Source organism: Thamnophis sirtalis, unplaced genomic scaffold, assembly GCF_051295495.1.
Source record: "Thamnophis sirtalis isolate CommonGarterSnake01/CBP01778 unplaced genomic scaffold, rThaSir2_p1.2 scaffold_3, whole genome shotgun sequence".
NCBI classification, from domain to species: Eukaryota; Metazoa; Chordata; class Lepidosauria; order Squamata; family Natricidae; genus Thamnophis; species Thamnophis sirtalis.
The window spans coordinates 32,640,296-32,784,474 of record NW_028261383.1 but is presented as its reverse complement, the minus strand read 5'-3'; the positions used below and the strand labels follow the sequence as shown (position 1 = coordinate 32,784,474).

The following is a 144,179-nucleotide window of genomic DNA, read 5'->3' as shown; positions in this document are numbered from 1 at the left end:
ATATTTACCTGCAACATATAAAAGACTGCCATGGTCTTAAAACTGTATTCTATTGCAAAGTATCTTCTTTGACATGGCTTCATTGTTGGGACATTTGGTAGACAAAAGTGGCCATTTTGAGCACCAGCTTCACCAAGAAGTTCAGAGACCCAGTTTGTTTTAGTGCTGAGTTATTTCCACGCCCACTCCCTTTTTTTTAAAACCCAAGGAACTTTTATGAAATAGAGAAAGTCTGGCAAATCAACCCCCTGGATCCTCTGGATAGCTGTACCTTGCGCAAGGTCTCCTAAGCTGAAGCTAAGAAGTTGTTGTGGCCCGCCAGCGGAGCTGTGCAGCAGATTCGGACAGTGAGGAGGTTGGGGAGGAACATGGGCCAGTCCTAGAGTCTGGGGAAGGCTCTGATGAGGGCTCTGTGTCGGAGGCAGAGAGGGGGCCAGGGCTGTATGCCAGTTATTGGCGGCCTTCAGAGTTAGACTTGAGAGACCACCTTCTGCCGATCACCTCCCTTCGACCGATTAGATCGCACAGACTGGGCCTCCTCCGCACTCCATCTGCCAGTCAATGTCGACTGGCGACTACACGGAGGAGAGCCTTTTCTGTTGCAGCTCCGACCCTGTGGAACGACCTCCCCGTCGAGATCCGCACCCTCACCACCATCCAGACCTTCTGCACAGCCCTCAAGACCTGGCTCTCCCATCAGGTCTGGGGATAGGTTCCCAATTTACCCGCCCGAGTGTTGACTGTTGAATGCAAGCTGTGTTTTTATTATTTTCTTTCTTTTGTTCACATATTGTTTGTCTTTGATAGTGCACCCCCTTCCCTTTGATTGTAAGCCGCCCTGAGTCCCCTCAGGGAAAAGGGCGGCCTATAAATCTTAATAAAATGACTTAAAAAATGACTAGACATCAGTGAGGCAGATGAACAGCTGGAGCCTGTTTCCAGTGTGTGTATGCGCAGAGTTGGCAGATGAAGCGAACAGCTAAAGAACAGGGGTTGACTTGGGAGTAAGGCCACAGATGGATGATGAATGGCCCCTCCCAGAGGAAATAAAAGAGGAGCGAAAGGGGAGTGGAGTTTGCAGGAGACAATTAGTTCGCTTAATTGGTTCGTGACTCTCCAAGACTCTTTGCCAAGTTCTGCAGATATTGGCCTGGCAGCTCTCTAAGATAAGGTCTGTGACTGTAAATCCTCCCTTGAAAGACTTTGCTGGATGTGAATGAGCAGAATTGACAGCAAATTAATAAAAGAATTTTTTGTCAGGACAAGGTGTTTTCTCCCAGCTCTTGGGAAGCCTAGGTCAGAACAGAAGCTGCCAAGTGAGTCCAGCGAGGAGGTGGGGCAAGTACTACATGTTCACTTGGAAAAATCAGCTGTTTCTTTACTTAAATAGAACAATAAAGTGTTCCTGCTGTGGTAATTCTTAAATTGCCTACTTCTCTTGGAGTTGTAAAACAGGCTTTTTTTGGGCTGGCAGATTACTTTGTTCCTTTTGTTGAACTGCATCATTTGTGAAGTTTCATTAAAATAAAATAGTGAGGAGAGGGTAGTGACAGAGTCATGCCAGCAGAGAAAGTTGGTTGTTTTTCTCTCTCTTCCTTTTCAAATTTATAGGAAACTTGTTGCTTTAAACATTTTTTGTGAACTTGTTTTCTTCTTTAAAATTTTGCTTACCTTTTTGGATTTATATATTGTGACTTCGTGAGAGAATAGAAGTTTCCAAACAAAAAAGAATAGGTTGATCAGGAATTAACATCTAACTAGCTATTGCCTTATTGCATACAATTGATTTAAATATTAACTACAAGAGGAAACCACTGTAAAAACTAATCCGCTAAATTGGTTGTTTGAATCAGATTTTCCCTTTAGCCACAAGAGGGAGACAAAGACTACAGTATTGAATTTAGTGACAGGAAATGCACCTTTTGCTTGGATTCATTATTTTACCACATGAGGGAGCCAAGAACCCTTGGTTTAATATAAAATATTAATTTTTAGGACAGTTGTTAAATTAAAGAAATGACTACAAGATGTAAGCAGGTACATAATTGGATTGCATGAGAGCTATGTTGGAATACTATTCAGCCAAAGTCAGGCTATAAAGACAAAAGTGGGAAATATACCCTAGGTAAGGTACTCCATGAGGAGATGCGTCAAATTGCAGGAGATGTCAAACAAATGATAACATGGGCTTTTTAGAAATCAATGGACAACAGGGACATATAATACAAGGTTGATCTAAACAATATCGCCTTGATGGAACTACACAAGAAAGAATTACATCTAACTTTCCAAGCCATACCTGTGGCTGCTGGGAAAGACAAAAGAGAAAGATGATTTAAACCTTGGTATAATTAACAAGCTGTGAAGAAGAAAAAAATGGGCTTGGAAGTACCAAATGGGCTTGGCCAACTATGCAGAATAAACTCCCATTATATCACAATTAGAATAATCCTGAGCTGTATGCTAATCAATTTTTATTTATTTATTTATTTATTTATTTTATTTGGTGTAAATATGTTTTATTTTCATTTCATTTCGTACAGTCACATATATACTGTGCATAACCGGGGCATATAACATTGAACAATAAACACAGCCCTCCCTCTTGTCAACAATACCCCCCAAAATACAAACCCAATATACCACTTCGACCCACCATACACCCTTTCTTTCGCCCCCCTCCAACTTTCGTTCTTCCCTCCAACATTCCCCTCTACCCTACTTCCCCTCCCCCTCTATCACTCGCTAATCAATTCTTTAAGGAAATGAAAAACAGACAAATCCTGCACTGCCATTTTAATATCAAATTGAAGATTGACAATGTGGATATAATACTTTAAAAGAAATTCCTGTCAGAATCTTGAGGAAAAGAAAAAGTGTATACATTCTTGACAGACATTCTGAAAAGTTTCTCTTTTTTCCATTCTGTTCTGTTGGGATAAATTGGAGGGGACGATCCTCATGTACCAAGAATAAAGGTTTACGCTAAATATAGAAAAAGTGAAGGACTTTTTGCTCAAACACAAATTGACTTTGGATGGAATACAAGAAATGATGGAAGCTGAAAATAAATCTGATCCAGATCAAACCCAGCTACCTGGCTGAGAAAAACAAGAAGAGACTGAAGGAGCAAACAGCATATTTTGACACACAATTTTCAAAAAAGGGGAATAAAAATATTTAACCTGGAATATTAATGGGCCAATGTCCTTTCAAAATGAAAGATGATATTCCATTATTTGAGGAAATTAAATACAAATATAATTAGCTTACATATTAAAACAAAGCACAAAAATATTTGAGTAATAAAAGACTAGGAGAAGAATTCATTTCAACTCAGCCAAAAAAAAAAAGATAAATGGAGTTGTACTATATGGAAAACCACAGCTCAAACCTAAATTATTAATGTAAGATTAATATGGTAGGTTTGTAGCATTAGAATTGGAACTGAATGGGATAAAAGCAATAGTATTTGAAATTAACATAAAGTGAAATTCTTTAAATACTTTAAATAGAATTCAGGGGTCACACCTAATTGATGTCTATTGGAAAATCAAATGGAGTAATCTTTCTAGCTTTTGACAAAGGATCGATTAAAAAGCTAAAATCCTCTCTAGGCAAAATACCTGAAAGCCTCTCCATTGATGGACAACTGAATGTTGATTGATTCTTGGAGGCATAAAAATGGACTGGCAAGAGAATATGTTTTCATTTCCAGAAACACATAAACTATTTTCAAGAATTGATATGATCTGACCTTAAGAGTTTAACTAACAAAATTTCAAAAGTGGACATTTTCTGAACATAATCCAGTTCTTTTGATATTTAAGATTGAATGAAACTATATAATAGAAACGGAAGGGATTGTCAAGATTGTCAGTGTTTTGATAATAATTTGGATAAAGGCACAAATTTAATGTCCTTTTGGGAAGCAAATAAAGTTGTTGTGTGTGGCTACTTTTGAAAAGAAGAAATTTCAAAAAAAGATGCAAAAGATATTGCGTGAACCTAAAAAGAGAGAGCTTCAGAAGGCATGGATAGACTCTAATATGTTGCACCAAATTAAGTTACTACATCTGCAACTATCCATGTTGATTGTCTGAAATACAAACAAAACTACTTCTATCAGAAACAAAACTGAATTATGAGAAACAAAGACTTTTTGAGTTCACGAACAAACCAAGAAGATGGCTTCCATACCAACTGAGAACAGAGAAAGAGAAGGCATTGATTGGAAAAACCCAGGAAGGTGCAACAACGCTAATGGATGATGACTCTAATAAAAAGTCCTTTAAACATTTCTATTTAAGTTGTATAAGAAAAAAGAAGGGGACATACAAAAATAGATGATTATTTGCAAAAACAACATTTATCAAAGCTCTCACAAGCATGAGGACAACTCATGAATGATCTGATAACTACTTTTGAAATATCAGATCCTTTTCAAAAGAGGAAAACAGGTAAAGGTCCAGGCCAAGATGGATTTTCAAGCCAATATTATAAACGCTTTGAAGAACAATTGCTATAGCCATTGAACAATGTAATGAACTGTCAGGTCTGAAAGACGAGGACCACATGTGTAGTTTCAATTAAACTGATTTATACTCATGCCTGTGCACAGGAATCTATTCAACTAATGGTTAGCACTATTTTTGCACTAGGTAAGGGATAATGGAATTCAAGGGGGTTGGACTTAATCCTTTTGTGACTACGTAGAGATTCTAGGCTGATTCCTGTTTTGACTCTGCCATTCCTTCTACATGAACTCTGTACTAGAGGTACAGGTAGTCCTTGACTTACAACAGTGACCGTTCAAAGTTACAATCGCACTGACCTTTTCTCACACTTACACCTGTTGCAACATTCCCATGACCACATGATTAAAATTAGGAAACTTGGCAACTGACTCATATTTATGACAGTTGCAGTGTCTTGGGGTCTGTTGTAGCCTGCCAGTGGCCAACAGATCGGGCAGCAAATTCGGACAGTGAGGAGGTTGGGAAGGAATATGGGCCAGTCCTGGAGTCTCGGGAAGGCTTTGAGGAGTGCTCTGCTTTGGAGACAAAGATGGGGCTAGGGCCACCTGATAGTTATCAGCTGCCTTCAGAGTCAAACATCAGTGGGGCATAAGAACAGCTGGAGCCTGTTCCCAGTGTGTGCATGCGGAGAGCTGCTAGAAGAAGGGAATAGCTAAGGAACAAGAGTCGACTCGGAGTAAAACCATAGGTGGATGGTAAATGGCCCCTCCCATAGGTAATAAATAGGAGCAAAAGGGGAGGGGAGTTTGCAGGAGACAATTAGTTCAATCCCTGAGGGTGAAGATCTGTTCCTGACTTCTTGCCAAGTATTGTCTGCTACAGAGTGGTGTTTGGAAGATATCGGCCTGGCAGCTCTCCAAGCCTGATAAAGATCTGTAGTTGTGAAAGACTGTTGGCCAGGACTTTGCTGGAGAGGAATTCCCTTTAAACTAAATAAAAGGGGTTTTATCAGGACAAGGAGTCGGCTTCCTGCTTTTGGGAAGCCCTAGGTCAGAACAGGGTCAAATAATCCCCTTTTGTGGTCTTCTGACAAGCAAAGTCAATGGGGAAGCCAGATTCACTTAACAACCATGTTACTAACTTAACAACTACAGTGATTCACTTAGCAACTTTGGCAAGAAAGGTCATTAAAAGGAGCAAAATTCACTTAACAACTCTCTTGCTTACCAACAAAAAGTTTAGGCTCAATTGTGGTCGTAGGTCAAGGACTGCCTATATTTAAAATGACTCAAAGTTAGAGGGAAGCTAATATTACCTTATTTCCTAAAGAAAGTCAAGAAATCACAGAGACAAAAAAAGTATAGATTGATTCCCTTACAAGCTTTTTATGGCCATATTGGATGGGAGATTGTAGAAGATTTTGCAGAACTTTATCCATGAAAACCTTTTTGCTGAAAAGACAATTGAGACATGATATCAGAATGGCCTTGAATATTATCAAATATTTGCAATACCATAATGAGAAATACAGCACAGTAAAAAGCAGAGACATCACCATGCCAACAAAAGTGCATATAGTCAAGGCTATGGTTTTCCCAGTTGCAATGTATGGCTGTGAAAATTGGACCATAAGAAAGGCTGAACGCCAAACAATGGAGGCCTTAAAAATACAGAGTGCTAGTCAAGATCGTTGCTGTCAAAGAATATGTGATCTTAATAAGGAAGTTTTAAGGTAGGAAAAAAAGTTTAAAATCTTGGAGCGGCATTGTCAGATACAAATTCTAAGTTGTTTCAAAACAATAGTAGGTGTGTCTGGTGTGATATTAAAAGAACTTACTTAGGCAAGGTGAATTGCAATTACCTTTGTTGGATGGGATTTTTATAATCAAAATGTTTTACCAAAGATGTTTTTATTTTAGATATTACTGATATTGTTGACTCCTCTTGTATTCAATCCATGACAAAAGAATATTTCTAAGTTTATATGGCAAGAGGAGGAAAAAAAATCCCCAAGAATTAATTATAAATTGTTGCAAGTTGCTTAACAAAGAGGAGGGGTGAGTTTGATTCTAGATGAATATCTGGGTGACCATAAACATTTGGATGACCATGAACTGAGATTTGGATGGCATATTTATGGTAAGATAAGATTAAAATGAATGCAGACTTTAAGAGTCACATGCCATCCAAAGAATTTGGAGTAGATATAAAACAAGACTGCCTCCTAAGATACTTCTTTGGGTGTTACCCCAGAAAGCTGTAGAAAGGAAATGACAGTAAACCACATTGATGGATTTAGGGTGAAATAATAGCTTTTCCTCAAGGTGAACCTGATCTCAAGTCAAAAGAGAATTTGGAATCAGAAGGACCTGTCACTGACTTTCATATTTACAACAGAAAGAAAGATTTAATTTAAATGAGAAATGTCATGAATTTGAATCTGTTAAAAACAAATCTAAAACTATATTGTTTGCCAAGGTTTGTAAAAAGTTGCTGAAGTTGGATCTGGAAAATGAATATACTATTAAATATTGCATGATTTGATGAGCAAAAAGTTAGATGTAATATAATGCTTGAGCAACGGGAAAATATTTTCATTTATTCAATTTAAAGTCTGCCCATCTCATTATCAAGCGACTCTGATACCATAAATATCAATATTGAACAAATGGTTAAAAACATGAAAATGTTGGACAAGGAAAGTTAAAACATTAAGACCTGTGGGTTTAATTAAAACATTAAAACATGTGTAAATGCGTGGATTAAAGGCTGGAAATTTACAATAATCTGTAATTCAAAAGAACGTTTTTTTAAAAAATGATGAATTATTGATATTTAATTGTCAAAAATGTACAAAGGTATTTCAAGCGTCTATTGCAGTGGTTCCCAAACTTGGCAACTTTAAGACTTGTGGACTTCAAGAGCTGGCTGGAGAATTCTGGGAGTTGAAGTCCACAAGTCTTAAAGTTGCCAAGTTTGGGAACCACTGGTCTATTGGAAGTGCAAATGTAAAGAAGGATTTTTTAAATCAAATATAGAGGTCTCGGGATTAAACAAAAAAAGACCAGGTCCAGTTTTATGCTTTAATCTAGATCAGGGGTGTCAAACTGGCAGCCTGCAGGCCAGATGTGCCACACTCAGGCCATGCCCACCCCAGCTCCATGAAGGGAAAAAACTGTATATCACGTGACAGCAAGGGTGGACAACCTTGATCTAGATGATCCTCAAACAAATATGATCTAACTACTTCTCCTGTAGTCTTTCATGTTATTTTCCATGGTACCCAAAACTGATCTACAAATGGTCCCAAATTCCACTTAGAATAGAATAGAATAACAGAGTTGGAAGGGACCTTGACGGGACCACTTCAGACAAATGGTTATCCAACATCTTCTTAAAAACGTCCAGTGTTGGAGCATTCACAACTTCTGGAGGCACGTTGTTCCACTGATTAATTGTTCTAACTTGACCCATTCTACTTTCAGGAGCATGAACACTATCTAGAAATGGATCCACAAAACATGACAAATCTTACCTTCTGTCCTCAATTGAGTGTTCAGGGCAAACATAATCCATAAGGCAACCAAGAAGTGTCTTTGCATTCTACCCATCGTGGCTTGAGATGAATGTCTAATGCACTGAAAACATCCATCTCCCTTTTATAGCTTCCGAAAGACTTGAAATAGGGCTTATTTCGAACTCATAAATGTCATTTTGAAGCTATAATATCTTGTTTGGAAGGGAAGGTGTGGCCCACTTGACCTAAGTCATATTACGTGCAAAATGGAATGCAGGGGTGGGGGCCGACCTGGGAAATGCAGATGTATATACATATTGCATTAGCGATCTACTTCCTGACAAGTTACGTTGTTATTTTTAGATATGTTTGCTTTGGTAATTAATTGAAAGAAGGCTGGCGGATTTCGTGAGCAACCTATGACAAAGAACGGGCTCTTGCCAATGTTAGTTTGTGTATCGCGGCAAACAATCGGGATGGCTTAAATCAGGATGAATTGTATTAGAAAATGGGTGGAGAAATATGCCAGATATAATGGATTTGAGTAGCCTTTGAGTAAAAAGATGTTCTTAATGGACCGAATCCTGCTTTGCCATGACAGCCTTTTGTTTATGCAACAAGTATGAATCATGACAAATGTAAGTAGTTTTTAATAAATGAAAACGTGAAGGAAGCCAGTATGATTAAATGGCCAGAAGCACTAGAAAAAGCATTCGTAGCATGGATTTCATTCATTTATTTATTGATGTATTGATTCGTGTCATTCACTGATTGTGCACAAACTGACTACTCTTCACTTGTGGTGGATAGAGGTGGAACACTCTCCAACCAAGTAGAAGACCTCCAAGGTCCCTCCCAACTCTGTCATTTCATTAAATCTTGGACCACAGTGGCTACCTCACCATCTAGCATAGAGGTGAGGAACAATGGCCCCTTTATGACTTGTGGACTTCAGCTCCCAGAATTCTTGAGCCAGCATTGAGCTAGTAACAATCCATTTCTGGGGATGGTGGGAATTGTAGTCCAAGGCATCGGGAAGGTAAATAAAATGTTGTGTTGCAGTCCCTACCATAAAATAACAATTAGTCCCCAATTATATTTTTTTCAGAACTGTCATTTATCATCTAGGGTTATGCAAATTGTAGGCTATGCACCAGAGGTAGGTTCCAACCGGTTCGCACCAGTTCAGTAGAACCGGTTCGTCAAATCTACTGAAGCGGTTAGAAGAGGTTCCACCAGTGGGACCCGGAAAGCAGGCCACACCTACAGAAAAAAGTTTGAAACCCACCACTGCTATGCACCTACAATTTCTGAAGGCAAGGTATTCTGCTGATTAATTGTCTTCACTCTTAAGAAGTTTCTCCTTAATTCCAGGTTGCTTCTCTCCTTGACTACTTGCCATCCATTGTTTCTTGTCCTGCCTTCTGGTGCTTTGGAGAATAAGTTGGCCCCCTCTTCTTTGTGGCAGCCCCTCAAATACTGGAATACTGCTGTCATGCTACCCCTCGTCCTTATTTTCTCTAGACTGGCCATACTCAGTTCCTGCAACTGTTCTTTACATGTTTTTGTGTCCATGCCCTGAATCATCTTAGTTGCTCTTTTTTGCACTTTTGAGCAATGGATCACAAGAGTTTGCTCATCCATAGCTGTTTCATGTGAGAATCGCTGCCTTTGAGGTCCCTTGACAAATATAAGGCTTCCAGATGATCCTTCAGAACCATAGCAGGTGGGCAGGGCATTTGCATGAACCTTAATCATGTCTTAGCATAGAGCAGTGATGGCGAACCTTTTCGGCACCGAGTGACGAAGAGGGAGCACTTCGCACACATGTGCACTCATCTTTGCCATGACCAGGAAGAGGAGCTGCCCAGGGGGCAGGCGCGCACTGGAAAATGAACTTCTGGTCTTTAGCAAGTCTTCAGGTTACTGCCGAGCAACACGCACGCACCAAACAGCTAGCAAACGCACATGCTCTTCCAGTTTCTGGCACTGTCACATGCACAAAGGCCAGCTGATCATTGCGTGCACAAGAAACCTGGTAGAGGAACAGGTGACACTGCATGTGCCAGTTGACATGACTCCGTGGGCCACTTCGGGCACATGTGCCATAGGATCGCCATCACGGCCATAGAGCATAGGGTGCAAGCAAACTCTCAGATCATCTGGAATCCAAGGCCCAAATTTCATGAACTATGCAGTCTAAATCACAGTGTCAACTTGTAAAGCATTGCCATGACTATTATCAGGTTGGCAATGGAGGGTGGATTCCATGCATATCTTCGGCCAGAGTCAGATCTCATATTTCTACAACCTAGTTGGTGAACATGATTTATGACACAGACAGAAGGGAGGGGATAGAGGGGTAAAGTTCAAACGCAATTAAGCGGGAATCAGTTTCGGCTCCACAGAAGAACATGCCAGAATGTTGATCCTAATAAATGAATGGATTTCTTTTGAACTTTGTCTCGAGGCTCGTAAATTAATTAGGTCATCTTCTGGGAACTTCACACACAGCATTTATTGTGATTGTAGATTAAGAAAATGAAGAGCTGAGGCTATAAGGTGAAAGGGTGGGGTGGGAATGTCTCTGTACTCTCCCAGAAGTCCTCTAAGCATATACTGTATCTCCTGGCTTTCCTTCCTTCCTTGGTGTGGAACTACTATTGCTGCAGCACACTGGCTTCTAGGGGACTGGCTTTACCTCCTGACCTCCTCCTTCATCCCAACATGTGAGAGAATTAGCCAATGAACTAATTTGCAAGAAAAGGGACAAAAAGAGATAAAAATTATATTGTGCCACTTCCCAAACTTGCAGTGAGTAAAGAAATAAGCCTGCAGGTGAAGTCTTAGCTTAGGATTTGGACAGGACTGGAGGAGGGGGTTTCTTTGCTTAAATTTAAATTAAACAAATATTTAATTAATAAATTTAATCATTTATTAATTAAGTTTAATTTAAGTTAAGTTTCTGTCCCTGACTTTCCGAAAATGTAATTCTGGCGTAATACAAAGAGGCCAAATGTAACTTCCACTCCCTCCCCATCAAATGTGCAGCCTTTGTTTTATATATTTTTCCTGCCTTCTTCCAGTCTAATAAATCCTTCATATTAAATCTGCTTGATAGGAAATTTAAACAACCCATGGATAAGAGGTTTGTAGAAATTGATTCTACACTCCATCTCTAGGGATTTTAAAGGAAATCTGTCTGGAATGGTATAGGATCCCCTCCCTGCCTGATCAGGGGGTTGGATTAAAAGACTTCCAAAGTACCTTCCAACTCTGTTACTCTGTATTCTGTAAGATATCGTAGTTACCAGGCCTGCATGCAAGAATAGCTAGATTGGGTCTTAGTTGCGTTATCCAAACACACAGTGTGCATCCTTGCTCAGCATTTCCTCTTTCACATCATATTTCTTCCATGATTCTCTACTCCACTCTCCAACTCTATTCCAAGATCCGACTCCCAGATTAAATGGCGAGGAACATATGACCTTGCTTGGACCAATCGTGGAAAAGGCAATCCAAGAATCTGAAAAAAGAAGAGTTTCCATCCTTACTTCATGGGATTAAAATCCAAGATTTCTTGACAATTTCGAGCTCCCACTAAGCATGCTTAAATTTATGTCCACTTGATTATTTGGACCATACTCCGTGAATGTCCCTGGTCCCCAGGGCCCTGCTGAGCAGCTGGTTTATGAAGGAATGTTCATAAAGTGATCATAAATTCCATATGATGGATTGTTCATAACACCATGCATTTGGTCAATGGTTGAATTTACCAATGGCTCACCAAAGAAATGTTGTTGATTGAGTTACTCACCCAAAAAGGAAGACTTAGAAGAAGCAACAGGGCTAAGCCCGTAGTCAGGCAGATTGAGAGAATAGCCCATAAGGGTAGCCCAGCAGAACCTAAAGAAAATGACAGATAATAAAATGGATAAGAATAGGAATTACATTCAAATAATATTTGTCTCTCCCCATTTTTTTTTAGATGTATATGGAAATTAATAAGATTCCAAGATTTTTCTGGGTGTCTGGGCACACATTAATCATACCTATGTAGGTAGCCTATTTTATCCCATCTCTTCTCCTAATTCCATGCCTCCTGTTCCATTGTGCCATATTTTCCGACGTATAAGATGCACCAGAGTATAACATGCACAAAGATTTTGAACAGGCAAATTAAAAAAAAAGTTTTTGCACTCTGCAAACCTCCCAAAAATGTCCCATTTTTCGCAAAAATGGGCCTGTTTTTTGTCAAAAAAAAGGGCAGGCATCGCCTTTAGGGGGCTTGTAGAGTGCTCCTGGGGGCTGGGGGCCCAAAACAGCAAAAAATGGGCCCATTTTCTGCTCATTTCTGCCCTCCCCAGCCCCCAGGAGCACTCTGGAAGCCTCCTAAAGGCTATGCATGGCCATTTTTGCAAAGAGGGCGGGGTTTCAGGAGGCCAAAAATGCTGCATTCAGTGTATAAGATACACCCAGATTTTCACCCTCTTTTTTGAGGGAAAAAGGTGCATCTTATACTCCGAAAAATATGGGTATATGCAAACAACAATGGTGTTGTGTGGGCTTGTCTCTCAACATGCCCCCAATTCAAAAACAAAAGCCTAATTGGAAAATATTTTACCAAGCGAAGAATGCTCTCTAACATATTTCACCCTGCCTTTGAAAACACAGTTGATAATCTGAGGGTCTTGGTGCTTTCTGAGGTTGGTGGTTTTCTTGGAAATGTTTCATTACCCAACTAGGTGGTGTCTTCAGTGCACCAATGATGTGGCTGAGTTTGGTAATGAAATGTTCATCACCACAGTTCAGCCCTGAGCTACAAATATTCTCTTCTATCAATACAGCTGATAATCTTACCTGAAGTCATGGTGGAGGTCATAATAGTAGGGGCAGGCATTGCCTTTGGGATGGGGACTTGAGGTGTCACATTTGTCACTGAGGTCACATTGGTTCCAGTAGCAGCTTCCAGAATCTCTCTAGAGCGGGTGGGATTTGAGTCAGTTGTGTGAGTTTCAGAAGTTGTTGCTGCCTTCGGAGGCGAAGAAATTGTGCCCATGGTTGTATATGTTGTCCCAGAAAGACTCGAAGCTTGAATAGTGCTACTGGTAGAAATAGAGATTTCAGGACCACTTCTGGAAGGTAATGGGCTAGAAATTTCAGGCCCAATGGAAATCTGGGTTCTAGCATCAGTTTTGGAAACCCCCAAAAATTCTGTATTAGTATTGAGTAGTATAGAAGTGGTAATTCCAGGAACTGCAATGTTAGATGAAGTTTTGGATGTGTTAGTAACTCTTATGGAAGGCACCGGAGTGGACATTTCAGGTACTGTGTTAGAACTTGCAGAAGAAGTAGATTCAGGACTATTTCCTGGAGGCACAAAACTAGAACGCTCTTCTACACTTTCTTCACCTCTAGTGACATTAGTCAAAATAGAAGGTATTTCAACAGTACTTCCAACAGCTGTGATAATCGCCCTTTTCCTTTGGGAAGACTCAGTTTCAGGTATAATGCTTCCAAAGGTGGTGATGTGAGCAAAGGGTAGAGATGTTTCATCATCATTTTCAGAAATGGTAGGAGTGGAGATATCATCTCCACTGCTGAACTCCAGAGGAACGGTATCTTCATAGTGAGTTGTAGACACCAAGATGGGTGAAGTGCTACCTGCTGAAATAGCCTTTGTGGTACTGGTATCTGAAACAAGAAATAGTATTTTCAGAAGAGACGATTCTGTGCTAGTGGTGTTGGGTGTAGGAACAGTTGCTTCAGTGATGGAAGCTTCAGAGATGGACACTTCAATGCCCTTGATGAAGTCCAAACTAGACAAAGTCTCAGACGCAGCTGAGACGGATGATAATGTGGTAGGGGTGTCAGCCAAAAGAGAAGGTCGGACAGTATTTTTGGAGGACACCACAACAGAGCTGGATGCCACAAATGTTTCTATGTGAGCCCTTGAACCTGGAGAAATAATGGTTTCTCTACCTGAGGTGGCTTCTGAAGCAGTGATAGTGGCCATAAAAGTGGAAATTTTATCACCATTATCAGGAGCTATAGAAATGGAAGTTTTGGTTCCAGAACTGGATTGCATAAATGTAGTACTGCCATTCACTGTCTCAAGAAAAATGGCTCCAGTTGAGCCTACGTCACTGAGTGTTTCATTAATGGAGCTTTTGGTGGCAGATTCAGTAGTCATTGAAGTCAACATTTTATCATTGCTTCTGGATGCCACCACAGCAGTGGCTTCTGTGGCAATACCTACAGTGGAATTCGCAGACAAAGTGGCCATAGTATTAGCTTTTGAATCCAAAGAAATGGCGCTTCCTTCCTGTTGGATGTTCTCTTTGGATGGGATCCTAATAAAGTGTTGAGTTATACTCCCCACAGTAGTAACATCAGATACAAAAGTAGAGATCACTTCATTTTTCCTGGAAGCCTCTGATGTGGGGATGGAGGCTTCTGTGCTATGAATGTCAGGAGCAGTGAAGGTCCTATTATCTGTTGAAGTCATGCTTCTTTCCGTGGTGGAAGCCTCTTCAAGACGGAAAGTATTTGCACCACCATATCTGATGACCCAAGGATCCAAAATCTGGGCAACAGTGCTGAGATATTCAGATGTGCTGGAGTCTGTACTCCCAGTAGAAATAGTAGAAATAGAAATATTCCCAGTAGCATTCTTGATAGCGGATAAAATGTTGCCAGAAGCAATTGTTTGAGATCCTGGCAGGAAATAACAAAGGTGAACATACAGACATAATTCCTGTAGCTTCTGTTTCTTGCCCAGCCAAATTACTGAGTCATCCCTGAAAAGCACTGAATAAGAGAAGGATTCCAAAATAAATTTAGTGTAGGAAGGAGAACTGGATTTTGCCAACTGTGTATTACAGTACTAAGTATGTGTGTTATCATTGGACCTATTAAAACAGGGGCCCCCAAACTTGACAACTTTAAGACTTGTGGACTTCAACTCCCAGAATTTTCCAGCCAGCTGGCTGGAGAATTCTGCGAGTTGAAGTCCACAAGTCTTAAAGTTGCCAAGTTTGAAGACTTCCGTATTAAAGGTTTTCCATTTTTTATCTACTGAAACGGGTTGTATTTATTGTTGATTTCAGTATTTGTATTTTTATGCAGAATCAAGTATGAGCGCTACAGTTACAGCGCATTGAAAAAAGTGACTTATGACCATTTTTCACACTTACAACCATTTCAGGGTCCCCATAGTCATGTGTTTGAAATTCAGACACTTGGCAACTGACTCATATTTATGATGGTTGCAGTGTCCCGGGGGTCATGTGATCACCTTGTGCAACCTTCTGACAAACAAAGTCAATGGGGAAGCCAGATTCACTTAACAACTGTGCTCCTGACTTAATAACTGCAGTGATTCACTTAACAACTGTGGCAAGAAAAGTCATAAAATGGGGCAAAACAACCATCACAGTTAGAAACAGAAATGTTGGGCTCAGTTATGATCGTAAGTCAAGGACTACCTGTATTAAGCAGCTGTAATTCCTCTCTCTCTCTTTCTTTCTTTCTTTCTCTCTCTCTCTCTCCCTCCCTCGCTCTCGCTCTCTCCCTCTTCCTCTCTCTGTGTGTGTACTGCTCTATGCAGCTTCCTTTGATGGGGAGTGGGTGAATTTATTGTGGGTTTCTCTATACCATCTTTGGACTACTACAATACTATGTACATAGGGCTCCCCTTAAAAAACTTCCAGCACCTTCAATTGGTTCAAGATGCAGGTACCTACAGTTTTGCACAAACCTTAGTTTGTACGTGTGTCATCTCTTTTGGGTGTGTGTGGGTGTGTGTGTGTGTGTGTATTGGTTGCTGATTTGTTTCTGGATACAATTCAGCGTGCTGGTTATCACCTGTACAGCCCTACATGGCTTAGAGCTAAGGTTATCTGAAGACCCATCTTTCCCAGTGACATCTATCCAGCTCATGAAAGTGGGAAGACAGGGTATGTTGTGGGTCCCTTCCATTAGGGAAATACATCTGGTGGGACCCAGAAAAGGGGCCTTCTTGGTGGTGGCTCCCTTTGAATGGAATATCATTCTCTTGGAGATACTGTAAGTCCCCCATCTTGTTACTTTTCTGGAAGGTCCTGAAGATGTGGTTCCATCAGCGGGCCTAGAGACCCCAGGGTGATATGGAGCCAATCAAGTGGCTACTATGAGTATATTTGCAGCTGCCACAGGGGGAGGTGAGGTGGGATTCGGCAGGTTTTAACTGGTGGATTTTTAAAGTTGTAAGCTGCCTAGAGTCACTGTGGGTAAATTGGGCAGCCATATAAATTTGTTTTAATAAAGATAGATAGATAGGTAGGCAGGCAGGCAGGCAGGCAGGCAGGCAGGCAGGCAGGCAGGCAGGCAGGCAGGCAGGCAGGCAGGCAGGCAGGCAGGCAGATAAACATAGACATAGATATAGATAGATATAGCACTTATATACCATTTCACAGTGCTTTAGAGCCCTCTCTATGTAGTTTTACAGAGTCAGCATATTGCCCCCAACAATCTGGGTCCTCATTTTACATAAGGTAGAAGGCTGAGTCTTGAGCTGCTCAGAACTGAACTCCTGAAGTGGGCAGTAAGTTACCCTATAGTACTGAGGGATAGAACTGATCACTGCTGTTCCTACTTGGAGGCTAATTGCATTTTTCCATAGCTGTCCACTGGTTACCTCTAGATCCTTCCAGTCACAGGGTCAGAATTGCAATCTCCTGATCGTAGCGGTCAGTACTACGATTCTCTTGCAGCATAAGTCAAAGATGGAGCCTGATCATTATTAATCACTTCCTGCCTTGTTATTTTGGCCCTGTTTACTGACAGCCAGAGGCTATTCCTGAACATAATTTAGGGTTCTTTCGGAAGAGAACCATGTTCATGTTCAGAATTAGCCTGACTAACAGGTCACAGGTATGGGGAAGAAGAATCAAAAGCACTTCTCTTCACTTTCCTCACACTGTCTCCCATGCCAGTTACCTGTCAGCTGAGGTACAGGAAGTCCTTGACTTACAACTCATAGCACAATGATTGTTCATAGTTATAACAGGCTCCCACCCCAAGGGAATTTATGATCTGGTTTCTAATTTCCAATAGCTTCCTCCCTTGTCAGTCATGTGATTAGATTTTGGGCAACTCATCCACATTTATGACCATTGCAACATCCTGAGGTTACGCAACTGTGATTTATGAAGTTTCCTCCCCCCCCCAAAAAAAACCCCGACATTTACTACTGATTTTCACTCTAAACGCCCCCTGGCAAACAATGGGCTCACTTAACAAACCACCACAAAAAAGATTCACCAAATCAGGTGGGTTGCCTGATGGTCTGTTTTATGACCATCACAACTTACAATCGTAATGGACGTGAACCATTAGAATCATAAGTCGAGGACTGACTGGACTCATTTGGCACTCTTCTGAAAGAGCACTCAACCCATGTTCAGAAATACCCCAATTAATAGGTAATAGATGTAAAAGTGGGCCTTAGGAAGAACATCAGGAAAACACCTTTCCACTTCACCTGGTACTTTTCCTCAGCAACATGCTGAGAGTTGCAGAGAAGAGCAACAAAAATGATGAGGGGACTGAAGGCTAAAATATACAAAGAATGGTTGCAGGAATTGGGTATGTCCAGTCTAGTGAAAAGGAGGACTGTGGATGATATGATAGCAGTTTCCCAAAATATCAGGGGCTGCCATAAAGAAGAAGGAGTCAAGCTATTCTACAAAGCAACTGAAGGCAGGACAAGGAACAATGGAAGGAAACTAAGCAAGGAGAGAACCAATTTAGAACTAAGGAGAAATTTCCCGACAGAACAAATAATGAGTGGAACAACTTGCCTCCAGAAGCTGTGGATGCTTCAATACTGAAGGTTTTTAAGAAGAGATTGGACAACCATTTGTCTGAAATGATGTAGGGTTTCCTATTTGATCAAGGGGTTGGATTCGAGCACCTCCAAGGTCCCAACTCTGTTATTCTGCTAGTAGTTCAGCTGGGCAAGGGCAAAATACACTATGTCTCTAAAATAGAGGGATAGAATCAGGATCATGTGAAATGTTAATATCACTTTATAATGCCTTGGTAAGGCCACACTTGGAATACTACATTCAGTTTTGGTTGCCACAATGTAGAAAAGAAATGGAGACTCTAGAAAGAGTGCAGAGAAGAGCAACAAAGATGATTAGGGGACTGGAGGCTAAAACATATGAAGAACAGTTGCAGGAACTGGGTATGTCTAGTTTAATGAAAAGAAGGACTAGGGGAGACATGATAGCAGTGTTCCAAATTTCAGGGGTTGCCACAAAGAAGAGGGAGTCAAACTATTTTCCAAGGCACCTGTGGGTAGAACAAGAAGCAATGGGTGGAAACTAATCAAGGAGAGAAGCAACTTAGAACTGAGGAGAAATTTCCTGACAGTTAGAACAATTAATCAGTGGAACAACTTGCCTCCAGAAGTTGTGAATGCCCCAACACTGGAAGTCTTTAAGAAGATGTTGGAGAGCCATCTGTCTGAAACGGTATAGGGTTTCCTGCGTAGGTGGGGGATTAGACTAGAAGATCCCTTCCAACTCTGCTATTGTATTGTATTGTATTGTATTGTAAAATTGGCCCAACAGCCAGATTAGAGAGAGTGGTTGATAATTGCTTTACTACTGGCATGGCATATAGGCAGGAGGGGAAATGAAGCCACAAAATCTACAAAAACCTTTTTATTAATCTGATTTTTTGCTAGCTTTGCAAGTACACTATAGTGTTCTTCTCCATCCAAGTACAGATCAGCAAAGAAGTCAATTGCTGCTGAGATGTTTTTTCCCCCCTGCAGTCTCAAGAACTGACAGAGAACTCTTTAACGCTTGTCGGGAAGAATGTAGAAATATACACAGAGAGAAATAAGATTGCCAGGCAGATCAGAAAGTGACAGCGATGGGCTTTTGCCTCTGCCCACCCACTGCCTGCTTAAGCTCAGCCCACCATTAATATGTAGCACACCCATGGTTCCCTTCCAAAGCAATGTGGTCTCTGGGAAAGGATGGCCCACCCCTGTTCTGATTGGCCCACAGGAATGTGTCATTATTACATACCATGTAAAATAACACTCTGGGTGGGCTCTCTGGTTTCTCCGGAAGGCATGATTGCTCACAGAGACTGCATTGGGGTGGGGATGGGCAGGCAAATATGTCCAAACTGTAGAGAGACCCAAATGCTTACCTGCTAATTGAAGAAAGATGCCCATTACTAAAATTGCTGAGACTCTTGAAGCATTGACGAAATAACTTCGTACCGCCGGCTCCATCTTGCCCTCGGAGGCTAATAGATCCCTTTGCAAGGAAAACTGGAATATTCACTCTGAGCCGTGTCAAGGGATGGGGAATGGTTAGGCTGGGCTCAGCTTAAAATAACCCCTGAACTTCTCCAGTTTTGCTGAGAAATGGCACCTTTGGCCGAAGAGGCAGAGCAGAACCTACAAATGAATTGTACTATTTTAGAAAGGGCCAGGAGTCGCTCCCTCTTTCCTCTTCTTTTTTTGGACACAAACACATAATTAGATTATTTTGGTAACTCGGTGGCTAGACAGAGCTTGAAATGACAGTGATTTGGCTCTTACTGGAGTCTTTGAACTGGGCAATGGTGTGTTCTGGGTAGTACGGCCCGGTACGGCTGTACCGGTAGTAGCCGGGAGCAGTGGCCACTGTACTTGTATGGTGGCTCATTTGGCCCACTTGCCCGCCCGTGTTCCATACCTGTTTATAGAGCCGAGGTGGCAAAGTGGTTAAATGCAGCACTGCAGGCTACTTCAGCTGACTTCAGTTCTGCAGTTCGGCTGTTCAAATCTCACCGGCTCAGGGTTGACTCAGCCTTCCATCCTTCCGAGGTGGGTAAAATGAGGACCCGGATTGTTGTTGGGGGCAATATGCTGACTCTGTAAACCGCTTAGAGAGGGCTGAAAGCCCTATGAAGCGGTATATAAGTCTAACTGCTATTGCTATTGCTATAATGCGACCTGCCAATTGTGCACTCATGCACAGCGTGTGGTGCCTGTGTGACCTCCGCCGAGCAGCTGAGTGTCACAGGGCAGTGGTGTGTGCATGCACGCCTGACTAGGACGTCTGACCCTGTGTGGAACCCACCATTGCAACTGGGAACATTTTAGGAAAGAGGGCTTTCTGACTGCACAGGAGGCCAAAGAGACCTTGAGCCCTCTGTGCTTTGAGGAAGCGAAGGGAAGCATCTGACACTGATGCATTTTGTAAACAAGATTACAGATAATCCTCGACTTATAACAGTTCACTTAGTGACCATTTGAAGCTACCACGGCATTGAAAAAAGTGACTTCTGATCATTTTTCACACCTTATGGCCATTACAGCATGCCCACAGTCATGTGATTTACATTTGATTGCTTGACGACTGGTTCATATTTATGATGGTTGCAGTGTCCTGGGGGCATGTGATCAGCTTCCGACAAGCAAAGTCAGTGGGGAAACCAGATTCACTTAACAACCGTGTGACTAATTTAACAACTGCACTGATTCACTTAACAAGCGTGGTAAGAAAAGTTGTAAAATAGGGCAAAACTCACTGAACAAATGTCTCACATAGCAGCATAAGTTTTGGGCTCAATTGTTGAGGATTGAGCTGTATATATTTGATATAAGTTGAGGACCACCTGTATATATTTGATAGATTCAAAACTTCAAGCAAGAGAGAGAGAGAGAGAGAGACTCATTTGCTTTTTAATATGAGTTCCAATGTGAGTTGCATTGATGTCATTGTATCAAGTGTCTCTGTCTGGTACCAAAGCATATCCTTGGCATGAAGAAAATTGTAGTTTCGGGATTTCCTATTTTCAGATTTGCACCAAAGATGGCAATGTGGACTCTTTGCATGCAATCCTGATCAACAGAAGCAGAAAGACTGGGACAGACAAGGGCCAATGCTACATCGAGAATGGCAAACGTTTCTTATGGCTTAACAATCAGAATGGATTTTTCTGTGGCAGATCTACAGTTCCATTATCTTCTGGCCTTCAAAACAAACTCTTTAACCAGAAGTTCTTCCAGTCCGTGTGTTTATAGCCAGGGTATGCATGTGCCAAGTGCTATTCACAGCATCGTATTTATTTATTTATCTAAATTTTGAAATCACCTATCGCTGTCAGAGAGGGAGAATCTTGGATGTTCTCATGGAACCTTCAAACCTGAGATGGTCCATCCCCGGATAAGATAAGATGCTAAGTGGCCAGAAGTCTGATAGGCTTATGATTTTGTTTAAGGAAACAGAGAACATAACCGGGATTCATAGCTGGGCTGAAAATCCAAAGGCTTTTTCCAATGTGTGGCTCCTGTTAATGAGCAAATCTATAATATTGCACATAAATATGTAGGAATTAGCATTATATTATCCATGACTTCTGCTATTATTGTACCATACATATCATGTCACTCTTTGCATTAACCTGTTGTTAGTTGCGAAGTCATGTCCGACCCATCGCGACCCATTGGACCAGGTTCCTCCAGGCCTTCCTGTCCTTGACCATCCTCCGGAGTACATTTAAGCTCATGCCCACTGCTTCAGTGACTCCAGTCAGCCACCTCATCCTCTGTCATCTCTTTCTTCTTTTGCTTTCAATTTTTCCCAGCATTAGGCACTTCTCCAGTGATTCCTTCCTTCTCATTAGGTGGCCAAAGTATTTGAATTTCCTCTTCAAGATCTGGCCTTCTAAAGAGCAGTCAGGGTTGATCTCCTCTAGGATTGACTGCTTTGATCGCCTGGCAGTCCAAGGGACTCGCAGGAATCTTCTCCAGCACCATAGTTCAAAGGCCTCCATTCTTTGGTGCTCAGCCTTCCTTATAGTCCAACTTTCACAGCCATATATTGCCACTGGGAAAACCACAGCCTTGACTAGATGCACTTTTGTTGGCAGGGTGCTTTTTAGTACGCTATCTAGATTTGCCATAGCTTTCCTCCCCAGGAGAAAATGTCGTTTAATTTCTTAGCTGCAGTCCCCATCTGCAGTGCTCTTGGAGTCTTGTAGCAACCAAATATTAGGATTTTTTTCCTGATTATCCAACTATGCACTCATTCTCACTTCTCTCCAAGCTGCCCAGATAAAATTGGCCTTGCCACCTATCTGCAGGTATTACCTGTGTTCCAAATAACCATTACTGTAACTTGGATTTGATTAAAATTTGTTTTTTTTTAAAAAAAATCTATTATTTTGCTTCACTCCTGCAACCCTGTAATTTCATTACTGTAAACCCAGCACAAGAGGTTTGGAAGCCTGCCAGATGATTCATTGCTCAATGGCAGGAGTGAAGTGTACTTGAAATGTTGAAATGTCTGGATATTTGAAGTGAATAGAAAGGAATGGAATGCTGCTGTTTTTTTTTGAGGGGAAAACAGTCTGAATCTTCATAGCATAGAAAGAAATGAAGAGAACAGAGTCGTCTGATACAAGCCGGGAGAATGCAACACGGATCACTGTGTAATCATCTGAAATTACATAATTTTCATTGAACATAAATTAACAGAGTTGGAAGGGACCTTGGAGGCCTTCTAGACCAATCCCCCTGCTGAATTAGGAGACCCTATACCATTTCAGACAAGTGGCTCCACTCTCTTCTTAAAGGCCTCCAGTGATAAAGCAGCCACAATTTCTGAAGGCAAACTGTTCCACTGATTAATTATTCTCACTGTCAGGGAATTTCTTCTTAATTCCAGATTGCTTCTCTCCTCGATCAGTTTCCATCTGCTAGTTATTGTCCTGCCCACAGGTGTTTTGGGGAAATATGTTAACCTCCCTGCCCCGCTCCTCCCTGCCCCTCAAATACTAGAAAACGTTCATTTCACCCATAGTCCTTCTCTTCATTAGACTAGACATATCTAGTTCCACCAATTGTTCATCATACATTTTAGCCTCCAGACCCCTTATTATCTTTGTTGCTCTTCTTTGCAATCTTTCTAGGGTCTCAGCATCTTTTTTGTACGAGGGTGACTGGAATTGGACATATGGCCAGCATGGTGTCATTACAGGGGTGAAATTCAGCAGGTTCTGACAGGTTCAGGAGAACCTGTAGCGAAAATTTTGAATAGTTCGGAGAACTGGTAGCGGAATGTTTGAGTAATTCAGAGAACCGGTAGCGGAAATTTTGAGTAGTTCAGAGAACCGGCACATACCACCTCTGATTAGCCCCAGAGTAGGGTGGGAGTGGAGATTTTGCAATTTCCTTCCCCCAGGAGTGGAGAATGGAGATTTTGCAGTATCCTTCTCCTGCTACGCCCACCAAGCCACATCCACAGAACCCGTAGTAAAAAAAAAATGAATTTCACCACTGTGTCATTTGGTTGCTTTGCTCTTCCTGCAGTTGCCCAGGGCTGGAGAGGACAACAGCTAGACAACAGTCTTACTAGTAAGTAAGTGCTACTTACTAGATGACACTAACATCATCTGAATGACCAGTATATTTTGTGTAGCAATAGCAATAGCACTTAGACTCATATACCGCTTCAGGTTTTTTTCTTTTACAGCCCTCTGTAAGGAGTTTACAGAGTCAGCCTATTGCCCCCAAAAATCTGGGTCCTCATTTTACCGACCTTGGAAGGATGGAAGGCTGAGTCAACCTTGTCCCAGTGTAAGTGGGACACTGCAGTGAAAAACTCCAAGATGGACCTCTCCCATAGTTGCTCATTTCCTTTACTCATCCCAAAACTTTAGGTCTCGCCCTGACTTGCTTGTATATCCTGTCTTGGCTACATTTATGAGATATAAATGGAGTTCCAGGACCTCCTTAAAACGATACTCCTCATGAAACTATCTAAAAATTAACAAAATCAAAGACACTCCCAAGAAGTCAGAATTAGAAATCATTGGTGCTCCCAAGACATACCAAGTTTGACTGTCAGGTTTTCTTTTGAGGACAGAGAAGATCTAAGAGCAGCTACAACTGTACTTTTTATCCTTTCCATATTTTTTCCTGTTGGGAAGTATGTGATTAGCTCATTATACTATGTTTGCCGATAACAGCTAAAATCTCCAGGATTTTCTTTAGATTTGTGCCCGTCGGTTGCTGAATCTTGCAATTCTGGTAGTATCTCATATCTCTTGGAGGTGTGTGTGTGTGGTGTATTTTGATATCTGTAGAGATTCTCAGTCATCCAGATCATGGTTGTCCTAAAGGTGATTTTTAAGGAGGCAACTGGACTTTCTGGTTTTTTGTTTTGAAGATGTTTCACTCCTCATCCAGAAGCTTCTTCAGCTCTGACAGGATAGTGGGGAATGGAAGGTTTTATATTCCTTGTATTATTATGCTTTTTAATGGTTGACATATTTGTGTCATAGCAAGTAGACAGTGGATGACCAATTTATATGCTGAAAATGGGACCTGTTTGACATTGCATCAGATCAGAGCAGGCCATACAACAACTTTACATCCAAGTTGATGTAAGAATAATTACATACAAGTAACGCAGGAAGTGCGTTGTCTGAATGGTGGTGAGTCAGTTAGCAAGCTCTAGTGCTAAGTTCTTTTGCAAAGTACAATCTCTCTTGTGGTTAAAAAAAATTATGGAAATTTAGATTTCTTCATTCAGAAGAATTCAAATCATCCAGAACTCTAGGCTGGGAAGAATGAACAAATTTGCTTTCTTGCACATTAATAATAATTTTTTACAATTATATGGCATTGAACTCCCAGCAATTTATTACTTAAACAAACCTGTCCTGTTTCTTTCCCAGAAGAAAATTTATGGATGTTCCTATTCCTATGTTTATTTAGGTCTTTGCATCTGTGTCAAAAATAACCTCATATGCCTCGTACAAAATGTAAATCAACTTAGAAACCACTTAGGGATTCCACTTAGGGAACACTTTTTCTTCACATGAAGCTTTAATCTCTTAGCTTTGGTTTGTTTTATTAAATAAGAGTAAACCTCTTAGATGACACCAGTGGTTCTCAAACTTGGTGACTTTAAGATGAGTGGACTTCAACTTCCAGAATTCCTCAGCCAGCTATGGCAATGCTGGTTGCTGGCTGGAGAATCCTGGGAATTGAAGTCCACACATCTTGGAGTTGCCAATTTAAGAAACACTGGTTTAGTTCAACATTTCCCAAGCTGCGTGCCACAGTGCTGTAGGCCACCCCAGTAGACTGACAGGGCACTGTAGAATATTTTAAATTTTTGAGGAAAACATAGTAATAGTCGACATCTCTCAGACATGACAGGAAGTGCATTACTAGCTGGCCTAGATGCCACAGTAAAAGAATTATCAAGAGCTGTGGTGGTGCAGTGGCTAGAATGCAGTATTGTGGGCTAATTCTGCCAACTGCCAGCAATTTAATTCTCACCGGCTCATCCTTCCATCTTTCTGAGGTCGGAAAAATGAGGATCCAGATTGTTGGGGCAACAATGCTGTCTTTGTAAACTGCTTAGAGAGCACTGTAAAGCACTGTGAAGCAGTATATAGGTCTAGGTGCTATTACTATTGCTATTGCTATATAGCAAGGATACTATGAACTAAGAAAGTTTGAGAACCTCCGCATGAGACAAAAATTGTTAATTCATCATCGTGGTTTATATTATGCTGACTACTTTAATTAATTATTTACTATTAGCTTTAATTTGAAATTGATGCAACATATCTTAATGTGCAACACTAACCTAATGTTATTTTAAAATTCTTAATTGGGCTTACAGTATAAATCCCTTTTCTCTCTTATTATTTTTCCTTTTTTTTAGTTAAGTGTTTTGTCTTGACTGTATTTTTAAAATGTCTACTAAAAGTAAAAATAAGATATTGTGATGCACAAATATATACATGCGACCAAAAAGGAAGAGAGAGAAACGTACATTGCCATGTAATATCTATTTATGTACAAATATACAAATCAGAGCAGGAAGAAACAAATTACCATTAGAACAAGCAGGAAAGGAACACTACTGTACTACAGGAGGAAGAAAATTCACGTTTAAGATTCCTACATGCATTTCAAAGCAATCACCAGTAATCCTCAATTGGGACCAAAGTTGGGACAATTGGCAGTGAAATTTCCATTGTAAGTCAGTAACAGATGTAAAGTGTGTGACCATATCATCAGACCCAGTTTTGCTATCATTTTATAGCAATCATTAGTGAGTCTTCTTTCTTTCTTTCTTTCTTTCTTTCTTTCTTTCTTTCTTTCTTTCTTTCTTTCTTTCTTTCTTTCTTTCTTTCTTTTTCTTTCTTTCTTTCTTTCTTTCTTTCTTTTTCTTTCTTTCTTTCTTTCTTTTTCTCTTTTTTCTCTTTCTTTTCTCCTTTCTTTCTCTTTCTTTTTTCTTTCTCTTTCTTTCTTTCTTTCCTTCCTTCTTTCTTTTTCTTTTTCTTTCTCTTTCCTTCCTTCCTTTTCTTTCTCTTTTTCTTTCTTTCTCTTTCTGTGTTCTTTCTTTCTTCCCTTCCTTTTCTTTCTCTTTCTTTTTCTGTTTTCTTTCTCTTTCTGTTTTCTTTCTCTTTCTTTCTCTTTCTGTTTTCTTTCTCTTTCTTTCCTTCCTTCTTTCTTTTTTCTCTTTCTTTCTCTTTCTATCTTTCTTTTCTTTCTCTCTCTCTTCCTCTCTTCCTGATATGTTCTAAATTTGCATCATACCCTACCTCTTCAGACCATTCTTGTGTTCCCTTGTCATTAGCCTTTGCATTTTCATGAATGAGGTACAAACTTTTTTACTGATCAATAAATCTTTGGGATGCCAAAGATGCCCCCCCCAAACTCCACAGAGGGTGGGTTCCCTTCTTTATTCTTTACTGTCACAGAACTATCTTAAGCTTCTCTGTCTTGTTCCAATCTAAGAATACTTTTTACTTCTTTTAAGAGGGCACTACATAAGAGAAAGTAGATTGGTAGTAAGCAGGAGCAGACAATGGATGGAGAAAAGTTCTAAGAATTACTAATTAACTACAACAGTCACCAATAGAAGTGAGATGTTCTGAAAGAAATATGACTTTGAACACCAAACAACAGATGTCCATCAAAGACCATCATGGTTGACTTCCGAGCCAACATAAAGTCTATATTCTAAATTATTTATAATCTGAATCTACATGTGGAAGAAGAAAAACAGCCATGCCTTCTAATACAACTACTGCTGTGACTGCAGAAATAGCAGCAGAAGAGAGGGTTAACACAGTTTGTTCCAATTATGTCTTTTCCATTGTTTAACATCTCAGCATCGTCCACATTGTACAGAATGAGGGATGTAACTTCCTGTTGATACACAGGTACTCTGCTGTACTGGACATCTTCTCTTCAGATAGTAGCAGATCTAAAATAAACAAGAAAGGCTTTGTAAACATCAGGTCATAATTGCTTCAATTTTGTCTTTCTATAATTCCCTGGAAATCGTTATTCTGTCTTTCACAAGTTTCCTCCCATTTGTCCGCTCCCTCAAGAACCTAAGCATGAAATCTTCTGCAATTAGCAGCTAGTGCTGCCGTGTTTGATAAGATCACACATATGAAGAAAGGAGAAAGATAAAATGGATGTATGCTTTTCATAATGAAGCAGGAGTGGCAAACAATGGCCTTTTTATGACCTGTGGACTTCAACTCCCAGAATTCCTGAGCCACCAGAATTCTGGGAGCTGAAGTCCACAGATCATAAAAGAGCCATTGTTTGCCATCCCTATAATTAAGTATCTCAATGAATTACACGCCTCCCTGGGACCAATTGATCTATGCATCTAGGACATTAGATTTTTCAAGAAAAAGCTTTTATTCCTTTTTTTTTCATTGTTAGATCCATTTTCCCGTGGAGATCAGTGCAGCAAACAAACATATAAATAACCATATATTTACCATGCACATTAATCCAAAGATCAGCATGCCTCCAAATAAACAGCCCAGAACAATCATCGCAACTTCCCAGGGTCTGAGGGTCACATCATCTGTCAAGGGTTAGGAAACAAAAAAAGGAAACAGAGCTTCCATTTAAAGGCAAACCTATGACCATTCTTCTACTATTCTAAAGGAAGTATTGGAAGAAATGTCCTTCTAGGTTCAGTTCCAAGTGGGGGAAAAGACACTGGAAACATGGAGGGTGCTTGGAAAGATGGTTTATTGTTGGACAGGACCACATCGCTTGAGTTCCTGGGCAGGGGAAAAAAGGCCGAGATGCTGAGAATCCCTGGTGTTATGCCCTCTCTGGGGCCCCACCTCTCTGTTTCCTGTTCCTCTGTAAGAAATGTATTCTGATTGGTTGTCAGACTCCCAGGAGCGGGGCTCTTAGCTAACATTGTAGGTTGTGTGCTAAGTTTGGTTGAAACTTGATGGGTAGTACAATAGGCTGGCTCAGGCCTTAATGGCCCATTGACAAAGATGGGGGAGCTATTAAGCGTGAGTCCGCTTCCTGCCTAAAACATGTTTCTCTGGCTCAAGCCTTAATGGCTCATTGACAAAGATGGGGAGGGGGATGAGTTTCTGCCTCCCTTTTAGAGGGAAATATTCTGCCCTTTTAAGATTTCCTAAAATATTCCCTAAAATATTTCATTTTCTAGGAGAGGTGTGGGTGCTAATTTCCTACAGAGGTACAGTCAAAAGAAATACAAGGATTTAGTCTAGGATGATTTTGAGGAGTGTTGCCTTGCCTGCGTACTTAAGTATTTTGACTTTTTTGAAACATCAAAAGATACAGCCTAACTCTAGTTGAGGCTGCAAAAAATGAAGGGCACTTGAAGGAAGGAGGAAGATGGGACCAAATTATTAGGCAAATGGACTGGACACACAAGTCTGGTTCAGTTGACATGGAATGCTAGGTCTATAGAAATATCTAGAGATATTCTGCTCCCAAATATTATGTCTCTTTTGAACCTCCCTCTGAAAACACCAGGTCTTCTCATGTTCTAAAACAGGGTTCTCCAATCTTGGCAACTTTAAGACTTGTGGACTTCAACTCACGGAGTTCCTCAGCCAGCTTTAGTAGGCTTCCATTATAACAGGGCAGGAAACAGAATTGACAGCATTCAGCAACTATGATTAGAAGGGCCCCAAAGACTGCAAAGATTTGGAGATTGTCCACCCCTATGGAATCTATGGAGTTACATTGATATGCATCTTACCCTTGGTGGTAGCAGAAGTTGTAACGCACCCATGTACACCTAGGAGAGAAAAACAAATCAGAGGTGAAAACACTAAAATGAGTATAACTGGATGATTAGTTTAAATTATAAATGAACAGCCCTAAAAATGACCTCATTAGATGAAATATTACTGCCATAATCTGTGCATATAAAATGAAAAAGACTGAAGCTCACAACCATAGGTTGTTTTGTTGTGGTAGCAGTAATATTCCTTGCTCAAAACACCATCTTTACTTCTCCAAAACCTCCTCAAAACAACATTCCCGTTGAATCCTTTGGAGGAGCTTTTGAGAGGAATAAATGAGAACTTCTAGATGGCGTAAGAATAGTGGTAGCCAATTCTCCCAAAGATCATTTTCCCCACCCTCCCATCAGTTGTAAAACTGAATTGCATCCCTGCTACAGTGTTTTAGTAGCACAAAATTGGTCTTGTTCTCTATCCCAGCATCTACTGGAAAGAAAAGAAAATCACAAGATCCACCACCACCCTATCACATCTCTTAAGACTTCTCCCCCTCCATTATGAAGGGGCAAAGACCTACAGGGGTTTCCACCAGATGCTATTACCCATATGTCCCACAAATGGCTGAATGCTTACCCGTTGTTGTCATTGGGGTGGTAGTGGTGGTGGTGGTGGTGGTAGTGGTGGTGGTAGTGACGGGCATTCCTGTGGTTGTTGTTGTAGTGACAGGAAATCCTCCTCCACCGCCTCCTGTTCCACCACCTCCTGTTCCACCGCCTCCTGTTCCACCGCCTCCTGTTCCACCACCACCACCTCCCAGTATTGGTGTTCCTCCTACAGTACCGCCGGTTCCTCCACCTCCTGTTCCACCTCCTGTTCCACCTCCTCCAACTACTGGTGTTCCTCCTACATTAAGATCAGTACCGGGGAGCAATCCACCACCACCACCTCCTGGTGTTCCTCCTCCTACAACACCTCCTAGGAGTTGGGCAGCTGTTAAGAAAAAAGGACCATGGAAGACAACAGAATTAGAAGACATGGCAAAACTGACTTGTTTGATTAAGGAAAGAGCAATAAATACAATTATTAGTGACTGGAAACCCCTTATGGACTTTTTGCCGGGGAAAAATAAACTTGTGATTTATAGGTTTGATGATAATGGAAAGAAGGAAATTATGTAATCTTAGCAAGATGGTAAGATATAAATGTGCTTGCAACTGCTGTTAAAGTTTGGAAACCACCTCTTCTCTTCTATTTTTCTTCCTTTTTCTTTCTTTCTTTCTTTCTTTCTTTCTTTCTTTCTTTCTCTCTCTCTCTCTCTCTCTCTCTCTCTCTCTCTCTCTCTCTCTCTCTCTCTCTCTCTCTCTCTCTCTCTCTCTCTCTCTCTCTCTCTTTTACATATCTATTACTTTATTTTTCCTTCCTTTCCATTTCCTTTTCAAAATGTGCAATTTTCCCTTGAGGTAAAGCTAAAGGTTCCCTCGCACATATATGCTAGTCATTCCCAACTCTAGGTCATGGTGCTCCTTTCCATTTCAAAGCCAAAGAGCCAGCACTGTCCGAAGATGTCCTCGTGGTCATGTGGCCGGCATGACTAAATGCCGAACGCACACAGAACACTGTTATCTTCCCACCAAAGGTGGTTCCTATTTTTCTACTTACATTTTTACATGCTTTCGAACTGCTAGGTTGGCAGAAGCTGTGAACAAGTAACCGGAGCTCACTCCATTACGTGATGCTAGGGATTCAAATTGCCGAACTGCTGACCTTTCTGATCAGCGTCTTAGCCACTGAGCAACCATGTCCCTTCAATTTTTCCTTAAAATTTCTTTAATTAAAAGTACATACATACATACATACATACATACATACATACATACATGAGACAGCGCTTGAAATGTGGTTAAGCATCCAAATTTCATCACTTTTAACTAGCAGCTAGATTGAAGTCAAGTCTATTCTCTAAGTATGCAGCTGGAAACACACGATTTATTTTCTAAATCAGTTTGCATTTTGGGAGGAAAAAATAGCTCCATCCTTTTATTTTTCCCCTAAGGAATTTGGAATGGCTTTATCTCCACACCAAGCAGAGCCAGTTGTTTAATTTTAGTAAAAGCAATACATATTTTGTGTTCTTTATGTCATCCTCTGGTTTTTTTTTTCAAATCCAGGGTGTTAGTAAAGTTGAAATAAACAAAAGTCAAACCAAAATTAAAGCTTAGAAAAAAAAACCACTTGAGATTGTTTTAAAAAGTGTGACTAATTGTGGCCTGGACATTTCCTTTGTTTAGTTATTTCAACCTATGTGAACTACATCTATGCTGTAGGGTGGTTCACAAAATTAACAAAAACACCTAGACACACTCAAAAGCAACAAATATATTAAAACAAAGCAAAAATAACTATAGTAAATTATAGGTAGAGCAACTTAGAAACCGTGGGCTTGCAGGAATCATTGGAATAACCTAGTTCTCTGTTGCTTAACAGGTATTTTTACACCATGGAGTCTATATGTCGGCATCCTTTGCTTTAGTTCCATTAATGAGGCCTGGCTAAGCCCCTGACAGGAAATATTATTTTGATCAAGAATGGTCATTTATCACCTGGCTGGAGTATCAAATGAAAAAACCAGCCCCACGTAATATTTGCAGATATACCACTTGGGGAAGGCCAGTAAAAAAAAAAAACACCCACTCATCTAATAGTAAAGGTCTTCTGAATGTCCACCTGTTTAAAATTCAGAGCTAAATACTCTTTTTTGAGAAGAACGAGGAATTTCATGGAAATATTTCCTTTAATAACTAGGTTTTTCCAGGCCCACTTCACTACTGTTTATATATTCAGCTCAATTGCTGCTTGGTGTGTTTTCCTACTTGAAGTGGGGGGTGGGTGGGTATAGGAAGCACTGTTTTGTCTGTATGCTGTCTGTTCTCTATAGTGGAAATAACAATAACCAACATGTGAAAGAGCTGAAGAATTGGCTATCTTCTCCTAATATCCAGAATTGCTCCTGATTTGTTTTAGCTAATGGGGGCCTCATCCACCCCTTTACCACATATCCACTTCCACTCTTTTTTAAAAAAATAGATCATATAAAGGTAAAGGTTCCGCTTGCACATATGTGATAGTTGTTCCCAACTCTAGGGGGTGGTTCTCATCTCCGTTTCAAAGCTGAAAAGCCAGCGCTGTCCGAAGATGTCTCCGTGGTCATGTGGCCAGCATGACTCAATGCCGAAGGCGCACGGAACGCTGTTACCTTCCCACCCAAAGGTGGTCCCTATTTTTCTACTTGCCTTTTTTTACGCGCTTTCAAACTGCCAGATATATAAATAGATCATATATTGTTTCTAAAAAAAGAATGGAAACAGTACCCAGATTAAAAAGAAAGAAAGGAGTGACAAATTTGGGAGTTAGTCCCACAGGAAGCACTTGACATTTGATTGTTCCCTTCGTCATCTATACTGGCTGTCCTTTTTTTAAAAAAAAGGTAGGCCTGGACATTATGTTCTAGGAATTACGATACTTTCAGGTGAAAATCTGAAGAAGATCCTATTTAGCCCTGACATATTGTTGAGCCAGATCTTATGATGACACACATGACTTAGTTATTCCCTCATACACATTTGTCACCTACCCAGGTATTATCAGAACAGAAAGTGACATGCTTATAAGGCCAAAAATCATGAATATCAGGAATGGCTCAGTTCATCATGGTGTAATTAAGTTAAAACAGTGTTTCTCAATCTTAGTAACTTTAGATGCGTATCTAGCTGGGGAATTCTGGGAGTTGAAATCCACATGTCTTAAAGAAACCAAAGTTGAGGAAAAACTGGATTAGAAGTATAATGATCAGGTACAATTACCTATCAACTTTCTTAGCTCTTCAGTCCAATCAAAATTTGGATTTTGGCTGGAAAATAATTCCAAAATAGCCAAAATTCAATGTTGTAACAAGTTGCCATAAAACTCTTAGATTTTCATTTTATGTTATTGGCCTTAAAGCACCTGGTATTTTAACTATTGGGTATGGTGTGTTAGAATCTGTATATATGGATAGAGTAGAATCAAGGGAAAGATGTATGCTAAATGCAATTAAAAATGCCAAACAAACATAAGAATTAATTCCATAAAGTACACTATGAGAATATAAATTTAAATTATAGATTGGTAAGTAATAAAATTAAACCAGGTTATTCAACATATTCATAATGCAGAATAAATCTGGTTTGAAATTGTGCAACTCTAGAAATAGAATGTTGGATAAGAGCAAGTAGAATTTAAGGGGAAATGTCTACTTCTTGCAACAAATTTCCTTAATTTGGATGCCTTCCAAATATGTGGCTTTTGATTTCCATTCCCAGAATTCCCAGTAGGGTCTGGGGAATTTTGGGAGTTGATACCTACACATTTAGAAAACATATATTCATTGGCATCTCTAACTAAAATGGTTAGAATATAGTAGAGAGAGGTGAGACATATGAACCATCTAATCAGATTATAAAATGGCCTTCAATGGAATTTACGCTAACTATTGAATTAACTTTTTTCTCCATTGCATATCGTCCTATTATCCCCAAGGGATTACAGAACTAACACTTCTGCTACTCAAAATGAGAACTTGCTAGGTGGAAATTTTCTAGGAGAATTTGCTAGGGTGAACGGAAGCTCCATTGACAAAAGAAAAGGCACAATAACTGCAAGAACATTCATTATTATATAGTTTATTATAACCTACAATTTTCCCATGTAGGATTTTAAAACTACAGAACTATCTGTGAATAGCAGTGAACACGGTAGGCTTCATGAAAGGTTAGAATGATGAGACAAGAACTATGAAGCAAGTGATACCAACTCACAACAGCCTCTCTTGCTATATGAAGACAGAGAAGATGCAATGAGATGCAATACAAATGTACAAAATTTTGTCCTTTCTTCAGAAGTAATAGGATCCCTAGTAAGCAAGAAATAAAGACTTACATGTCCCTTGAAGGTATATAGCAATGCAGAGGCACACCGTTGAGGTGAAGAAAAGGGATCTCTTGGGGTGATCCATGGCTGCTGAGTTGAAAAGAGAGAAGGCAGATGGTTACCCGATGCCTACTTTCAGATCTGGTCCAGTTTTATCCTTCCTTAAATAATCCTGGATAAAGTGGCTCTACCACCAAGTAACCAGTTCAGACTGTTATCATAAGACAGGGCTGCTGACATACAATTTGCCTGACAAGATTCCTGACTTTTGGTATTTTTGTAAGGAAAAACAAAATAAAGAAGGGGGAGAGGATCCCTGTCTACTCATTCCAGAAGTGCCTATCACAGGAAACTGACACACAATTCCATGTAGATACAGGGATCAAGAAAAATAATTCAGAATTAATGTGGGGAAATGATGTATTAAACACACAAAGAACAACACCAGTACACCCAGAAACATGCCAAAAACCTTGTTAAAATCAAATCCTTGTAATGTGGAGTCTGACAAAATAATTATAAAGTACATCTTAAAGATGGTGTTGTTGCAGCAGATTGAGGTTTGTAATCTACTTACGAAAGACCAGGACTTGAGACCACGAAGGTGAGAGAAACAGGTTTATTGGATGCGTCGAGTTCAGCGTCTTCACACACCAAAATCTGAACTGCCTGGCCTCTGCCCAGGATGCTACTTTTATGCCATGTTCCACACTGTGCATTCTCAAGGCGTTTCCATACACGAGACAAGCATGGCATTTCGAAAAGCAGAAGTTCATTTGGAATGTTACAGCAAAGTACATAGGAGAGATACAAAAAAGAGAAGTTCCTCTAATGTCTTAAGCTGTCGGCGGTTTTTACCTCTGTTCTATCTCTCACCCACGCCTGGCTTACTGTGCCTCTCCTTTACAGGGTCTTGCCATACTGTTCAGCCCTATTTTTAATACTTATGAGGAAGTTGGAGAGAAAGTTCACTCCAGCTAAAAGTCAACTTTGGAACTTCAGGGCACTAGAATGAAAAGCCAAGCTAATATGAATTTATAAGGTCCATTCTATTAAGACCACCTAACCTGGCCAGCCACTGATGGGTTTACCTCTGCACCCCCTCATGCATCATTCCCCCCTTTTGAAACTGCACCCAATCCTAAGATTACTGTGTAGTTTCATAAATGGCAGGTTCCTCTCCATTAAGCATGAGCCCAACATATTTGCTCGAGCGTCCTTCTTCTGAGCGTCCCACCAGGGCCAGGACCTTTGCAGTAGCCCATTTCTCCATCAAGAGGGATAAGGAGTTTGTGATAGTGCGGACAAAGATTGGCATAATGCAGGGGATGATTACACAGCCTGCTGCGATCAGGCCAATCAAGGCAATGATGGCCTGCAACCTTGGCAATTTTGGGAACCAGGAATTAAAAAATGGAGGTTAAATCAAATCCTTTCCATTCCTGCCCTGGGAAATGAGTGAGTTGCCTCATTTCTGTGGTGAGCTGCTTAATGACACTTCCAGTCTCATCAATTTGAAGGCAGCAATTAAACAAGTTGAATTTTCCACAGACCCCTCCTTCCCTTGCGTGGAGGTAATCAAGAGCCAATCGATTTTGGTACACTGCAGTACGGAGTTTGTCAGTGGCAGTGGAGAGGATATTCAAAGATTTATCAATCCTCTCCCCAGCCAAGTCCAATACTACCTGCCAGCGCATGATCCGGTTGATCATGTAAATGGGGGTGCGGTAACCCTAAGACCCATCCTCAGCCCAAGTGGCCCTCCCATGTGTGCATACGATTCTTTCTGAGTTCCACGTGTCGGATTTCTCATATTCAGCCAGTTCCTTACAAGGAAAGTTAGAGAAGGCTGTGTCCACCTCCCTCTTCTGACGGGTGGGGCCCACTGAGTCATACACCGGGATCCCTAGCACCTGTTGTGATTGGATGGGCAACAGAAAGAACGAAGGTTTTATCCTTCCAATTTTAGTATATGTGCTGCCGAAGCAAGCCAAAAAGGGGAGAATGGGCTTTTTGCGATGGCACCTAATGGTCGAATTGTATCTTTTGTTTGGTGCCCAAGTTGTGACATTGGGGTTCATTCGACACTGCCAATAGTTCCCTGTCTCCTCTGAACAGGGGGATAGCCCCTCCTCCGGATGGCAATTTAATAACCAGCGTTCATTATACACAAAATGCAGTCCCTGTTCACCCTGATAAAAGCAGTCTTTGCAAAGGGGGAAAGGCCCTGAACCCATTTCTTCTACCATTGGCTCAGAAGTTACCAGTGGAGGGGAGTCATTTGTAGAGGTGAGGGGCCTAGCTTCCGGTTGTTGGGGAGTACCCTCATTCCCCCCTTCAGGAAAGGATGGAGCAGGAGAGGGGGTTGGGTCCTCGTAATCATTTGGAACCTCCCACACCACCAGTGGGGCCTCACCCTTTGCTCTGGCCAGGATTGCCTGACTCTAAAGAGAGTCAATGAGAATAGAAATGAATAGGAGAAAAACCACGATCAGAACTGCGGGCATCAGGCCTCTCCTAATGCATGCAGTTTGGCGTAGGCGCTAGTCAGTCTCCATGGTTGTGCCTGGGCATTGGACGGGGGCGGAGTTTCCACGGTAGGCGCGGTATGTTGCCCATGCGACGGACGTCAGCATCCCGAGTGATGCCTGCAGGGGGCACTGGTTCTTCACCACCTGTTCGTAAAGCGACAGCTTCCCGTGTGTCCGCAGAAGAGGTGGCGTTCCTCCTGGTGCTTCTGGAATGTGAGGCACAGAGGCTCCGCGGGGTCACTGGAGGCCTTCCAGTAAGCTTTCGCAGCCAGTTTAAAACGGGTCCAGTGAATCCAAGGCCTAATTTCAGCTATCTTAACAACAAGGGGAGAAAAAACAACAACAGTATACGGCCCACACCATTTGGGGCCCAATAGTTTCTTCTACCAGTTCTTCACCCAGACTTCTTGTCCTGGGTGGAAGTTGTGAACTGGAGTTACAATTACATGAGGACGACAAGACAGAACATATTTTTGCAATTGGTGGGTTATGGCATTCAGGGCTTGCAACTGTTTGAGCTTCACCATGTCTGCAACTTGGGGGTGGGCAACACCTGTGGGCCAAGCAAATTAGGAACCCTCCCATACAGCAATTCAAACGGCGAGACGCCCAACTCCTTGGTGGGAGCGCACCTCTTTGCCAGCAATGCCATGCTGAGGGCATCCGGCCATTTGAGATGGGTTTCCTGACAAATTTTGGCCAACTTATCCTTTATGGTGTGATCTGCCCTCTTGACCCTCCCACCTGAACTGGGCCTTGACGTGGGTTATTAGCAGCACATACCTGACATTGAGAGCAAACAGCAGCTGCCAGGCTAGACAAATTGTTGATATAGACCTCCCTGAGCCAAGGGGTTTTTTTCTTTTTTTTTAAAGCCATTTTTCCTAAGTGCAACTGCTTATGCAGGGATGAGACAGCGTCCCATGCCAACTGTTGGGGAACAAACACCCTTCTGTCCAGCAGAACCCACCACCCATCTAGTAGTTCCACCCCTATCGCTTCAGCTTGCTGGGTTCTGAGTGACTATACGATGGGGTTGTTCTTCCTGGGCTGGGGGCCACAGAGTGAGGCATGCGGCCTGTAGAGAAGGGGGATCCAAAGCTGCTGCTCTGGCAACTCGATCAGCTTTGTTGTTTCCTCTTCCAGCTGTTGAGACCTCTTTTCGATGACCCTGGACATGCATAATAGCTACCTGCTTGGGGGCCCATACACTATCCAGCAGACGCATAATTTGGGCCATATTTGATGGCCTTTCCTCCAGCTGTGATGAGGCCTCTTTCCTTATATAAAACCCCATGGACTTGGACGGTTAGGAAGGCATATTTGGAGTCTGTGTAAATGTTGGATCGTAGATCTCGTGCCAATTCCAAAGCCTTATGAGGGCCTGTAGTTCTGCCAATTAGGCACTGGTTCCTGGTGGTAGGGGCATGGCTCCCCACACATCATCAAAGGTGACTACAGCATAAGCTGCTTTTCGCACGCCCTCATGTAGAAAGCTGGTTCCATCTGTAAAAAGGGTTGCATCTGGGTTGGATAGGGGTTTATCCTTCAAATCTGGGCGACTGGCATAGGTTTCTTCAATGGTTTGTAAGCAATGATGAGTGATTTCAGAGTCTGGTTCAGGCAACAGGGTTGCTGGATTCAAAGCATATGACTGGACAAGCTTGATGAGGGGGTTATGTGTAATAAGCCCCTGGTATTTCAACATTCGTGGATTGGTAAGCCACAAATGACCTTTTTGGTCGAGGATGGCTCTGAGAACATGGGGGGGTGTAGATGTCTAATTGTTGTCCAAAGGTGAGCTTATTGGCTTCCTGAGTAAGTAGGGCAGTTCCTGTCACAGCCTTGAGACAGGCTGGCCACGCTTTGGCCGCCTGACTCAGCTGTTTGGACAAATATGCAACCGGGCAATATCATGTTCCCAACTTTTGGGTCAGTACCCCAAGGCCATATTCTGCTTAATGTCCACAAACAACTGGAAAGGCCTGTCAAGTCAGGAAACTAGGAGCCTGAGTCACAGCTTGCTTTAATTACAAAAAGCTATTCTGTTCCTCTTTTTCCCACCTCAAGGGTTCCTTTTCATTCCCCTTGGTAGCTTCATAGAATGGCTTTGCTAACAATGCGAAATTGAGAATCCAAATGTGGCAAAACCCAGCTGCTCCCAAAAAGCCCCTTAATTCCTTCCTATTTCATGGGGCTGGCAATTGGCAAATGGCCTCCTTCCCTTTCATGGCCCAGAGTCCTTTGTCCCTATTGGATGTCGTAACCCAAATATCTAACCTCCAACTGGACTAATTGGGCTTTGGTCCGAGAGGCCTTGTAGCCTTTCTCTTGTAGGAGGAGCAGTAGGGCTGCTGCATTGGCATGACAGGCTTCCTCCATCTGGCCTGTGACCAACAAGTCAGCTACATCTTGCAAAACTGCATCAGGTGGGGCAATGTCTAAAAGTTCCAAATCCATGGCTAATGCAGTTCCAAATAAGGTGGGGGAGTTTTTTCAAAGCCTTGACGCAAGCGTGTCCAAGCATATTGCTGCTTTCTGCCTGTGACTGGGCATTCAAAGGCAAACAAATGATGACTTTTCTGATGAATGGGGATTGCAAAGAAAGCATGAAGGGCCTCCTGTGAGATTCACGTCTCCTGAGGTAGCTTGGTACGGGAGGGGATCCTAGGGCGGTCATCTTCCCTTTCCTCAGGGGGTGGAGCCCAGTCCCGGTTGGGGCACTCTCCTCTCCAGTGGCCATGTTCGTAACAGATGGCACATCGGTTCTGTCCCAAGGGTGGGGCCCTGTCCCCCTCCCTAATTCCTCTTCTCTCTCCTGGCATAGTCATAATTGCTGCCGCGAGCAGTTCTGCTTTTTTTCTGCATCTTTTAATCCTTTTTCCTTTCCTCCAACAAGTCCCTATTGACGAAAGTTTTTCTAGCCACTTCCATAAGCTCGTTGAGGGGCTTCCCCAGTGCCTCTTCCAGCTTCTGCAGCTTGTGTCGGATGTCAGGGGCTGACTGAGAAATAAAGGCCATAGCCAGCATCTGAGCATTTTCAGGAAGGTTAGTGGTTAGCATAAAAAAAGCCTCGGGGCTTTCGGCAGAGTTTAGACATATTGGTGGCTGGCTTCCCTCCCAGCCGGACAGCCCTTACAATTAACTGTTGATGATTACGTAGCAGAGTCAGCTGGTGGGGGTCATAGGGGCTCCATCTCGGGTCCCTTGGAGGGAAACGTTGCTCAATAAAGTCAGCCAGAGAGGTGCGGGCAGGGACATCAGGTTTTAGAATGTTAGACACTGCAATTCTAATCTTCTCCCTCTCTTCAGCGTTAAACAGGCATTAGCTGTTGGAGATCTAGCCAAGTCCACAATAGTTTTAACCAGATCTGCCACGTCGTTTGGCTTAGCACTATAAGGTCCATAGTGAAGTTTCCAATTGAGCAGGTCAGAGGTGGTAAAAGGGACATATTGAAACAGGGAGGCTGTGAAGAGTTGGGAGGGGTCGCTTGGATGCACCAGAAACTGATCCACTCTCTGAAGTGGGGCTGTCAAAAATAGGAGCAGTTTTGGCTCTGGTTCTAGCTGCCACCGACTGGTCCTCACTTGCTTCTGGCTTTCCTCCCACAGCCCCCAGCAACTGCTCTATCTCCTCTTCCTTCTTCTCCCAAAAGTCTGGTGAGCTCAGAGGGTCCACATCCCCTGTCCCTCTGACAGGACTTTCTTCTGACATCATAGAGGTCACAACATCCAGCCCTCGCTCTATCCACTCCACAGATGCTCGGCTTGTTGATGCCCTCGAGTCTCCTGAGCTACTAGGTGTAGCCCCCCTTGGCATGGTCGGGGTGAGGGTCGTGGTGATCCTCTTCCTCTTCTGGCAACTCTTCTGGGGCACTAGCTAGGATTGGTGGTCTCTGCTTGGGACATTTGGGGTGTGCAACCCGAACAGCCATAAGAATACACTGTTGGTCTTTGCATTTGTTTTTTTTAGCCAAGCTGTCTCCTCAACAAATTGTACTACACGTCAATATACGGGGCCTGATCCGGATGTCCTACATCAGGATCAAACACTAACCTATGGACATTCAAAGCTATGTTGGGATCAAAAGTGCCTTTGTTGGGCCTCCCAAAACCAAAAGTGGGCCATTCAGATTCACAAAACTTTTTAAGCTCATGCCTGCTCCACTCAATGCCATAATCCTGAGTCATATACCCTTCTTTAAAATGGTTTAACATACATTGTAAGGGAACAAGGGAACACTGCTGCCCCCACCCATGGTCCTCCCAAGGTACCAGACAACAAAGATTTAGCAATCACCCCACACAGGCTCTGACCCAGGGTACCGGGTAAACACGGCCACCGTAGGGAAATGCAGTAGCCCCCCCCCTCAATCACACACACACACACACACATACAGTAGACAATCCACCCCCAAAACCTTCCACCTAGCGAGGGAGATCAGGCCTCACCTCCGGCTCAACAAGGAGTCCGGGCCTAAATAGGGTTCCCACAGTAATTGCCTCCTCTACTTGGCTTCCCTCCTGTGATGCTGGACAGCCTTCAGGTGCCTGGTCTCTGGTCCTTCTCTGGTGGTTCTTGGAATCGCCAACTGCTGCTGCCAGAGCCCTCTGTTGCTGGGAAGTCCCTCGGATCAAGGGTCCGTTGGCGCCAGGGAGGTTCCCCTTGACAGGATGAGCCCCGACACCAGGGTGGGTCGTTCCAGAGGGTCCCAAAGACCCCTCAACTCCTGGCTGGCTCGCCAAAAATGTTGCAGCAGATTGAGGTTTGTAATCTACTTACGAAAGACCAGGACTTGAGACCACAAAGGTGAGAGAAACAGGTTTATTTGATGCATCGAGTTCAGCGTGTTCACAAACCAAAATCTGAACTGCCTGGCCTCTGCCCAGGATGCTACTTTTATGCCGTGTTCCACACTGTGCATTCTCAAGGCGTTTCCATACACGAGACAAGCATGACATTTCGAAAAGCAGAAGTTCATTTGGAATGTTACAGCAAAGTACATAGGAGAAATACAAAAAAGAGAAGTTCCTATAATGTCTTAAGCTGTCAGCAGTTTTTACCTCTGTTCTATCTCTCACCCACGCCTGGCTTCCTGTGCCTCTCCTTTACAGGGTCTTGCCACACTGTTCAGCCCTATTTTTAATACTTATGAAGAAGTTGGAGAGAAAGTTCACTCCAGCTAAAAGTCAACTTTGGAACTCCAGGGCACTAGAATGAAAAGCCAAGCTAATATGAATTTATAAGGTCCATTCTATTAAGACCACAGGACCTGGCCAGCCACTGGTGGGTTTACCTGTGCACCCCCTCCTGCATCAGTGTAATTTATTTGGGGTGGGGGGGGGCTATGGATGGGTTTTGACATAGACATTTGATGTGTATCTGAATATTGATTCCAGTCCTCTGGTCCAAGTGCTTCTTTGCAATTTTTGAGTTCAACCAATATGGCCAATTCCACTCAATTTGTTTGATACCTTCCTACTGTAGAGTGTACTGAACAGAGAAGAACAACACAGATGACTTGGAGACTGGAGACTACAGCATATAAACAGTTGCTGGAACTGGGTATGTCTAGTTTAATGAAAAGAAGGACTAGGGGAGACATGATAGCAGTGTTCCAATATCTCAGGGGTTGCCACAAAGAAGAGGGAATCCAACTATTTTCCAAAACACCTTAGGGCAGGACAAGAAGCAATGAATGGAAGCTAATCTAGGAGAGAAGCAACCTAGAAGTAAGGAGAAATTTCCTGACAGTTAGAACAATTAATCAATGGAACAATGTGCCTCCAGAAGTTGTGAATGCTCCAACACTGGAAGTTTTTAAGAAGATGTTGGATAGCCATTTGTCTGAAATGATATAGGGCCGTGATGGCAAACCTATGGCATGCGTGCCAGAGGCATCACTCAGAGCCCTCTCTATGGGCACGTGCACCATTGCCAGCTGCTCTTCTGGTTTCTGGCCAGCTGGTCTTTGCGGGGGCTGGAGCACTGGAAAACGGCCAGAAAATGGCCAAAGAAATAGTCACAAAACAGAGCTGTTTCCAGGCCATTTTGGGACCAAAAATGGCTTGAAAACCAGCCTGGAAAATGGCCTGAAAACTGCCCCAAAATGGCCAAAAATAGATGTGCATGCACTGCCCAGCTAGTCTTTGGGTTTCAAGCGCTCCAGCATGCCGACACATGCACATGTATGCATGAACGTTCCAGTTTGGGCACTCGGTGCTGAAAAGGTTCGCCATCACTGATATAGGGCTTCCTGCCTGAGGAGGGGGTTAGACTAGAAGACCTCCAAGGTCCCTTCCAATTTTGTTATTCTGTACATCGGGTCTAGATAAAGTTGTTGGTCGTTGGTTACACTTGGCTAATAAAGTGTTGCAGTGTTGTGTATTTATAGAATGCTGTAATTCTAGAGCTTTGATTAGTGTATCAGCTTGATGCACGTGGAGCTAAAGGACAGTTTTTGATTTGGCCAGCTGGATATTCTAGGAACTGTGATCCTAACACATCTGGAGAATGCCAGGTTGAGGAAAAAACTCACTTATTCAAAACCTACATGTCCTAACTGTACCTACTGTAACCCTATCTTTTAATTCTGTTTTTTTATCTTTGTTTATATTTATGCAATTTTATGTTTTGTGACATGTTTTTATTGTGAGCTGCCCAGGATTACTTAGATGAAATAGACAGTAGAGAAATGTGATGAAAGAATGAATAAATGAATAAGCTAATGAATGAATGTCACATAGGTCACCATATAATATAAACCCTAGATATTATTAGGCTTTGAATTACCTGGGTTCTCTGTTCTGGGTTGGAATCTATCTATCTATCTATCTATCTATCTATCTATCTATCTATCTATCTATCTATCTATCTATCTATCTATCTATCTACCTACCTACCTACCTACCTACCTACCTACCTACCTACCTACCTACCTACCTACCTACCTACCTATCTATCTATCTATCTATCTATCTATCTATCTATCTATCTTGTGTGTTGCCCATCCTGCCTAGAGATGATTTATACTATTGAATGATGACAGCAGTGTTTCAATGTTTGCAGGGTTTTTTTTTTTACTCCAGGAGAATGTTTTGGAAAGGTTTTATAAACACTAATTGTTTTAATATGACAAACATGCAAAGGTTTTTATAAGAAAAACACTACTTAAATTAAACTCACAAGCAGAGGTTTTGTAAGGAAGCAGCTCAGCCACGAGGCTAAATCATCACATGGAGCTAAAACTCAGGAATAGTAAACGAAGCATTAGGATAAAGCACCAATAACCTGGTGATGTCATATCTAGGAATGAATACAAAGGGTGAATGCAATTAAATGCAATTAAATGGGGATCTACAATGTGATCCCTGCACATGAGCAAATGTTTAAGAAATGGAGGTGAAAGGATCCAATCTGGGTCACCATCACCGGAGACAAATGCTCTTTGCGTACTGCAGGGGTCTCCAAACTTGGCAACTTTAAGACTTGCGGATTCAACTCCCAGAATTCCTCAGTCAGTCAGTTTGGAGACCCCTGGGGTACAGCCTGGACTTGCCAATGTAAATAGTAGAGACCTGCCATTTTAGAGGAGATGAGGAAAAGGAAATGTACATTTCTAACTGGGTCTAGCAAGCAATTTGCTTTGTATAATTCTGATTCAGTATTAGAATGGAATAGAGCCGGAAGGGACCTTGGAGGTCTTCTAATCCAGCCCCCTGTTCAAGCAGGAGAACATATATTGTGTCAGACAAGTGACTGTCCAGTCTCCTCTTAAAAACCTCCTGTGATGGAGCACCCACCATTTCTGAAGGCAAGTTATTCAACTGGTTAATTGTCCTCACTGTTAGGAAGGTTCTCCTTAATTCTAGGTTGCTTCTCTCTTTGATTAGTTTTCAACCATTGTTTCTTGTCCTCCCCTCTGGTGCTTTGGAGAATAATTTGACACCCTCTTCTTTGTGGCAGCCCCTCAAATACTGGAATACTGTTATCATGTCTATACAGGCAGTCCTCGAATTATAACCACATTAACCCCAACATTTCTGCTACTTAACAAAACGTTTGTTAAGTGAATTTTGCCCTGTTTCATGACTTTCCTGCCATAGTTGTTAAGTGAAACATTGCCGTTGTTAAATTACTGACACAGTTGTAAAATGAATCTGGCTACCCCATTGACTTTGCTTGTCAGAAGGTTGCAAAAGGAGATCACATGTCTTTCTGGGACATTGCAACTGGTATAAATATGAGTTAGTTGCCAAGTATCTGAATTTTGATCATGTGACCAGGGGGATGCTAGAAAGATCATAAGTGTGAAAAATGGTCATAACTCACTTTTTCAGTGCCATTTTAATGTTCATTAAATGAACTGTTGTAAGTTGAGGACTACATGTATTATTTTATTCTATACCTCTAGACACACATGATAGTCCTTTTATTCTGTACCTTACTCTATATTTGTGGTTCACCCCACAGCCTTCTCCTTTCTTTATTTGAAGCTCTCCCCATTTCCTGTCTCCCTCCGAACTAACTGTTGCTCCTGACTAGTTGGACTCCAAGCTATAGGAATTATTATTTCTAGTATGGCTTTCTTAGTTAGCCTTTCGTGACCAATATCAGGGATCCTGATTTTTGTAACAAAAATTTCCTTCTGAATTCTCTCTTAATATTGGTTGCTTTGCTGATGCTATTCTTGATCCTAACCAAAAGGCTGAGAAACTATCTATATATCTATATCTATATCTATGTCTATGTCTATGTCTATGTCTATGTCTATGTCTATGTCTATGTCTATGTCTATGTCTATGTCTATGTCTATGTCTATGTCTATGTCTATGTCTATGTCTATGTCTATATCTATATCTATATCTATATCTATATCTATATCTATATGTCCATGTCCATGTCCATGTCCGTCCGTCCGTCCGTCCATCCATCCATCCATCCATCCATCCATCCATCCATCCATCCATCCATCCATCCATCCATCTATCTATCCATCCATCCATCCATCTATCTATCTATGTATTGTGTCACAACCCCTGATATGCCCAACTATGGGAGGAGCATACTGCTTCCCTTTTCTCTCTATCGGCTCACTCTGGGAGCCATCCAGGCAGAAAGCCATTTTTTTTTTGTTGCCTTGTTACATTTGTGTTACATTTGTGCTGATAAATAAATAAAGGGAAACTAATATAGATCTATTTCAAGCTATTTAGCTCTCATCAGCTAGCCATACCCTTACTGGGAATCGAACCTGGGCTATATTACATATTAGGCAGTTATATTAGCCACTAAGCCACTCGCCTTGAGCAATTTCAACCAAAGTTGGTACACAGATGACTTACGCTCTGGAAACAAATACTGTGATGGAAAGACACCCCAACACCCCTCGGGGTGGGTAACTGTTGATGTGTGTGTGTGTTCAAGCATAACTCTGGAACGCCTGGGCTGCTGAAATGAAAAGGTACCCCACAAAAGGGCTCCCTCTAGTACAGGATTGGGATAAATACATACCGGGGCGATGCTGAGTTATCAGCTAGTGTTATATATCTATACAATGTAGGACTGGCCATTAAGTGAGTGTTCGAAGTTATGACAAACCCTCAGCAAAGGTACTTACGACCTGGTCCCAAAGTTATGATGCCCCTCCCCACAGCCACGTGACTGAATTTTGAGTGCATGTATGGCCATTTGCAACATTCCATAGTCACATGACTGTGATTCATGATGTTTTTGGTGGAAACTGGTTTTTTACTTCTAATTTTTGGCAAAAAATACACCATAGCAAACAATAGCTTCGTTTAACAACTGCACATTCACTGAACCACCCTGGTGATTTGCTTAACAACTGCCGCAATGGAAGGTTGTAACATTGGGTTGGTCACATGATGACCTGTTTTACAATCATCATGACCATAATCATACGATCATGTGACCATAATAGACAGGCTCCATCATAGGTTATAAGTTGAGGACTTTTGTATATGGAGTTAAGTAACAGTTCTATTATTAGATATTTTATTTTATCTGGCTTTATGGCTGTAATCAATTATTGTTTGATTGATTGATATGCTTTGCTGAATTTCTTGATTTGTATCGGTCTGATAGAATATCTCTGTGAGAAATGGAAGACACTCCTGCACTGCAGCTCAAAGCTGATAGACTCTCTTGGGCCCAGTAGATAGAAATGAACCTGATGGAAGAAATCTATTTCATATTTCAAACTCTTCCTCCACTTTGACCTTGGCAATGTCCAAGGAGTCCATTCAGCCCAATTGGTGGATTCTCCTGTTTCTTTACCTATTTCATTCATGCTGTGAAAGCAAAAACCTTTCATGCTCCTTTCATGGATGGGTTTTTGTCAGCCCTTCAAAATAGAACAGACTACGAAACCAAAGTCATGTGGGTCAATATTACTTTTATTGTGAAGCTATAGGAACAGAATCTTGTAAGTCTAAAGCAGAGGTGGGTTCCTACCAGTTCGCACCTATTCGGTAGAATTGGTTCATCAAATCTACTGAACTGGTTAGAAGAGGTTCCACCAGTGGACCCGGAAAGCAGGCCACACCTACAGAAGAGGTTCCAAAAAATTTTGAAACCCACCAATGGTCCTTGAATATGATTATTCTACACTATCATGCTCATATTTATAAAACTCAGTGCCTCTGTGAAAGGTAAGGATGGCTACTGCGTTTGTGGTGCAATCAGAACATTGTGTGTATTCAAGTTGCTTTAACGCAAACCAAAGATGCCTTTTAAAGAACAAGTTTATATCATATTCTTATGCATGCCAGTGTTGTGTGTGAGGTTTTTTAAGGTGGTTCTGACAAGTGCGGTCGGCATCTTCATATCCGGTCACATGGGTGGCAAGCCACTCCCATCTAGTCACATGGGCGGCAAGCCACTCCCACAAAGGAGGCCACACCCAGAGAGTACGTTCGAACAATTTTTGAAACCCACCACTGGTTTAAAGGCACATTTTAGAGGGGTTGAAAAAACAACAGCAAGGCATCCTTTAATGGAAATCATGGACATGCCACCAAAGTATATGAATCACTACAGGGTCTGCCATATCACCCAATAATACTGCCCATCCAACCAATAGAGAATTCTTTTTTGTTTCTGTATTGTTCATTTGTCTTTTGGCCTGTTAAACTCAATGTCAGCGTTCCAAATATCTTGCAGAATTAAATCAGAGTCAAAGGCAGAACTATGCTTAAAGTTCCAATTTAATAAGGCAGGCATGTTGGCACCGTGCTATGGAATCCCAATTCTGGAAGTTACATCAGAATCCCACCCAGTTAAAAGTTCATGATCTTGTCCCCACACCCACAGTCCATCACATGGTCCAATCTTCTTCTTCCATGCTAGCACCTACGCCCAACTGCTTCCGATCAGGTGCAAAGGTTTGGGGGACAAAAGATGACCTTGAGCTTCTAGAAAGGAATTTTTTATTTTGAAAACAACACATTCTACCCCTTGCTAATTCGCCCCCTTAATGAGAGTGTAACAGGCCAAAGATTCTAAAAGGAACCGCTGCAGGCCTGACACTCAATTTAATAATAGCTTTTTTTTTTAATGTCCCTTTCTACCCCATCCTACCAGATTTGCTGGAACAGGAAAATCTCTGCATTAGTGTAGATTTGCTTTAGTGTTGGACTTAATCTGCTGACCTTTGCTTCAGTTGGAATGATGTGAAATTCCTCTAATAGAGGAAACCGGTTCTTACATTGATTTATTAGGGTCAAAATATATTGTTGATGATGCTCCATTTGCCCTGTAAAGCAGCACATGCTTTTGGGAGTAAGTCCAATTAACTCCAATTCCAAGGTGCAAAACAACGGGATTACCCATTCCCCAATTACATTCCCCTAGAATATGAAATAATAATGCCTTTTAACCCTAAATTCTTTCACACTGCACTTGGGGCAGAAATCCCTAGATGCTTCCTTCGCCATCTGCCCAATAATGTTTATCTTTTGATCTCCCACAATTTAAGATTTTTTTCTTCTTGACCCAGCCCCCAGCCTCATTTCCCAGCAAGGGGGCTATGGTCTCCTGATTCCATCATCAAGAAGAAAAATAAGGGGAGGCATTTTCTGGAATATTTTTTATCTTTGTTTGTATTCATGTGTAGCAGGGGTGGGTTTCCTGCCAGTTCTAATCTCTTCTATAGAAGAGGTTCCACAAATCTACAGTGCCGTTTAGAACAGGTTCCAGCTCCCTCCCCCTGCTCGTTCGCATATCATCAAGACGAAGAGCGAGAGGAGGAATTCTGGGAGTTGAAGTCCACAAGTCATAAAGCTGTCAAGTTTGGACATCCCTGGGAGATTTTTTTTTCTAAAGGGTTAGGGATGCAAGGGTCTTGTAACTGGACAGCTTTAAGACTTGCGTGCTTCAAATGCAGAGTTTCTGAGCCAACATTTTGGTTGCTAGGCAAGAGCGTTGTTAAGTGAGCTTCACCACATTTTACAAGTTGGCCATGCCCACCCAGTCACATGGCTGGCAAGCCACTCCCACCCAATCACATGGCCATCAAGCCACTCCCATCTGGTCACATGGCTGGCAAGCCACTCCCACAAAGCAGGCCACACCTACAGAAGAGGTTCTAAAAAAATTGAAACCCACCACTGGTACAATAGGATGGACTTTTTTATATGTTCACTTAGATTAAATAGAGGGATAAGAAGATAGGTGGGGATTGGTACTTGATGATTCCCATCAACAGTCAAAGTGCCAATTGCTTGAAGACATCTCTCCACATCAGCTTTCTGCAAAAACATGCCCACTTTCCTGAGCTTCCATCTCTTGTTGTGGTTGTCTTGCAAGCGATAAATTGAAAACAAATGTCTCATTTTTGTCAGAAAACAGCTGGCGCACTGGAGACCTTGGGGTTCGATCTTCTTCTTCACTTCCATTCATTCTAGTGGCTTTGTTCCTCTGGAACTACATAGACTCTGTGGTTATATCGGACACACGGTTGCTGAGCCCGTGAGTCTCGGTTGCGAAAGAAGTACCAGAGCTGGAGAACACATAAACAAACAGTTTTAATTTGTGTTATTATGATGGTGGCAACTCATCAACCTCAGCAGCCAAAAAATATTCAAATTTTAAATTATAAGGTAAAGGTCCCTCTCGCACATATGTGCTAGTCGTTCCCGACTCTAGGGAGTGATGTTTATCTCCGTTTCAAAGCCGAAGAGCCAGCACTGTCTGAAGACATCTCCATGGTCACGTGGCCAGCATGACTAAATGCCGATGGTGCATGAAACACTGTTAGCTTCCCACCAAAGGTGGTTCCCATTTTTCTACTTGCATTTTTACATGCTTTTGAACTGCTAGGTTGGCAGAAGCTGGGACAAGTAATGTGAGCTCACTCCGTTCCTCGGCACTAGGGATTCGAACCACCGAACTGCCGACCTTTTTGATCGACAAGCTCAGCGTCTTAACCACTCACTGCATCCCTGTATTATAAATATGAATGATTTAAAATATTATAAGATATATTGTATATAATTATATATAATATAATAAAAATTATAAATTGTTTTTAAAAAAATATTAAAAGTTACAATTATAAATGATAATAAATTATTAAAATTACAAAAATTACAAAAATTAAGACCTGGCTCTACCAATTAGCATGGGAGTCTAAGAGTATGAGGTAACCCTGGAATGGCTGGTAGTCTGAGGGCACTCCTGCTTCCTTGTTAATCTTCTTTTTAGCCTTCTGAATTTTTAATTTCAACTTTTACTTTTAACTTGTATGCTTTGACTTGTTTTTAACTCCATTTTAATGCAGGTGTCTATATTGCTTTATGCCACTGTTGTGAACCACCCAAGTGAGATGGACAGTGTAGACATTTAATAAATACATTATTATAGAGCAAGTGTTTATGGATCACTTACCATAACTGGGAGACCAAGGAGGAGGACCAGTGCCAATAGGGCAGATAAGAATATAAGAAAAATGGCCCATCCTTGCAAACAGGGCGGATTTGATGGCACATTGCTGTCTGTAGGGAACAAAGAATGAAATAAAACAATGTATTTTAAAAATCGTCCATTCCTTTTTTTTTACTTCCTGAAATCTAGGAACCAGCCACCTGCACAACTTAAATTACTCTAGGATCCTATGATTTTGGTAGCCGTGTCAACTATCTTGCCATAGTTATCGACTCATTGTTTGTTTGTTTGTTTATGTTAAATCTGTATGCTGTCATCTTGCCTACAAGGCGACACTGCTTCCTCCAGTTTTCACAGAATTATTCAATAACAGTGAAGTGCTCAGTGGAATAACAAAGCTGGAATTTTAAAAGAGCAATCTTAGAGGAAAACAAGCGGAAGATATTAAACCCAGGAGGAATACAGTAGAATAGCTTCAAAAAAGAAGGAGACAATCAAACAGGTTAAGAATCATTGGTATGTTGTGATTTCTATATTTTTTTTAAAAAGGATGTGAGGGGGACCTGGCTATGACATCTGTCACCCCATTGATGACCAGGTTTGATTCGGCTGATCGGTTGGCTAGTTGGGTGTCCCCTTCCTCCCTCACCGCTCCATGTGCGTCCCTCCCGAAGCTGTGGCTTGGTGGAAGAGTATATATAAAAGTAAAGGAGGAGAGCCTGTGGCTTAGTGGCTAATATAACTGCCTAATATGTAATACAGCCCAGGTTCGATTCCCAGTAAGGGTATGGCTAGCTGATGAGAGCTAAATAGCTTGAAATAGATCTATACTAGTCTCCCTTTATTTATTTATCAGCACAATTGCAACACAAATGTAACAAGGCAACATAAAAAAAAATGGCTTTCTGCCTGGATGGCTCCCAGAGTGAGCGATAGACAGAAAAGGGAAGCAATATGCTCCCTCCCATATTTGGGCATAACAGGAGTTGTGACACAATACATATACATACACACACACACACACACACACACACACACACACACACACAGAGTCAAGGAATACCTACAAATTTTACTCCACTAGTCATTGTCAACTATAGGGGGCAGTATGCACCTCCATTTCAAGGCTATTTCAAGGCCAGCGCTGTCCAAAGACATTTCAATGGTCATGTGGCCAACATGACTTCATGGAACTCTATGTCAACTCCCAACATTGTCATAGTGAGAGAAGGGGGTGAGCTCATTCCATGTATACTGTCAGCTGAAGTCAGATCTCAGATTACTGCAGCAGGCTTGGAAGGGGTGCACCTCATTGGGGAATGTGATTTATTACACAGACTGAGAGGAGGGGAGGGTTAAAGTTCAACTATAACTCAAAGTTTAGACCTGACTGTGAAAAAAATCTTGCCTATATGCTCCTAATAAATGACTAGTTTTGTATTGAAATTTGACTCGATATTCATGAATCAATTGGGGCATTTTTAGGAAACTTTACATACTGTTACCTTCACACCAGTGGTAGCTATTTATCTATTTGTATTTGCATGCTTTCGAACTGCTATGTTGGCAGGAGCTGGGGGGCAAGGACGGGAGCTCACTCTTGCTGCATAGTGCTGGGATTTTGAACCTGGGCTGCCAGCTTTCAAACCAACCAAGTCCAGCTGCTTAACCATTGAGCATTGGGATTTCTATAGGAGGCTAAAAATATGGACCTTGGAGGATGTCTCTAGAAGGAGAAGATCAAGGAAGTTCTTCTGCTTAGCAAAATGTTAACCAATCACAGAGAAAAGGCAAAGCTCGGTTCATGTTTCAGTTCAGTTTGTTTCACAAAAGAAGCCCGCTGACTGGTTGGCCATTCAACCATGGCCGTTCAACCATGGCCAAATGGACCAAGCAGTAGGTGAAGGAATCTCCAGCCAGAATAAATAAATATCAGAATATTGAATTCAAAGGAGTTTTAGCTTTTCACAACCCCTCCTTGCAATATTTAAAACAACTTGGGGAAAGCCAAAATGATTGGTGATGGACAGATGGATATAGTCAATACATGGCAAGGTTAGGCAAGATTCTGCACCAGGTTATGCAGTAGTCATTCTGTGAGCATCTAAAAGATAATGGACTGGTTGCTGGAACAGAATACACACCTATCACTTCTGGAATACAATGGGTGATATCATTTATAATCCATAAGTGATATGTGAAGTACAAAAAAAGTCATAAATAGTAACCAAAACAAATTAAAGGCATATAGAAAAGAAATACAACTAAAACAATTTTATACCAATTTCAGTCCTTTCCATAGCTTTCTACCATTTTCAAACATATTTATACAGTGCTTCATACTTTATGTTTTTAAAGCTTCTCATCAGTCCTTTTCAAATTCTTGTCAATAATATGCAGTCAAACTTTGTCTTCCTCTATGAATACTGTTGACTAATTCCTTCTTTTTTCCTCTTTGTTCTAAGGTTATTCTTGTTTCATAACATTTGTTCTAAGTACCCCATTCTTACTTCATTGTACTTTTAAATTTTTTTCCACATACCCATTTCTGACTTCCATATAACTGAAGAAAAGCATATTTTTAGTTGCAGAAATGTTGCTTCTTTCAATCACCTACCTCATAAACATTGTACCAGAATCTCTGCATCTAAAATTTTCTCCATCCATGTTTCGCTATGATAAATATTCTACAGAAGCCTACAAATGTATCTACTTGTTAGTTTTTACACTTATTAATAACTTGCAATCATTCGCTCCATTTTCTCTGAAAGGACAACTAAATTGGATTTTGATGCATTAATGATGCCTTAATTTTCAGATCTACACTCTTGCTGCATCATACAATTCAGCTAACTTTCCTTGCAAATGATTAAGACTCTCAGCTGTCAGCATGGCATCGTCTATATATAAAGATGTACTCATGCATATGTCATCAACTGAAATACCTCTTAATGTCACTACCAACTTCCTGATATATTTGTCCATAAGTACATTCCAGAATAGAACGGATACTATGCATCCTTGTCTTGCTTCCTTTTCACTGTTAATTATTTGCTGAGTATATTCTGCTCAGTGGTGAAATTCAATTGTTTTTTATTACCAGTTCTGTGGGCATGGCTTGGTGAGTGTGGCTTGGCTTGGTGGGCATGCAAAATCTCAATTCCCACCCCATTCCAGGGGAAGGATACTGCAAAATCTCCATTCCCACTCCACTCTGGGGCTAGCCAGAGGTGGCATTTGCCGGTTCTTTGAACTACTCAAAATTTCAGCTACTGATTTTCCAGAATCTGTCAGAACCTGCTGGATTTCACCCCTGATTCTGCTCCTCATATTGCAGACTATGTTCATATGAATCATTATTCAAATTATTCCATTCAGGTAACGTAGAAACGACTAGGAAGAAAGACGAGGTCTGATATTTCTCCATGGCAGAATATAGTTTTTAAAGAACTGAGAGTTTTGTGAGAATTCCATCCATCAATTGAACCAAGGCACTGAGAAGGCTGTTCTTCTAAGGAGAAGGAGAATACTACTGAACATTATTTGCACCACTTTCAAAAAATGGATTTTAAATGACAATTCCAACTCAGACCTATTTGACTTACCAGTGCTATTAGGTGAGGTGTAAAAGGGTAAATTAGTGTCCTCTGGTGCGTTTTCTGTGGCGTTGTAAGTTTCATTGGCATTTATTGTGGCTGTTGAACTGGGCGTGGTTGTTGGGCAAGTTGTCTTTTGATGGATGGCTTCTGGAGTCAAAGTTGCAGGAGTGGCATTAATCTTCTGAGGCCCAGGAAAGCCTTGAGGAGGCTTGTCCTTACTGCCTGTGGCTGTGTGCGGATGGTGAGATCCTGGAAGATGGAAAAGAAAAAAAAATTGGGTACCATTTGTCCTAAATCAACATTACTCATCATTATTGTATCCTCAAGCATCAAGGATTGTTTTTAAGCCTTGTGTTTGGTCTTGGACTATAAATAAAATTTTGGCTTGATTTTAAGCCTTTTGATTTTGGTTTATTGGTATGGTGTTATCTCTGGGAATAGAGGTGGCATTCAGCCAGTTCAGACCAGTTTGCTCGAACCAGTAGGTGGGCGAATGATCCACTTACCCGCTCTGGCTCCTATTTTTGATGCTGTGTGCATGCGTGCATGTCCCCCGCGCGAGCAACACGCATGCTCTGAAGCATACACGCTCACAGTGGCGAACCAGTGGTAAACGTAAGTGAATCCCACTGCTTCCTGGGAGTAATTGATCCAAAGAAGACCAAAGATGGAAGGAGCATATTGAACCTTTCGTATAGCAGAAATGTCAACATCCAAGAGAGCTGAGGAAATATCGAATTACCAGAAGCCCTTGACCATGATAACTTTAAAGAAATGAACAGCCTCTGCTTTTTAGAGTTTAGACTGTTTGAAGATGAGGTGAGGGCTCTTCTGCACAGATCTACAGAGAGGCGCTAAGGAAAGAGAGTTTCTTCGTTAGCAATCACTCCCAAACTCAGACTCTGTGATGGTTGTTTCTAATCATCTAAAGGTAAAGGTTCCCCTTGCACCTATGTGCTAGTTGTTCCTGACTCTAGGGGGCAGTGCTCATCTCCGTTTCAAAACCAAAGAGCCAGTGCTGTCTGAAGGCATCTCCGTGGTCATGTGGACGGCATGATTAAATGCCAAAGGCACATGGAATGCTGTTACCTTCCCACCAAAGATGGTCCCTATTTTTTTACTTGCATTTTTACATGCTTTCGAACTGCTAGGTTGGCAGAAGCTGGGACAAGTAATGGGCGCTTACTCTGTTATGCAACACTAGGGATTTGAACTGCCAAACTGCTGACCTTTCTGATTGACAAGCTCAGCGTCTTAGCCACTGAGCCGCCGTCCCTTCTATCCATCTAACCATCTATCCCTCTCCAAATACCTCCCATTATTTCATTTGGCACTAGAGACTGAGGAAGGAAATGCTGCACTTCAGCTATGTCCAATAAAACTTTGCCTTTTGCCAACTCAGGCAAAAGTTCTGTAAGTTCTGGAATAGAAATGAACCTTTCATCAAACTCACATCCTTTCATCCATTTTGCCAAGCGAATACAATTTCAATCGTCATCCATTCAGGCAGGGAAAAATCCAGGCAACATGGCACGGAGGGGCTCAACTTACCATTGAACCTTTCATTTTCTGTTGGAAATTCTCAACCTCCCACCCTTCCACAGCTGTATCTTCTTCCAGATTCTGACTCCCAGTGAAGAAACGTCGGATCTTGCCAACAATGAAGGGACACCGTTTTCACTATTGAGAATGAAAACTCAAGCCGCACAAGTAACTTTGAAGCTTTGAAGTGTTCCTCAACTGTTGGCAAAGTCTGATCTCCAGATGGCTTGATCCAAATAACGCGGGGCAAAGATGCTCACCTGCTACACAAAAGAACAAGATAGTAAATATGCAGAGAATCCAGGGAGGGTCCTTGAAGCATTTCCATTTCTTCTCCATAGTAGCACAGCAGGGCAGAGAGCAGAGCTCTTAGGTGCAGTGGTTAATTTCTGGCAAGTCTCTTGTAATATTTGCAACGCTTTTATATATAAGTGATTGCAACAGCCAATTCTTTCCTAATTTAGCAATACCTCTTCAAGAAAATAAGTGTCTAATGTGTGAAACATTTGTCATATTTTATCAAAATATGCGTAGATGTGTATTAAAACAGGAAAGGACCTGAAACACACTTGTAAATCTGGATTATTATTTTTTGTCATCTTCCTTCAGTTAATGGAAAAAAGAGAGTTGGGGAAAAAAAGAGAGAGAGAGAGAGAGAGAAATATTGTCCAGATGCATTACATTGCAGTGTAGGTTAGTCCCATGCAGTTAATTACAGAGGCAAAAATTAAGAGTGTGATTAATAACCAAGCTGGAATGAACCCAAGTTGAACTGAATTATGGGTGTTTCTGGAAATGACAAACCTGTTCCTTAAGTGTCCTATTATTATTTTTCTGTATATAGCCCCAGTCTTTATAAAAACTCACCACTACACCTTATTACCTGCTACCTCAAGAATGCCTAGGATAACAAAGGACAAGGAATGAGATTCCTTCCCAGGTGGCTTTACCTCAGTCTTGGTGAGAAGGCACTGAGATGTCAATGCTGAAGAGGCAAGGTTGTACTTCTCAACCTAGAAGCCCTCTGGATGGACGCAATCAATAAACCTTCCAAAGAAATAAATACGACCGACTCAACTCAATCCAACCTAGTACTTTCCAATGCATCATGATTACACCTCCAATATTCCTCAGCTGTTGATGTCATCACAGCCATGTATGGATAGGAGAAATGGGAGATAGACTTACATGCCCTCTGTAGTCCCTTACATTGTCTATATGTACATGCCCTTATATTTGAATTGTAGGGTGTAGAAGCCAGGAAACACATTATATTTGACTGACCTGAGCCATTCTTTCTTTGTTAGGACATATTTATGTACACAATTATTTGGATCAGGTGTATTTAGTGCTGATAACATCATTCGGGGCTGCTAATAATAGCAATAGCACTTAGCCTTATATACCGCTTCACAGTGCTTTTACAGCCCTCTCTAAGTGGTTTACAGAGTCAGCTTATTTCCCCCAACAATCTGGGTCCTCATTTTACCAACCTGGGAAGGATGGAAGGCTGAGTCAACTTTGAGTCGGTCAGGATCGAACTGCCGGGAGTTGGCAAAATTAGCCTGCAATACTGCAGTCTAACGACTGTGCCACCAAAGCTCTTGGCACATTTATTTGTAACCATTAAATGTCAAATAAAAGACAACAGCATACCAAAAAAGGAGTAACTATTGTGGACATTTATGCAGAGTATTTCCAGAAAAACTCCAAATATCCAGGAATATTGATCAGAAGAGAATATTTGTAACTCAGGGTTGAACTGTGGAGTCCTTGATGCTCTCTGAGCTTGATTGTTTTATTGACGTTTCAGTACCAAACTAGAGAGCATCATCAGTGCTGCTAAGTACTGGTAATGAACCATCAACAAGAAAACAACCAAGCTGAGAGAGCACCATAATACAGGAATATCCCTGACATCATCTGAACTCATCATCATCCCAACATAAGAAGCTCTTCTGTACCTTTTTGGTGTTTTAGAAGTCTAGCAGGAAGAAGGAGGTTCATCTTTTGTTTTTGCAGTTATTTACAATAATTCTTCTGTTTTAATTACAGGTTATCCATATATTTACATAGGAAATAGCATGCATTCTCTAGGTGTGTATTCTTAATTTAACAGACCATTATCCATAGTCTTTGCTAAAAAAAAATTGGCTTGTTCGTATAGGTTAGGCAATGAATAATTCACCCAAAAAATGTTTTAATCATCCGTGTCTGGAATAATTCCACAATTCTATCAACACTAATGCAATCATTCACACAATCTGTATTTATTTTATTTTAAAACCAAGAGAACATAACAAGCTTCCATTCTAAATAGACCTGGTGACCTGGTCCATCTCCAGCCAATCTTTTCTTCTTTCTTGGTGTTCTTATTTCTTCTTCTCTCTATCCCACTTAATGTGAAATCCTTATGGTGATGTACTGAGGAATTACTTTGGAATTGTTTTCTTATAGAACTCTCTATAAATGATATGAAACAATGAAGAGCAACCTCTTGCGGAGAAGAAGGCGGGGCTTAGCAGTGAGAAGATGGAGTTTCAGGCTACTCCTGAAATTCCTCTATACCGAAGGATTTTTGGACGGGTTCTTTGAACTCTAGCTGTCCCGGAGACGACAGTGAAGGTGAGGAGAGACCCAGGACCTCAGAGACACCCGCAAGTCTCGGGGGGGGGGTATTAACTCCTCGTGCCAATTCCTTTCTGGATTAGCTGCGTGCTAACTGAAACTGCAGGTTGCCCCTAAGAATGGTAGAAGTGATGTCATCTGGTAAGCTGATTTTATTATCCAAGAGAGACTGTCCGCGTTAAAAGCTTAAGATAACTGAAACCAAAGAATAGGAAAATTTAGCGGCGAATTGGTTTTTTTTAATGGATTTATGGCTGGTGGCTACTTTACTTCTTAAATGCTTCAAGAAACTCCTCGACATCCTCCCCCCTCTGACTCTCCCTAAGTGGATCGTAAAATTTATTTTCTACTAATTAGCCCGTCACGATTCGACATTTTTATTACTTTATTACTTAGCTCTGTTTACGATCAGATAAGATTGCACAGCCTGCAAGAGACTAAGAAAAGTGCTTCGAAGTCTGTGGAAAAAAGAGCTTGCAATTTTTAACTGCGACACATCATGGCGTCTCAAAATACCTCTAAGATTTCATTTCAGATTCTTTTTTCCGCATGTAGAGAGCTTTTTGATTCTTATCAGAGGCTGGAAAGAAAATTGGATCATCTGATTTTAAAATATGAAGTAAAAACTGAGATCGTTGAATGTTTAAATGTTCCTGAAATACAAATGGAAAATGTGAGAAATGGTGTCTGGTCTATCTCAGAGGAAGAAAGGATGGGGGGAGCTATAAAGAAGACTCATTTAAAGAGACAGAGTGCAGGAGGAATGGAAAATCCACCCTTGAGAATTAAAGTTAATTTGGAAAATTTTACAAGCCCAGGACAACATTATTATTTCATCATTGACATTCAGAGTCCAAAGGTGCGAAGATATCTTTGTCTGGATTTGCTTATGAAAACATTTGGTAAATTTATCCAACGCGTGGCAATTGGTTTGAGAAGATTTTGCTATTGGAGAGACACCGGCTGACAGATGGAAGAACGCAATTTAAAATTAGCTAAATCTGATTACCTTAATGTGTAATAGATATAGCTGAACAATGACTGATATGGATAGTAATATATATAATTTGGAACTGGCTGATAGATTGAAGAATACAATTGAAAACTAGCTAAACCTAATTGCTCTTTTTTGTAACAGATATAGTTGAATAATAATTGATATTGATAGTAATGTATATAATGTGGAGTTGATATGATAACTAACAATTGGATATGAGAAAACATTTTTAGATTATACATAAAGAGTATTAACTACAATAATTATCACTATTAAAAAAACTAAATAAAATACATACAACCAAATGTTAATCAATACTGGGAAAATGTTATGATATATGATATAATTAAATATTATGGATGTTCAGCTAAAATAGGACATGAGGATTTGATGATAATAGAGGATTTTACAAATAAGTAAATGAATTGTCAGCATGTGTTATGGATTAATTCTTTGGCATAGCTAAGGATGAAGGATGTTTAAATAACCATAGGTAATTAAAACTGGAGGTATAATGATGTTGATATGGTAAATATTCGAGTTAAGATATTTGAATTAATATGAGTTAATGGAAGAGAAGCACCAAAGCATGTTGTAACCAGTTGATATACTTCTTTTTTATATATATAATAGACACCTGTGTTTTGTTTTGTTTTCCTGCCTTGTCTCTTGTCGTTTTTGTCTTTTTTTTGTATTATTTTTATTTTTTATTTTTTACTTTAATTTTTATTTTTATTTGCCCTTTTTTTTTTATTTTTTCTTTTCCCACCGGTGTGGGCAGGTACTGTTCAAGATTATTACTTTTATTAATATTTCTAAATAATAATTACAGTTAAATGAAAATGGATATATAATAATGCTTGAGTTAATATGAGTTATGTTGGTTGACTGTGGAGGAGATGTACCAAAACTTATCTATAATTGATTGACACATTTTCTACAGATGTAAAGAAAGATGCTGTACCTGTTTTAAATTAAAATTAAAAAACATTTATTAAGAAAAAAAAGAGCAACCTCTTGCTTGAGCAAAAGACTAGAAGACCTCCAAGGTCCCTTCCAGCTCTTTTCTGATTGAGTGATTGATTGATTAACTTTGATTGCTTTAACATATGTGGACTTTAACTCCCAAAATTCCTCTACCAGCCTTGCTGGGTGGAAAATTTTAGGAGTTGAAGTCTACACATTGTCAGCATTCCAAATATCATCCAGAATTAAATCAGAGTCCAAGGCAGAGCTTTCCTCAAAGTTCTAATTTAATCAGAGAGACATATTGGTACACCTGTGGAAAACCCGAATCTGAAATTTCCTGGGTTTTCCACCCAGTTGAAAGTTCATGATCTTGCCCCACACCCACAAGTCCATCACATGGTCCAATCTTCCTCTGCCACCCTGGCATTTCCACCCATCCACTTCCGGTCAGGTGCAGAGACAAGAATCACCTTGAGCTTCTAGAAAGGAATGTTTTATTTTGACAACAACATTCTACAAATCTACTTCTTACTATTCCTCCTCCCAATTACCCCACTAATGAAACAGCATAGTAAAATAATAGAGTGTGGCAGGCAAAAGATCCTAAAAGGAATATGATTGCAGGCCTGACACACATCTTAATATAATCAAAGTTGAGAAACACTGAACACCATCCTGGGGTAGATAAGACATTGGCTATTGTTGGCCTCAGTTCAGTCTTTGGAATTTTTTTCTTATAGAACTCTCTATAAATGATGTGAAATAGTGAATTACTTAGCTTTGATTTTATATATGTGTATGTGTTGCAATTGTGCTAATAAATAAAGGGAGACTAGTATAGATCTATTTCAAGCTATTTAGCTCTCATCAGCTAGCTGGTGACCTTACTGGGAATCGAACCTGGGATGTATTACATATTAGGCAGTTATATTAGCCACTAAGTCACAGGCTATCCTCCTTTATCAGCTAAGCCAGGAAAATAGATATGTATTGTGTCACAATCCCTGGTATGCCCAAATATGGGAGGGAACATACTGCTTCCCCTTTCTGTCTATCGGCTCACTCTGGGAGCCATCCAGGCAGAAAGCCATACATACATAGATACATACATACATACATACATACATACATACATACATACATACATATTATCAAAGCTAAGTTTTACATATACATATACCAAAAGAAAAGATGAAGTCAAGCTCTCCACCTGACTTGGAAGATGTAATTGTGAACATAGAATAACAGAGTAGGAAAGGACCTTGGCGGAAGTGGTATTCAGCTGGTTCTCTCCAGTTCGGGCGAACTGGTAGCGGCAGCTGCAGGAGGCTCCTCCCACCTGCCCTGACATAATCCGCTAGCACTGCTCATGCACAGAAGGTGGTGTGCATGCACAGACAGGGCACATGCGAGCGAAGTGAGTGCACACATGCTCACATTTGCGAACAGTAAAGAAGATAAGTGAATTCAGCCGCTGGACCTTGGACATCTTCTAGTCCAGCAATCCCCAAACTTTGTTGCTTGGCAAACTGGTTGGGGGGGTGGGAGAGTGGGGAACAGGGCTGCACAGGTGTGCACAGCTCCACTCACACAAAAGAGAACTCCTGTGACCCGGTTCCAAACAGGCCCAGTAGTGGCCCATGGCCCGGGGGTTGGGGACCCCTGTTCAAGTCCAATCTCCTGCTCAAGCAGGAGACCATATACTATTTCCAGCAAATGGCTGTCTGTATCTCTTCTTAAAAACCTTTAGCGATGTACTCCATGTTCTCCATGTTCTCAATGACTCCAGTGAAGTCATTTGGAAGTTTTTCCAGGCCAATCTGGAGATATTGCAGACTGAATATAGGTCCTTCTGCATAGAAATCACGTGCTGACCATTAGCTGAGTTCTTAAAGTTGTGGAACATTTTCACATGTGACAATGGGAAAACATCTTACTACTTCTTCAACAAACTCCCATATAAGCTTGCATTTATAAATTATTATTACAACATCTCCACAATGTTTAGGAAGTGTTAGATGCAGTCATCCTGTTGATGGAAATGTAATTCTGGAGCTGGAACATTCTTTGTAGATGTGTCTTATTATGAGTGTGTTTTGGACTGAAATTCACAGATTATTAACATAAGTCTACACCAGGGGCGCTGTAGTAGAAGAGTAGATATATTAAGTTTGGTTACATTTCCAGTGTCTGGATTTGATTGGGAAAAAATAACTTGTGAAGTTTTCACTCATAGAGGATGGCCAACACTGGAAGGAATATTCCACTTCTGATAGCCATCAGTGGCAGCTGATTTTCGTCTTTCAACCTTTTTTAAAGAAAAAAGTCAAAGAAGATGTTTGAGCTATATTTTAATTGTACGTATGTTAATGTTATGTTTATTGACAGATGTTGCAGTTATTGAATTTTGTGTTTCTGCTTTTATGCTTATTTTATCTTGATTGCTGTGAATTGCCCAGAGTCTATGACCAAAAGGCATATAAATCATGTATTGAATATAATATTGAATATAATAATAGATCAAACTTCTTGGAATATTTGGGATAATTGTCCAAGCTTTCCTTTCCTTTCCTTTCCTTTCCTTTCCTTTCCTTTCCTTTCCTTTCCTTCCTCCTTTCCTTTCCTTTCTTCTTTCGTTCTATTTTGAAATTATAACATATGGTTAACTGTGTCCAGTGTATATATTTACCTTAACTAGTTCATATAATAAATTATATTCTAAGATAAATTCCATTGAGATAAAATCTAATTATCATTTTTTAAAAGTTGGTATTTCTTTTATTTGCTTCACGTCTGGCAAGCCCTGTTTTCCATGTAACTGCTTATTAGAGAGGGAAGTCCATGTGTCACCATATTTCAGCACTTTAGAATAACTGGAGCATATGAGGTTATGCTGCTGTTTGTGATGGATGTGACATTTTGTGCTGATAGCCCAAAGCCACATTATATTTAAGATGTGTTTTAAAGAACAAACATCCTTTCTTCCCATCCATATTAGATCCAATGTGTGGGAAAATGCATGTTTAATTCTATCACCATGTTATAGTTCCATTGAATATCATGATTTCAAAGCTGGTATTTGCTGCAGGAACAATTTGACAACAGTCATAAACACCTGAAAGCTACAAATGGGAAGGATTAAGTCGATTTGCCTATTTGGTAGCCCCAATCAGGTCTGGTTCTGCTATAAACAGCAGATTCTGAGTATCAGAACCCCCCCCCCTAAAATAGCACAGTTTGTTGTTAATAAATCTTTATTGCTCAACACAGAGGCAAGAATGATGAGAATTATTTGATTCAGGACACAACCTGACTTGTCCTCTTTGGAGTGTTTATATACAACAGTGTTTCTCAGCCTCGTCTCAAATTGTATAGGTGTGGAAAATTGGGAGGGGGGATTATATAGAGTATGAGAGATATAGTCAAAATAACATTATTTCTCAGAGAGTCAAGGTTGTTTTGCCCTGCACTTGGAGTGGCGTGACTGGGAGGTATCTCCAGTTGGGACAGCGCCTGATTGGATCATGTGATGGACATGTGGGTGCTGGGCAGGGACTTGAACTTTCATTTGGGGGGGGACCTGGAAGCGTTCAGATTTGACTTTTTCCAGATGTGCCAATATAACATCTCTAATAAAATTGAACTTTGAGGAAACTCAAGCCTCGGAGTCTTCTTTCATTGGGGTGTTGCGTGGAATGCTGACATTAACCCAAATCTTCTTTAAAAACTTCAACCAGCTCCCCCGAACTCCGGGGTGCTGTCCAGGGTCCTGAGCCCCAACTTTGACCCAAACCCAGGTGGTACAAAGACTCAGGGAAGATTGCCAATAGGAGACTAGAAGACTTCTAAGGTCCCTTCCAGCTCTGTTCTAATTGATTGATTGACTTTGGCTGCTTTAACATATGTGGACTTCAACTCCCCAAATTCCCCTACCAGCCTTGCTGGGTGGAGAATTCTGGGAGTTGAAGTCCACACATCTTAATATAATCAAAGTTAGAAACACTGAATATCACCCTGGGGTGGATAAGATATTGGCTATTGTTAGCCTCAGTCCAGATCTTGGTCAAAGAGTGGCAAAAACCTCTACAGCACATTAAAAACTAGATGATTGTGACAAAAATCAGGAACGTATTTGCTCAGCCTACACAATGCTCCAAGATGACACCTATGGACTCCCAGAATTACTGTATATGATCTTCAAAAATGAATGGTGGAAATGTGGCAAAATTACAAAATCTCAGGAGATGCTGCAATTCCTGTAGAAGATCCTGCAAGATCACGGGTGACAATGGGTGAGCTCTTGTTGTAGTGTCTTGAGAATGTATAAAAGCTGGAAGATGAGATTGCATAAATCCTACAGGATTTGGTGATCTTGTACTGTTTAAGTCATGTATAGGAGAGAAGGGACATGGTGGCTCAGTGACTAAGACGCTGAGCTCGTCGATCAGAAGGTCAGCAGTTCAGTGATTTGAATCCCTAGCACCGCGTAACGGGGTGAGCTCCCAGCTTCTGCTAACCTAGCAGTTCGAAAACACATTAAAAATGCAAGTAGGAACCACCTTTGGGAAGGAAACAGTGTTCCGTGCGCCTTCAGCCTTTAGTCACAGAGACATCTTCGAACAGTGCTGGCTCTTCGGCTTTGAAACATAGATGAGCACCGCCCCCTAGAATCAGGAATGACTAGCACATATGTGAGACCTTTACCTTAGGAGAGAATGTGCATATCTGAAATTATTTATTTTGTAAAATTATATCGTTGTTTAAAAAAGGAAAGCTGAACTGTTCCTAATATGTTCTATTTTGTTAAACAGTTTGTCCTGAAACTACTTTAGGGTTGTTAGCATTTTATAATCTATTTTATTTACCTAGTTTATTAATTGATTAGTCCCTATTTTTGTTTGTTAAAAAACAAACAAAAATAAAATAGAGAATCTAATTCCAGAGTAAATAGATAAAAGAAAATACACTAATAAAATACATATGTGATGAATAAAAAGAATTGTCACCTTGACAGGATACTGCCATCTGTTGATATAACAGAATCTTAGCTCAATTGCTATTTAATTACAAATTTAGTAGTCCTATTCACAATGTATACTTTAGAATCCGGGACAAGATTATTTGGTAATAGAAAATCTTAATATAGTGAAGAATAAATGTCAGCCTATTTCTAATTACATTCTCACTATGCACAATACATTACCGTGAATATTTTCTTTGAACAGTGATGGCTAACCTTTTTGTCATTGCGTGCCAAAAGCGCATGCTTGCACCTATAATACAATGCACGTGTGACACACACACACACACACGTGCTCCCCCCCCCCGAGCATGCGTATGCTGCATCTGTTTTGGCCGTAGTAGGCCTCCCTACAGCATCCTGGGACCAAAAACAGGCTGTACTCCCCACACCACTGCACATGTATATGTCACCCTGCCACCCATCTACACGCAACCCCTGCCCATGCATGTGTGACCCCATGCATACACATGTGACCCCTGCACATGTGCCCCACCCCCACTCATGCATGGCAGAGACCCAAAAATCAGCTGGCCGGCAGGAGGCATAACCAGTGGTGGGTTCCAGATCTCAGTGCAACTGGTACGGTGCATTGGGGCCCGGCGTCCACCACATGAATGCACGCAGCATGTGCGTACATGCGCACAGCACGTACATGCGTCCTTACCTCCTGCGATGCTTCGTGACACTTCCACAATGCTCCAGCTGCTCAGCAGAGCGTCACGCAGGTGACGTATGCTCCATGCACATGTGCGGAAGCGCTGAAGAGCTCAAATACAGGTAAGGATTTCAGGCAGTGGGGTGGGCCCTCCGGAGCACTGTACCGGAACGGTACCCAGTGCTCCCGGCAGGCACCTGTACACCCGTACCAGGGTGTACCGCCTGCAACCCACCATTGGCCATCACGATCTTAGAAGATGAGAGAAAGAATATGATAAACCATATTCCATGTCTGCAGCAAAAACTCATATATTTTATTGGTGGAAAGCTAAATAAAGACATAAAAGGACTCATTCTAAAATCCCATTTTATTAGCATGAAAATAACTCACAGTGTTTCCTTTCTTGAAAAAATTATATAACGCTTGAAAATCCAAGTGTCCTTAAAGCCAAAGGATTTTTTTTTTTTTTTTTTTTTTAGTGAAAAGAAGGACTTTTCTCTAAGAAGTTGAATGTTTTTCTCTGAAGTTATTTGGGTGAAAATGTGCTGCTCTTGCATTTAGGGAGAGATAACTGTGAGTTCTAAGGATGGCTGCAGCTCAGCAAAATAATTTCTAGAGGCTTAGAGACGGCTGGGTTGCTAAGGCACCTTAAATCGAAATGTCAGATCTTCTCAGATGGGATTTTGCTCTGGCCAGTTGATGCTTCTCTTCCTCCCCTCCCCCCTTGAGTGTCTGCTTCAGTGGGTCCCCCAAGAAGAAAGGGTTTATGGCTTTGGTCAGTGATGGCCACGCGGGTTGCTGGGAAACATGTGCGTGGTCAGTTCCTTGCGCATCAACTCGTTCACTTCATACTGAAGGTCTTTGGAACTGAAGAAACAGAGATTCCTGGCAACTTTTGTCCTTTTAGCTTTGGAGGAGGCCCGTCGGGTAGCACCGCTCCTGGTTGAGGAAGCTGCATTCCCGCTGCCCTCTGCAGGCAAGCGAGCCTTCCTTTGGTGGCCCACTGGAGATGTCTTAGGCACAGGGAAACCGGAAGCCTCTCCCATCTCCTTCCTCTTATTCCCCGGCCTCACAGTTGCCGTGTTTTGGTCCCGTTTGCTTTGCCTGAGCTCTGGTTTCTTCTCCTCGGGTTGTATTATCTTGCCAGGGGTTTTCCGTCCTGGAAGCTGCTGTGCTTTCTTCTGAGGCCGAGACTTCTTCTTTCCCTTTTGGGCAGCAGGCATTTTCCTTTTCCTTCTCGCTGCCAGGGCTTAGGGACAAAGGTGTCTGTCCTCTTGCCACCTCTGGGAATTGGATTCGGTGAAGGACAGGTTGGCTGGCTAGCTGGAGAAATACAACTACCTTGTGACATAGCAGCTGGAGAGCTTCATAATATGCATCTATGAGGCGTCCATCCTTCCCACCCATATGCAAATACAAGGAATTGTGACATCAAACCCTTCGCTGGCCAATTGGAAAGATGCAAAGGAGTAAATATGGTGGTTATTGGTGTCTCTGGTTTTGAAACGTACCCAATAAAGTAACAAAGGCAGGGTTAAAAATCTAATAAGGGAATAAATGAACTACCCCCACAATTAATTAACATCATCGTGATTAAATGTAGCACAAATGTGATGGAGGGGAAGGTGACGTTGGTTGTATTTTACAGCAGCGCTAAACCAATGATAAGCAAGCTTTCACGCCATCCAGAAATTGCAGAAAGTTGCTGGAACGGAGTCCGTGCCAGGAATGGGGCGCTCTACTTGGGGCTGCCCCTGAAAAGTGTTCGGAGACTACAATTAGTCCAGAATGCAGCCGCACGAGCGATACTGGGTGTACCAAGGTACACCCACACTACACCTATCCTCCGCGAGCTGTACTGGCTTCCCATTGGTCTCCGAGCACGATTCAAGATGCTGGTTATCACCTTTAAAGCCCTACATGGCCTAGGACCCGGATATCTACGAGACCGTCTTCTGCCGCATACCTCCCTAAGACTGATAGGATCGCACAGGATGGGCCGCCTTCAGGTGCCATCAGCTGGACAATGTCGGCTGGCGACGCCTTGGAGTAGGGCCTTCTCTGTTGCCACTCCGGCCCTATGGGACGAGCTACCCCCAGAGATCTGGACCCTACCCACTCTCATGGCCTTCCGAAAAGGTATCAAAACCTGGCTTTTCTGGCAGGCCTGGGGCTGTTGACCTCTTGATTGAGGTCCAGCCCCGCTTAGACTGGGTGCATGTTGTGTTCTTTTAATTTGCTGTGTCTTATTTGTTTTAATCTTTTCTTAATATTTCTTATTTCTGAAAGCCGCCCGGAGTCCTCCGGGATTGGGCAGCCTATAAATTCAATAAATGGAAATGGAAATGGAATGGGTTTTCCCCTTTGTAAGACATTCTGGATACTGGCCATTGTACAAAGAAAACACCTTTGGCATCTTGGTGAAGAGATGCTGCCCAGGGAAGGGACAGATAAGAGACGGCAGAGCCCACCGCTCTATAAAGGATGGAGAAAGACATTCAGAAGAGGCTTTCCATAGATTCTGAGGCTGTATAGAAGACAGTTTTAATAATATGTCTCCTGCTTGAGCAGGGGGTTGGACTAGATGACCTCCATGGTCCCTTCCAACTCTGTTATTCTATAACTCCGCAAGATCTAAGAGCCAGTTTGATGTAGTAGTTAAGGCGCCAGGCTGGAAACTGGGAGACTATGAGTTTTAATACAGATTAGGCATGAAGTCAGCTGGATGCCCTTTGGCCAGTCACTCTCTCTCAGCCCTAGGAGTGAGGCAATGGAAAGCCACCTCTGAAATCTCAGCAGGAAAACTACAGGGACGCGTCCAGGCCTTTACAACACTGACTCAAACACAGGCGCACAGATATTAAAACCTCAGATCTGAGCTATAAAAATATTCAGGCGATCACTAGATGGCAGCAGAGATCAAAATTTCACAACCCAGGATACAGGTAGTCCTTGAGTTATGACCACAATGCAGCCCAAAACGTATGTTGCTAAGTGAGATGTTTGTTAAGTGAGTTTTGCCCCATTTTACAACCTTTTTTACCACAGTTGTAAGTGAATCAGCTCAATTAAGTTAATACCATGGTTGTGAAGTGCATCTGGCTTCCCCATTAACTTTGCTTGTCGTAGGATTACAGGTGATCACACAACCCCAGGAAACTGCAACCGTCCTAAACATGAACCAGTTGCCAAGCATCCGAATTTTGATCAGGTGACCATGGGGATGCTACAACAGTCGTAAGGGTGAAAAACTGTCTTAAAATACTTTTTCAGAGTTGTAAATAAACTGTTGTAAGTCAAGGATTGTTTGTTTGTTTATATCACACCTATATTGTTTTTTACAAATAACCTAAGGTAGAGAACTTCTTCATCCTATTTTTCTCTACAACAAACCCTTATTTTAAAGAAAATTAGACCATCTTAAGATAATTGAAGCTGTATATAATGTGGGGCAACAGGTATAAAAGCTTTAGTCTTAAATTTTTCATAATGTAAAAATGTTCTCTCCAGAAGGCATGAATTCCTGATTCTTCTTCTTTTAGAATAGAAATCCAGTTCAGCCAGAGGCAGACAAGCAATACCTAATTAATACAACTGCTAATTAAGGTATTAGTCTCAGTAGTTTTCAGATTATTTTCTTTTATTTATTTATTTATTTTTGAAAAGTGCTGTATGGTATGTGGAAACAAGCTGCTTTATCATCAATAAGTGTAATGACCAACTTAGGCAACAATTAGCTGAGAATTTTTATCACAAATTGCCAGGCTTAAATGCAGACAATTTTTTCAGGCTGCTTTTAAAACAATTTCACATAAAGTGATGTGCAAAATACAAGAGAACATGGACTTAAAATCAAGGAGAGAGGAACTAGAAATGAATATAATCGAAGTTCATTGGATTTCCTGTTTCCATCCAATGTGATTTGAGGAAAGAATTATTGCCTTCTAACTTTTTAGATCTGTACAATTATATTTTATTTCCTTCAAGCTATTCTGTTTGGACAGAAACAAAGTATACACCAGAGGTGGTATTCAGCAGGTTCTGACCAGTTCTAGAGAACCGGTAGCGGAAATTTTGAGTAGTTCGGAGAACCTGTAAATACCACCTCTGACTGGCCCCGCCCCCATCTATTCTCTGCCTACCAAGTCCCAGCTGATGGGGAGGGAATGGGGATTTTGCAGTAACCTTCCCCTGGAGTGGGGAGGGAATGGAGATTATAGAGTATTCTTCACCTGCAACATCCACTAAGCCACACTCACCAAGCCATGCCATGCCCATCAAGCCATGCCCACAAAACCATGCCATGCCCGCCAAGCCACGCCCACAGAACTAGTACTAATTTTTTTTGAATCCCACCACTGTTATACAGTGAGAGACCGCCTGCTGCCAATTACCTCCCAAAGACCCATTAGATCACACAGGGTCGGCCTCCTCCGGGTTCCGTCCACCAGCCAATGCCATCTGGCTACCACCCGGGGGAGGGCCTTCTCTGTGGCAGCTCCGGCCCTTTGGAACGAACTCCCCGCAGAGATTCGTACCCTCACCTCTCTCCAGGCCTTCCGAAAAGCCGTCAAAACCTGGCTGTGCCGGGTTTTGACGGCTTTCCGGAAGGCCTGGAGAGTTGATGAGTTCCCCTCCCCTCTCGACCTGTGTTCCTGTGTGATTCTTGGTTATTGTAATCATTTGTATTGTGTCTATGTTCCCTTTCCCCCCTTGAGTTGTTCGCCGCCCTAAGTCCCTCCCGGAAAAGGGCAGCATACAAATAAAATAAATCTAAATCTAAATCTATACAACCAATGTGGACAGCTGAAAAGAATATAATGAAGCACAGCAAGGTGTCATCACTAAAAACAATTTATTCTGGAGTTTCAGAGAAGTGTCACTCTAGTCTAAATGGAACATCGAGGAGATGAACTACATGACATGGCAGAAGGTTCTCTGGTTTTGATGCAGTAGGAAATCTGAGGAAAAAGAGGATAATATTGAAGGAAGTATAATACTGTAAGGGGTTGGGTACCCACCCATTCACAATCAATTTCGGACATGTTGAGACTGCACTAGCCAGAATGTTTTGAGAATGTTTATAGAATTTCATGGCTTTTAGCAATGATCTTGTTTGTAGTCTAGAGCAGCAGTCACCAACTGGCGGTCTGCGGACCACTGTGGCTCTGCGATAAAATATTGGTAGTCCGCAGAAAAACGTTTTGAGTTTTTGCATTTTTTATATTGCACTAAATCAGGGATCCTCAAACCACGGTCCCTGGCAATTACTCCCGCTCGCTGATGGGATGGGGTCCTTCAGGCACTTAGCTTGGCTGCTTGTTTAGTAGCTCCAGCCCCTTCCTCCCTCCCTCGCTGCGGGTCCAAGCGCTTCAATGAGTGTTGCACAAAACTTTGGCTGGGCTCTTCGAAAGAGAGAGTTTGCAGGGGGCTGATCTCGCGCCCGGGCTGGCTACAAGACAAACTAATTCATTCTTGGCCCTATTTGAGATTCCTAGCTGCAATGGATAGCAAGACCTAGTCCTTCCAAAGAACAGTCAGGGTTGATTTACAGCAATACTTTCCTGGAACTTACCCAGAATAAAAGACCACTCAGCAGGAAAACAAAGAAAGCTGTTGCCAAACACAGGAAGATTGTAGCCCAGGTGGGGAGAGTTTCGCAGTTTGGCTCACAAGTGTCGATGCTCACTGCAAATGACAGGATAAAGAATATATTTTGATCAGCTGATTCCTTGTTTACTCCACAAGCTTTCTAGAGTCTTAGGAAACAGGTATAATGATTTTCATGGCTGCATCTATTGGCCCACTGTCTTTATTTCAGTGGAAGAACTATTGCGTTGTGTCTGCTCAGCCATTGCACCAAGACACAGGGCACTTATTTAATCATGATTAACTAATTTATAATTTTCAAAAACCGGGAGTCTGGCAGCCTCTCTTCCAACTAATAAATTTTATTAGCTCACAAAACCTTATAGTTTTAATAGCAGTTGGGAAAGGTGCTACCTGATGTCTTTTGATTTTTTGCACACTTACACCAACACAGCTCTGCTTCCCACAACGTACACTATAATTGGAGGTTGAGGTTTGCTTACTAAATTTCTGTGGCTCTTTATGCACACACTCCCGCCTCCTCATAATAATGCTTCCTCCAGAATCAATTAGTGGATTAAGACAGAGATCCCCAATTCCTGGTCCGCAGCCCGGTGCCAGGGTGTGACCCATTGGGAATCGGGCTGCGGTGGGCAAAACTAGATGCATTTGTGAAAACAGCATGTATGCGCATGAAACTACCCCCTCTGCCCCTGCCGTCGCCTCTGCCAGTCCCCTGAACTGAAAAGATTGGGGACCACTGACCTAGTCCTAGGACCCTTAGTTACGGTGAAGGATCTCAGCAGATTTAGCTGTATGCTGATACTCTAAGGGCAAAATAAAAGCCACTTAGAAGGTTACGTCTTCCCTAGAGGATATGAGCAGGGGTGGGCTTCAAAAATTTCAGCAATGGGTTCTCTGCCCGGCGGCTGGATGGGCGTGGCCTAGTCAGCCTCCTGCACCATGTCCAGGGAGGTGTTTTCATCTTCCCCAGGCTCCGGAGGCTTTCCTCGAGCCTCTGGGAGGGCAAAAACTTCCTCCCCTGGGCTCCAAAGGCCCGTTTTTCCCACTTCCTGAGCCTCCGTGCAGGCCCTGCACTCACCTCACATCCAAAACGGGCCATGGGGAGACTCCTGGGAGAGAAGTGGTGGGCGTGGCCAGCCAGGAGTCGGATTTGGAGGTTCTCCAAACCAGCCACAACATTAGCTATGGGTTCTCCTGAACCCAGCTAAACCCGTAGCAGCCCACCCCTGGATATGAGCAGTTGATATATTTGTTATCATTACAAATCCCTCCCAATTCTCAAGAAACAAGACATTGGTAGAACTCCAAAGACACAGAAATATGAACTTAGGAGTTGAGCTGTAAAAGTTGTGAAGAGGAGAACTTGGAACTGAAGAATTAATAGCTGGGGAATCTTATTTTTTCAATGTCTGCCTAAATTATTTTAAGATCGTTTTCCCCCCGAGCCAGGCTGGGGGGAAAATGTTGTCACCTTGCCATGAAAAGGACACTGAAAGATTTATGCACTTTTTTCTGTGCTAGTTCTTTTATACAAATCTTTTAAGATCCATCTTTCCAATGCATCTGCCTTCTGAGCTCAGCTGCAGGTTGGAGAATCCACTGTGCATATGTAAGCTGTAGTTCCACCACAAATCTATAATGGGATGATAGATTTAAGTATTGGATACCTTCAGGATTAACAGCAAAATCTCTGTGGTTGGGAAGGACATTTCCAGAATCAATTCCCATCCAATGGCTGGTCATATCTTCAGAGTTTGAGGAATTGGCTTCTTCAGTGATGGCTTCAAAGTTATTTTTGGTTGAAATAGAGGTCAGATCCTCAGACGGTTCTAGAGAAGTGAATGTTTCCTGATCATGCAAAATTCCTTGAAGAAGGACAAGATGTTCCCTTATTTCAACAGTCACAATTCCATTTAAGGTTGCAACACTCCCAATTTTGGCCTCCCCAAAAACTGAAATGGGGAATATAGTTGCCAGAAGGACAATCACATTTTCCCTGTATGGAACACTTTTTTTCTTTATCAGGAAGCAACATTGATAGAGAATATGGCTCTATATCCTGCAGTTAGTGGGTGACATTCTAGGTGGATGTTTCACTTACCACTGAGTGAAACTGTCTTTATTTGATCAATGTTCCTGAGCTCTTCAGGTAAATTAATGGGAAATCTCTCTGTCTCTCTCTCTCTCTCCCTATCATTATACCTACATGATCTTCTTTCTTTCTTTCTTTCTTTCTTTCTTTCTTCTTTCTTTCTTTCTTTCTTTCCTTCCATCCATCCATCCATCCATCCATCCATCCATCCATCCATCCATCCATCCATCTATCTATCTATCTATCTATCTATCTATCTATCTATCTATCTATCATCTCTCTATCATCTATCTATTTTTCGGAATATAAGACCCACAGAGTATAAAACGCACCAAGATTTTGAAGAGGCAAATTAAAAAAAAATGTTTTTTGCACTCTGCAGACCTCCCCAAAACGGCCCTTTTTTGCAAAAATGGGCCCATTTTTTTCCAAAAAAAGGGCATGAATAGCCTTTAGGAGGCTTGTAGAGTGCTCCTGGCCCCCCCAAAAACAAGCAAAAACACCCCATTTTTTGTGAAAATGGGCCTATTTTTGTCAAAAAAAAGGGCAAGCATAGCCTTTAAGCTTATAGAGTGCTCTTAGGAGCTGGGCGGGGGGGGGGGCAAAATTGAGCAAAAAACGGTCTGTTTTTTGCTCATTTCTGCCCTCCCCAGCCCCCATGAGCACTCTGGAAGCCTCCTAAAGGCTATGCACGGCCATTTTGCTGAAGGGACGGGGTTTTGGGAGGCAAAAATGCTGTATTCAGTGTATAAGATGCACTCAGATTTTCACCTTCATTTTTGAGGGAAAAAGGTCCGTCTTATACTCCGAAAAATACAATATCTATTTATCTACATATCTATCATCTATCCATCAACCTATCTATCACTGTTTTCTATCTGAGATAGTTGCCTTGCTCAGCTTAATGTATGGCTAGTTCAAGCTCTAAAGTAGGAGCTGATTCTGGATAAATTATTAAATTTCAAAGTGCATCGTGAACTACACATTCACACCTTCATGTGACTGCTGGTATATTTTGAAGCAATTGAAAGACAAACAAAATGCTGCTTGGATGAGGAGAATATTGAAAATATAATGGTCAGCTACATGAAAAGAAGGTTAACAGGAAGATATTTTTTTTCGAGGCCAGCAAAAATTTATTGATAGTTCAAGATTCATTATTTTAGGGAAGGAAGGAATGGAGGGAAGGAGGGAGGGTGGGAGGGGAAGGAAAGAAGAAAGGAAGTTCAAGGCTAAAAAAAACCCTCAGGCCTAAGAAAGAAAATTACAAGATGTCTAAAGTATTATATTAGTTTGGTGTCATAAGCTAAGCAGAATCAGTCCTGATTACTGTTTGGATGGGACATCGCCTGCAAACTCCAGGATGGTAAACTGGCTGAAAAGTTTTTTAAAAAAATCATTTCCTTACTGTTACCAAGAAAAGACACCAAGCATTGTGAATGACTCGAGGCCCTTCCTACCTTTTTCATGGTACCCTTGATCCATATTCCGAGTGACCAGGTCAGTCTTTTACCATTGATTGTTGATTTAAATGCATGAAAATAACTTCCAGGAAAACATCTGTGTGCAATTATTAAGCCACATGTCGATTATTTCTTACCTGCTGCAAGACACAGGGGGACTATGAGAAGGAACTTGCTAAAAGCAGCCAAGGAGTCTTCCATGGTACCTTTTTTCCACTCCCTTCACCACTTATACAAGGCAGGGCTTCCAGAGATCAGATTGGATGGTTTTATAGGAAGCAGATTCTCCGGTTTCCCCTGACTTCAAAGTGGGTCTCCATTTGATAGAGAGATGTGTCTTGCCTAGTGCTATGAGAGTCTGCCAAGCACTGATGGACACTGAGAAATATGAAGCTGATAACATGCAATAAAATTTCCCTCTCACATCTAACTGGGCAAACAACTTTGCAAAACATCTTTGTCCAGATTTTTATTGCCTCTTTCCAACCGTTATTCCTGTTCCTTCTCTCCATAAAACAGGCTTATGAAATGCAAAAACAAATCAAGAGATCACATAACTCTTCTAGGACTAAATGAGCAGAAAGACCTAAAACAGTTGGTTTGGTGTAGTGGTTCAGGTGCTAGCTTAGAAACCAAATGCTGAGTTCTAGTCCTGCCTTAGGCATTGGGGGGGAGTTATTCACTCTCTCTCTCAGCTCAACCCACCTTACAGAGTTGTTGTTGTGGGGAAAATAGGAAGAGAAAGGCGTGTTAGGTAGATTGGCTGCTTTATTTATAAAAAGTGGGATAAAAATGTAAAACAGAAGGCACTCTGCACGTGCAACAGTTTGTGGGTTTGAAGTGTGATCGCAAACTATTGAAATTTCTCTGAACTATCTAGCCCACGATTCCCCAGATTTTGCCAAGAAAATGATTAATTCGTTTCTCAAAAGCTTTAAATGCCATTATAGTCTTACACAAAATAGTGGGCAGTAAAGTAAGCTGTAAAACAGGCCAATTCCTGCAAGAAACAAAGAAACCACCCCCAAAATTTCAATTCCACCTTCCCATGGAAGGTGGTAGCCTCATTGAACAGCCACCAAAGCGACATTTAAAGCAATTCATTCTTGCAGCACTGAGTGTCCATTTAAATAATTTCCTTCAAGACTTTCTGATGCTTAATCTGTTGGACAAAATATCAAGGGAGTTTGAAGTAGTAGTTTGTAAAGCTTGGCAAAAAGTTCTTGATTGCTAGAATACCTTGATAATCTTTCCCCGTTTGCACTGAAATGAAGCATGACTTAATGACAAGAAGTAATTCACCTTAAATGACCTCCATGAATCAATCCCATGAGTTGTGTTGGAAGTGTGTGTGTGTGTGTGTGTGTGTGTGTTTTTCTGGAATAAGGTATGGATTTGCTATCACAAAAATAAAACTCTTGCAAACTGAGGCCATAGAAAACTGTTGAGTGATGCCCAGAAAAGTGTAAAAGATATAGAGGAGAAAGGGAACCAGATTTATGGATTCCTGCACTGCTATTCTTTGTACTGCTATGTTGTTCAGTGCTCCCCAATCCTAGGTATGTTACTCAAAAGTGTTTTTTTTCTTTGGATAATAATAGACAAACCCATTACTCATCAAACAGGGACATTTAAGTTGACCTAAAGTTTGTCCATGGGACGCAGTGACTCAGTGGCTAAGACGCTGAATTTGTCGATCAGAAAGGTTGGCAGTTTGGCAGTTTGAATCCCTAGTGCCGCGTAATGGAGTGAGCTCCCGTTACTTGCCCCAGCTTCTGCCAACCTAGCAGTTCGAAAGTTTGTAAAAATGAAAGTAGAAAAAATAGGAACCACCTTTGGTGGGAAGGTAACAGCATTCCGTGCCCCTTCGGTCTTTGGTAATGCCAGTCACATGTCCACAGAGATGTCTTCGGACAGCGCTGGCTCTTCGGCACCAGCCCTAGAGCCAGAAACGACTAGCATGCAAGTGTGGGGGAACCTTTATCTTTTAAGGTTTGTCATAAAGATATTCAAAAACCTCCCAAAGTATTCCTATGAGGACAAAAATGGATGAAACTATCAACAGAAATTTGTTGAAATGACATCAATCATATTATTTTTATAAAATACAAGATAATCCTTGGGTTATGTCCATTAATTCAGTGATCATTCAAAGTTACATCAGTGCTGAAGGAAAGGACGTACGAACGGTCTTTGAAGTTTGATAAAACTTTTGATAAATAGTTTTGGGTAATGAAGAAAAAAGTTTGCAAGGCATTGATGCAGTGAGTCAGGCATCCTTAAAAAAACAGCAGCATCTTTCTTAACTGTAGCCTTTGATGAAATCTTTCATTACCAAGTGGTCTTGTATAATCAACCAGGATGGATTTACTTGCATATCTCAAGGCATTTGAGGCCAACAAAAAGTAGGAATGTGTCATCACCGTGGTGGGATTTGATTCTATAGTCAATACAGCAGCTCACCATGGACAGGACAAATTGCAAGATGACACACTAATGGAGCAGTAAAATTGGATTGTGTGGAAATAAGCCAGCAATTTAAATAAATGGTTCTTTTGACAGTTCTCTTTTGCTTCTCTGTTGGGACAACCAGGCCTCCTGCTGGTAAAATTACAAACTTACTAAAGCAGTAATAATAGAGTCTGAATTATTGGATCTGGGCTACCACATTCCAGGTGTCCACTAGATGGCAGCAAAAACATACAGGAAAAATTACGTAGGCCTATAAATTTGTGAAGCCAGAAATCAAAACTGACTTGAAAGGGTCATACGTACAGACCTAGATTATAAAGTTATAATTATATACATTACACTGTTTTTTTTCTTTCATAAAATGAGGCCATGTGACCACGGAACACCTAGTGTGGCCATGTGACCCAGGGGGAGGGGGGGGAGCAACCACCAGAATTTTAAATCCAGGTCATAAGCACTCCTCAGGTAGGTCCATCAGAACTTCAAACTGTCACTTAAGTCAAGGACTACCTTATTAAGGCAATTCTCCAACTACAGCTTAGCTTTATGACCAGCTGGAGGAGTGAACTGTCCATGGTCCTGAACTCCTTTGCCCTTCAACAAAGGATTGCCATAGACTCAAAATTGGAGAACCAGCCCTTTAAATTTAGATAGATAGATAGATAGATAGATAGATAGATAGATAGATAGATAGATAGATAGATAGATAGACAGACAGACAGACAGATAGATGATAGATAGATAGACAGATAGATAGATAGATAGATAGATAGATAGATAGATAGATAGATAGATAGATAGATAAAAACAGTAAGTGTTTTAAAAACATAAATATTTTAATAGGGTACCAAACAATATTATACTCCAAGCCAAGTGAAGCAGTCTGAACTGAGTAGTCAAAAGGACCAAAAATGTTACATCCTTGCCAATGGAAAGGAAATTACCCATAAGGGGGAAATACAGCGCCCATTTCCTCTTTATTAGAAAAGTAGAGCAGTAAACTATGACATGTTTCCGACATTTATATCCTTGTTCAAATAATCTATCCCAACAATTTCTAAGCAATGTGATCATATGGTGGGGGGGGAGGTTTCATGGCAGATGCCACCATGATGACTCTTAATATTTTTTTCAGCCTCCATCATCACTGATGCTTCTAAAACTGGGTTGGTGCTGACAAACCCTGAGTAATATAAGATCAATTCCCACCACAGAAGGTGATGCCTAAACTCGTGTGAACCTTCCAGGACCTGCCCTCAAGCTCAGCATCCTCTGCTTTGGAGTAAATTCTACTATCTGGAACAGGGTAAATCCATTAGTTCTCCTTAGTCAGTCCAGCATCCTGTTTTTTGGCCATTTTCTGAAAAGTGGCAAACACTTGTTCTATGTGCTGCAGCTCTGAACGAATGAAGGAAATCTGTGAAGAAAAAGAGAGTGTTAAGTAAGTAGGTGGGCCATGCTTTGCTAATCTCATGGCAATGGCTTTCTTTGAGCCCTATGACATGCTCTCAAAACGTCTACTGGTCCAGTGGAACCAAACAATCAGGAATCTCAGCATGAGGCTCTTGATACCTTTTGCTCGTGATTCATTTTGGCTTTTAAGGAGTTTTGCTTCTGAAGTTTTTCTGTGAGATTTGCCAGCCGTTGCTTTAATTTCTGTTGCTGGGATGTCAGTTTGAGGAGTTCTTTGTGAGGATCCACCATATCCTAGGGTGAGGGGAAAAATCAGGAAAAAAACTTGTAGTGGAAGATATAACCCACCTTCTAAACACCTCATTCTCCATTTATAGTCCTTCTATCTCTGTATCTATCTCTGTATCTATCTCTGTATCTATCTCTGTATCTATCTCTGTATCTATCTCTGTATCTCTGTATCTCTGTATCTCTGTATCTCTGTATCTATCTATCTATCTATCTATCTATCTATCTATCTATCTATCTATCTATCTATCATCTATCTATCTACCTACCTACCTACCTACCTACCTACCTACCTACCTATCATCTATCCATCCATCCATCCATCCATCCATCCATCCATCCATCCATCCATCCATCCATCCATCTACAATATCTATCAACAGTATCTATCTCTCTATCTATCCATCCACCCACCCATCCACTTATCTACAATATCTATCTCTCTATGGTATCTATCTCTCTATATCTACCATCTCTCTATCCATCCTCAGCGGCTGAAGGTGGGACTCAGCCTTCCATCCTTCTATCATCTATCTATGAGGCACTGGCCTATACATGTTGCCTGATGAGAGGTCATAACCTTTCCACAGTCCTTTCAATCACCTCCTTTCTTTGATTCCCCACGAATCTTGAAGCTAAATTGCAACCCAGTCTGTCTGTCTCTTTGTCCATCCATCCATCCATTCATCTATAGTATCAATCTCTCTAAGGTCCCTCTCTCTTTCTCTGTCTGTCTCTCTGTCCATCCTCACCGGCTCAAGGTTGATTCAGCCTTCCATCCTTCTATCATCTCTTTATGAGGCACTGGCCTATACATGTTCCCTGATAAGAGGCCATAAACTTTCCACAGCTCTTTCAATCACCTCCTTTTTCTGATTCTCCATGAATCTTGAAAGCCAGTAATACGCTAAATGGCAACCCACCTGCAGATCCATGTAAATGCTAGTATGATCATTGACTTTCACAGCCAGGCAGTTCAGAGGTAGCTCTATTTCCTCAGAGCTGGGGAGAAGATTCACAGATCCAGCCAAAGACAATGTTTGTAATGGCTCCTGATATTTCTCATAGGCAGCCCAGGGGGCCGTTTCTGAGCAAGCCAGATATACTGTGAACAAATAGAAAAAATTAACTATAACTGCCACTTTCAAGGTCAAGGACCCCAAGAAAAGAAGAAAACAAGATACTTTTGTTTGGGAACCTTGTTATTACCCTCACGTGGATATATTTTATAAAGTCTATAAATAAACGTCTAATAAACCTTGCAAGGAGAAACTTTCCTCCTCAAATAAACGTAAGTCTTGATCTTCTGCCTACCTGCCAACTCGCAAAGCATCCTTGGCCTGCTCTCGAGTTGCCATAGGAAAGGCGGGATGAGAAACTGAGAGACCCTGAGTAAACTGGCAGTAGTCTCTGCTGGAATCCACCAATGGGCAGAGGGGAGTGATCTCTTCAACCTGTGAAATTGCCCTGTTGCCGAATATGATTGATGACACACCCGGAGGAAGGGGAAAATAGGGTCATGATTGTGGCCGTAAATTACATGGGGTCAGAGCTGGCTTCACTTGGGAACCTGCCAACATGAAGCTCCTTATAAATAACTGGATTTCTTTTGAAGGTTGGCTTGAGACTCATGATCTGTCGGAGCCCTGACATTACCTTTGCAACGAACCTGGCCATAACTCAAGAGATATTGTGAGATTCATTCCAGATCATTGCAAAAAAGCAAATAAGAAAGTCAGCCATATAAATTTTGGGAGGGACCCCCAGTGCATATAATTTTTCCCACAAGAAAAAGACTTAGGGAAAAAAATTGGAACTTTGATTTTATATGCTGAGGGCAGCAAGACTACCGTATGCCCAAAAGTGGAAGAACACTTCGATTCCCACCATGGATGAAAGGCTACAAAATTTGATGGAGTTGGCAAAGATGGCTAAATTGACCGTTTTGATCAGAGAAAAGAATGTAAGTACTTTTGTTGCTACATGGAGACCACTTGTGGATTTTGTGCTTGAGGTGGAAAAAAATGAAACTTTGATTTTGGGTTTTACTGATTAGATTGATTTGTTCTTGCAAAAATGGCTAGTTTATATTATTATGGAAAAGTAAAAAGTTGAGGTTTGGTGTTAATGCTTTAATCTACTGCATCAGAAGGAATCGGAAGTCAACGCTTTTTTTCCTTTCTTCTCCCCCTCTTCATTTTTCTTTCCCCCTTTTCTTTACTATTTGCTTTTGTATTTTTGTATTTTATTCCAATTTTTTTATTTAAAAAAGTTTTTTTAAATGAATCACATAAATATTTCTGGTTTCTGAGTTCATATAAGTTATGTTTACACCACACTGCATTAACTAACTGAGGAATAGCATTACAGATAGTCCTCAACATACGACTGATTGCTTGGCAACCTCTCCCCATGGTTATGGCCAACCTCATGGCTATGACTGAACTTTGGGTGCTTGGCAACCAGGCAGCATTTATGGCTGTTTGCAGCATCCCATGGTCACATGACCAAGTTTTATCGTGACCCGTCAAAAGCGCGGACGGCAAAAGCGTGATCGACAAAATCGCGCCTTTGACGTCATCACAGCGCGACGAAAAAGATCGAAAAATTCAAATAAAAATTAATAAAAATTAAATTAAAGCAAGCCGATTCACATAAAGGTAAGGGTTAGGTTTAGGTTTAGGTTTAGGGTTAGGGTTAGGTTAAGGGTTAGGGTTAGCTTTAGAGCGTTAGCGTTAGGTTAAGGGTTAGCGTTAGGTTTTTCGTTACTTTAACGGTTAGGTTTAGGGTTAGGTTTAGGGTTAGGTTAAGAGTTAGGTTTAGGGTTAGGTTTAGGGTTAGGTTTGGGGGGCTTAGGGTAAGGTTTTCGCTTTATTTTTACATTTTTCGAACTTTTTCGTCGCGCTGTGATGACGTCACAGCGCGCTTTTGTCGAGCGCAATTTTGTCCTACGCGCTTTTGTGGTGGAACCAGTTTTATGACAGTTTGGTCAAGAACTGGCATTTATTTCTGGTTTCCAGCAAAACTGTACCCAGAGTGAACCACAGATTGGACTTAAACTGTGATAAACCAGGCTCTCTTATGGTCGTTAAGTAAATGACAATCTCTTATGTTTAACAAAAAACCACAATTATATACGGTACTTTAATTAAAAATACTTTATGCTAAAAATGTTCATCATAATTTGAGCTTCGGCAAATTGTTACCTCTTTTGCTAGTGGAAAATCTTGTAAAAAAAATTGTGATGTCTGTAAAGCACTATCAAGAAAAGTGAACAAAACAAAATATGCCTGTATCTATTCAAATATATTTTTGATTGCAGTGGCTTTAAAGTATCTCTTGAAAATGCAGGACAGACAGAATGGACCACATCTGCTGGTGCGGGTGCTACAATCCATAGGCCTATGGCTTAATTAATGTTGTCATTTTGGTTTTAGCACTTAGGTTTGAGGTTTGAGGTTTGTTTTATTTATATGCCGCCCTATTCCCTGCGGGACTCAGGACGGCGAACAACCCAAGGGGGAAAGGGAACACAAAAGTACAATACAAGCATTAAAAATAGCCAACAGCCACACAGATAGAGGGGAAGGGAACTCATCAACCCCAGTCCTGCCGACACAGCCAGGTTTTAACGGCTTTTTGGAAGGCCTGGAGAGAGGTGAGGGTCCGAATCTCTGCGGGGAGTTCGTTCTAAAGGGCCAGAGCTGCCACAGAGAAGGCCCTCCCCCGGGTAGTAGTTCTAGTTTTAAGATTCTGCTATTCATCTTCACTATAGTGTACTAAATGCCATATGCACTCCTGGTGATATCTTAGAAATGTTTTAAACTCTGAGGCATTTTATTGCTCTTTCTAGATAATATCTACACTTTCTTTGCTGTGTCAGGACTCCTTGCACATTTTTTTAAAATTCTTTTTATAGAGGTTGATTATTCAATTTGCTAATCTGTCTGAGAACAACTATTAGGTTTGTGGCTTACTGTAAATAGTATTTTATTTGAGTCTACCATGCTCAGAGCTCTCATTTGTTATTTCTGCCCCAGAGCTGTACATGCATTGAATTGTACACCATATTTATTATTTAAGATTATGTGCTAAAGGTAAAGCCAAGCCGAAGTGGCTCAGTGGTTAGGGTGCAGTACTGCAAGCCACTTCAGCTGACTGTTATCTGCAGTTCAGCGGTTCTAATCTCACCGGCTCAAGGTTGACTCAGCCTTCCATCCTTCCGAGGTGGGTGAAATAAGGACCCAGACTGTGGGGGCAATATGCTGACTCTGTAAACCGCTTAGAGAGGGCTGAAAGCTCTATGAAGCGGTATATAAGTCTAATAAATAAATAAATAAATAAATAAATAAATAAATAAATAAATAAATAAATAAATAAATAAATAAATAAATAAATAAATAAATAAATAAAATATTCCCCTCGCACATATGTGCTAGAGTTTCCCGACTCTAGGGGGTGGTGCTCATCTCCGTTTCAAAGCTGAAGAGCCAGCGCTATACGAAGAAGTCTCGGTGGTCATGTGGCCGGCATGACTAAACAGCAAAGGGGAACGGAACACTGTTTCCTTCCCACCAAAGGTGGTCCCTGTTTTTCTACTTGCATTTTTATGTGCTTTTGAACTGCTAGGTTGGCAGAAGCTGGGACAAGTAACGGGAGCTTGCTCTGTTACGCGGCACTAGGGATTCGAACCGCCAAACTGCCGACCTTCTTGATCAACAAGCTCAGCGTCTTAACCACTGAGTCACTGCGTCCCACAAGATTATGTGCTACCCATGAAGTATTACCCATGTAGTACCCTGCTAGAGGAAAGTCCATGCATCCACAGGCTTTGATAGAAAAATGGAGAGTTCAGGCTCACCTGTTGGTCGAGCTTTGGTTAGCTGGCAAGTTGCCCTCATGGAACGTATCACTTGGATAATTTGCTGCGCTGCCAAGAAGTTTGCCTCTTCCTCAGGATTACACCAATGTCTCTAGAAGTGGAAGGAAATCGCTCTTTAAAAGTTATCTTTTTCGTGCTGTCAAATTCTAGAACTTCATTATAATTTGAGAAAGAACTACCAATTTTTCAGAATATAAGATGCATCTTTTTCACTAAAAAAAAAAAGGGTGAAAATCTGGGTGCACCTTATACATTAAATACAGCATTTTTGGCCTCCCGAAACTCCTCCCCCTTTGCAAAAATGGCCGTGATAGCCTTTAGGAGGCTTCCAAAGTGCTCCTGGGGGCTGGGGAGGGCAGAAATGAACAAAAAATGGGCCATTTTTTGCTTGTTTTTGGCCCCTTCCCACAAGAGCATTCTATAAACCTCCTAAAGGCTATGCACAGCCATTTTTGATGAAAAACAGACCATTTTTGGGATGTCTGCAGAGCACAAAAACTCTTTTTTTAATTTGCCTCTTCAAAATCTTGGTGCATCTTATACTCTAGTGCGTCTTATACTCTGAAAAATACGGTAAGTTTGCCCCAAGTAATGGAGGTCACCAAAGGAGTTTCCAAGTGAAAGTTGGACTCACCAGATGTTCAGGGCTTGGGTACCTGGCCACACAGATACTAGGAGACGTCTCCAGGTCTGTCTTGGGAAGTCGCTGCCACAGCTCCTCAGTAAGGAAAGGCATGAAGGGAGACAGGAGGCGCAGAGCCAGGTCTACGCAAGTGTACAAAGTCTGCTGAGTAGACAAAAGGCGAACTGTATCTCCATTCCTTAGGATGGGCTTGACAGATTCCTGGGAAGAGAGACCCAACACATTAGTGGCGGAGTGTCATGTCCCTGTTGGAGCCTGAATCTGCGGGGGGGAGATGAGCTGGAACAGAAGCTGACAGAGATCGAGGAGGCGGCTCTGTTGGCTTTGGAGAAAACTGGGGAAGGGAAGGGCTTTTCAGGATCAGAAAGGCTTGTAGACAGGGAGGAGCAGGAGTGACAGAGCTCAGGCAATGAGCAGGGATCACCCACTCCTGATCCTAGAGCACGGAGAGAAGAGAGAAGGTGAGAACAACACAGACTGAGTCGGCTACAAGAGAGGAGAGTGCCCCGCCCCCCTTCACAAGGCACACCTGGGGACTGAGATGTAAGGAGGTGGGAGGGGCATTTGTCGGGAACAAGCATTGAATCTGTGGAGCCTTGTGTGCACTTGCCAAAGTCTGGAGAGTGTGCTCTGCCTTGCTCAGTTTGCCTACTTCGCTGAACCTCCGACTCTGGTTACTCTTCTGCTAACCTTGCTAACTGGACTTCTTGCCTTGGTTACTGGTTTGCAAACCTTGTTTGCTCGACTTCAACAGAGGCTGTTGAAGGTGAGCATGTGAGAGCTTTGCTCCAGGACTTGTAGTAAATATGGGGACGTTTGGGGGGCAAAGTTGGAGCAATAAAGCAATTAGACCTCTTCTCTGGCTGTGTTGCTTCCATGCCATGCCCCAAGCCATGCCTCACGGAGCTCTAAAACTTGAGGGCCCATGAAAACATGAGCTCACAGACCTAACAACCGAATGAGCTCTGCAGGAGTTAGATCACAACTCCTGGAATTGGTATCAGTTTCGAGAAGCCCGTTTTAACAAAAGACACTTCTGGGTAGTGTTATCCAACACATCCAGGTCTTTCAGGAAATGCACATAAAAAGAGCCCAACATAGAATTAATCTACTTACAGGGAGTCCTCGACTTACAACCTTTCATTTAGTGACCGCTGGAAATTACAATGGCACTGAAAAAAGTGACTTGGGATCATTTTTTTTCAAACTTACAACCGTTGCAGCATCCCCAGGGTCATGTGATCAAAATTCAGATGCTTGGCAACCGGTTCATATTTATGACGGTTGCAGTGCCCTGGGGGTCATGTGACCACCTTCTGCGACCTTCTCACAAGCAAAGTCAATGGGGAAGCCAGGTTTATATAACGACTGTGTTGCTAACCTAACAACCGCAGCGATTCACTTAACAATAAAGGTTAAAAAAATGGGGCAGAACATACTTAACGACTGTCTCGCTTAGCCACAGAAATTTTGGGCTCAATTGTGGTGGTAAATGGAGGACTACCTTTACTCCATGAGGAATTTCACATGGAAAAAAAAATCAAATCCCCCAAATTCTTGGACTCTGTGCATTTTCCTTCTTAACATCAACCTGTGCATTCTTTCGTAATAGAGCAAACTAAGATCATCCCCCACAGTGGTGGGATTCAAATAATTTAACAACCGGGTCTCTGTTCTAATAACCAGCTGGGTAGGTGGGGCTCAGTGGTCATGTGACTGGGTGGGTGTGGCCAACTCAACGTCACTCATGTTGATTGGGCACTTCGCCTTAGCTGTTACAATGTAATAAGGGTTAACCGGAGAGGCAGTTTCTGTAAGCACGGCAATAAAAATTAGTCTAGAAACAACATCAGAATGTTTCCTTCCTGACTTCCTTCCAGGATTAGCCCTGTAAAGTGAAAATAAATAAATAAAAAAATAAAAGGAGATTTCTTCCAACAACCGGTTCTCTGAAACTGCTTAGAAAGTTAACAACCGGTTCTCCCAAATAGGTGCGGACTGGCTGAATCCCACCACTGATCCCACAGCAAAGGGGTGATTGAACCCTGAATCAATGGTAAGCTTACCAGATAGGTACTGCAAAAATCTTGCATCCAGAAAAGATAAATAGCATTGGTCACAGAATGCAATTTGTAGTTCTCAAAGTGCTGGGCACAATATTCTGCTGTGTGATAGAGACGGCTCAAGATCCACTGGTCCATGGGAAATCTGGGGAAGACCTGGAGGCCGTACAGAAAGATAATTCACAGTCACGATGCCTATTGGGTATTAATAAAGATCCAGTTTCTTGAAAACAGAAGAAGATTAAGGGATTAAAAACTGATTGCAGACAAGCCATAAGTACAGTAAGGAAGTAAGGAAGAGGACAAGTTTGAAACTTGGGACCATTACAGACGGTCTGCAGCTTATGACTGTTTGCTCAAAGTTATGTCAGACCATCCAAAGCAGTGGTGAAATTCAAAAAATTTTTGCTAGTGGTTTTGTGGCCGTGGCTTGGTGGGTATGGTAGGAGAAGGATACTGCAAAATCCCCATTCTCATCCCACTCTGGGGCCAGTTTGCCTGTTCTCCGAACTACTCAAAATTTCTGCTACTGGTTCTCCAGAACCTGTCAGAACCTGCTGAATTTCACCCCTGATCCAAAGGTATTTAAGACCTGGTTTTGAAGTCCTGAGAGCCAGCCCCTCATCCCACACAGTAATATGAGTGCATTTATTGCCACTTACAGTGTCCTTTGATCATGGGACTTCTATTTACGTTTTTGCTGAAAAAGCCATTTATTTAGGATTTTCAACAAAAAAAATACTAAAATTGTGGCATTCACTAATGACCATGGATTCATTTAATGATTTTGGTGATTCCTTTAATAGCAGTAGCAATAGCAGTTAGACTTATATACCGCTTTATAGGGCTTTCAGCCCTCTCTAAGCGGTTTACAGAGTCAGCATATTGCCCCCAACAACAATCCGGGTCCTCATTTTACCCACCTCGGAAGGATGGAAGGCTGAGTCAACCCTGAGCCGGTGAGATTTGAACCGCTGAACTGCAGATAGCAGTCAGCTGAAGTGGCCTGCAGTACTGCACTCTACCCACTGCGCCACCTCGGCTCATGACCACTGGATAAAGAGGTCGTAAAATTGGGTCATGGTGATGCCCTTATGACTATCTCGATTGATAATCATAATGGGCAGGCTCCATTATGGTCATAAGTCAAGGACTATCTTTTACACACCGGGGGGGGGGGGGGATGCTATATAAGAGCCAAGGTGGCGCAGTGGTTAAATGCAGCACTGCAGGCTGACTGCTAGATCAGCAGTTCAGCGGTTCAAATCTCACCGGCTCAGGGTTGACTCAGCCTTCCATCCTTCCGAGGTGGGTAAAATGAGGACCCAGATTGTTGTTGGGGGCAATATGCTGACTCTGTAAACCGCTTAGAGAGGGCTGAAAGCCCTATGAAGCGGTATATAAGTCTACTGTTATTGCTATTATTGCTATTCTAGATTTCTCTTAACACAGCCCCTAATTTGCACCGAATTGCTCTCCATCACTGTAATTGTGCTAAAGGTGCTAGATGCTGAGACTGAGATTTCTTGTCAAACTCTAAATATGGTCATTTCTCAGTTGTGATTACATGACAAACCATAGCAGAAGCACAATCTCCACTCACACAGCTTCTGAACAATTGCCAGGAGTTAATAATTAACTTCTAGTGCAATAATGTGTAGTCTAATTAAAAAAAAAAGGACTAGCAGTGACATGATAGCACTGTTCCAATATTTGAGGGGCCGCCAGAAAGAAGTGGAGGGGGGTGGGGAGACAACCTATTCACCAAAGCACCTGAAGGCAGGACAAGAATCAATGAATGGAAATTAATCAAGAAGAGAACCAATCTAGAACTAAGGAGAAATTTCCTGACAGGGAAAACAATTAACCAGTGGAATAGCTATAGCACTTAGGCTTCTATACCACTTTACACTGGTTTGCAGCCCTCTCTAAGCGGTTTACAATGTCACCATATTGCCCCCAACAATCTGGGTCCTCATTTTACCGACCTCGGAAGGACGGAAGGCTGAGTCAACCTTGAGCCTGGTGAGACTCAAACTGCCAAATTGCAGTCAGCTGGCAGTCAGCAGAAGTAGCCTGCAGTAAAGAGTTTTAACTACTGTGCCAATGGCTGGCCTTCACAAGTTGTGGGTGCTCCATCGCTTTGAAGAAGAGATTGGACAGCCACTTGTCCGGAACAGTAGAGTCTCCTGCTTGAGTAGCAGGTTGGACTAGAAGACCTCCAAGGTCTCTTCCACTGTTATTCTGTTATTTGAGATAGTTATCCACACCATCAGGGGATCCAGAGTTCAGAAGGCCCACAATATTTGGGGACCTGACGTTTATTTATCTATGCCTTTTCTTAGTTCTTGACCAAAGACAGACAACATCCAATGATCTTCAACACCATCTGGACACCCAAAGTTAGAAATATTGCCTAAAATGGACAGAGAGGTCACCAATGTCTCAAGAGAGCTTTCATCCCACACAATAAAAGACCATTTTTAAATATCTCCCCACAATTTTACCATAGTTTTCACTCCCAGTTACCTGCTCTGGATCCAGTGGGGCAAACTCTTCTCCCAAGGCTGCAAAAGTGAACTTTAGGGCATTCCACACCTTATTACAGAAATGGGAGGCTTTTTCCATGTCTGCCATATCTAGATTAATACTGGTGCCTGTTGGGATATAAATTAAGTGGAGCCTAAATTTTCATGTGCACCTATGATAGACAGTTGTCATTAATTTATACAACCAGTAGTTGTATTATATCATGAAGTCAGGACTAGCTAAGGTAAATATAAAGATTCCCCTCGCACATATGTGCTAGTCATTCCCAACTCTAGGGGGTGCTGCTCATCTCCATTTCAAAGCCGAAGAGCCAGCATTGTCCGGAGACGTCTCCGTGGTCATGTGGCTGGCATGACTAAATGCCAAAGGCGCATGCAACGCTGTTACCTTCCCACCAAAGGTGGTCCCTATTTTTCTATTTGCATTTTTACATGCTTTCGAACTGCTAGGTTGGCAGAAGCTGGGAGAAGTAATGGGAGCTCACTCGACGCTACGCTAGGGATTCAAACTGCCGACCTTTCTGATCGACAAGCTCAGCGTCTTAGCCACTGAGCCGCCACGTTCCTCAGGACTAACTACCTACATGGTGCCTATTGATTCCTCCCATAATATCCCTCTGGACACCCCAGATTTCCTAATTCTTCTGACTTTGTCCACATATCCTTTTAATCTAAATAAATAAACAGGAGGTTCTTTGTTGCCAGAAAGCCCGCTTGGTATAATAGTTAAAGCAATGCTTCAAGCCTTGGAAACCTTAAGATATATGGACTTGTACAGGGGGGAGGGAGGGAGGGAGAGTCACCTTAATGAATTCAATGTAAGTCTAGATCAGAATTGACCCTTACAATTTTCAAGGTTACATTTTCAACCGAACCAGCATGAAAGAGACTTTTCCAAGATCTGTATCATTCTAGCCTCCTTAGTTGGCCAACTACTGAGAGTTTGACCAATGGCCAAGTCAATAATAAATTGTTGGTTTTGTTCTTCTGGTTAGGAGTTCTTAAAGGGCCAGCAACAGCTCGACATCACGAGAGAAGGACTGAATGAATGGATGAATTTCTCACCGTGGGCACTGTAACGGCAGAGAGCAAACCTTAGCGCATCCGAGCCACTTTCAGCAATTCCTTGAGGAAAATTCTGCAGCTGAACGGGAGCAGAGAAAGGAGCAGTGAGATCACAAAGGCCATGGGAATAGAGAGGGATGGGGTAAGGGGGGACAAAAAGGAAAAGTGATTACCAGGCCTTCTGAACCAATGAAAAGCTCTCGTGGACTCAAATTGCTCTCCTTTAGCTTCTGCTGCAGGACCTGAAACAGGAATAGAAGCAGCCAATGACTGATGGGAAGCCACCTCCATGCAACCCAAGTCCATTTTTACAGCCTACCCAAAACCTTTACCCCAAATCATGGCACCCAAATTTTGGCAGCATTTTTCTCATGTTTTTCAAGATATAATCCCCCAGGTACTTTAAGATGAAGCATTCCTTATTCCCATGATGGCGAACCTATAGCACACGTGCCACAGGTGACACGCACAGCCCTCTGCAGCCACGCAAGCCGTCGCCCCAGCTCAGCTCCACCGCGCATGCACATGTCTCCCGCCAGCCAGCTGGGTTTGGGGTCTCTGCCACACATGCGCAGGGTGGGCAGGGCACCTGCGGGAGAAAGGGGTGCATGCGGGAGATGCGTGTGCATGCAGAGGTTCATGCACGCATGCGGGGGGGGAGCGCAGGGGGTTGTGGTGCCCCCCTTCCACAGCCCGTTTTTGTACCCAGGAGGTGGCAGGGAGGCCTACTAGGTCCAAAATGGGTTGTGGGGAGTGTCGTGCACACATTGCATTGCATTGCGCTTTCAGCACGTGACAACAAAAAGGTTAGCCATCACTGTCTTATTCCCTCAGATTCTGAGTCTCCGGGCTATAACCCTACATCCTCTGTTGTACAAATAAGCCCAGTTGGGAGGATTTTTTAAAAAAAACTCAAAGGGAAGGCTACGAAGGAAACTCTTAAATGTCCTCACATCTACCTGACCCATCAGAGCAGGGAGGCAGGGAATGCTGTGGGTCCCATCCCTGAGGAAGATACACCTGGTGGGACCCAGAAGGGCCTTCTCTGTGGTGGCTCCCTCTCTGGAACATCATCCCCCCAGAGATTAGAACGGCCCCCATTCAACACGGCCTCCACTTCTTCCGGAAGTTGTAGAAGACCTGGTTCTGCCAGAGGGCCTGGAGCCCATTAAATGGCTCCTGTGCTCTGCTATCGCCGGGGTGGGTGATGGTTTTATTATGAATTTATTACATTATATTATATTAATTTATTTGATTCTTTTTATTAGTGTTATTGTTTTAAATGAGGTTTTATAGTCTGTAAGCCGCCTTGAGTCGCCAGGGGCGAACAGGCAGCAATATAAATTCAATAAATAAATAAATGCAAAATACCTGCAAAGGGGCCCCATGAATAACATCCAAAGGGTCAATCACATTCCCGAGAGATTTGCTCATTTTTCTGCCTTGAGCATCATGAATTAAGGAGTGGAGGAATACCTGAAGCAGAGAGAAAGAAGACAGGGTATCAGACCCGGAAGCCATCTTTGGAATTGGGCTTTCAGGCCTGCCACATTTTCTGCTGTGGGAAAATGGGAGGGGGGATTATATGGACTATGGGAGAGAGAGATATATAGTCTAAATGACATTCTTTTCTCAGAGAGTCAAGGACACCTTGCCCTGCACCTGGAGTGGCGTGACTGGGAGGCATCTCCAGTTGGGACGGTGTCCGATTGGGCCATCTGATGGGACATGTGGGTGCTGGAGGCAGGGACTTGAACTTTCACTTGGATGGGGAAAACCTGGAAACTTTCAGATTCGGGTTTTCCCAGATGTGCCAATATGACATTTTTAATAAAATGGAACTTTGAGGAAACTCAAGACTCTGAGTTTTCTTTCGTTGGGGGTGTCACTTGTAACCCTGACACAGGATGGAGCACAAAACTCTACTAAAAATCTTCACCTTGGATTCTTTTTTTCTCAGACACAGAATTTGTAAAATCGTAGAACTGAGAGGTAACCAAGGTTGGTTAGGTGACCACGTCCTACCTTCTTCTCAATCCAAGTTCAAGCTTCTCTAATCAATGGCTGTGTGTCTTCTGTATATCAAGGACCCCTCAGTCATCAGTTCTCTACATAATGGATTGCACTGATGAACAAATAATTTAAGAAAATCCTTCTGACATATGACTGCAACTTAAGATCACACCCTCTACTCTAGGAGTACGTGGAATGGGACTGTTCTCCTCGTGCCCTTCGCCGCCCCTTGTTTACCCACAGGGTTCCGCCCCCAGCCATTGACCTCTACCATTTCGCCTCCGCTGTTAGGACCCTAGCTGTTCGCCCTGGGCAATGGGACCCAGCCTCTCCAGAACCTTCCTCATGGCCATTAGGTGAAATACTGCTCACCCCGGCCTTTTGAGCTCAGGAGAAAGTTGGCCGCCAGCCAATCGGAGGAAGGGAAGGGAGAAAGAGAGAGAGAGAGGGAGGGAGAAAGTTTCCCTGTCTAGTTTCCTCTCTGAGCCCAAAAGGCCAGGGTGAGCAGTATTTCGTCTAATGGTCCGTGAGGAAGGTTCTGGGACTGAAAAGGCTGCGTCCCATTGCCTAGGGTCTTTTCAGGGGAGGCGAAATGGTCAGAGGTCCATGGCTGGGGGACGGAACCTTGGGGCGAACAAGGGGCGGCGAAGGGTACGAGGAGAACAGTTCTAGACCCGGAGTGTGGGAGTGCTTGATCAGTGGAAAGGAACATGATTTCCTCCAAATTATTTGTACAACTATGATTCCTTGTCATTAACTACATTCTGGATATTTAAAGCCCCAACTAAACTGCCTATCCTGTAGAAAGATAAAGGTTCCCCTTGCACATATGTGCTAGTCGTTCCTGACTCTAGGGGGCGGTTCTCATCTCTGTTTCAAAGCCAAAGAGCCAGCGCTGTCCAAAGACGTCTCTGTGGTCTTGTGGCCAGCATGACTAAATGCCGAAAGTGCACGGAACGCTGTTACCTTCCCACCAAAGGTGGTTCCTATTTTTCTACTTCCATTTTCACATGCTTTCAAACTGCTTGGTTAGCAGAAACCTATCCTGTAGTAGATGCATTATGGTCCTTCAACAAAAACTGAGGTAAACAATATGATATTCCCTATTTTAGGCAACGGTTTTTACAATTCTTTGTAAAAAGAATTTGGCTGTAGCTGGTGGAATGCAATCAAACTGAAGGGCACAAATTTCTTTATTTCTAATTTATACTATATAACTGGGAAGACAATAAAAGGTCATGATAGTCCCCAAGTTATGATCCAGAGTGACAAAGTACAACACAATAATACTAGATATATGACTGTGATGGAGTCTGTCCATTATGGTCATATGTTTCAACGGTCACAAAACAAAACAACCTGATTTTATGATGTTTTTTACAGCAGCCATTAAGTGAGTGCGGCAATCATAAAGCAGATGCTATGTTTTTTTTATCAAATACAGTCCTTAAAAAAAACTAATGGTTTGTTATGGGCACAGTTTTGCTGAAAACCAAGAGTGCTGGTTTTTGGCAAAAGCAGCATAAACTGCAGTCAGGTAATTATGGGATGCTGTACACATCTGTAAATGCAGCCATGTTGCCGACGGTCTAAAGTTCGGTCACATGATGATGAAGAAGGCCTTCAAACTTCAAACAGTTACTGTGCGACCAATAATAAGCCAAGGACTGTCTAAATAACAATCTAAGCTGAATTCTGTGTGACAAATACAGGGGATGTCAATCAATGTAACAGCCCAAACAGAGTGATTTCAGGATGACAGAAAAATTAAGCAATGGAATTCAACGGGGAAAATGCAGCCTGTGAGGAAGAACACAGTATTAACTAATACCTAGCTAAGAACCGTGGTAGCACAGTGATTAGAATGCAGTACTTCAGGCTACTTCTGCTGACTGTTGGCTGTCTGCAATTTGGCAGTTCGAATCTCACTAGGCTCAAGGTTGACTCAGCCTTCCATCCTTCCGAGGTGGGTAAAATGAGGACCCGGATTGTTAGGGGCAAGAGGCTGACTCTGTAAACCACTTAGGGAGGGCTGTAAAGCTCTGTAAAGCGATATATAAGTCTAAGTGCTATTGCTAGTTTAACACTAAAGAAAGCTTCTCAGTGTGGATGGATATTTTGGCTCCTATCTCTCAGTTGGGTATTCCTACTATGCCCTCATGTCCTTGAGGCCCAAGAGCTCCAAAAGGCAAGACGCCTGGCTTCCAGTTCTCACCTGAGAGAAAGGCAGTTCTCCAGTCAGTTGTTTTCCCAGCATCACCATCCGGGCGACCCAAAAGAACAGAAGATCACTCCCAGTCTCCAAAAGGTTGTTGGGGAAAAATTGCTGGAGGTCTTCTGTCTGAGGGAAACAGAGATGCCTCTGAGATCACCGTCACCATTAGGGAACACACTTATTCACAAAGTTCCTATCCAACTTGGGAAATCATCTAGAGCACATCTGCTGAAGGCCCCATGTTCACAAGAGATGAAAACAGTGAACCCGGGAGCAAGACTTTGGGGTGATTGCCCCGATGCTGTGGAACATATTGCTCCCACCGATGCAATTGGTCCACCCATTCCTGGAAGACCGGACTGAAGAAAGAAGACACTTCTTTTTTAGCACACCCTGAATACATTATCGGATAATTGTTCTAACCTAGTCTTCACAGAATCACAAAATAGACTCCTTGTCCCAAGAAAACCCCTTTGTATTAAGCTAATGTGAATTCCTCTCATTCATATCCAGCAAAGTCCCACAAAACAGTCTTTCGGGGTGAATTTACAACCACAGACTTTATCAAGCTTGGAGATCTGCCAAGCCGATAGCTTCCAAATGCAAGAAAATACTTGGCAAGGAGTCTCTGAGAGTCACGAACAAATATTCACACTAATTAATTCAACGTATTGTCTCCTGCAAACTCCACTCCCCTTTCGCTCCTCTTTATTCCCTATGGGAGGGACCGTTCACCATCCACCTGTGCCTTTACTACCAATTCGCCTCTTGTTCCTTAACTGTTCCCTTCTCCTGGCAGCTCTGTGCATACACACATTGGGAACAGGCTCCAGCTGTTCTTCTGCCTCACTGATCTCCGACTTCGGAGGCAGCAGATAACTGTCAGACGGCCCTGGCCCCATCTCTGCCTCCGACACAGAGCCCTCATCAGAGCCTTCCCCAGACTCCAGGACTGGCCCATGTTCCTCCCCAACCTCCTCACTGTCCGACTCTGCCACCAGCTCCGCTGGCTGCTGGCGGGCCACAACAGTAATGAATGGGCAGCCATTGAGTTACATCTTGCTGTTGTTTTTATATTGGGGCTGACTGGGTTTTTGGTTTTAATGGCAAACTGCAGTGTGTCATTTAGGGTTTGTGTTTTACATTATTTTACACTGTATATTTTTTCAGAGTTGTTTTGACCAGGTGGTACAGATAATCTATAAAATAAAATACATTTTATGAGAACAAATGGTCATTTTCATCTTTTTTATTTATCAATCTCAGGAACCTCTGGTAGGAAAGAAGGGGTTGGAATGATTAATCCACATAATATTTTAAACCAAGGGTGTCAAACTCAAGGCCCACTGGCCTGATCCAGCCCGTGGGGTGCTTAAATCTGGCCCAGGGGCCAGCCTGGAAATACCAAAGGACTGGCCCACGGTGCCTCTGCCGGCCAAAACAGGGCACAGGCAGCCTCCCCACACCCCGTTTTCAGCCTGGACGACCTTCTGCAGCACCCTGAAGGCCAAAATGGGGTGCAGGGAGGCTCCCCCCATGCCCCATTTTGGCTCATAGGCTGCTGCAGGAGGCATCTGTCCCATCTCCCACCTGACCCATCTCTCGTCCCCCCCAAACCGACCCGTGGAGGACAACTACAATGCTGATCCGGCCCTTGAAGAAATCCAGTTTGACACCCCTGTTTTAAACCATAACATCAATTTTGTATTATTTTACCATTTTGAATGGAAAGAGCCACTATGGTTTGTGAGTCACAGCTGATGCCTTTACATTCTTGATCATCCCAGCCATCTCCAGCTCCGTCATTAAACCATAGCTAAGAAAATGTATGTTTTTCTGTGATGGGTGAATTAAGCCTAAATCTCCATGTCCACACTGTGAAATGGAAAGACCAGCAACCCAACTCTTGGCTTGATTCTGAAGACAATGAGGAAAGACTTGTGGGGTGGGGTCTCTGTGGGCAGGTTCTCCAGTCCCATCAGATCTGGAGGGGGCCGGGTTGGGTCAAAAGCTGTAAAATCCTTGTCTGCCAAAGTTTTTCTTTTTTCTATGGTGACAATTTTCACGGGAAAGCAATCAAGTGCCAAAATGCCACCCACTTCAAATATTCTGATTCTCTATCATTTCTGGGTAGGACTTATCAGAAATGGTCATAGCAGAACATGCTGCTTCCCAAACAAGCTTATCCTGGATTGTGGATTGCAATTCACACATTCTGCCCAGAAAGGATGGATGAGAAGAAAGGGAGTTTGATTCGCACGTATAATTTCCCGTGTAGCCTGAACAAGAGTCAGGGATGATGGGATGATGGGAGTTGGGATCCAATATACCTAGATGAAGGAAATCTGGATGTACCGTATTTTTCGGAGTATAAAACGCACCCTTTTCCCCAAAAAAAGAGGGTGAAAATCTGGGTGCATCTTATACACTGAATACATCATTTTTGGCCTACCAAAACCCCACCCTCTTTGCAAAAATGCAAAGGGTTTGGGAGGCTTGCAAAGTGCTCCTGGGGGTTGGGGAGGGCAGTAACAAGCAAATACAGGCCGTTTTTGCCCCCCCACCTCCAGCTCCCAGGAGCAATCTACAAGCCTCCTAAAGGCTATTCATGCCCATATATATATATATATATATTGCAAAAAATGAGACGTGCAGAGTGTTTGGAAAACCTGCAGAGTGCAAAAACTTTTTTTAAAATTTACCTCTTCAAAATCATGGTGTGTCTTATACTCCAGTGCGTCTTATAGTCCAAAAAAGACAGTAGTTGAACAAGAATAGCTTTGGGAGACAGGAGCAAAAGCTACAGCTTGGGACATGGTTACATAAGAGACATCTCATCCCACAGAATGAATGGGGATGGGCAAAGCATCTCAGAAGGGACCCTCCTTAGTTCTCTGGAAAGCAAAGGCAAAGGAGGAGAGAAGGCTTGCAAGATTGTTACTATAACCTTAAAATAAAGGTATAGTTACTACTCATGGCTTTGGTTTCCTGTCCAGACTTCCACAAATACGGTCAATGCAAGCCAACTGCTCTATTTCCCCAAAGGTTACTCACCTTGTGGGGCCAGCCCAAAGCAGCAAAAGGGAAAAGGCTGGAGGAGAACCAAGTATCCAAGACATCAGCATCTACAGAAGAGAAAAGCAAATAGAAAGTTTGTCTTTAAAAACATCTCACAACCTCTTTGGTTCTAAAAGACTCAGTGTAGCCATATGTCTGTGGAAAAGGTTTTCTAGAAATACTGTGTTTTGCCATGTTAGGCACACACCAGTGGTGAAATTCAATTTTTTTTACTACCGGTTCTGTGGGCGTGGCTTGGTAGGTGTGGCAGGGGAAGGATACTGCAAAATCCCCATTCCCTCCCCACTCAGTCAGAGGTTGTTTTTGCCGGTTCTCTGAACTACTCAAAATTTCCGCTACCGGTTCTCCAGAACCAATGAGAACCTGCTGAATTTCACTCCTGGCATGCGCACGGTACAATCGCACCCCTGCTTCCTAGGAATGCGAATTCTCTTTTCCTCACAGAAATATAGTCCTCAATGTATGGCCACAGTTGAGTCAAAAATTTCTGTTGCTAAGTGAGACAGGTGTTAAATGAGTTTTGCCCTGTTTTACGACTTTTCCTGCCATGGTTGTTAAAAGAATCACTGAGGTTGTTAAGTTAGTAACACAGATGTTAAGGGGTTCTGCTTCCTCTGACTTTTGTCAGAGGATTTGCAAAAGATGAAGACATGATCCCAGGAAGCTGCAGCCATCATAAATATGAACCAGTTGCCAGTATCCAAATTCTGATCACATGAGCAGAGGGATGCTGCAATGGTCATAAGTGTGGAAAATGCTCATAAGTCACTTTTTTCAGTCCTGTTGTAACTTTGAACGGCCATAAACAAACTGTCATAAATCGAGGATTGCCTATAAATTCCTATATTGTTGCTTTACCTCTCACCAGCTCCAGCTGCTGTTCAGATTTTCCAAGCATGCCAGCTGCTTTCGTCCGAGCTTCCACTTCCGTCCTGCCAACTACCCATAACCCATCGCTCTCCTTCTGCTGAAATGCACACACAAAGGAATATAAGTTGCATGGTGGCTGAGAGCAGACATTCCCCCCTTCCCCCTCACCCAAGCATTCATCCAATCAGAAAGGTTGATGCTTACCTCTCCTAGGTCAGGTGACCCAGGAAGCATGACCCGATAGGCTGGAATCTGATGACCCCACCACAGTTGTCGAGAAATACACCAATCGCTAAGCAAGGACATCAGAAAGATAGCATGAGGAGTTTAAGAAGAAACCCTCTGCATCATGTTAGATCATCTAGCTTGTTTTTCCATAAACTAAGCTAATTCTTTTGCATAATTTCCTTGGAGTTGCAATCTCTAAACATCTGCAAAAGCTCAGCTCAAGAGACCATGCAATGCTACCACCACCAAGACTGAACAGTGGTGACCAAACACAGAATAAGCCAATAAACTATTTAATAAAGGCCATTTTTCACCTACAATGGACACGGAGGTTACAATGCTGAATCAATCTTTACCCTCCTACCACTGGGAAGGAGATATAGAAGCATATCCAGCCACACAAATAGGCTGAAGAACAGTTTCTATCTGTGGGCTGTCAGACTCCTGAATGCAAAATAACATCATAACTACGTAGTATGATGGGCTTGCATGTGGGTGCAACGTGTAACATGTTCACACTGGTGCAATAGGACTGGGTGTCTGTTAATATGATTTATTGGGTTAGAGATTTTCTGTCTTCATTGTGAATTGAGTTGTATTGTGTTGGGGGGGGGTGCACTGAGAGAGCTCAACCAATCTCATTGTACATGTGTTGTGCACTGATAAATAAATATACATACATACATACATACATACATAATTACACAAACACACAAATATGTGTGTGTGTGTGTGTGTGTGTGTGTTGTATTTGTGCTGATAAATAAATAAAGGGAGACTAGTATAGATCTATTTCAAGCTATTTAGCTCTCATCAGCTAGCCATACCTATCCCAGTAAGGGTATGGCTAGCTGATGAGAGCTAAATAGCTTGAAATAGATCTATACTAGTCTCCCTTTATTTATTTATCAGCACAAATACAACACAAATGTAACAAAGGCAACAGTAAAAATATTGGGCTTCTGTCTGGATGGTCTCTTATGACAAGCCGATGGACAGAGAATGGAAGCAGTGAACTTCCTCCCATATTTGGGCATACCAGGGATTGTGACTTTAAATATATATAATAAATATAATATAATATAATATAATATAATATAATATAATATAATATAATATAATATAATATAATATAATATAATATAATATAATATAATATAATATAATATAATATAATATAATATAATATTATATATATATATATATATATATATATATATATATATATATATATATATATATATATATATATATATATACACATACATACACACACACACACACACACACACACACACACACACATATACATACACAACCATATTGAATTTTACAGTATAGTGCAGTATCAGGTTTTCAATTTCAATTATATAGAATGTAAAGGATGTATGTTTGCATTTTTATTTTGATAATTGTAATGTACACTGAAGACGCCATTTAATTTCATTGTACCATGTGCAATGACAATAAACTAAAAAAAAAGATAAATAGATAGACAGAGATATAGATATTGATCGATAGATATTCAATCTTCAAAAACATAAATCCCACCCAGCCAAGCAGAGGATAATAAAAAGAACTTGCAAACCATTCATGGGAGATCTCCCTTGTCTTACTTGATATTCAAGAGCCAAGTCCTCCAGTTTTTCTCATAAAATTGCGGGATGAGCTTCAAAGATCCAGATTCCACAGCCTTAAGAGATAAACAGGAGAGGTGAATTCTTACAGAATCTATTGTTTATCTTCTTCATAAATGTGTTTATGACAAACCCGTACAATTTAACACTGTCATATACCTCTATAGCAAAGCTTTAATTTCTATGACTGGAATCAGGAGTCACAAGAAGCCATAATAGCATTTGTTTTATTTTAGCTTAGCAATATATGTGGACTTGATTGCTAGGATAGTAAATCATCTTTAGACGTTTTCCAACATACCATAGATAAAACAAACATGGCTGCCATGTATGAATATATTACAGGTAGTGTTCAATTTATAACAAGTTCAAAGTTACAATGGATTTGAAAATTGGGGACTTATGGTCCAGATCCAAAGTTCTGACAGTCACCCCTCTCTGTGGTCACATCACTGCACTTTGGGCTCAGCAATACAGCCACATTTATAGCTGTTTGCAGCATCCCATGATCATGTGACTGCAGGTTGCAACAGTTTTGCCGAAAAACCAGCACTTACCTCCAGTTTTCGGGAAAAATGTGCCATAGCAAGTTTGCTCGGTACAAAAAAGGTCATAAAATTGGGTCGGTCATGTGCCAGCCTATTTTGTGACTGTTATGACTTACAATGATAACAGGCAGGCTCCATTATGATCATAATTCAAGGACTGCCTGCAGATTCATTCTCAAAATAAAAAGATATTGCCAATTCTTCAAACAGACCAAAAATAATAATTAATTTGGAACATGGGGTTGGTAACTATTTATTTAGTGTATGACAAATATATGGACTTATAGCAGGTCAAATGTTAATGTCCAGTCCACTCAGCTATCCAAGGACAGGGTGGTCTGTGTTGAAAAAAATCAGACACTAGGCCGTTGGTTGGTAACTATGGCAACCTTATGACCTGTGGACTCCAACTCCCAGATTTCCTGAGACTGCCACAGCTGATTCAGGAATTCTGGGAGTTGGAGTCCATAAGTCATAAAGTTGCCATAGTGGCACCCCCCCCCCCACCTCACCCCCGAATTTGGAGTGTTACCTCTAAGGCGCTTTGAGCAATGGTTTCACTTCGGATAAACCACTGGTTCTTCAAGAGGATTTCAACCACATCTCCAGAGCGGCTGTGGAAGAAAAAAATAAACCAAGAACTCCCTTACAATCTACTTGTTCCTTTTAATTTTATTTAAGGCTCACCTTTCCGGTCGGATAAGCATGTGTAAAGGTAAAAGTAAAGGTTACCCTCGCAGAAATGTGGTAGTCGTTCCCAACTCTAGGGGGCGGTGCTCATCTCTGTTTCAAAGCCGAAGAGCCAGCGCTGTCCGAAGACATCGTGGTGGTCATGTGGCCGGCATGACTAAATGCCGAAGGCAGACGGAATGCTATTACCTTCCCGCCAAAGGTGGTCCCTATTTTTTCTACTTGCATTTTTATATGCTTTCAAACTGCTAGGTTGGCAGAAGCTGGGACAAGTAACAGGTGCTCAATATGTGGCGCTAGGGATTCAAACCACTGAACTTTCTGATCGACAAGCTCAGCATCTTAGCCACTGAGCCACTGCGTCCCACATAAGCATGTGAGGGAGCTACAAAAATTTAGAAATGAAAACAGAATGCAATTAAAGATACAAAGCTAAGAACTAGAGGAGTTAAATCTTTAAAAGTAAGGTGGACAGAAGCTTACATTATCAGTACAACTTCTAAAAGGTTAATAAACATAAAAATGCTTGAATTGTACAACTAAAGCTAAGTATGGCATTGGAAGATTGCATTTAAGGTTCCTATGGGGTCCTTGGTGCTCTCTGAGCGTGATGGTTTGCTTGCAGACATTTCATTACCAAACTAGGTAATATCATCAGTTACACATGTTATATAATATGTATTTTTGTCAAATGTTTTCCCTGTCTGACCGCCTGTGACTTCTTGGCAACTTAATCTGACCCATGACCCTGAAGGGAGGGAGGCAAAGAGGGACAGCCCAATATAAACATTTCAGGGTCCCATTACCTGCAAACAGGAAGGACTAAGCAATGCTCTTTCGCACCCCGATAGAGCCCTTTCTCCTTCAAAGCAGCCAACACCTTCTCTCGAGCCAGGAATCGATGCAATCCCTGGAAAAGGAAGCACCCATGTCCAAACCAACTCAGTGGCATCTATTCTACTATGGCAATTGGTTGGGCTGCCTCTTCAAAAGGGGCAACCCCCCCCCCAAAAAAACCATGTTCAGCTGTCTTGAGTCATAACAGAAATATTACTAAAGGTAAAGGTTGCCTTTGCACATATGTGGTAGTCGTTCCCATCTCTAGGGGGCAGTGCTCATCTCCGCTTCAAAGCCAAAGAGCCAGAGCTGTCCAAAGACGTTCTCCGTGGTCATGTGGGCAGCATGACTAAACACCAAAGGCGCATAGAACGATGTTACCTTTCCACCAAAAGTGGTCCCTATTTTTCTACTTGCATTTTTACATGCTTTCGAACTGCTAGGTTGGCAGAAGCTGGGACAAGTAATGGGAGCCCACTCCATTAGGCGGCATTAGGGATTCGAACCGCTGAACTGCCGACAAGTCCAAAAATGGTCTTACCTGCACCCATTCTCCACATTCTGCAGTCATCATGCCGTTTTCTGCAATAACTGAAATGAGCGGCAAATTGTGCCTCTGGGCCAGTTTGTAGTCAACGTGGTTGTGTGCCGGAGTGACCTTCACAGCCCCTGAAAGATGGTGTGAAGTCCCAAGTTGAGAGGTATCCCTCAAGGCAAGCATTTGCAAAACCCACATTTGGCTTCTGCCAGGTGGGAGTGAGGTGTGTTTCTTACCTGTGCCCATCTGCGGCTCCACAGCTTCATCCGTAATGATAGGAAGGAGACGTCCGGTGAATGGGTGGCACACTCTCTTGCCATGCAAGTGCTGCCAAAAACATGCAAGAAAGACAGTTCAGGACATATACATGTTGGGTCAAGGGGTTCTGCCTGAAATAAATATATGTGCAAAATATTTGTGACAATATGGCCTCCCATAGACTCAACAGGGTAGAATACACAAAGCAGCTTTATTCTGTTCTAGGCTATAAAGTGATAAAGGCCAGTATTATGGGCACTGATTTTTCAGGATCTCGCAAAAGCGGTGTTTCTCAACCTGGACGGCTTTAAGATACATGGACTTCAACTCCCAGAATTCCTCAGCATCTTCCCTGGCAGATGCCTGGCAGAGTAGAAGTCCATGCATCGTAAAGTTGCCAAGGTTAAAAACATTGCTTCCTGCAGAAGTGTGGACTTCAATTCCCAGAATTCCCCTGCCAGTACTGCTGGTTGGGGAATTCTGGGGGTTGAAGTCCACATATCCTGAGGTGGCCAAGGTTAAGAAATACTGCTTTAGAGTAAGAATGGATCAACTGAAATCCAGAGTTTTATATATGGCTCCCCAAATCTCTTTTGGCAATTTTTATATGTTCTAAAATCATAGGGCAAAATGTCATGACAAATCACTAAATTACACCATGCAGGTTATTTTTTTTAAGTGTAAAAATGGTATGATAGGCTCCCAAAGGTTTAATACTTTAATACTTTCTTTCTGATACTCCCACACCAACATGGAGTTGAGGTGGCGCAGTGGTTAGAGTGCAGTACTGCAGGCTAGTTCAGCTGAGTGCTAGCTGCAGTTCGGCAGTTCAAATGTCACTGGCTCAAGGTTGACTCAGCCTTCCATCCTTCCGAGATGGGTAAAATGAGAGCCGAGATTATTGGGGGGCAATAAGCTGGCTCTGTAAACCACTTAGAGAGCTGTAAAAGTACTATGAAGCGGTATATACATCTAAATGCTATTGCTATTCTAGCTTTTCTCCCTCCAGAGACTCCATACATCTCACCAAATCTCTTGTAGTCTTAGAACTTGAGAGTGGGGGATAGAAGTCCTCCAATTATGTTCTTCCTGGTCAAGGATCTCAATTAGAGAGAATCCCTTAACCCTATCATTTAAGATGGCTTCCTTTATTTTTCGGTCTTTCCTTAAGAAAGAAAAGGCTCCAAGCCATTACAATTACAAGATAGAGTAACATTCAATCTGGTCTCAGGATGGACCAAAACTTCCTTTTACTCAGAAAGGAGAATCTGGGCAGAAGTGCCTTACCAAATAGCGCGAGTCATCTGGGTGAATGGCAACGGCCACGTCACCAAACATTGTCTCAGGACGGGTGGTGGACACAGGAAGTTCCATGCCTGTTTTCATCAAAGAAAGATAAGTGTCATTGGAATGAAAAATAAATAAATTAAAAGAGTCGCCCAACATTATTAGTGTTGGGGGTATCTCTGTTGGGAGACAGAAAGTAGTGCAGTGGAATGTGCAGCTAGAGAGAAAGAATGCTGCTAGTAGAAACACACGAATAGAGTTTTAGACACTGCTAATAAAAACAAGTAGCTTTACTACTGATAATTGCTTCACAAGCAATGATAGTAGATATTAGTCCAAACACAATTCAAAGAACAAACAATAGCTTACAGTCGCAGTTCACATTCCAGTTATCAAGTCATCAAGCATAGGACAGGCAGATAGAGAGAGTGAGCTCTCTTGACTCCTTCTTATAATAAAGTTAATTACACCTGATAAGTACATCCACTAATTTAAAGCAATAACGACCATTTGTTGCTGTATTTAGATATATATTGCCTACCCAACACTAGGAGTATACTCCCAACATTTGTTAACTGTCTTTTATTTTCTGATTGTTTGCCACCCAGTTACTTCTTTGAAATGGCTGGCTATAAAAACCGAATAAATAGACAAACAAACATTATTTTGGGTATTTGCCTGTGGCCTTCAGCAATGCTTAAGGTTAGCATCATGCCTCAGGGAGGCCAACTCACTTTCCTCTCCTTCTACTTGGTAAGCAAATGTCTCCAATACTCCAAACAGCACTTTGTCCTCAAGTCCAGGTACAGAGAGCTTTGTCCGTCCTTCTATCTGTCTATTCTCCACCTGCCAGGAATATAATCTATCAGTTTCTAGTCTCTAAATATGACCAAAGTCCTTATTTTGGGCTCTACTCCAACCACATACCTCAATGTCAGAAATGGCGGACTGCAAAGCACAGGACCAGTTCACCAGGCGCCTGTCTCGATATATCAGGCCTTGTTCGTGGAGTTGCACAAAAGCCTCTGTCACGGCTTCAGAGAAACGCTGGACAAGGGGAGGATGATAATTGTTACAATAAACCTCTCTTCTATTCTCAAAAAAAAAACCTCCAACCTGGAACTGCTCAGCATTACCAAATTACAGAAAACAGTGAAAAATGGATGAAAAAGAAGGCCAAAGTCAGCTGGCCAGCGCACCCATGCGTGCTGGAGCTGACAGGGAAATTGGAGTTCTAGGAGGGACCTTGGAGGGATCTTGGAGGGACACGTGAAGTGTTAATATCACTTTATAATGCCTTGGTAAGGCCACACTTGGAATACTGCATTCAGTTTTGGTCGCCATGATGTAGAAAAGATGTGGAGACTCTAGAAAGAGTTCAGAGAAGAGCAACAAAGATGATTAGGGGACTGGAGACTAAAACATATGAGTAACGGTTGCAGGAACTGGGTATGTCTAGTTGAAAAGAAGGACTAGTGATACCATGATAGCAGTGTTCCAATATCTCAGGGGCTGCCACAAAGAAGAAGGGGTCAAACTATTCTCCAAGGCACCTGAGGGTAGAACAAGAAGCAATGGGTGGAAACTAATCAAGGAGAGAAGCAACACAGAACTAAAGAGAAATTTCCTGACAGTTAGAACAATTAATTAGTGGAACAGCTTGCCTCCAGAAGTTGTGAATGCCCAACACTGGAAGCCTTAAGAAGATGTTGGATAGCCATTTGTCTGAAATCGTATAAGATTTCCTGCCTAGGCAGGGGATTGGACTTGAAGACCTCCAAGGTCCCTTCCAACTCTGCTATTGTATTGTATTGTATTATAAATGCCTTGCGTGCCCTAACAAATGGCTCTGCATGCCACCTGTTAATTTGGTGATGAGGAGCAATTTAATTTAATTAAGGCAAGGCATAGTCTTAATGTCCCTGCCAAAATCCCAAAACAGAAAACACTCAATTTGAGAACCAATGGGACTAGAAAGTGATTCCTTAAGTGGAATATGAAATCTGAATGGAATTTCATTTATAAATCTACATCTTTCTCTTGAATTTCACATTTAGTTTGGTAAAATTTCCTGTTGCTATTGACTTTTGCTCCTTTCCTCAGCTATTCTCAGGGTATCAGCTGAAAGCCATTTTTGTCTCCTTTTCTTTCTTATAATGTAGATTAGTTTCAATTGCTTCATCTTTAACAATACCACACGATTTGGTCCAGAGTTTTTCAGGCATTTGTGAAATTTGGACCACCAAATCAGTATCATTGGGACATGCAAGCCCCTTCACCACTTCAAGGTAATGATCCACGCAGGAGTTTTTGCACTTTGTGCCTATGCAAAATGAGAATGGACATTTACAGATAGTCCTTGATTATGACTAGCTGCTTAATGACCATTTGAAGTTATGAGGGATACTCTAAAAGGTATTCAGTTCCGACAGCCAGGACCCATCCTGCAGTCACATGACTGAGTTTCAGACACTTGGCAACAGTCCCAATTTATGACTGCTTACAGCATCTTATGGCAATGTGATCACAATATATTACATTTCCTCCCCAAAAAACTGGTATTTATTTCCAAAACCACACCATATCAAGCAATGGGTTCTCTTAACGACTGCAGCATTCACTTCATGAGTGTGTCATCCACTTTACAACCAATATGTATGCTTAATGACTGCTGCAAATGGGTCAGTCGTGTAGGTGACTCACTTTACAACCATCATAACTTGTGACAGAATCCGTTACAGTTGTAAGTCGAGCTACTTGGGCGCATGTATATTTGTTCTGATCTAGGCTTCCCAAAACCATGAAGCAAACTCTTTGTCCTGACAAAAACCCCTTTTGTTAATTTACTGTGAATTCTGCTCATCCAGCAAAGTCTTTCAAGGGAGGATTTACAGTCACAGAACTTATCTGGCTTGGAGAGCTGCTAGGCCGATATCTGCAAAACTTGGCAAGGAGTCTCAAGAAAGTCACGAACCAATTAAGCGAGTTAATTGTCTCCAACAAATGCCACTCCCCTTTCGCTCCTCTGGGTGGGGCCATTCATCATCCACCTGTGGCCTTAATCTCAAATGTTCTTTAGCTGTTCCCTTGGCCTGGCAACTCTGCGCATGCGCAAACTGGGAACAGGCTCCAGCTGTTCATCTGCTTCACTGATGTCTGACTCTGAAGGCGGCCGATAACTGGCATACAGTTCTGACCCCCTCTCTGCCTCTGGCACAGAGCCCTCATCAGAGCCTTCCCCAGACTCCAGGACTGGCCCATGTTCCTCCCCAACCTCCTCACTGTCCTAATCTGCTGCAAGCTTTGCTGGCCGCTGGCGCGCCGTAACAACATTTTACACACCTCAAAGCTTACCATGGACAGATGCTGCATACTAAATCTGCTAAGTTTTAAATCGAGGGTTTGTTGTGTTTAATCTCTGAAAGTGAGGAAAGAATATAGCAATCCTGGCCCACAGAAAAAAAATTGCCCGTGAAGATAGCAACTACTCACTGAGTCCATAGTGAAGCAGGCTCTGTCCCAGTCCAAAGACGCTCCCATCTCTTTCAGCTGTTTGAATATTTCATTCCCTTTCCTGATATTGCAGAAAGAAAAAAATAAATCTTTTTTGGTCAGAAATCCCAAGAAAAATACAAAGCATTTGACAGTTAACGGTTCAGGGAGAGGAGCAGGTGCCTCTATGCATACAGCAAACGCACCAATGGGGCTGCGAGCATGCACTTGATGCAAATCAGCCATGGTTGCACGATGCTGGCAACGCTAGCGCATGTGGGTAGTACGTGCACACAAGTGCATGCACAGGCCAGCAACCCCCACTGCCAGGTGGCCAACAGGTCACAGCCGTGGCCCACAGGTTGGAGACCCCTGCTTCAAGAGACTCAGGCCACTGTTAGTTCAGAAAATTGTCACCTCCACTTCCATCCAAACACTGCAGCCTCTTCACCTCCTCATACTCACTCCTCGATCCACTTCCAAACTTCCTGGAGAAATTCATCACGTGAGAGATTTTGCCGCAAAACTCCCCGTTCTTTCCAAATCTTTTTTTCTACCACTGCCTGGTCAGGTCAAAAAAGAACATAAAAAACTTGTGAGAGACTCACAAGTGAGATGAGGAATCTATCCAAATACTATACAAATAGTCCTCGACTTACGACCACAGTTGAGCCCCAAAATTTTCCATTGCTAAGCAAGGCAAGTGAATTTTGCTCCATTTTATGACATTGCTTGTCACAGTTGTTAAGTGAACCACTGCATCTGTTAAGCTAGTAACACACTTGTTAAGTGAATCTGGCTTCCCCACTGACTTTGTTTGTCAAAAGCTCACAAAAACTGATGATCCCGGGATCCTGCAACCATCATAAATACGTGCCGGTTGCCAAGCATCCGAATTTTGATCATGTGACTTATAGGGATGCCGCAACAGTCATGAATGTGAAAAGCCAGTCATAAGGCACTTTTTGCAGTGGTATGATAACTTCAGTCACTAAACGGGTGGTTGTAAATCAAGGACTACCTGTGTATTTAAATGTGCTGAGATTTCTTTTTATGCTTTCTGGTTGGATTCTGGCAGAATAAGGAGTCTTCCCCTTGGGGCAAATTGTTGTGTTAAAATATGCACATGGCTGTATATACACATCCATACCATTTTCCACTCCAAGAATCCTTCCAGTTAATTCTAAACGGGTTAGAATCCTTACAGGAAGCAGAAGACTTATCCATGGTTAAAAGATTCAGCTTTGAACTGCTGATTCTCACCTGAGTTGCAATTCCAGCATGATCAGAACCTGGAAGCCATAGAACTCGATAGCCTTGCATTCGTCTCCTGGAACACATCAAGAAGAAGCAAATCTATGTATAATTGTAAGCATTGACCATGTTATACTGGTAAGACTTTTTATATGTTAAATGGACTAATGATGATGTAATGAATAATTGATACATATATGAATTGAAATGTTGAATAACTACTTGGATTAGCAATGGAAAACTATTTCTGGAGTTGAATATGTTACACTATAAGTATTGTATACCCTATGGATGATCAATATTAGCGGTAATTTGAACACATAATGCTCAATTATAATGATGTATTTAGTTACGTTTGATGGATAACTAGTGAACTTATTTTTAATTGTAACAACTGATGCACAAAAGTTTGTAACGAAACGACATGCTTGACGAAATTGAAGAAAGTTTTTTATATGTGTTGTTTTGTTTTTGTTGGTTTTAAAAATAAAAAATATATATTTTTTAAAGAAAAAAAGAAGAAGCAAATCTAGAATTCAACTCTCTTCTTTAAAAGTTCCATATCCTTAGATGGTGTTTAGATTCAAACAGAAATGCCCCAAATGCAGAGGAACAGGAAGGACTGTGGTCAGCTAAGGCAATATTTCTCAAACTTAGATTTAAGATGGGTGAACTTCAATTCTGGCTGGGGAATTCTGGGAGTTTAACTCCACCCATCTTAAACTTGGCAAGGTTGAGAAACACTAAATTAAGGAATGGGTTGTCCCTCACTTGAAACTGAGGCCAAATCATTGCCAATAGACGCAAATGAACCACATCAACTCTAATTTCTCAGGAGTGATGCCATATTTTGGTCTTCGTCGGTCTTTTTATAGATATCTCTATTTCTCGGTGGTATGGCATAACCAAATGTGGGGGTCATTGCTATTGAATTGAATTGAATTGAATTTATTGAATTTATTGAATTTCTATGCCGCCCTTTTCCCCAAAGGGGACTCAGGGCGGCTCACAATCCAAGTCAAGGGGGGGTACAAATAAGGAATAAAAAAGACGAACAGAACAATACACAATTTAAAAGCACACAACAACCATACCATTCGAGAGGGACAAAAGCTCATTAGCCCCAGGCCTGTCGGAACAGCCAGGTTTTAAGGGCTTTGCGGAAGGCCTGGAGGGTGGTGAGGGTTCAAATCCCCATGGGGAGCTCGTTCCAGAGGGCCGGAGCAGCCACAGAGAAGGCTCTCCTCTATTAATGCTAGAGGATCTGCACAGCCATTTCCCAAGTCTCCAGAAACATACTTACCATCGTACCAAAGCATCTTCAATAGCCACAGTCAAGGCATGCCCCAAGTGAAGGGATCCTGTGACATTAGGTGGTGGGAGAGAGATAGAAAACGTTTCTGGCTTTCTGTGGGGCAGGTGTTGCTGTCAAAAAGAGGAACTGGATTTAGCATCGGTCCGAGTTCGCCTCCATACCATCCTATTGAGGCTCCATGCTGGTACTAAAAACCCTGACATTCTTAAAAATGTGAGGGAAGGACTCTTCTTCTCCAGTTTGCTTACAAACTGAGCATGAAAACAGTTTGACTTGCATTTCCCACAGAAAAACCTCTTCACAGAGAAACACGAGCCATTCCTGAGTGAAGAACAAATTTCGTTCTTAACCCATTTAATTCAAATTTGTACGGGTAGTCCTCGACTTACGACTGTCATTGACACAGGAATTACGGTCATAAATTACGCTAGTAGTAGGTTATTATATGATCCACCCAATTTTACGACACTTTTTTGCAGCAGTCATTAAGCAAGCCCACCACCGTCCACAATGGGCATTTTTTTTGCCAGAAATTGGAAGTAAAAGTTGGTTTCCTGGCACAAAAATGTTGTAAATTGCAGTCTCATGACTGTGGGATGCTGCAAGTCGACATAAATGCAGGCCAATTGTTGAATGCCCCAAGTGTAAAAATCGCCTGATCGCAAAGGGGGGTCTGTTTGACTCATCATATCTAAGGAATACCACAGATGCATGCGAAATCACATTAACACTTCCTCTATCCTCAGTCAATTGGCTTGGAGGACTCAAATAGTTACTATTATGAAAAAAAGAAGAAAAAAGTTTTACCAACTTTTTCACCTGTCAAAAGTTGGAACATGTAGACAAAATCTAATATTAATAATTTTACAGAAACATTTTTTTTTACCTGGCATTCTGGTTTAAAAAAACCTTCTTTCACCCACCAAGGATACCAAGCAGCTTCAACATAGCGAGGACTATAGGAGGCGGGCAAAGGGGCTGAGGTATCTGCGGGAAAGAAAGCCACGCTAAGATCCCATAATTAAAACAGGCACTTGTGCAATCTGTATGTCCGAAATTTTGCTATATGAGTGCAGCAAAACTGAGCACAGGACACCGAAACCACCATTTTAAAATTCTCAGCTTTCAGATGTTAATAAGGATATATTACTGGTAGCACTGATGACCAAGTCAAGAACATCTGGAGAACATCTGGATAGAATCTCAGATCTTTTACAGCATGACAAAAGAGAAGCATAACTCTATGCAAAAGTATGCTAACTGAGCATAGAAATATGCTAAAATATTGGTAAATATAAAATCAGGCCCCATAGACAATTTAAGGCCACAAAATTCATTAGATGAGGGATGTCAAACTCAATTTCATTGAGGGCCACATCAGAGTTGTGTTTGACCTCGGGGGGGGGGGGGAAGGCAATAGCAATAGCAGTTCAACTTATATACCGCTTCATAGGGCTTTCAGCCCTCTCTAAGCGGTTTACAGAGTCAGCATATCGGCCCCACAGTCTGGGTCCTCATTTTACCCACCTCGGAAGGATGGAAGGCTGAGTCAACCTTGAGCCGGTGAGATTTGAACCGCTGAACCGCCGAACTGCAGTTAGCAGTCAGCTGAAGTGGCCTGCAGTACTGCACTCTAACCATTGAGCCATCTGGCGTGGCCAGGTTGGGCATGGCCAGCTCAACATCACTCGTGTTGGTGATGCCTGAGCACTCTGCCAGAGAAAATGGGCTCCTGAGCTCCATTTTCGGCTGCGACGGCCTCCTGCAACCCTCTGCCAGCGAAAACAGAGCTCAGGAGGATCTGCGTACAACCCTCACGAGCTCTGTTTTCACTGGCAGAGGCACTGTGGGCCAGTCCTTCACTTCCAGGGTGGCCCTGCTGGCCAGATCTAAGCACCCCACAGGCCAGATCTGGCCCCAGGGCCTTGAGTTTGACACCCGTGTATTAGATGTTCAAATTTAAGTAAATCAAATTATTAAATTTGCTGTAGTTGCCCACTCTACTGGATTCTAGATAAAATAGGAAGTTTAGAAATCAAATAAAATTCAGAGAAATAGGCAGCCTGGACTAAAACAACCAAAATGATAAACCATACAACCAGGACCCCACAGATATATTAATGAAGAAATTAATTCCAGATATGGGAACAGAGCCAGGTTTTAAGGTTGACTGGCAGTTTCTTCTAAAAATTCCCTTACTCATTTGACACACTCTTTGAAATAAACATTTTTCTGGGGAAAAAATTAATGATACATCCAGTAATTGGCCTGTTCATACTTGTTATATGGGACAAAGAATTCTTGGCACATTAAAAAGGACACATTGGTCTCATCTTTGTTTTTTGTACACCACTATGAGTTTAGAATGGGGGGTATCAAATAAACTGCTTTCCCAAAGTAGTCTGGATAAAATAGAAGCAGGAAGAGTGATATTTTTCTAATCAATTGCCTAATAATCTTTCCAACAGATAAACATACGAAAGGGAATTTAATACAAATGTATGGGCGCAGTAAAAGTGGTACGGATCTCAACATTAGATCTAATTCTGGCTATATTACGGCTCCATTCCTTTCTTGTCTAGCTTTCTACCTAGGCTTCCCCAAAAAGCATGAAGCAGATTCCTGGTCCCAATAAAACCCCTTTTATTAAACGGATGTGAATTCCTCTCAAGGGCCTGGTAAACAGTCTTTCAAAGGCGAAGTTAGACCTTATCTAGCTTGGAAATCTGCCATGCAAATACTTTCCAAATGCAGTGCTGTGCAAAGAAAGACTTGGCACAGAGTCTCTGAGATTCACGGACAGATCTTCACACTCCTGAAACGAATCTAACGACCAAACGAATGTATTGATTCCTGCAAAAGCCCACTCCCCTTTCGCTCCTCTTTTATTTCCTGTGGGAGGGGTCAATCACCATCCACCTGTGGCTTTACTCCCAAGTCGACCCCGATTTCTTAGCTGTTCTTTTCTTCTGGCAGCTCTGTGCATGCGCACACTGGGAACAGCCTCCAGCTGTTCTTCTGCCTCACTGCTGTCTAGCTCCGAAGGCAGCTGAGAACTGCCAGACGGCCTTGGCCCTACCTCTGCCTCCAACACAGAGCCCTCATCAGAGCCTTCCCCAAGCTCCAGGACTGGCCCATGTTCCTTCCCAACCTCCTCACTGTCCGACTCTGCTGCCAGCTTTGCTGGCAGGCCATATCTAGTCCTTTTCTTTTACTAGCCAGATTATGGAAAGCCAGAATTTCATATTAGCCACCTCTTCCACAAAGAAATATAAGCTAAATTTCTTTTTGACAACATTAAAAAGAAAAGGGAAATCCTGGAAGCCCATTTGAACCAGGCTATTCCCATCCTACCTTTTTTCTGTCCAGCTATAGTTGGGATGTCATATTCCGCAATGTTTTTTGAGGAAAGGGTCTTGTCTTGATTTGAAGGTTCCTTCAAAAAGGAGGGGAAAAAGAAAGGAGGGAGTGTGAAAAAGTTTTTAAAAGAGGAAGCGGTCCTTTTCTTGTTTATTTACAGGTAATGTTCGACTTAGAACCATGATTGAGTCCAAAATTTTGAGAGTCAGTTGTTAAGTGAATCACTGCAGTTGTTAAATTAGTAACATGGTTGTAAAGTGAATCTGGCTTCCCCGCTGACTTTGCTTGTCAGAAGGTTGCAAAAGGCGATCATATCACACGCCCATTTCCCAACACTCCAGTTGTCGTAAATATGAGTCGCTTGCCAAGTGTCTGAATTTTGATCACATGACCATAAGAATGCTGCAACGGTCATAAGTGTGAAAAATCATTGTTTCGTTTTTTTCAGTTATGCTGTAACTTCAAATGGTCACTAAACAAACTGTTGTAAGTTGAGGACTACCTGTATTTATAATTTATTTGGCTTGTATAATGCCAAATCCTGTAGGACACATGGCCATTAACCATGAAGTGTTAAGCCACCCATGGTAAATAATGAAACACTAAAATAAAATAATGTCATTGTGTCAGTTCTAAAATCCTAAATATAATGTAACCATCAATCCCATGCAAATTTATCAGCCTATAATGGATTCAAATCACGATGGCATCAATCAATTGACAAGCTGGACCATAGGAGATATTGGAGATCAGTGGTAGAAGGCGGTAGGTTCTAGGCACCCAGGAGAGAGGGTGCTGCATCCCAGAGAAGCAAGAGACAGCAAGTTGAGATGTATATATCTGTTCTGGCCCCCCTCCATCCAGTAATGAACACAGACACAGGCTTAGCTGTTTGCCACTCTTTATTCACAGCAATTATAATCCTTTTGGCTGAAAGCCCAGACACGACTCATTGGCAAGAAGTTGGCAGCAACCCAGACTCCAACAGACATGGGAACGCAAGGCAGACCAGACAAGGAATTCTCCAGATTACTACAAACAGTTGTGTCCTGCAAAAGGACTCCTCCCAAAGTCTCTTCTTATATACTCTCTTGGGAGGGGCCAAGCCACAACCACTTGGGCTTGAATATCTCTTATGAGTCTGTCTTTGTAAGTGCTGCCTCCTTTCTCCGCCCTCCGTTGCCTGGTGTCAGGGACAAACTCCCTTTGATCTTCCCCACTGCTCCATGCCTCAGGCACCTCCTGGTGGCCAACCAGCCTCTCTGGTCCCTGCTCTGAGTCTGCACCCTGCCCAGGGTCCTCCACATCTTCCATAGCAGACTCATAGAGGTCCTCACTATCGGAGTCCATAGGCAGCTCCAACGGCTCCTGCTGGGCCACAACATATATCTATGGAAATTCTCAGTCATGCAGTCATGGCTGTCCCACAGGTGCTTTTTCAAGAGGCAACTGGATTTTCTGCTTTTTCTTTGAAGATATTTCGCTTCTTATCCAAGAAGCTTTTGCAGCTCTGACTGGATGGTAGAATCCTTCCATTCCCCACATTGTAAAGTTACTGGGGGGGAATGTATTGCTGTTTATTGTTCTCTCTACATCTTTGTATTTACCAGGGATTGTATGTAGGTCTAGTTCAGAGGGATGTGAAAAACAGCTGACAAACAATATTTGTTGCAGCCAGTAACCAGAATGCCACAACTCTACCATCAATGTGATAAAATCATGGGAAATTCTATAAACAATAAAGACTAGACTAGACTAAACTAGACTAGACTAGAATTCTTTATTGGCCAAGTGTGATTGGACACAGAAGGAATTTGTCTTTGGTGCATATGCTCTCAGTGTACATAAAGAAAAGTAAAATAGAATACATTCATCAAGAATCATAAGATAAAGCACTTAATAATAGACATAGGTTACTAATAAGCTAAAATCATACTAGGAAACAAATAAAACAATATAAATTGTAAACATACAAGCAACCTATAGTCATAAGTGGGAAGAGATAGGTACCAGGAAGGATGAGAAGAATAATAGTAATACAGTCTTAGTAAACTCTTCCTAGCCTTGAAAGGGAGATATTGATGTTTTTTTTTAAAAAAAATCAAGCCATTATTTCTGACCAAATTAATAACCAAACATCAGTTCCCATTAAGCAGTCTTACCTTGGGCCCAGCAGCCACCTGAGCTTCAATAGCCTCCATCTTCTTCCACAACCGCCTTTGTCTTTGTTCCTTATTTTTCAGATGGTCCATTTTCCCCACTTGCTTATTAAGGTCGGGCTTACTTCCTTGGGAATAACTCCTCCTCCATCCACCAAATCCATCCCAACTCCTCTTCTCTGCCCAGAGAAGCAGACGGCAAACAACGGACATATTCCGATGGGAGGCAGAATTAAGATGGGCTGAAGGCATGTTTGAATATAGGTGTGCTCAGTCCTCTTGCACATGTGTAGAAAAAAGCACGCCGCCTTTCTCCCTTTGGTTCCAAACACACATGCTTCCAATAGTCACTTTTCCATCCCTTATAATGCTGATGGAGCCTATAGAAATAAATACCAAAGAAATAATCTAAATTAAGGTTACGCAAAAGGTTGGGGGCCACTGGTCCAGATCAGGAAACAGACCCTACAAGTTTAAAAAAACCCTAAGCTTTGTTGAGTTAAGACTTAGGAATAAAATCTTGCTAGTCTACTGATATTTTCTCTTCCCATCCTCTTACACTCCTAGAGTTAAGGGGGAACCAGACTAATAATTGTTTTCCTTTCCCAGGACTTAAGGCAGACTTCTGTCTTTTTCATTTTGCAATCACTTTTAAATGGCTCCCTGAAGACCAGAGGTGTCAAACTTGATTTCATTGAGGGCAGCATCAGGGTTGTGTTTGACCTTGGGGGACCAGATGGGCGTGGCCAGGGTGGGTATGGCCATCTCAACGTCACTAGTGTTGGGGCCGTCTGTGGTGGCCCCATCACTCTGCCAACTCCATTTGGGCTCCTGAGCCCATTTTCCCTGGCAGAGGCACCACGGGCTGGTCCTTTGCTGTTTCCAGGGCAGCCCCGTGAGCCAGATCTAAGCACCCCGCAGGCCAGATCCGGCCCCCAGGCCTTGACCATCTCCATGGCTCTGTACATCAATCAAAAATACATCCTGTATCACCTCTTTCTACTAAATGTTCCACTTGTCATTTGGGTGTCCTTGAAGACTCCCTAAAAAGAATGCAAATAACCAGCTGTCTGCAAGGGGTATAAATCCTTTCATTCCCCTCAATCCAGTCAGAGCTGAAGAAGCTTCTTGGATGAGAAGCAAAACATCTTCAGAGAAAAACAAGAAAGTCCAGTTGCCTCTTGAAAAAGCACCTTTGCAATAATAAGATTTAGTTGTGTGGGAGAAAGAGGGAGGAAAGAAAAGGATAGGGAGAGAGAGATTTATTTTTTCCCTTCAAAATCTATTGATCTATAACAGATAGCCCCAGTAAACAGCTGCATGATCTGAGGGCGTAACTATAATTATATGGAATTATCATGCATTACTTTCTTACCCTAAAACAGTGTTTCTTAAACTTTATTCTGTCGGGATCCCTTTCCACTTTTAAAAATTATTTTACTTTGAGGACTTCAAAATAAACTTTTGTTTGTAATTGATATTAATTGATATCCATATCAATTAGTTAATTGATATCGACCAGATTAAAATTTAAAACTGACATATTTGCTGCCACTACTACATCTCAGGATTATTTGATGAGACTTTAATATTGTACTATTTTTCAGCATAGGCTGCCAAATCGTTTTGATTTTCCAGATCGCTGAGGGGTTGTCCAGGGGTTCTCGGACCACACTATCCTAAGACAATCATTTCAAGTTCATATATTTATTTATTTTCATCAAGAATGTATCAGACAATATATATACCGTATTTTTCGGAGTATAAGATGCACCTTTTTCCCTCAAAAAAGAGGCTGAGAATCTGGGTGCATCTTATACACTGAATACAGCATTTTGTTGCCTCCCAAAACCTTGCCCCCTTCACCAAAATGGCCTTGCATAGCCTTTAAGAGGCTTGCAGACTGCTCCTGGGGCTAAAGACAGCAGAAATGAGCGAAAAATGGGCCTTTTTTTTTGCTCGGTTTTGTCCCCTCCCCCAGCCCCCATGAGCACTCTATAAGCTCCTAAAGGCTATTCATGCCCTTTTTTTGGAAAAAACAAAACAAAACGGGTCCGTTTTCGTGAAAAACGGGCTGTTTTGGGGAGGTCTGCAGAGTGCAAAAATTTTGTTTTTTAATTTGCCTCTTCAAAATCTTGGTGCATCTTATTCTCTAGTGCGTCTTATACTCTGAAAAATACAGTATGTACAAACATAATTTTGGATACATGAAATGAATAAGAATAAAAAGAAACATAGAGCTGAGGTGGCGCAGTGGTTAGAGTGCAGCACTGCAGGCTACTTCAGCTGACTGCAGTTCTGTAGTTCGGCTGTTCAAATCTCACCGGCTCAAGGTTGACTCAGCCTTCCATCCTTCCGAGGTGGGTAAAATGAGGACCCGGATTGTTGGGGGCAATATGCTGACTCTGTAAACCGCTTAGAGAGGGCTGAAAGCCCTATGAAGCGGTATATAAGTTTAACTGCTATTGCTAAAAGAAACATTAGGAGAGGGAGGGTATTCATTGCCCCTTACAGACCTCTTAGGAATGGGGTGAAGTCGATAGTAGACAGTCTAAGGTTAAAGTTTTGGGGATTTGGGGAAGAAATCACAGAGTCAGGTAACGCATTCCAGGCATTGACCACTCTGTTGCTGAAGTTGTATTTTCTGCAGTCGAGTTTGGAGCAGTTTACCTTAAGTTTGTATCTATTGTGTGCTCGCATTGTGGTGGTTGAAGCTGAAGTAGTCATTGACAGGTAGGACATTTTAGCGGATAATTTTATGCACTATGCTTAAGTCAGACCAAAGTTGGCGTAGTTCTAAGTTGTCTAAGCCCAAAATTTCAAGTCTGGTGGCATCAGGTATTCAGTTGCAAGCAGAGGATTCTTCTCGTGAAGTACTTCTGGACTCACTCAATCGTATTAATGTCCGATATGCAGTGCAGGTTCCAGACAGATGAGCTGTATTCGAGAATTGGTGTAGCAAATGTTTTGTATGCTCTGGTTAGCAGTATAATATGACCAGAGAAGCTACACAAGGTTTAAATTAACAACGCTTAATGCCTTTTTGGCAATGTTATTACAGTGGGCTCTGGCACTTAGATCATTACATATGACCTTAGTAAATATTAAATATTAATATTTAAATATTAATATTAATTAAATATTAGATATACATATTTATAAATATGCACACAATACCCACACACAAACAGGCACTGCTATTCCCTTTTGGATAAGCAACGCAGAAAGCAGAAAAGGAATAAAAATGATACGACAAAGGAATTAAAATCCCATAGACAGGATTAGGAGGAGAGATTGGATTAGGAATAGAAAGATGGGCAGGACTCCAAATCCCATACGCCTTAGCCAGCAGAGCCAGGGATGGTAGCGTCGGAGCACAACATCTAGAAAACCCAGTTATTAAGAGGCTCACACATCCCCACCTCACCCCCTACACTGCATTCTTGTGCTTCCCAGAATCCAGTTTTACACTAGTTTTGAACGCCCCGTTCCTCTCTACAACTGTGAATACAATACACGCCTTCCTTCCTCTCCCCCCCACCCACGTCATCCCCCTCCCACACTAATCTAGACCGCCCCAAAACCACGATCCGGGGACACATTCAAAACCGAGCTTACCCCTTGCAACCCGGGCCTTTTTTTTTTTCCGCGCTCCCGACATGCAACTCACACAGGAAAAGGAGCCGACGCCGAGAGGTGGAGTGCGCCGATCGCTTCCTGCTCGCCGGGAGGGCCGGCTGGTGTGGAGGCGCTGCCGCGGATCCTTGTCCCCGTCCCCGATGCGCTCCTGGTGAAGGTGAGTCCTTTGGGTCCCGAACATGCAAGCGCCCCCGCAGCAGCCGATTTTGGTGAAACCGGAGGAGCCTTGCGATCCGGGGGTGGGGCGGGTTGGCAACGCCGCCCCATCTGAAAATAAAGCCCCGGAGGAGCTTCTCCCAGCCCTGGGCATCATCCCGGGGTCTTTGCAGAAGGAGACCCTGGCGAAGGGAGCGCAGCGTTTTGCTATGCCAGCGTGAGAAAGTATAGGAAGATCATAAACGTATTTATGTTTGATAAACCGCTCCAGTCGTAAGAAGTTCTGACCGGTGTGTATATATATATACCCGACGCAGCAATCCGATTGAAAAGTATAAAAATATATGATTCCAAAATGCACTAAGTAGGCACAATTAGCAACAATTCATATACAGATTTTTCCTCCCCGCCGGAAGTATCGCTTCTTTTTTGCCTATTGTATAATCTCTGGTTCTTTGTCTAGTCTTCATCTAAACATGTGTCTGTCATCACTTAATTAGGAACGAATTAAGGAACCCATTCATTTCCTCATTGTGGCTGTACAAGTCGTCCTCAGATTACCACTTCAGTTAAGCCCATAGTTATTGCTAAGTGAGACAGTTATGAAGTGAATATTTCCCCATTTTACAACCCTTCTTGCCGCAGTTGTTAAGTAAATCACTGCAGTGAAGTGAGTGACACAGTTGTTAATTGAATCTATGTCTCCATTGACCTTGCTTGTCAGAAGATTGCAAAAAAGGCTGACATGAGCCCGGGACAATGTGACCGTCATAAATATGAATCAGTTGAATTTTGATCATGTGACCATGGGGACGCTACAATGGTTGTAAGCCTTTTTTTTCAGTGTCGTTGTCACTTCTAACGGTCACTAAATGAACTAGTCAGTTGAGGACTACATGCTTAGAGTGGGGCGTGGTGCAAAAAGAATTGTATTAAGAAATGAGAAAAGTGGTATTATTTAAAAGGTGAAGAAAAAGTTGTGATCTGTCTGTTTTGGAAAAGGCAATATTTTGTACTAATTGAAGGATGCAACAATATGTGTTTCTATGGCAGAGATTCTGTGATCTTACAATAATATATTATTCAGATTATAATAGCAAATTTATTAGTAATCCAGTGGCTATTGATAAATATATTAGAGATGATTTTTTTCCTTTTTTTCCCCTTTAGTTTGTATTTTAGTTTTTTTAATTTTCTTTTTAAAGATGAAATATTGTTTTTGTTATAATAAATAATAAAAATTAACCTGTCAAGTCTTGAAAAGATGCCAAGAGTCAGGTCTTAATACCTTTTCAAAGCATGGGGCTATTCTGGCATTAAATTTTTAAACCGCATTAGATCAGTGTTTTTCCAAACTCAACAACTTTAAGATGTGAAGGTTTATATTCCCAGAATTCCCCCAAAACTGTTGATGTCCACACATATTGATGAGTTAGAAAAACATTGAACTAAACAGTCTCCAAGCTACTGAACTGGTAAGTCATGGATGAATTGATGGCATGTAAAGTCTCAGCATTTACAATAGGAAAATCTGCGAACAGATTTTAAGTTCTAGTTCTCTTCTTAAGAGGAAGAAAACCTAAGACCCAGAAGTTGGCAGGGATCTTTTGCCTACAAATTACAGCTTGTGTTTTCTAGACTGCCTGTTTTAAAATTAAAAATCTCTCCTTGTCTATGGAAGATTTCATCTACCAAAAGCAAGACCACAAAGAAAATACTCAGGCAGCAACACATTTGCTGTTTGTTGGGGCATTTTCCTTATGGGGGAATTACCGTGTTTCCCCGAAAATAAGACAGGGTCTTGTTTTCTTTTGAACCCCCCCTTCCAAATAAGTACATGGCCTTATTTTTGGGGAGGTCTTATTGTTTTTGAGGTGCAGGAGGCAGCGAGTGTGGTCACCTCATGGCTGCTGCTGTGTTGCAATATTTTCAGGGAGGTCTTATTTTCGGGGGAGGTCTTATTTTAGCGCATGCGCTCAAAATCCCGACTGGGCTTATTATCGAGGGAAAGTCTTGTTTTCAGGCAAACGAGGTCGGCTAAAAAAAGCCTACCTGTGAAGATATTGCAAATGGATTCCTCCTGATTACCACTGTGTCAGATTTGCTGTACAGGCAAATTTACGACCAAAATTGGAATCAGAATTTCCATTGCTATGAAAGGTGATAGTTAAGTGAGTCCTGTCCAATTTTATGGCTGTTTTGCTCCGGCTGTTAAGTGAATCACTGCAGTTGTTAAATGAATCATGCAGTCGTTAAGCAAATCTGGTTTCCTTCATTGACTTTGCTCATCAGAAGCTGGCTGACAATGGTTTGCAAATGACGACCGCATGACCCCAGGATACCATTGTAAATATATGCTGGTTGCAAAGCACCCAAATTTTGATCAAGGGACCATGGAGACGCTGCAATGGTCATCACTGTGAGGACTGGTCACAAGTCACTTTTTCCCATACCATTGTAACTTTGGTCACTAAACAATGGTTGTAAGCTGAGGACTACCAGGTGATTCTAAATATTATGCCACAGATTTCTGCCTGTGTGATTTAATTCATAGACTTTCCTAAAAAAAAAATGTGGTTTTGTACTTATCCCAGTGCTAGTTCCGTCCACAGTGAGCATGTTGTTTTACTGAATTCACCAGATGTTTTGTCTTTCAACTATCACAGCCTTTGCAGAAAAATGTCCAGGTGATGAAGGGTAGCTGTCATGACGGAGTCAGGGATGAAACTCCAGAGGGTTCAGCTGAAATGCAAGAACCTTCATGAATACCTACGGGGTCTCAGCCCCGGGATTTTGGATCGGCTGTATAATCATCCTGCCACTTGCCTTGCTGTCCTTCGGTAAGTGAGAATCTCGCCTGTCCTCAAATATTAGAATTTAGGCCTTGTATCAGCTGGGGATAAAAATGCAAATAGGTTTTAACCTCATGTATTCAAAGCCGTATTTTATAGATAACTAGCTGATAACCAGGCATTGCCCGGGTATTTATTTATAGGGGAAAAATGTCTGGACCAAATATAATTTCTAATGTTGGATTTTCCCTTGTGGAGTACTGTGAAGCCGTTACCATGGCAACTCCACTGCACTGTACAGTAGAAGCCATTTTAAGGCACAACCAGCTGTATCTTAACAGAACACACACCCCAAGGGGTTTTAGGGGTTTCTTATCCCCACAGTATTTGTTTCCAGGGAGTAAGTCATTTGTTCAAGTTTGGTTGAAATTGCTTGAGACGTTCCAGAGTTATGCTGGAAAACACACACGCACAGAGAGAGAGAGACAGACAGACAGACATTTTTATATAGAGAGAAGAAAGATCACTTGCTCCTGGTACCAGATTGCTGGACCCACTGTTTTTGCAGAATAGATTGTCAGAACTGCCGCCTTAGAAACCTATAAAGTGGTGTCAAATTCAAGGCCTGGGGGCCTGATCTGGCCCACAGGGTGCTTAGATCTGGCCCGTAGGGCCTCCCTGGAAACACCGAGGAGCGGCCTGCGGTGCATCTGCCAGCAAAAACAGAGCTCCAGGAGGCCGCGCAAGGCATCTGTTTTTAACTGCGACAGCCTCCTGCAGCCCTCTGCCGGTGAAAAGGGAGGCCCAGGGAGGCCGCTTTCTCCATTTTTTATGGCAGAGGGCTGCAGGATGCTGTCACAATGATGTTGAGCCGAGTTAGTGCAGTGGTTGGAGTGCAGTATTGCAGGCTACTTCAGCTGACTGCTAGCTGCAGTTTGGCAGTTCAAATCTCACCAGCTCAAGATTGAATCAGCCTTCCATCCTTCCGAGGTGGGTAAAACGAGGACCCAGATTGTTGGGGGCCATAGGCTGAGTCTGTAAAAACCGCTTAGAGAGGGCTGTAAAAACACTATGCAGCAGTATATAAGCCTAAGTGCTATTGGCCACAACCAGCCAACACCACCATCCGACACCCCCCCCCAAGATCAAACACAACTCTGATGTGGCCCTCAATGAAATTGGGTCTGACCTCTCTGCTCTAAATAGAAATGACCCTTGGCTCCATTTGTTAAGAAAAGGACAGTTTTCTTAGAAGTGCATTAAAGTAGTAGATATGAGGATTGAGCGCGCGCGTGCGCACACACGCGCGCGCACTCACACACACACACACACACACACACACAAGCAGTCAGATTCAGGAAAGATATTTTTGTAATGGCCAGTTCAAGTTCAGGACGATATGCAGCTGGTATGTTATGTGACCTTGAAGCAGAGTCTGGAAGTAATACAGCATTCACTTTCGTTTCCCTCCCCCCCTCCCCTTGCTTTCCCCCTCCCCATGTTTCCTAGCCGTATGTCACTGTGGTCGAAGCGCAGGCAAACATTAAGGTGGCAGCTGACAAAGACTTTGGCAAACATTCCATGGCTATGAAAAAAACAAAGGTACCTTGTGCGTCATGCTGATCTTACATTCTTCTCTTCCCAGGGAACTGCCCGGGTTAGCCAAAAATTATGTCATGCGGATGCTTTTTCTGGAACAGCCTCTTCGTCAGGCAGCTGTGGCCCTGTGGGTGAAGAAGGAATATGTCAAGTAAGTTTATAACTCAAGCCTTGATTGTCTAACAAAGATTTGAAAAAAAACAAAAACTCCAATGCGATTACTGTTCAAATAAATATTGTAAGATTGAAAGTGTAAATATTGTAAGATTGAAAGAGCCAAGGTGGTGCAGTGGTTAGGGTGCAGTATTGCAGGCCACTTCAGCGGTTCAAATCTCACTGGCTCAAGGTTGACTCAGCCTTCCATCCTTTCGAGGTGGGTGAAATGAGGACCCAGACTGTGGGGGCGATATGCTGACTCTGTAAACCGCTTAGAGAGGGCTGAAAGTCCTATGAAGCGGTATATAAGTCTAACTGCTATTGCTATTGCTATGTTGCATTGAGATATTCCATTAGCAGAAATGTGGCCGGCTGGTATAAATAAAGCTCGTATTCATTTTCATGTATTTAATAAATTTGTCCACAGCCTCAATTACAATGACAACTTGAGACATTTTACATATTTGGACTAAAATAAGAAAAAACCTCAAAAGCCACAACAGTAGCAGCATAATAATATAAAAGGACAGGTGAGGGTTAACGTGTGGAGTCCTTGATGCTCTCTGAACTTGTTTGTTTTCTTGCAGACGTTTCATTACCCAACTAGGTAATACCATCAGTGCTAGAAAAGAATGGGATTTTCTCTCTGTTTATATGCAGTGGCTTGCTTTGTGTCGGTGGAAGTGTTGTTTTCTTCTTGGTAATTCCTTGATTAATTATTCTTAGTTGTCTTAAACTTAAGTACCTTCATCAGGGAACTACACTTCCTGAATTCATGATGGGCTATGGTGTTTCAGGGAACAAGAGGAGAGCTCGGATATCCTGCTGGGACTGCGACTTTGGCACACACAGCTACTTCCAGGTGGGCTCGAAGGCATCGTCTTGAACCCCATCTTCAAGGAAAACCTGCGCATTGCTCTCTTGGGAGGGTGAGTCCAGATTCTTAAGGTTGGAGAGTGAAGGCAGAAGTTCATAGAAATGACTGCACTGGCTGAAGATGAGGGTAATTTCAGTTCTCTGAAAGGGGTGTTTTGGGGATCCTGCCACTTCACAGATAAGAGAGCAAACTAGCAATAGCAAGACCAATAGCACTTGGATTTATATACCACTTCACAATGCTTTACAGCCCTTTCTAAGCAGTTTACAGAGTTAGCCTATTGCCCCCAAAAATCTGGTCCTTATTTTACCCACCTCGGAAGGATGGAAGACTGAGTTAACCTTGAGCCAGTGAGATTTGAACTGCCAAATTGCAGTTAGCAGTCAGTTGAATAGGATAGAATTGAATTCTTTATCGGCCAAGTGTGATTGGACACACAAGGAATTTGTCTTTGGTGCATATGCTCTCAGCGTACATAAAGAAAAATAAAATAGAATACATTCATCAATAATTATAAGATACAACACTTAGTGATAGCCATAGGTTACTGTTCTGACCTCCCTCCGTCCGGTGATTAACGCCGACACAGGCTTAGTAGTTTGCCACTCTATTTACAGCAATTAGAATCCTGTTGGCTGAAAGCCCAAACACGACTCACAGGCAAGAAGTTGGCAGCAACCCAGACTCCAACAGACAATGCAGACAAGAGCTTCTCCAGATTGTTACAAACAGTTATATCCTGCAAAAGGACTCCTCCTTTTTATATATTCCCTTGGGAGAGGCCAAACCACAACCACCTGGGCTTGATTATCTCTTATGAGTCTGTCTCCGTAACTGCTGTCTCTGTTTCTCCGCACTACGTTGCCTGGCGTCAGGGACAAACTCCCTTTGATCTTCCCCACTGCTCCATGCCTCAGGCTCCTCCTAGTGGCCAACCAGCCTCTCTGGTCCCTGCTCTGAATCTGCACCCTGCGCAGGGTCCTCCACATCTTCCATAGCCGACTCATAGGGGTCCTCGCTATCGGAGTCCAGCGGCAGCTCCAGCGGCTCCTGCTGGGCCACAGCAGGTTACTAATAAGCAATCAAATTTTACTAGGAAACAAAAAAAACAATGTTAAAGATACAAGCAACATGGTTATAACCATAAGTGGGAAGAGGGGGGTGGGGAAGATCACTGAAGTAGTCTCACTATTAATAGGTCAAATGTCTATGGAGATTCTCAATCATCCATGTCATGGTTGTCCCAAAGGTATAGAGATAGAAATGACAGGCTCAATAATTCCTTTGTAGGAATTGCTTTTGCATTTAATACCTACAGAAGATCTATTACCTGGTTTAAGAATCCTTACTCTTGAATAGGACATTAGTAGCGCCCAAGTTACAGCCCATAAATAGTAATGGAGTTTCTTACTGTTCAATTCTGTGTCCACAGAGGTAAGGCCTGGTCCGATGATACCAGCCAACTGGGCCCAGATAAGCATGCCCGAGATGTCCCATCTTTGGACAAGTATGCAGAAGAAAGGTGGGAGGTGAGCATTTTGCCTTGTCTAAGTAGCCTGATTTGCTATGGGTGTATTTACAGGTAGTCCTTGACTTACAACATTTTGTTTAGGATTGTTTAGGATTGAAGTTTACAGTGGCGTTGAAAAAAGTGACATGACCAGCTCTCACACTTATAACTCTTGCAGTATCCCAACAGTCATATGATCAAAATTACATGCATGCAGCTGGCATATATTTCGGATGGTTGCAGCATCCCACGAGCATAGGCTTGCCATTTGCAATCTCCCCAGCATGCAAACTCAATGGGGGGAAAGTCGGATTAACTTAATGACTGTATGATTTACTTAGCTGTGGTGATTCGCTTAACTATAGCCCAAAAATAGGGTGTGACGCAATTAACAACCACCTTGCTTAGCAACAGGGATTCTGGTCCCAATTGTGATGATAAGTCGAGGACTAACTGTATTAGTCTTCAAAAGACTGATTTTGTTGCAGTGTTCTCCCACCTCTTGCCAGTGAAGTCACCAAGATTGCTGCTCTCTCTCCTTTCTTGTTTGGATTTAGTTCAAAAGCCTTCCTTCTGAGAAAACACCAGGTTAATCATGCAAAAATAAGATCTTTTGATATGGTTTGGTTAACGTGCTTCTTGTGGTTAGTTGCAAAGTTGTGTCCGACCCATGGCGACCCCATGGACAACTTTCCTCTAGGCCTTCCTGTCCTCTACCATCCCCTGGAGTGCATTTAATCTCACACTGACTGCTTCAGTGACTCCATCCAGCCACCTCATTCTCTGTCCTCCCCTTTTACCCTCAATCGTTCCCAGCATTAGGCTCTTCTCCAGTGAATCCTTCCTTCTCATTAGGTGGCCAAAGTACTTGAGTTTCATCTTCAGGATCTGGCCTTCTAAAAAGCAGTCAAGGTTGATCTCCTCCAGGACTGACTGGTTTGATCACCTTGCAATCCAAGGGACTCGCAGGAGTCTTCTCCAGCACCATTGTGCTTAGCATTTTCTTGGAATCAGAGTATTTTAAATGGTGTGTTTCCTTCTATGGAGGATTAAGCTCCTGAATCTTCCTGTTTGAATTCATTCATGGTGGAATACTATTGCGTTTCCTTTCACCAGGCCTAGGATGGACATCCATGTATCCCAATTCCTTACTAACTCTCCCTTTATCTAATGTGATCTTACTGTCTTTTAGTAGCATTTGCAGTTGTCTATTGCTTCATAGTTTCAACTGAGAGTAGTTGGCATTACAAGCCAGGATCCCTCAATGGGGTGTATCCTAGAATTCTGCCCATCAAAGCAATAGACATCATGATGAATCGTGAGTGGAATTGCAACCATTTGTAGAGTCTCCAGTGACTGGGTGCCTTTGCATAGGGTGTGCAGTACACAATGAATTGAGTGTACCAAACACCAGATTCCACAGAGATCACAATTTTCTTCTTTTTCTCCACATTGTTCCATTTAGGTCATCCTGCATTTCATGGTAGGCTCTCCTAGTGCAGCAGTGAGTCAGGACCTGGCTCAACTGCTGACTGAAGCTGGCCTGATGAAGAGGTAAGTGTCTCGGGGAGAGACAAGCATTTAGTCTAGCGGTCACCAACTGGTGGTCCCCGAGAAAATCTTGATGGTCTGCAGAAAAATTATTTGCATTTCTTATATGGCACAAAATCAGGGGTCCTCAAACTACAGATACGTGTCAGATTCATGCAGTGAACACTTGTGTTGCTACAGAGAGTTTCCCCCTTCAGGGTCTTTTTGTGTGGGTCGGAGGGGGGCAGAAATTCTGACTTGGGGTCTGCTTCAGCCTCCTGGTGCAAGTCTTTGGGTGAAGACTGGAGGGAAGCCCTGCTGGTTGTGAAGAGCAGAAAGCCTTGTTCCAGTGGGACTGCATCATGGCCTGGAACTGGTTGACCATCTCAACCCACTGAGCCTCCAAGTGCCAACCTGGCCTTGCACTCCCTCAGGTCTTCCCTCTGCTTGGAAAGCCTATTCTCATCATTCTCAGTGAGGTGCTTCTGCTGAGCCTCCTTCTCCTTCAGATTCAATTTGAACTGAGCCAGCTGTTTTGCCAACTCTTTCTCATGGTAGCTGCTTATTTCCAACAACTGCTTCCTGGTGGGGGACTAAGGAGCCCGGGCATGCAGGAAGGAAGGGGAGGGGCGAGTAGAAGCAGGCAAGGCACCCTCGATGTGAGTGACATCAAGTTGGTCCTGCCCATCCAGTCACATGACCACCTAGCCACCCCCACCCAGCTGATCATTAAGCAGATCATATTAGTAGTCTGTGGGATTTAAAATTATGAATTTAGCGGTCCTTGAGGTCTGAAAGGTTGGTAACCACTGATTAAGGTCACCCCCTTCCCAAAGTATCTCCTCCAGCCATAATACAGCCCAGTGTCTGTTTTAAGAACAGTAGAGAATTGTCAGATTTGACATCAGGAAAAAAAGAATGGCTGTGCAGAAAGATAGGGCCAGCATTCAGGCAACATTTTTACCCTCTGATCATGATGTACTGCAGACGTTCTCAAACTGTGGGTTAGGACCTTCCGGGGGAGGTGTGTGTGTGTGTCTTGAGCAACTATGGGACAGGCATCATTTTTGAAACCCTGGTCAGGCTTGTCTAGATCAAGGGTCTCCAAACTTGGCAACTTTAAGACTTGTGGACTTCAACTCCTGGAATTCCCTAGCCAGCCATGAATTCCCAGCCATGAATTTGGAGACTCCTGGTCTAGGTAAAGTGTGGAGACTGGTGTTTTGCATACAGAGAGCAAGAATCCTTGTAAGATTTAGGTTTTTAATTTTTAAATGTCAGATTTAAAAACTGGCATATTTATTTCTTGCCCAACCAGGTTTCCAATCATCCTTTTGTTTCCATTGTAGAAAGTTGCAGTACCACAGAAATTAAGTATACATAAATATTAAGTACATATAATTTGAGTTTGGAGAACATCAGAGGTGGGTTGCTCCCAGTTCGGCTTGGTTCAGCCGAACCAGTAGTGGTATTTTGGCCTGTATTGCAGAACCGGCAGCGACCCAGACTGGCCACACACCCAAACTGGTTACTCAGTCGCCATTGCCGGCATGTTGTTTAGTAGTGGACGTGCATGCGCAGTTCACTATAACATGTTCTGCGCATGCAAAGCGAACCGGTAGTAAAACCAGGAGCAACCCACCTCTGGAGAACATACTGTGTCATAAATTCATTGTCCAAGTTACATTTGCACATAATCATAGGCTTATGTAAGATGAGGCTATTTGTGTGTCACATTGCAATAACTCATATCCCTGAGAACAAGGGATGGTGAAACAAACGATTGGGGGACAGGCACAAGGGAAAGAAGGGAGGGAAAGCAATTAGTACACACACACCATCAGTGCAATGGATGGAAACTAATCAAGGAGAGACACAATATAGACATAAGGAGAAATTTCCTGACAGAACAATTAATCAGTGAAACAGCTGATCAGTGAACACTCCCCCCCCCCAAATTGTGGGTGCTCCAACACTGCAGGTTTTCAAGAAGAGATTGGACAACCATTTGTCTGAAATGGTCTAGAGTCCCCTGCTTGAGCAGGGGGTTGGACTAAATGACCTCCAAGGTCCCTACCAACTTTATTATTTTGTCAGGCATTAACACTCAGATAGTGGCAGGATGATGGACAGCATATCAGTCTCCTGTAGCATCAGGGAACCCTAGCCACCATCAGTGTAAATCATGTGAAAATTGGGCACAGCTTTGCAAAACTAAGAATTGTTTTTCCTTTTCTGGATTTTTTCTTGAGTTACTCTGCTTCTTCCTAGCAGTGAGCCTGGGGAACCTCCCTGCATCACATCCTCTGGCTTCCAGTTCCTGTTGCTGGATACTTCATCACAGCTGTGGTACTTCATGCTCCAGTATCTCCAGTCAGCAGAGGTGAGGAGAAACAATGAAATGACTGCTTGCCATATCGGCTCTGGTTTTTCTGCCCATTTCTTGTTTCTGCTTCTAATTCCCCTTTTTGCATCATTCTACAGACCAGGGGCATGGACTTGGTGGAGATTCTTTCCTTCCTCTTTCAGCTCAGCTTCTCCACGCTTGGCAAGGTGAGAAGGAACTCTATCAGCAACATATGTTGGTGAGAAGTTGGGCTACGTATCAAGACAATAACTGGCTCCAGAATTGAACAGGGGGCTTCCGGTTAGGACCTTTGTGGCTCTTTGAGTGTTTAAGGTTGCTTACCTTAAAGATTAGGGGAACCGTGGTCTTTGAACTAACCCTAATTAAAGTCTCACATCTAGATTGCACACATTATTCAATTATTAAGCCAAATAATAGTCTCTGATGTTGAGTGGCACATAGAACCTAGAAAATTAGAGCAGATGGCCAAAAAGAAGATATAGTGCGTTTGCTAAATGCTTAGTGTAAATTATGATGTCACAACCATAGCTTAATTGTTCAGGAAACAAAGCATGAATGATATGTGCCCAGAGCATTCATCCATTGATGAAGTGCATCTTCCATTGATGACTCTTACAGGTAAATCAGCAGAAGAATTTGTTCATGGCCTCTCAATGTGATTTGATTGCCTATTCATCTACTGACCAATCAAGATATTTGTGCAATGTACTTGTCTATCAATAAATTATTTTCCAATTTCTTTATTCTCAGGATTATTCTGTGGAAGGAATGAGTGATTCTCTTCTGAACTTCCTTCAGCATCTCCGGGAATTTGGCTTGGTGTTTCAAAGAAAGGTACAACACAGTAGGGGGATTATATGAGGAGCTGAACCAGAGTATTAAAAAACACAAATTGTCAGATGTTAGAGGTATTAAGGACTTCTTCAAGGATCTTGTGAGCAAAAATGGTAGGTTAGCCTTCTGAAAGATGAATTGTCAGAGAGTTCTGAACTTTCCACAAACTGGTTGCCAATGTCTTTCCTTCTTTCTTTGCAGAGAAAATCCAGGCGTTACTATCCCACCCGCTTAGCTATTAATCTTTCCTCCGGCATCTCAGGTACCACCGTGGACACCCATAACCAAGGCTTTATCGTGGTGGAGACCAACTACAGGATCTATGCATACACAGGTCTGAAACCATACTGATTTCCTTTCTTCAGAGGCCCATCCCTCTTCTTCTAATTCAGAATTAGGAATCAGTGCCTCCATTTTTTTAAAAATATCTCTTGGTTGAATAACACAATGCTTCCAAGATTTTGCTTTGCTGATGGGAGAAGAGTATTTAGCCAGGATTGCTTTCTTCATTTGACCTAGGACAATATTTCTCAAATTGTTGGCTGTCTTGATATACCGTATTTTTAGGAGTATATGACACACCAAGATTTTGAAGAGGCAAGTTAAAAAAAGAAGTTTTTGCACTCTGCAGACCTCCCAGAAATGGCCCGTTTTTCGCTCATTTCTGCCCTCCCCAGCCCCCAGGAGCACTCTGGAATCCTCTTAAAGGCTATGCACAGACATTTTGGTGAAGGGGGCGGGGTTTCAGGAGGCAAAAAATGCTGTATTCAGTGTATAAGATGCACCCAGATTTTCAACCTCTTTTTTGAGGGAAAGGGGTGCGTCTTATACTCTGAAAAATACGGTAATTCAACTTCTGAAAGAAAATGTGGGGACCAGCCCATTAAATACAGCTGCCTCCCCCTTGCTAGGTTTTTGTCTTTAAAAGCAGGGGAGTTCCCATTCTTTGAAAATACTTACTTTCCATCCCTCTGTTTGAAAAAGGCATAGTTTCGATTAAATTTCCACGAACACAAGGAAATGTATGACTAGTTTTTCTGTTTCTTTTCTTTTTTTCCCTAATGACTTGCATAGGGATTATTCTTTATACTATTTATGTTGTTTGTATTTTTGGTCATGGATTGCACCAGTGAGGCTAAAACCAATTTTGTTGTATACATGATGCACGATGACAATAAAGGGTATACTACTATACCAAAAGATATAAAATTAAGTATTTCATTTGCCCCTTTGGGTGGGGAGGGAGGGGCAATAATGGCTGAGGAATTCTGGGAATTGTAGTTCACACATCTTAAAAAGGCTAAGGTTGAGAAACACTGAAGTATTTAAAGCAGAGATCCCCAACCTTTCTGGGTTGGCAGCACGGCGGGGAGGGGCAGGCACCTTTACGCACACATGGGCACGTGTGAACGGTGGCCCAAGCACGCGGAGCCACAAGCATGTACACAACACTAGTGCGTGCAACACAACACTAGCATGCGTGGGGGAATTGTGCATGTACATACACACGCGCGCAGGCCAGCCACACATGCAGTCCAGTAGCCAACAGGTTGGGAACCCCTGATTTTAAAGGACACTGGACTGCGGAAAGCTGCTTGCCTATTTTAAAGCAGTGTTTCTGAAGCTCGGCCACTTTAAGGCGTGTGGACTTCAACTCCCAGAATTCCTCAACCAAGCCCCATTGGCTGTGGAAATCTGGGATTGAAGTCCACACACCTTTGAAGTGGCTGAGCCTGAGAAACCTTATCTAAAAATGTTGTATTTCCCCCTCTCTGTGTGTGTGTCTGAAGAAATGTCCTTCTAGATTCAGTTCCAAGTGGGGAAAATGACACTGGAAATATAGTGGCTGTTTGGAAAGATGATTTAACAGTGGACAGGATCACATGGCTTCAAGATGTTGGGTGAAGAAAAAAGGACAGAGATGCTGATAGGGCTTGAGTTTTATACCCTCTCTGGGCTTTTGAACTTGAGCTTGTGTTCTGATTGGTTCTCAGACTCCCATGGGGCCATGCAGGGACAACTCTGTAGGCTGTCCTGAGTCCCAGGCTTGGTTGAGCCTTGCTGGGTGATGTAATCTTCCCAGGTGCCATGTGGTGAGATAGGTAGAGGCAGTGATGGGTTTCAAAAATTGTTCAAACCTACTCTGTGGGTGTGGCCTCCTTTGTGGGAGTGGCTTGCCACCCATGTGACCGGATATGAAGATACTGACGACACTTGTCAGAACCACCTTAAATTACCTCACACACAGCACTGGCATGCATAAGAATATGATGTAAACTTGTTTTTTAAAAGGCATCTTTGGTTTGCGTTAAAACAACATCAAGACACGCAATGTTCTGATTGCACCACAAACGCAATAGTCATCCTTACCTTTCACAGAGGCACTGAGTTTTATAAATATGAGCATGATAGTGTAGAATAATCATATCCAAGGACCAGTGGTGGGTTTCAAAACATTTTGGAACCTTTTCTGTAGGTGTGGCCTGCTTTCCGGGCCCACTGGTGGAACCTCTTCTAACCAGTTCGGTAGATTTGACAAACCAGTTCTATCGAATAGGTGCGAACTGGTAGGAACCCACCTCTGGGTAGAGGGCTAATCCTATCATGTCCTGAGGCCCATGTCTTAATCCCATCATCCTGGAGCTGAAGGGAGAGGGGCAGGGAGGGGCAGGAAGCTGCTTTGTTTTTAAAACTTGTTTCTCTTTTTCTCATCCAGGGAAATATAATATTCCACCTTTTTAATATTTCCTAAAATATTTCATTCTTCTGGAGGGGGAGGGGGTGCTAACTTTCTACATGTGCTTACTTCCAGATTCAGAACTACAGATTGCACTAATTGCCCTCTTCTCTGAGATGCTGTATCGCTTCCCTAACTTGGTGGTGGCGCAAGTCACCCGGGAGAGCACACAGCAGGCCATTGCCAACGGGATCACGGCCGATCAGGTGAGGATAGGTTTAAAGGGGACTTCGGAGTCGTGCTCTGCTTCTCTCGGTTGGTTGGATGGGGATTAAAACTTTAATGAAGTCTCAAATGCGCCAAGGTTCATTATCCTCTTTTGCTACAGATCATTCACTTCCTACGGACACGAGCTCACGCCGTGATGCTGAAACAGGTGAGGAAATGGCTACAGGAAATGGAGGGAGACAATCCCTGGGGGATTAGGGCATCCAAGAAAAACGTTGCCCTTTGTAACAATGTATTTGTTGTTTAATAAAGCTGGTGCAATATTAATGCTAGCTTAAGGAACACAGCAGCCAAGCCATCCCAAACCGCATCCCCAGAAATTAAGTTTTTAAAAATATATTAGTCTTGCGACAGTTAAAAAGTTGAAAGTTATTGGCAACCCGAACCTTTTTTTTTTTAGTTTGTAAAATTGATTGGTCACCCATGTTGCCATAGAATAAATCTGGGCGGCTTAAAAAGTATCTTAAAAAGATACTATACAAAACCTAGGAGGGATGTGGTGGCTCAGTGGCTAAGACGCTGAGCTTGTTGATCAGAAAGGTTGGCAGTTCAGCGGTTTGAATCCCTAGCGCCGCATAACAGAGTGAGACCCTGTTACTTGTCCCAGCTTCTGCCAACCTAGCAGTTTGAAAGCACGTAAAAAATGCAAGTAGAAAAATAGGAACCACCTTTGGTGGGAAGGTAACAGTGTTCCATGCGCCTTCGGAGTATAGTGATGCCGAGACATCTTCGGACAGTGCTGGCTCTTCGGCTTTGAAACGGAGATGAGCATCGTCCCCTAGAGTCGGGAATGACTAGCACATACGTGCGAGGGGAACCTTTACCTTTACCTTATACAAAACCTATAAGATATAAATAAAACACTGTAAAGGTCCTATGAAATTATGTATAAAAGAAGATTGCTAAGCCTTCTGGAGAGAAAGCCCAATACAGGACTTAACATGATCCCAAATATGAAATATGGATTAAAACAGCGGTCTCAAACTTTTCCTGCTTGGTACCCTGTGCAGAGAGCGGGGGGAGAGGGGATGGTTGTGTGCGAGTGGTGGGCCTGCACCCAGCTCCATTTGTGCGAACGGGGGAGGGGGGCACGCCCATCAGACATAAGAGGGGAACTTCGCACCTGAGTGCAAACTCCCGTCGCTCATGCGAGGGGAGCTGTGCACACAGATGCACTTGTCTGATGCTTTTCACAGCCTGGTTACAGACAGGCCGTGGCCCAGTAGTAGGCCATAGCCCCGGGGTTGTGGATCCCTGGATTAAAAGGTTCTATTCTGACCTAGGCTTCCCAAGAGCATGACGCAAACTCCTTGTCCTGACAAAAATCCCTTTTATTAATTTACTGTAAATTCTGCTCATTCAGCAAAGTCTTTTGAGGGAGGATTTACAGTCATAGACCTTATCTGGCTTGGAGAGCTGACAGGCTGATATCTGCAAAACGTGGCAAGGAGCCTTGGAGAGTCACAAACCAATTAAACGAACTAATTGTCTCCTGCAAACTCCACTCCCCTTTTGCTCCTCTTTTATTTCGTCTGGGAGGGGCCATTCACCGTCCACCTGTGGCCTTACTCCCAAGTCAACCTCTGTTCTTTAGCTGTTCCTTTGTCTGGCATCTGCGCATGGGCACACTGGGAACAGGCTCCAGCTGTTCTTCTGCCTCACTGATGTCTGACTCTGAAGGCAGCTGATATCTGGCATACGGCTCTGGCCCCCTGCCTGCCTCCGACACAGAGCCCTCCCCAGAGCCTTCCCCAGACTCCAGGACTGACCCATGTTCCTTCCCAACCTCCTTACTGTCCGAATCTGCTGCTAACTCCACTGGCAGACCACCACCATAGGTTCAGGGAAAGTAGGGATTGGTCAATTCTAGAGGACAATGCAATTGGGAGATTGTTTTCTTTGCCCTTTAGCAAATAGATATTTTGCCATCTCTAACTTTTCCACTCTCCTCTCCACAGACCCCTGTACTGCCCCCCACAATCACAGATCAGATCCGGCTGTGGGAACTGGAACGGGACAGACTGCGCTTTTCTGAGGGTGAGCATCTCCGAGAGATGGGACAGGTGGTCAGGAGAGGAAGCAATAACTGGGAGAAGAATCTAATAGGATGTCAAACTAGGTCAATTATAGTTTGGCAGATTCCCCAACCTGGTCTCCTCTCCCAGTGCGTTGAACTCCAGTGTGGCCATTAGCCAGATCGTCCGGGCATTAATCTTTAGTCCAATATAGATGTAGTCCTCAACTTACAACCACAATGGAGACCCTAATTTCCATTGCTAAAACAAGATTAAATGAGTTGCAGCCAATCTTATGACCTGTTTTTTAAAGCCCCGCTGTTTAAAGCAAATCACTGGAGTTGTAAAGTGAATCATATGGTCATTCAGTGAATCCAGTTTCCCCCCATTGACTTTGCTTGTCCGAAGGCAGGCGGGAAGCTTGCGAGTGGAGATCCTATGAATCTGAAATGTGGCATTGTCACAAATAAATGCTGGTTGCCAGGTGCCTGAATTTTGATAATGTAACCATGGGGATGCTATGAGAGCAATAAATGTACGGACCAGTCCTAAGTCAGTGCTGCTGTAACTTCAAATGGTCACTAAACAAATGGTTATAAATCAAGGACCACCTATATATCAGAGGTTTTGGTCATTGACTCCAGTTCTTGTTCACTTTCATCTCTGCTTTCTTTAGTTTTAATTAAACGGGTGTTTCTCAGCCTTAATATATTTAAGACGTGTGGATTTCAACTCCCAGAATTCCACAGCCAGCCTTGAGCTGAAGTCCATACATCTTAAAGTTGCATGGTCCAAATATAATGCCCAAGGGCGTCAAATTCGATTTCATTGAGGGCCTCATCAGGGTTGTGTTGACCTTGGGGGGACTGGAGTGGGTGTGGCCAGCTTGATGTCACTTGTGTTGGGGGCGCCTGTAGTAGCCTGAGCACTCTGCCAGCGAAAACAGGCTTCTGAGCTCCATTTTCGGCTGTGACAGCTTCTTGTAACCCTCTGCCAGCAAAAAAAAACGTGGCCCTCCCAAGTTCCATTTTAACTGGCAGAGGCACCGTGCGCCAGTCCTTCACTGTTTGCAGGGCAGCCTCACGGGCCAGATCTAAGCACCCTGCAGGCCGGATCTAGCCCCCAGACCTTTGAGTTTGACATCTCTGCCTTAGCTATAGACTTCCTGGTCAGAGTTTGGATCTCATTCAAGATCCCTTCCAACTCTTGTTATTCTGTTATTCTTCCTAAAAACCTCCAGTGATGGAGCACTCACAACTTCTGAAGGCATTCCACAGATTGATTGTTCTCATTGTCAGGAAATTCCGACTTAGTTCTAGGATGGATTTGTTAAAAATTAAATTGAAATTAAAATGTGAATTTTAATTTCTCCAGCAGAGTGCCTGCTTCCTGGACCACATCTAGGGCTTTGTGTACAGCTAAAGAAGCCATATTCTTTGTGGCTGGGTCACGCCATTTACAGGGGTTGTCACGATTATCATTTTAAAAGCAGGAGTTGGCCCTGATGTCTGCAGGGGGGAATATAAAGAGGCTCTCGTTTGTGGTTTTGTCTTGCCCCATTTCTTCCACCCTTATTCCTCTTTTGCCATATATTGCTGCCCCTCCCTGTTTTCCACACCTGTCTCTTTCTATCAGCTTCTCTTTGCATGCCTTCCTGTTCATCTGTTTCTCCAACTCTTTCCCACAGGTGTCCTATACAACCAGTTCTTATCCCAGGTGGACTTTGAGCTGCTCCGTGACCATGCCAAGGAACTTGGGGTCCTGGTTTTTGAGAACCCAATCAAGCGTCTCATGGTGGTGACTCCCGCCGGCCACTCAGACGTCAAGCGCTTCTGGAAGCGTCAGAAACACAGTTCATGAAGGCATTGATTGTACTCCGTGTTCTTCTGATCATGCTTGTTGGAAAGTGGACCAAACAGAAAGGCAGGAATATTCTTTCCCTCCCATTACTTCGAGTGGATGCAAGACAGGCGGAGAGAAGGAAAACAGGGGTGGCTGACTGATTATCCCTTTTCAGCCAAAAAGAGATTCGAAACTTGCTTTTTTTTAAAAAAAGAACAAAAAAGCTCATTGGTTCAGTCTAAGTGTCACCTTTGCATCAACACTCTCCGGTAGGAATGACACCCTAGCTGGGATGAAACACTGGCATTGAAATAGGTTAGAAGTGAACAATGAAATGCTTTGAGAAAATAGAAATAGCAGGGACAAAGCCATCTCACTAAACTAAAAGTCCAGAAAGTTTGTTTGTGGAAAGTTACTAAAGTTGAGAGGATGTTCCCTGCATGGTTGAATACTGAATCTTCAAGGTGCCAGGGAGTTCTAGTATCAGACTGTCTACAACCTGGCACCATCCTACTCTTTTGACCCTTCCTGAGACTTGTCTGGGGAATGATAGAAATTGGAGCTCAGTACATCTGGAATGCAACACCTTGAAGAAGGTCAGGAAAAAAAGTAATAAGCAATTATCATTTTTATCCTTTAAATGGCTTGACCCTCTCCGCTGAAAGGGTACAGAAAGAAGAGACAGCCTTTCATTCTAGTTTTATAGAAACTGCTAATTTGTGACAAAACACAGCTTATATTCAGGTTGCCTTGTTCTAATAAGACGTGTGTTTTTATAGGGGTAATTCAAGGAGTTTTTTCTATCCATGTGTGAATGAAGACAGATCTCTATGCAGGAGCTGGGTTTACACATTGCACTCACCCATATTGTGATTAGTTTGGCCCTAACATAATGTGTTCAGCACACCAAATCACCCTCTCTTGATCTGGTGGTTTGCCTAATTTGATATCAATTTGATATTCCATCATGGGGATGCCATTTGTTTTTTTAAAAACCAGTGCCAAATATTCAGATTTTCACCGTGATTCAACGCTGTCACTCCAGCATGAAGATGCTATGATTTCACTTGTTCCTCTTCTACCTGTGTGGGAGACTTCGGTTGAAGTTGAGCAGATTACCTGTTCACCAATCTGCCCTGCGTTGGTGAACTTTCTAAATCCTGTATGCACAGTTGAAGCCTCTGTTGACATGGACATGTAGGTCAACAGGCTTGTCATTCCACCTCTTTTTATCTGAAGTCCAGATGTTGAATTAAAACTAGCTGAGAAATTGTGGGAATATCTTCAGGTTTTTATTCGTCATCCTAAATTTGGCATCTCCAAACACTGCGGAGGAAATGGTGTATTTTATACTTGGGAAGCTGCTCTAGGTGGCTTATGGGCGATTGTAAAGAGGAAATGGGAATCTTTTACGTACATCAAACAGATAAATATGTTTTTTCTAAAAAAAAATGAAATAAAATAAAGTACCTTGGGTGTATTCCTGTACTCAGAGGGATCTGTCATTCTAAAGGATAAATCTAGCAAATGTAGTAATTGCCAGAGGTGAATAATGCAGAAGTTCTCATTCTAGACAGCTAATAAAATTCTTAGTTATCTCTGGTTCTCATAGATACAGGTTTTGTATCACTGAAAGGGAATTCCTTCCTCAATCTGAAGTTTGCCAAATTGCTTTAGTGATTTTTTTTTCCCTATTGTGATACAAACTTACAATAACTTTATATAAACTCCCCTGTCCTTCTGCTTTGGGAAATGTTCCCAGCTAGGCCAGTCTCCCCCTCACTTCCTTGATTGGCCAGAATGTGGCGATTGTGTTTTGCTGTCCACCAGTCCTTCTGAAATGATCTGCCTAAAGGTACCATTTTCCCAAACAGATGGACCATCATGTGGCAATAAAGCAAGGGAAGTGGTGATGGGAAAGGCAGCTTGGTCTAGTGGTTAAAGCACCAGGCTAGAAACCGGGAAAGCTGGTTAGCCATAAAAACCAGCTGGGTGGCCTTGAGCTGGTCATCCCAGAAGCTCCTTCAGTTCTGAGTGATCTTGCAGTCCATCTGCCTTACAAAATGCAGCAGTTCATCTGCATTTCAAAGACAAAGGCCACGCTTTTGAAGATAGCAAAGTCCATCATCTGGACAGAGAGGTTTGAAAGAGGTGCCAGAGGCTATCTATATTAAAATTGAAGAGCCCTCCTTCCCAACAGGACTGCCCTTTGTACAGTAGGTAGATATTATTTGTCTATTGATGGCCAATTTGATACAGTGCCAGGCTTCCAGGACTTCTCTGGTATTTGTGGACTTGGCTTGGTCTAAGATGGCCAGAGTTTCTCAATTGAAACTGTGGTTAAGTCCATACATTGTGAAATTAAAGAGTTTCCGTCATGCACTCTGACTGGCACTCTTGACAAATTGCCCCTTTTTCTGCAAGAAAACAAGCAAGCTCAGAGAGCACCGAGGGTTCCTCATTTCAACCCTGAGCTACAACTCTTCTCCTTTAAAGTAGAATAATTTGACACAGGTCACTTGTACCTCAAGTGGGAATGCTGGGTTGATTTGCTCGATGATCCACTTGTTTCTTTTCCTGGCTGACCGTGGTAGCCTCCGGAGTCTTCTCCAACATTTAAGTTCAAAGGTGTCAACAATACTTCCTATCCTGCTTCTTTAGATACCAACTTTTGCTGCCATAGAGTGTCACAGGGAATACCATAATGTAAAACCAATCCTCCAAACACACAAGATTGCTTATGTAAAGGGTTTATAAGGATCAATGTACTCCCATTGACCTGGTTATTGGCAAACATTGCTATCATGGGAGGAGAACCAACTGAGCTAATCTTGGCTGTGCACATGCCAGAGTTGCATTTGTAGGGTACCTCTTTCTCCCACCAATAAACCAACATTTCTTTCCTGAAGGCATATTACAAACTGGAGTCTCGGGCGTCCTTGGGCTGGGGAGGCCCCGTTCTATGGATTATCTCCCCACTTGAATTGAGATCTGCTCCCACATTTTGACCTGGAAAGGCATCAAACTCTGTAAACTCTTTTCTGGCCTATCTCATAAAACACAGCCCAGAACAGTTGTGTGAAACAAATCTTGGCTCCTTCTTTGACAAGGTAACCACTCTGATTGATAAAGAAAAGACCTGGAATGTACCTCAATTTCAGTACAGCTTTTAATCAGGCTACCTGTGACAATGTCATTAACCAGCCATCGAAATGTGGGTTTGAATCGCAGTGCCATAAGGGGAGTCCACAACTGAATGAAGAACCATGTGCAGAGCATCAGCGTTAATAATTCTGTATCAAGCTGGAGAACGTAGTCTCTTATGTGCAAATTAATTGACATAGAACTTAGAATCATAGGGCTGAAAAGGACCTTAGAGGTCTTCTAACACATGTATCATTTTTATTTTATTATATATACCACTTTAAAGTGCCTTGGTAAGGCCACACTTGGAATTCTGCATCCAGTTTTGTTTGCCACAATGTACAAAAGATGTGGAGACTCTAGAAAGAGTTCAGAGAAGAACAACAAAGATGATTAGGGGACTGGAGGATAAAACATATGAGGAATGGTTGCAGGAACTGGGTACGTCTAGTTGAAAAGAAGGACTAGTGATACCACGATAGCAGTGTTCCAATATCTCAGGGACTTCCACAAAGAGGGAGTCAAACTATTCTCCAAGGCAGCTGAGGGTAGAACAAGAAGCACTGGGTGAAAACTAATCAAGGAGAGAAGAAACCTAGAATTAAGGAGAAATTTCCTGACAGAAAAATTAATCAATGGGACAACTTGCCTCCAGAAGTTGTGAACACTCCAACACTGGAAGTTTTTAAGATGTTGGATATCCATTTGTCTGAAGTGTAGGGTTTCTTGCCTAAGCAGGAGGTTGGACTAGAAGACCTTCAAGATCCCTTCCGACTCTGTTATTCTAGTCTAATATAAAATACAAAGAAGAAAAGAAAATAGGAAATTAAGGGAGGGAAAGGGAACGGGGAAAAGGGGGTGTGAGACACAATGGAGAAGAGAAAAAAAAAGAAAAGGGGGCATTGACTTCCAACTCTTCCTGGCGTAGAACAAGATAAATACATTCCAACCTCAACTGTTTGCTTTTACACATTAATATATAACTAGCCATTCCTATAACACCAAATCCCGCTAACCAACAAAACCAAGGTCAGAGTTTCATTTTTGTTCCTCACAAGCACAATTTCCAGAAGTGATATTCAAATAAGAACATATTTTTCTCTTTAAATAAAATGGTTATTTTAACCATTCCTGCCTTATCTTCCCTGCTATGGAAATAATGAGGTTTTTTTTCAGTCCCCTTTTTTGTGTGACAGCAGTATTGGGAGACAGCTATCCCCTCTCATCCTTTTTAATAGGCTAGCCCTGGGATCAGCAATCTGTGGCTCTGGTGGAGCATGTGGCTCCTTCATCCCTGTGCTGCGGCTCCCTGTTGCCAGTCGGCACCACAATTTTGAGGGGAGCTTCCAGTTGAGGGGGAAGCAGGGCACTCCAGGAGGAGACTCTATGGCAAGGGGTAGGCTTTCTGGTCAGCTCCACAATTGATAGAGGTTTCGGTTAGGACAGGTAAAGGAAAAAGGACACAGCGTGAGGAGGAGACTCGGGGGGGGGGGGGGACCAGTTAAGGCTTCCAGTTAAGATCTTTGTGGCTCTTTGACTGTTTAAGATTGCCGACCCTTAGGCTAGCTGCTAGACTTACCTAGTTCCCACAACTGTTCGTGATACCTGCTGAGTGCAGTTGGTCAGCCAATTGCAAATCTATCTGGTGGTGATGCTGTCTGTCCTACATTTTTAGAGTCATCTAATTTAGGGTCACATCGGGTATCTGTTATTTGCTTTCAGGTTCTTTAGTTGCTTTGAAATCTGGACAGATGTTGCAATGGCTCTTTTCAAGGCTGCAGGTTGCACAACCAAAGATAGTGACTGTCCTTTGCTCTGGAGTTCTCTCACCCCATTTGAAGGAACTTCTCTGTTTTTTCATGTCTTTGATATTGGAGCCTTTTGCCAAAACTTTCAGCTTCCTTCCCCTTTTATGGACAGAATCCGGTTGGTCAATGCACCTTCCCGCAATATATAAAGTTCCTCTTTTCATGATCTTTTTTTGTGTGTGTGTCAAAAGGATACAGCCTGGTCGTCTCTGAAGCTGCTTTCTTCTTTCGAATAACAAATAATCCCGTTAAATCTGACAGGTGAGTAAGTCTGCAGAATTTTTGAAAAACAGTGATTTTTTTCCAGAGAATTAGAAGATGATTTTTAGGAAAGGGACTAGAATTTCTTGTTGTTTTTTCTGGCTGGTTAATTCTGTTTAGACTAGTTATTTCTATTCCAGGCTAAACATAACGTTAAAGAGACAACAATTTATTCAGCCATAATAGGAAATGCCTGTAGAGTTTGAGACACAGAGAACAAGAGTTGAAAAGAAAAGCAGTGAAGATACAACCCATAGCGGGCTGTCATTTCTTCTAGGTTCAGATATGTGCTTGCAAATTCCTATCATCTTTATCTAGCAATAAGACCAGTTAAAAATCAGTGGGATATTCTTCTAGGTAGATGCTGAGAGAATTGCATTTCCTAAAGCACTTGTCCAATTGGACTGGATACATCATGGGATGGGAGGTATTATTTCTACTGTGCTTTGCTCTAATATTGCTGGCTGTACAATTGACAA

General features: G+C 42.2%; 3 protein-coding genes across 5 annotated transcripts in view; 2 read left to right on the top strand and 1 right to left on the bottom strand.

Annotated features, from left to right (window-relative positions):
• Positions 1–78,337: 78,337 nt before the first annotated feature.
• VARS2 (valyl-tRNA synthetase 2, mitochondrial) lies at positions 78,338–119,896 on the bottom strand. 2 transcript variants are annotated; one of them, XM_087708556.1, is made up of 30 exons: positions 119,823–119,896; positions 116,208–116,584; positions 114,040–114,121; positions 111,572–111,672; positions 110,674–110,795; positions 109,380–109,446; positions 108,582–108,679; positions 108,117–108,198; positions 105,552–105,671; positions 105,359–105,470; positions 104,625–104,713; positions 103,316–103,406; positions 103,083–103,210; positions 102,511–102,614; positions 101,547–101,628; positions 100,446–100,522; positions 98,806–98,893; positions 98,590–98,698; positions 97,708–97,778; positions 94,654–94,779; positions 91,797–91,901; positions 90,599–90,667; positions 90,426–90,504; positions 89,341–89,468; positions 86,815–86,967; positions 84,740–84,949; positions 84,085–84,196; positions 80,147–80,328; positions 79,095–79,229; positions 78,338–78,939 (listed from the first exon to the last, which is right to left on the bottom strand). In XM_087708556.1, exons 2-30 carry the CDS (start codon positions 116,454–116,456, stop codon positions 78,838–78,840), a joined length of 3,273 nt encoding a protein of 1,090 aa, XP_087564682.1. In that variant the 5' UTR covers positions 116,457–116,584; positions 119,823–119,896; the 3' UTR covers positions 78,338–78,837. The 2 variants fall into 2 exon arrangements, with proteins under 2 accessions (XP_087564682.1, XP_087564683.1); XM_087708557.1 differs by lacking the exon at positions 119,823–119,896 and adding an exon at positions 118,875–119,156.
• Positions 119,888–139,965, top strand: GTF2H4 (general transcription factor IIH subunit 4). Of its 2 annotated transcripts, none has more exons than XM_087708560.1 (14): positions 119,888–120,000; positions 122,666–122,839; positions 124,437–124,541; positions 125,344–125,475; positions 126,856–126,952; positions 128,399–128,487; positions 130,738–130,846; positions 130,948–131,016; positions 131,582–131,665; positions 131,867–131,999; positions 134,478–134,608; positions 134,731–134,778; positions 136,589–136,667; positions 138,333–139,965. In XM_087708560.1, exons 2-14 carry the CDS (start codon positions 122,706–122,708, stop codon positions 138,503–138,505), a joined length of 1,383 nt encoding a protein of 460 aa, XP_087564686.1. In that variant the 5' UTR covers positions 119,888–120,000; positions 122,666–122,705; the 3' UTR covers positions 138,506–139,965. The 2 variants fall into 2 exon arrangements, with proteins under 2 accessions (XP_087564686.1, XP_087564684.1); XM_087708558.1 differs by having other exon boundaries at positions 130,735–130,846.
• Positions 139,966–143,592: 3,627 nt separating this feature from the next.
• LOC148047867 (cholinesterase-like) overlaps positions 143,593–144,179 on the top strand; it is a 7,955-nt gene continuing 7,368 nt past the window's right edge. The window contains exon 1 of the mRNA XM_087708555.1: positions 143,593–143,700. The gene's annotated coding sequence lies outside the window, so the exon portion shown is untranslated. The remainder of the gene's footprint in view (positions 143,701–144,179) is intronic.

Bases quoted from the DNA above. Each gene is read 5' to 3' on its own strand.
- VARS2 (XM_087708556.1), bottom strand. From the start codon at position 116,456: ATGCCTTCAGCCCATCTTAATTCTGCCTCCCATCGGAATATGTCCGTT. The intron at 110,796-111,571 runs GTAAAAAAAAAT...TCTTTTTGACAG, and splicing joins TTTTTAAACCAGAATGCCAG to CAACACCTGCCCCACAGAAA. The intron at 91,902-94,653 runs GTGAGAACTGGA...TCTCTGCTTCAG, and splicing joins GAGAACTGCCTTTCTCTCAG to GTATTCCTCCACTCCTTAAT.
- GTF2H4 (XM_087708558.1), top strand. From the start codon at position 122,706: ATGACGGAGTCAGGGATGAAACTCCAGAGGGTTCAGCTGAAATGCAAG. The intron at 128,488-130,734 runs GTAAGTGTCTCG...GCTTCTTCCTAG, and splicing joins GAAGCTGGCCTGATGAAGAG to CAGTGAGCCTGGGGAACCTC. The intron at 134,779-136,588 runs GTGAGGAAATGG...TCCTCTCCACAG, and splicing joins ACGCCGTGATGCTGAAACAG to ACCCCTGTACTGCCCCCCAC.